This window comes from Myotis daubentonii, chromosome 1 (genome assembly GCF_963259705.1).
Source record: "Myotis daubentonii chromosome 1, mMyoDau2.1, whole genome shotgun sequence".
Lineage (NCBI taxonomy): Eukaryota > Metazoa > Chordata > Mammalia > Chiroptera > Vespertilionidae > Myotis > Myotis daubentonii.
The window spans coordinates 11,653,821-11,797,999 of NC_081840.1; the positions used below are offsets into that span (position 1 = coordinate 11,653,821).

Genomic DNA, 144,179 nt, shown 5'->3' on the forward strand with positions numbered 1-144,179 from the left:
AATCAGTTGCCTTGAGGCTGTAGAATTCATGAAAGCTGCTTCTTCAAAGTCAGCAATGGAGAGAAAGAATCTTTTCTGTTTTGAGTCTCTGACTTCTAAATCCTCTTTGAAGTGCTCACCTGATTAGGTCAGGCCATTTTGGTTACTTAAAGTCAACTGTTAGAGACTTTAATTACATCTTCAAAATCCCTTCACCTTTGCCATGTAACATAACTTGATCACAGTTGTGATATCCCATCACCTTTGCCGTTTTGTATTGATTAGAAACAAGTTACAGGTCCCACCAACACTTAAAGAAAAGGGATTATTAAAGGGTATGAATCATTGGGGGTCATTTTAGAATTCTGCCTGCCATATAACCTATATGGAACCTTTCTGATAACCTATGTACTTGGCTCTTTCCCTTCCAAATCTATTTGGTCATTCCTTTGCTTTCCTTTTTCTATAGGTTATTTACCTTTTGAGACTTGCTTTTTTGTCTCTGTTTTATATTGTTGGGATTCACACATATTGGTATGTGTTTTTCTAATCCGTTCCTTTTTAACTGCTATACAATAGTCCATTAAATGAATTTTTAAATATAGTATGTTCTTTCACTCTTATGTTGATGAGACTCTAAGTTGTTTTTAGTTTTTTTGCTATTGTTAAGAGTGCTGATATCAACATTTTTATAGTTGCCTCCAGTTGTAGGTGGATAAAATTATATTCTGAGAATATACCTAGGAGTGAACATAATGAATGTTCAATTTTAGTAGATAATGTCAAACTTTTCCAAATTTATATTTTCATCAGCAACATATAAAAGATCCTATGGTTTTCTTCATCGCCAATATTTCTTTTTAATTTTGCCCATCAAAGGCATGTAAATTGGTACCCCATTCTGGATTTAATTTGCATTTCCATGCTTGCTAATAATGCTCAACATTTCTTTATACAGTTATTAGCCATGTATTTTCTCTTCTGTGAAATATCTGTTGGTATTTTGTCCATTTTTACATCAAATGGCTTGTATTACTTTAATATTTATGTGTAGGTATTCTTTATATTCACATACTAAATGAACACTAAAATGAGATAATAGCTTGTTTTAGGATAAAATAAACTTGATAACGATAAACATTCAGCTTTGAATTGAAAGGCAGTATAATGTGGTGATGAAACACATGGATTTTTGTTCCAAGTTGCTTGGGTCCAAACCTTGACCCTGATATTTAATAAGACTGTGGCCATAGGTGATTTATTTACCCTCTATGCCTTCATTTCCTTCTAAATCAAATGGCGATAGTTATAGTGTGCACCTCATAGGGATTTTAACAGATTAAATGAATTAAATATAGACAACACTGAGAACAGTGTCTAGCACATACTAAGCACTATATTGATATTTGCTCAGAGTTTTATTTGACCTGGATTTCCAGGTGCTTCTGGATGCTGGATGGCAGTGTCCTGCTAACTAAATTCGGAAGAGTTGTTTTTACACATCCCCTTATGTGTATATTCTTTTACCTTGACTCATTTCTAACAAGTCAAAATGAATGAATTTTTTCCTTTGTGTATTACTTTCCCTGAGTAGTGAATTAGTGGCTTATGGAAAAATATTAGCTCAGTCCACTAAACTATACATATAATAATATAACACAAAGAATGCGCACAATACACCATGAAAGATAATATGCATACAATGCATACTTCTGACTCTAAGCTTTCTTTCAGCTTTAATAGCCTGTGATTCTGTAAGGATGTTGAATAACTTATTCCAGACTGGCTAAAGCTTGACTACAAGGCATGATAGAACTTAAATTGCCCTGCTTTGTTGAGTCTGAAATCACATTGGGAGGCAATAGCCATTGTCTAAGTAACATGGGCTGCCAATTATTTGAATAAAGAAAAGCCATACTGTCCTGTATTAGCTCTCTCCCCTCCCCCTATTAATAAAGTTCATTTGTTCCCATTTGCCCACCTCTCCTTTGTTCTGCAGGGCCTTTCTTATTGCTGAATCCATAGATGCTTTTATCCACTCCAGACAGAGTCTGTTTCTTCGAGCGAATATATTTTTAGCAACAATTAAAGCTCATGTCTCCTGCCTTTCTGAGAGACTGGCATGCTGCAGCATCCGGAACCACCTGCATTCAGCCTTCAGGGAATGGACCGCTTTGCTGATGGTTCAGCTATCAAATGAGGGCATAAACACTGCTGGTTGTGTGTAAGCTGGGGAAGGGAGCTCATTATGCTAAACAGGAATATTAATAATGCAAGATGTGCAAACAAAAACACTCTTGCCAATTTCAAGGCGCGATTCCTCCTCTCCCTCTTTCTGCTCCCTTGCTCCTCACCCCCAAGGCATCTGAAGGACATGGCAGTAGCAGAAAGTGGGTCTCCTCCAGCAGATACTGGAACCTGAACAGCAAGAGATGAGATTGACAATGAAATTATCAATTTCATTGAGAAAGAGAAATGCCAGGTTTGTCTGCCTTGGAGCTGGACTTTTAAGTAGAGTTTGGAAACCTTAGAAGGGTAGTTAAGTGGAAGGGACTGGTAGGGTCTCCTACAGAGACTTAGGTCAAAGGTCAGGGTAGGGCTTGTCAGAGACAATCTAGGTCACTTTTCTCCAGCCTAGAAGAAGGGAAAACTTGTCATGTGGGCAGATAAGGGTTGGCTCCATTGGGCGGGACAAATTATTCTTTCCTGTCCTCAAGTAAGAACACCTGAATAATGTTGTTCTCAGGAGGTCCTGCCAGCTGAACAAACCAAGTTTTATTAGGGTAAGCCCCAAGCGAATTTTAATATGGTCATTGTGGAACCGGACAATCAATGGATCTGGGCTGCCTGTCACTACTTGAGTCAATTAAGGAGAGACAGGGTTGAATCATATATGAGCATTTATTCCAATAATGACAGCAGTATGGGAGAGCAGCAGGTCACCCACAAAAATCTGCTCTCTATCCCACCATAAACCAGCTACTTATATTGGGTAGAAGAACAAAGATTACATGGGGAAGTAGGCAAAAGGGATAAGAATGAGTATGCAAAATGGGCAGTTGAAAGGCAATGCAGCCTGGGAGTATGCAAAGGGCTGGGGGTTTGCAAAGGCCTGGGGGTTTGCAAAAAGCTAGAGTTTTGTAAAGGCATAGGGGTATGCAAAGGGCTGGTGCCTCTGGTTTCTGCAATAAGGTTGTTAATCTTTCCATGATAATAGGCCACTCCCAGATGTGGAGGATGGGCCGAATTTCCAGGTGAGCTCCCAGGTCCTGAGTGCAACTCCCAGCCAGGTTGGGATGTGCTTTCTTTAATCAGAACAAAACAATCACGGCTAACAGAGCATGGTTAATATTTCTTAAACCTACAGCTGGCCCCCAATATTCTATTTCTGCCCCTAACGATTGGAAAGTATTCTAGTTATCTATCCCAGTGTAACCAACTACTCCAAAACTTATTGCCTTAAAATAATGATCTGTCATAGTTTCTGTGGTTGACAAGGCTCAGTTTGGCAGCTTTTGCTTGGGATCTCGCATGCAGTTGCAGCTAGATAGCTGCTGGGGCTGGAGTCATCAGACTGTGGGATGGTCCATTTACTCACTGGTCTGGTGCCTCTGTGCTCTTCCATGTGATCTCTCTCTCTCTCTCTCTCTCTCTCTCTCTCTCTCTCTCTCTTTCTCTCTCTCTCTCACACACACACACTTTCATATATAATATCAGAATCCTGTAAACTGGGGCTTGAGAACTCCCAGTTTGGTTGCTGTAGAATAAAACACACTGAACTAACATTTGCAGGTATAATATATTGGATATTTTGAATGACTGAGAAATGTCTTTCTTTGATGAGATTAAAAAGAAACTGCTACATTTTAGATGTTCATAATAATGGAAAAGTGAGAGTTTGTGTCAGAAAAGCTGGGACCTACAAGGGGTTGAAAAGCTCATAAAACATTCCCGACATCAGAGCCAGAGGTTAAGGTTTTTCACTTTTGGACCTGTTCGCATTTCAGATCTTGGAAGCCAATCTCACTCTTGAACCTGCTCTGTACATGTTCCACATAAGTTTGTAGTAAATGTGACTAACACGGATTTTGTTCTAAATGTGAAGTGACTGGAGGGTTTTGAGTTGGAGAGATACATGATCATGTTTACATTAAACTATATTCCAGCTTGGACTACAGGCGTTTAAGAATGAAGCAAGAAGACCAGTCAAGAAGCTTCTGCAATCCGCCAGGCTCCCAGCCCGCGGCAAGGACAGAGACTAGAGGTGAGTGGCTGGAATAATGAAGGGGTTTAAAATCATGTCATAGTTGTACTTTAAAAAGCCAGGGGAGGCTTAGGTGTTTCAACTGGGAATATGAGAGACGCCTTCAAATATGAGACTGGCTGTCATGTAAAAAAAAAAAAAATGGATTAAAATGATTCTGAGTCCCAAAAGCCAGACCCACGGATGAAAACCACAGGGCATGGGATTCGTGCTCAGAATAAGGAAGCATTTTCTCTGAGACTTGCAAAGATAGAAGGGGCTGCCTGGGGAGTCAGTGAATTCTCATCCCTGACTCTGCAGAGCAGGGGCTGGAGGGCCTGTGGGAGGAGATGTGGGGAGTCTAGGCTGGGGCTGTGGGGCCAAGGGGACGCATAGACTCCACTTGGAAATGCACCGATTTTGGAAACTCACAGATGTAGCCAGATGGAGATCTGTGGATATTTTCATTTGCATGGAGCACCACTACAACAGAGAAAATTCATAATGGTGTTTCTCATTTTGGGGCTTTTTAGAGAACTCCCAAGCATATCCCAGGTGGGGTGTAGCTGCTGCTGACCTGTTGAGTAGAGGTGAGTGAGTTTTTCTTCCCACTTCTGGGCCATGTTTCTGAGAATATTTTTCTCTAATCTTCTTCAGAGAGATGGGGTAGGGCAGTGGTCGGCAAACTCATTAGTCAACAGAGCCAAATATCAACAGTACAACGATTGAAATTTCTTTTGAGAGCCAAATTTTTTTAAACTTAAACTATATAGGTAGGTACACTGTTATTAACTTAATTAGGGTGCTCCTAAGGCTTAGGAAGAGCCACACTCAAGGGGCCAAAGATCCGCATGTGGCTCGCGAGCCAAAGTTTGCCGACCACGGGTAGGGGAAGAGTTTAGGCTCTGCATTAGCGAAACCTAGCTTGAAATCGTCAGTCCACACTTGCTAATTGCGCAAGTGTAGGCAAATTATTTAATGTTTCTGAGTCTCACTTATTCAACTGTTAAATGGGGATAACATTGCCTATTTTCTACGGTCTAGAGATAATCTTTCTAAGTTCCCAGCACCTTGTAGGATTTTAATACATAGGAACCCTACTCAGAAAAACAAACATTTTCTTGTGTAAGTAAATGGAGCCTAGTACTTCTGGGTAGGAATCCGGCAGTATGAGTCACAGTGATTAAAGAGTTAACCCGCAAAAGGAAATGCTCACTGATTGAATCGATGGAGTCCTAACTCCAGGATAGTATTCATTTTCCCCTCTAATGATGCATCTTTAAAGAAAACCATTTACACAGGTCCTTAAAACACTCTGAGAAATGAGCGACAGCTCAGAGGCAATGATGTATAATGTTCAGAGCTTTCTCCAGTTGGTGCTGGGAAGCTAGAGGGAGTAATTGAGCCTCTCTGATGAGTGTGCTTCTTCCGGTGAATATCAGGGATGGGGGTGGGGGTGGGGGTGGCGTAATTGGTCTTCAAATAATCATGATTCATAGTTTAGTGGAAAACTGCAAAGCTCCCCATACAAATTGAACAGCAAGTCAGTTCATTATATTGTAGTTATTGATATTGCAATCTGCTCCCAATGAACGCAATTACAAATCCATTTAGGAGGGAGTGTGATGGGGGATTTCTTTCATTTACCCTTCAGGTGCCTGCATGATGTGTTGTAAATGAGACCTGCCCCATTTCCAATATCTTTGGGTTTTGTTCATATCTCTACCTCTGGCACCTGTCACAGTGCCTGGCACACTGATAATTGCTAATTAATTGTAAATGCTCTTGTTATGTGTCTCCCGTGTGCTTTTGCCCACTCAACAAAGGGCTGGTGATAAAGTTACCCCATTGGATGTAACCACTCTGCATGCCCCAACCCTAGCACTCTGGTTTTCAACTAGTGCCAGCCTTGACACGCAGCCTTCATATCTCTTTATGTTGACAATGAATGACCCATTCACACCAATGCACCAGTGTGTATAACCTGCTTATCTGTGAAACTTTCTCTGTTTTCTCAATTTCCTGAAAGCCCAAAACTGAAGAGAGCAGATAAGTTCCCCAGTGAAAGAGAGCTGGCAGACATTCCCTTTATGACGTCCTAAGATAATCTGTTGATCCTGTCACTCTCACCACTTACCCCCTCACACTCTCCAACAATCTTGTATAAAGTGAAGATGTGACTTTTGAAGGGAGCTCACCCAATAGTTTAGTTTAGGGGAATTCAGGCCTCGTGGGGAGTGCTGTGGCATTCTCATCTCCAGGTTCCAAGAAAACTGTCATAGAGGTTAGAGGTGGGTGCTTCAGGAAAGCGAAGCTGGTGTTTCACTCCCGGGCTGGAAGCTGGCTGAGCTGAGAATTATGGCAAGCATTCCAGCTCTGCCACCAGGGGGCAGGAGAGAGCTCTTGGAGGGCTTGACTCCTTGGTGCTGGTGTTTAGGAGGCTGTCTAGAAGAATATGGAGAGTGGAGCTTAATTACAACCAGGAGAATTCTAGAGATATGAGGGTGAATGGCACAGCCTGCGATGGTTGGGAGGAGGAAAAGGAGGAGAGAGACAACATTTAGCCTACATTTCCCTTGACACAGAAGGTGCTCAGGCTTAATCCATTGTCTTAGTCAGCTTGGGCTGCTTTGCCATAGACTGGGTGATCTAAACAACAGGAATATATTTCCCGTAGTTCTGGAGGCTGAGACCAGGGTGCCACCATGGCCAGGTTCTGGTGAGGTCTCTCTTTCAGGCTTGCAAATGGCCATCTTCTTGTTGTGCCCTCCCATGGCAGAGACCAGAGAGAGGAAGCAAGCTCTCTCCTGTTTTTTTTTCTTATAATCCCATCATTCAGGCTATAGCTTATTGACCTAATCACCTCCCACAGGCCCCATCTACAAATACCATCATGTTGAAGATTAGGGTTTCAACATATGACTTTTTCTGAAACACAAACATTCATTCTGTCATAGCCATTAAAAGGAATCTTCTCAAGAGGGTAGCATACATGGCGAGGGGGACTCAATTGGAGGCGGTCCCATGGAGGGCAGGAGCTCAGAGATGGTTCAGAGAACTTCCTCCAAGAACTGAGCAGTAGTGTGGTTCCCATGACTCTGAAGAACCTACACATGTGTTTCCCACAAAAGCCAGCTTTTGAATAAAGGCAAAAAAGCCACAGAAGTGGCTACTTGGTATCAGCCAAGGAAGAAACGTACCAGTGCCCTTTCTCTAATCTATCTTTTCCATGCTTTGTCCCTGAATGAGTGAGAAGAGGTGAAATAAGGTAGAGGAAATGTCATATTCAATTCCTACTGCAAGTCCTCAAGCCAAGGTTAGTCCTGACTGGGGAAGGTGTGGCCAATGGAGGCGAGTATTGGGGGAAAGGGAGAGGGAAGGAGCTTGGAACTAAATATGAGGTTTAAGTTTTGTTTTGTTGGATGGGACTTTATAGTATTTGAAAATGAGTCTTTGTAATTGTAAGGAGATTGTTCACAAAACCAAAGAGATTGGAAGGTCACAGGATCTGCCTGGAATGTCATCAGAGGTAGAGAAAGTAGATTTATCAGAACATGCTGGAAGTAGTAAAAGAAACATGTTTCTGTTTGTCTCATTGCTGAGTTCTGATTATTCATGAAACTGCTTACACGTGTCATGCAGACATTCATAGGTGAGATGGAGGATAGGACTTACACTACACAAAGCAGACTGCTTCTCCAAGCATCTTCACTAGGTGTGCTTTTCCATTCCAAATCGCCCCCACCTCCGCAGAGCCAGTGGTATGGCTCTCCCTCATGGTCCTCACTCTCCTTTCTCTGGCTGCAACTTGCATACCCCTTCCTGAAGGCACTTGAGCGATTCCCCCTGTGAAGGGCATACCATCGAGGTTGGTATGCATGGAAGGCAGAAGACATTCCTGCACACTCACCGTGGACTTCCTTTTTCCAAGAAAAAAGACTGTAGTTAGGTTTACAGGTTGATCTCAGCCTGATAGAACACACTTTCATTTCGTTCAAATTAAGCAGGTATTGTGCTCAGAAAAGAAAGCATAGATAATTTCTTAAGGGAATCCTGGATTCTCATTGAAAAGTTCAGTGGGGTATCTTGGTTTTAGACATGAAAGGCTCACAGTGACATCTGGTATATGCTTTTTATACCCTCCTTCCAACCTTCTAGCAAATTTCCTATTTTGGGACATTGTCTCCACCTAATTGAAAATTGCTCAGCTCTAACATTATTTTCCAGATGGTTTTATAAAATGATTTTGAGTTCTCATTTGCTTTTAGTAGATGAGATCATTTGGAAAAGAAAATTTTTTTTAACAAAAGCAGTATTAATGGGCAAAAATGACAGCAATGGGCCTTTCTGTGGAAATCACAACAGGATCATACATGATTAGATGGAGTTAAAAGAAGTCTTTGATATGATCTCTCCATGGTAGGGCTGTGGTACAGGCTAAATAGCAGTCTTTCTGACAGCCTTTGACAGTTTCTGCTCCTGCTGTGTGTCCACGTGTTCAATCTTTGAAGGTAGGGATTTTCATCCACTAGTGACCCTACTGATTATACTCCAAAAATTATTTTCAACCAATTCTCTTCTCTTCATCTCCATTGCCAACACTTTAGTCTAGACATCTAAGTGATCTCTTTGTTTCTAATTTGCCTTTCTTTCACCCACTCCCCACACAGGGATGCGATCATAAAAAAAAAAAAAATGAGTTAAGATGGTGAATGGAAACCAACTCACAGAATTTCTCTTCTCTAATACCTCGTAAAGGAGAACAGGAGAGTACAAACCAGCCAAGAATATATCAACAACCTGGTTGAATAGACTTAAAAAATTCTCTACTTCTGTTTGTATCTCTCCATATTTGGGAGTATTGGTGAGAATGTCCAGAAGTTTGTGGCTCACCAGAGTGGCTTCTGGGGTTTGCCTGGTGAGTTAGGAGCAGGTTGGGCTACAGTTCTCTCCTCCTGTTTACACTATAACCTCCTCTCTCCTTTTTTAAAATATATTTTATTTATTTTTTACAGAGAGGAAGGGAGAGGGATAGAGAGTTAGAAACATCAATGGGAGAGAAACATCGATCAGCTGCCTCCTGCACACCCCCTACTGGGGATGTGCCCACAACTAAGGTACATGCCCTTGACCAGAATCGAACCTGGGACCCTTCAGTCCACAGGCCAATGCTCTATCCACTGAGCAAAACCGGTTAGGGCTCCTCTCTCCTTTTTTGGTGGATAAAAATGTTTCTGTTGCAGTAGCCATGACAATGTGCCTTGTAATCTTGAGCTTCTTGCCATGGTCTCTGTCCATCAGGGTAGTCTGATTTCTTACATGCGGACCTAGAGCTTCAAGAATGAGTAGTTATAGAAATAGGAAAATGGAAGCTACCAGTCTCTTAACATCTGGACCAGGAAACTGGCACAACATCACTTCTTCCATATTTTATTAGATAATCACAGAGCCAGCTTTAAGGGGAGTCACCATGGACCGCCACATCAGCCCAGAGTCACAGAGTGGCGCAGGTGATTTCTAAGTTCATGCTCTGAGAGGGAATCCTGGCTCTGCTTTTGAGAAGACATACTCTTTAAATCTGTTGTTTTGACTCCTGATGGCTTTTACAGTCCAACATGGAGGTCACTTATCTGTAAATCACAGTGATAAAAACTGAGGTCTCTGTGTGCCCTCTGGAGAAGCCAATCCTTGGAGTGGTTTATTAAGACATTACTTTTAGAAGGGCCTTAATTCTTCATGTTCAGAGCTCAGTAAAATATGGGTCATTTTTGTCCAACCTCATCTCAACCACTTTGGAATTTAAAGGTTTGGGTCCACATGGAAAGGGCACTGGCTGGTTGAATAATTCTATCAAACTAAAATACACTGATTAATCATTGATTTGAATCTCAATACTTCCACATAGCAGTTGGGTAATATAGTACAAGATTTTAAGCTTTCTAATCTCTAATTCCCTTTTCTGTAAAATGAGGATACTAACAGTACTTTCTTCTTAGGGTTATTATGTGAATTAAATAAAATAATGTAAGGTTCTTAATTCAGTTTCTGGCAAACAACTTGAAAATATTAGCTATTATAATGATTAGAAATAATAATGGGGGAGAGAGAATTTATCAAGTTTAGTTTCTTAACTCCAAAGCTGGTATAATGTCTCTGTATTCTTGGTATAATTACAGAAAATAAAACTGTTTGGGATAGTATATAACCTTAACTTGGAAGACTTCAGTGAATTATTTTATAGTATAATAACATTGCACATAAGAAAAAGTCAAATTTTAATTTTCTAAGGACGATTCCAATACTGGCATAAATTACTGATTAAGTATAACTTTTCTAGGGGTAGAATATGACAAGAATTTATTAAACATAAACAAGCACCCATTAGGAAATAGTCATTTTATAGATCTAGGATGTGCATTTTTCTCCAGACATTTCAACTCACGGTGGGATGTCTCCCTCCCACGTTCTATGGTTGAAACTAAGCCCCTGCACCTGTTTTGGCATAAGTAGAATCCCATGCCTTATTCTTGCTATTTTGGATTGTGACTCACGTCTTTTTGTTCCTTAAAATTAGGGTCTCAGGGTTATATTTCCTGAAAACTTTGCTTATTTGGGCTGAGTGGTCATCTCCTCTCAGTTCCTGTGAAGAAACATATATTATTAGCCTGAAAAGTATAAATCCTCCAGATATGCAGTCTCATCTAGAGAAATTACGGTGATGATGAGAAGTCTGGGGTCTGGTGGGAAGAGGAAATGGCAAGCTCTCCGGAGTCAGCCAGATCTGGTTTCTGACCTTGTTCAGACTGTGTGGTCATGGGCAAGTCCCTTGCCTTCTCTGAATCTATTTCTTCCCTTGAAAAATGGGAAGACACTACATGACTACATATGTGTGAAGTCCTCAAAAGACTCCCCAGTTTGTAATGCAAGCTCAGCATATGTTGTCTCTAATTCTTAGGATTATAATTATCCCCCAATTATTGTGATCTGATATTCATTTGTGGTGAATTAGGTCACCCCCCTTTCTTCTGTCAGCCTCTGGCTCTCCTACACTTCCTGGGTTGACCTGGTGGGAGGCAACCATAGCCTCTGATATTGAGGGTACTATGGTCCAGAAAGTCTTATCAGAGGCTCCTGACAAGGCCAAAGGTAAAATTATTTTTCAACAAGTATTTATTTATTTACAAGGTATCCCCAAAAATGCAGACACAGTGTCTGTAGATTCTATCACACTTTGAAAATAAAATGTATTTTAATGAACACTGCCTTTATAATTACTTAAATTGCATGTATGTTTTTGGGGACACCCTGTATACTGGTTCAGCATTTGAGCATATCTGTTTGGACCCAATCAAACTGCCAACACAGCACAGTATCTGGAAATAAGAAGTGCTGGCTGTGTAGTGAAGCAATTAGCAACTACCATAAATGACTGGATGGATGAAGTAGCCTGGAAAATAAAACAGGGCTCCGAGTAAGGATTCCTTCCCTCCTCAGGCCACTAAGAGGAGCAAAGAAAGCTTATCAGAAAACATTTGGACTTGCAGACTCCTTTCCCAACAACGTAGCCTTTGTTCTAAGTCGAGGTCTAATTTGCTCTAGGTGTTGCAGAGCATCAAACTGGAGAACTTCTCAACTTCACAAGAATCTCAGCTTTTTAAAGGAGGTGAAGTTTCTCTGAAGCCCTTGATATACAGGGGGTGGCGATGGGGGTTACAGGCCGAGGTGAGAACAAGGACTTTGTTTCCCCAGGTTTTCCTTTTGGAAACCACTTGCAACCAACACACAACAAAGCCCCAGTTTGCAGGAGGTAGAACTGAAAGCAGGCATGTCCCCACCCCACTCTATTAGAACAGATGTTCTATTTAATCAGAATCTGCAGATAGAGTTTATCATATTAAGTCGTTAGTCCATTCATAGAGTCCTCTCAAGTCCTTTGGAAGCTCCAGTTGCTGTGATGTAAATGTGAATGAAACTCCATCGCTGCCTGCTTTGCCGACACCTTTCTTCATTGCCATTTACTTGTTTACCGTTTCTGCCTCCCACCTCTCCCTGCCCCAATACGATTTTAATCTCCATGAGAGCAGGGATTTTTCTCTTTTGTTTACTGTCCAGGACTTGGTGCTCAGAATGACATTGCTAGATAAATATTTGTTGCACGATTTTGCTGAATGAATGAGATTATTCTTAATCCTGAACAAACTGCTAAAATGAAAAGTCCATGAGATCCATTCAAAGCGTTTTTATTTTGATTTCCCAAGAATTTGGTTTTTGAAAGCATTTAAAAAACCATTGTAAAATTAACATGGAAACACCAATACTTTTCTTTAATAAAAACTTGATATCAATATACAACAGGGCACTGCCATCCTCTACTTTTAACCTCTTACAAGTTATTCACATTGAGGAATCTGAACTTCACTTGAACTAGCAACTGTCTTTAGTAACTTCTAAATATATCATTCGACAGTTCAATAGTGCAGCTCATCTTTTAGTTGTTTAAAATAGTATTTCCTTCGCACAAGACTAGATCCCTTCCCAGAAAATATTAACCTATTTGCAATAATCTCTGCACATGTTCAAAGCCTGGTTGACCTGTATTTACATTTAAAAAGAAAACAGACTCGGGTTCTGAACCAGATCAAACAATGCTCCAGGAATGAGCCATATGGCTTGGTAAAATAATCTGATAGATGGAGTTCAGCCTCAAGAACAGCAGGTATAGGAAATTACTATGGGATGATTGCTTCTTGATGCCTGGAATTCCACAAAGTCATTCCTTTGAGTTTCAACAGCCTCTTAATCTTTTGAGTTTTGCCCTATAGATTTAGGAGAACTAAAATACTCTAAGCCAGTGGTTTTCAACCTTCCTAATGCTGCGACCCTTTAATACAGTTACTCATGTTGTGGTGACCCCCAACCATAAAATTATTTCCGTTGCTACTTCATAACTGTAATTTTGCTACTGTTATGAATTGTCATGTAAATATCTGATATGCAGGATGTATTTTCATTGTTACAAATTGAACATAATTAAAGCATAGTGATTAATCACAAAAACAATATGTAATTATATATATGTCTTCCGATGGTCTTAGGCGACCCCTGAGACAGGGTCGTTCGACCCCCAAAGGGGTTGCGACCCACAGCTTGAGAACCGCTGCTCTAAGCCATTATTTGCTAGCCATATGCCTTGAAGAACCAGGCAAAATTATGAAATAGGAAGATGTATGACAACAGGGGACCATGAACTATGGATGCCTGCGCCATCCAATTTCTAGCTAATAGCAACTTTAGACCTTCTATTTAGCAGGATGACAATCTAGCTGGGGGTAAGGGTGGGTGGGATAGGGGAGCTTGACGCTAAGCTTGCATAACAGTTTACATAAAATGAACAAAACCTCCATAGTTCAGGTCAAGGAGTGAGGACAAAGTACTGAAGAAAATTGTGTAAGAGGAATAACTAAAGTTCCCCTACACTCTGTCTTTGTGCTATACTTGGCCCAGGTCCACTGTTGCCCTGTGAGAATTGGGCCTGATATCGTCAGAGCAGTTGCATTTTCTAAAGAAGCTGAAAATCCCAATTTTTAAGGGAAATGTCCTGGTGGTTGGGGTGATGGTTTAGATCAGGTAGTCAGAAAAGGCCTGTTTGATAAAGTGACACCTGAGTACAGTCTTGAAGACAGTGAGGGGGTGAGCACAAGAAAACAGGAGGTAGAGTCTTCCAGGAAGAGGAAAGGAGTGCATAGCCCTGAAGCAGAATTGTGTCTGAGAGTCCCCTGGAGGAATGAATGGAGACAAAAGCAGAGTGGAAGCAAGAGGGGCAAGGTACAGAAATACAGCTGGGTCTAGTAAGGGCTTTGATGAGACTATAATGGGAGGAGAGCCACTGGAGAGCTTTGACCGCAAGAGCAGCATAAGCCAACCTGAGTTTTAAAGGGATTATTCTGGCTGATGCCATTGGGGAGGATAGTTTATAAAGGAGCAAGAGCAGAAGCAGAGGAAAAATTAGAAGGCATATTGGTTTGGATGAAGTTCAGCAGTGACAGTATTAGCCAAGTAAGAGTAGATTTAAATAGAAGTTGGTTTCTCTCTCACTCATAAGTTCACGAGTCTGAATATAGAGGTAGATGGCAGCTCAGTTGAACAAGTTCTCAGAGACTCAAAAACTCCAAGTCATAGTTCTGAGGACCCATCTAGGGCAGTGGTTGGCAAACTGCGGCTCGAGAGCCACATGCGGCTCTTTGGCCCCTTGAGTGGCCCCTTGAGTGGCCACGAAGTTTCAATCACACTGTACGTGTGCGCCCGCACGTGCTATTTTGTGGAAGAGCCACACTCAAGGGGCCGCAGTTTGCCGACCACTGACCTAGGGCATAAATACAGATAGTGAAGAGCAAACATAAGGGTGCCTCTCTGTGGGATAAGAAATCATCTGTGGATGGAAACAAGATGAGGAAAAGATAAAGAGGAAGCTATAAAGGGTATCTTGCAACTATCTCTTAAGGAAGGTGCCCAGAAGTTTCATAGACATTTCTGATTACAACCCCTTGGCTACACCAAGCTGGAAGAAATGTTAGAAAATCTACATTCTGGAAGACCAGATACCTAGTTAAATTTCTATTAGTATAGAAGGAGGGAATATAGATATTGGGTGGTAATGAGAAGTTTTGACTACAAGATGCTTTTGAAGTAACCTGGATGAGAGATGATGGTGATGGAAATGGTGAGAAGCGGTTGGATTCAGGATACAGTTTGAGGTAGTGGCAAGAGGAAATGCTGAAACAATGATTGTCGGGTGTTAGGAAAAGAGAATAGTCAGGGATGATGATGGATTTGGCTTAAACAACTGAAAATGGAGCTACTTTGATTGAGAAGGCTTAAGAATAATAATAAGTTTAATTTGGGGAAAGTTAATTTTGATACCCAACTGTAGATGGCAGTGAATATGGTGTTAAAAGCTCTGAGACATCAAAATCACTTAGAGAATGAGTGTATATAGGAAATAATAAATATAAGATACTGAGGCACTCTAACATTTAGAAATTGGGAAGACGGAGGAGTGACCAGTAAGAAAGTCAATCAAGGGAGGGGTCAGGGTCCCTGGAAGCCAAGAGAATAAGTATTTTAAAAAAGAATGATATATTGTATCAGGTTCTGGTTGAGTAAGATGAAGATTAATTGGCCATTGGGTTTGGCAACATGAAACTCATTGTGATCTTGATGTGAGATGTTTCCATGAAATGGTGAGGGAGAAAGCCTGCTTGAAGTGGATTCAAGAGGGAATAAAATTAGAGAAAGGAAGAGGGTGAATGTGGACAGTTTTTCCCCCTCAGGAATAGACCTATAGAAGCTAACAAAGAAATGAGGTAGTAGTTAAAGGAGGGGGTGGAGTCAAGTTTTTTGTGTCTTAAGATGAGATGTATTGTAGCATGTTCTATGTGTTGATGGAAAAGATCCAGTGTGAAGGAAATTTTGATGATGCAGGAGGGGAAGAAGAGAATTGGAGTAAGATCCTTCACAGGATGAGAGGGAATGGTGCCCAGTGAGCATATGGACATTTTGGCTTTAGAAAGGAGCACAGACAATTCACCCAGGAAGGAAGGCACATTACATGGGAACAGATGCGGGTAGGCAGTAGAGGCGGTGGTGGGAGTTAATATAAATTCTCCCTTTATTGCTTCTGTTTTCTTATTGAATTGGAATTCATACTCATCAGTTGGGAATGAGGAGGAAGGAGAAGGAAATGGATATTTGTGGAGATAAAATAAAATATGAAATAATTGTAAGAAATTGGATGAGTGAATGAACTATGGATATGTAATGAGATTTCTGGACCATACTTTGGACCCATTTTATGTCAGCAGTCATGAATTTAAAGTTTGTGAGTGAAAATAGATTAAGAATTGGATGTTAGAAGAGTTGGCGATGGAATCACAGAGATAGAGATAGAGATAGAGATAGATAAAGAGAGAAAGTGAGAAAGATAAGTGGGTGGAGGGATAGACGAGATTAAGAGTGCATTTATTTAAGGGTGTCATAAGAAATAAGAGACCATGCAATCCATGCAATGAAATCTGATTTGGTCATAAAAGTTTGGGATGGTGGTGAGAGACTATGTTTTAGATTCAATGGATCAACTATAGCCTTTCTTGGAAAAGTTAGCAAATTGTGCAAAATAGACATTGCTACTTTTTAACATGATGTGTTAGAGCATGCTAAGATGCAATGAAAATAAAATAAAATAAAATAAAATCCAAGTCTCAGTGGTTTAAAACACAACAGCCATAATAATAGGATTCAAGTTGATGACAACTCTCTTCCACACAGACATTGGAGGACCCAGGTCAACGTGACATCTGGAGGTCTTGCAAAACCTTGTCACATTAGTCAGCCAGCAGTGAAAAAAAGGCCTAGTGGGACATGCTTGCAAGTGGCATCTATCACTTCAATTCTATTTCACTAAAGAGAACATAGTCATTTCTCTGCAGAGGGAGCTGATAAATGATGTCTAGCTATGTGCCCAGGAAGAAGGAGGGAATGGCTTTTGGTAGCAATCTCTATCATGCTTAGCCACCTTGGCCAGCATCATCAGCCCTTACATTAAACATACTCCTTAATGGAGAAAAACCAAAATGTCATTCAGTTGTTGCATCTACCTCAAAGTCTAGGATCTTCAGGAGATGCTCAGACCTCTCCCTCAGGTCCAGATGTAGTTCTGGAAAGTCCAGCAGCCTTTGAACTAAAAGACAAGTTACCTGTGCTTCATCTGCCCATGCAATATACAAACAATGACAGGATAACCACAATAAAAAGTTTCAAAGCTGCCCCTGCTCCATAGCAATAATGGAATTCTATTGGGGAGGTACTGTGAAGACCCCCAGCCCCTAGAAGAAAATGTCTTAATAGACTCTGGGTCTGTCCTCTTTAAGGAATTTTCTTTTGCATTTCTTGGTGGCCCTGATAGGCTCTCCCACCTGGAGAATATTCTTGCCCATTATCCCCATGGCCACATATGGGGTGGATATTGAGTATGTTATTAGGAGTTTCACATCTTTCCTAGCCCACTTTCTTCTGGTGCATGAGGGTAATTTGACAGATACAAGCTTGTGGTTTCTGAGCAATATAGTTTGTTTAAAAACTTGATAGGCTTCTGACCTACTTGTTTCCAGCCAGTATCATGTAGTTGCAAGTAAGCCCCCAATTCTTTTCTAGACCTGTCTAATGCTTCTCTTGCTCAGCCCATCCACCTTGCCTTCTTGGAATCTACATTAACATCTCAAACAACTGACTTGAGTGGCAAGACCACATCCTGGGTAATATCTTTGCCACTGGGCTGTGTCTCTGGTTTTTTATTTTTATTTTTGACCTACAAATCATATCTTCTAGCATTTGAGGTACAGAAACCATCAGTTTTTCCAGCCCTGAGTAGCCCTAAATTTAAAAGTATTTTTATTCGGTTCCACTTCAACTAGCAAAATAGTTAATTCTTGCCTGAGTTCATAAATTTCTTGTAATAGTTTGCTAAAATTAGTAAATAGCAGCCAACATATACTAATATTTTTTCTCTTTCCAGCTCCTTTTCCCAGAGCTACAGACATAATAGGTTCTTGGTCTGCTTTCCAAGTTATCACAGATGATAATTGTATCAGATGATAAGTGTATCAGTTCTAGCTTCCCAGCCTTTGATACTCATTTTCTTCCTTCCTGCAGTCTGAATGCTAAACTAAATACCATACATTTTAGGTGTTTGTTATGACACGCACCTTTAGATACTAATTTTCATATTGATTGGGGAAGATATCAAACAAATAGGCCCTTAAAATTCAGTGGCTAAAATAAAAAATGTTTTGCTCACTCACGGAGGAACTTCAGCAGCAGTGACATAGTTTCTTAGGGTTTCGGGTGTGATAATGAGACTGCCATTTTTCATACGTGGCTGCCAAGGTTTCCTTTTGGTCACCTGCACAATGAATTAGAAAGAAGAAAGGGCATGGAGGAGCCTGAGCGGGAGATTGTAATGAGCTTGGCTTGGAGTGGAACATGCTATTTCTGTTCACATTCCAATGGTGAGAACATAGTTGCATGAAACTGCAAGGGAAATGGAGATACGAACTCCAGCCATGGGTCCAGAAAGAAGGAAATAATGGACTTGGGTGGCCAGTTTGTGGTTCCTGAGAACAAATAAGGGGACTAATTCTTCCTATAGGAAGACTTAATATCTTTGAGGTGTCCTTACATAGTGAGAATGAGAGGAGGTTATAAAATCTATAGCAGGAGCTGAGGGCTAAATAGAGGACTTTTTGAGAGATCAATGACTAAAGTTGGTTATAACAAGTGTCTAATCAAGATAAAAGTTTATTCACTTTCATCTGATTTGCAGCAATGGAAATAGATGGGGAGACATATCTTTGGAAGGTTGTTGGTTTTTTCATTTCTAGAAGTTGGGATTTCCATTGTTTTAAGAAAACTGCCCTAGCTGGTTTGGCTCAGTGAATAGAGCATTGGCCTGTGTACTGAAGGGTCCCAGGTTCAATTCCAGTCAAGGGCACATGCCTGAGTTGTGGGCTTGATCCCCAGTACAGGGCGTGCAGGAGTAGGGGGCAATCAATGATTCTCTCTCATCACTGATGTTTCTATCTCTCTCTCCCTCTCCCTTCCTCTCTGAAATTATATATATATATATATATATATATATATATATATATATATATATATCTCCTCAAGATAGGATTTGATTTTAAAAAAAATCACAAGGGGAAGCTATTTTAAAGGGGAAAACAGTGTACCATACATCTCAATTTATATTTTAGAATGAAGTGATAATACTTTCCTTATGACATGAATTAAGGTCTGCCTTCACCTGAGTATGCTTTTGAAGAGCTAAAGAAATGATTTTCCCTAACTACATACCTGACTCACCCCCATATGGTGTTATTTAATATTGAACATCTCAGACTTTGGGAAATACACTAACAGTCATTGTGATTCCTTTGCTTCTCCTAGGTCAGATTACACCCTTTAGTGGAGGTGAGAGTTTTCCTGTGAGGAAGTGGATGTTCCCACTGCTGTTCACCCTGGGGCAGGGATGAATGAATAGGCTTTATTCTGGGAAAGGGACAGACCTCCTCCTCTAAAAATGTGAAAGGGTGGGAAGATGAAATGTTAAAGAGGCTTAGATATTTGGCGGTGTCACACTTGAATTAGGTTTTCTCTCCTGGAACCCAGCAGGAGCTAGACAGGAAATCAAAGTGTAGATTTTGGCAGTGATTCTCCCAAAGTAACCAGTTTTAGTAACACTTAGGTTTTGAATGGTAGTACTATTATCCCCTAAGCACCCAATAAAGGGTTTTTTTAAAAACCTTTTCATTGCAAAATAAAACATAGATATAGAAAACTCTATGATATAAAGTTACACTTGAATGAATCATTAAAAGGCAAGTAGTTTTGTAACCAAAACCAAGTCAAGAAATAGAACTTTGCCAGCTACCTCAGAAGCCCTCCATTTTCCAGTATTGACTATATACAGACTTGACTAGCAAGAATATATAACAAAACTAGAGGCCCAGTGCACGAATTCATGCACGGGCAGGGTCCGGCTGGCCTGCCCTGATGGGGGACCCATCGGGCCAGGCCAGCAAGGGTGAGGGGCTGCCTTTGGTTGGCCAGATGGCCCCGCCCCCAATCGGGTTGGGAGGGACAATCAGGAGCAGAGGAGATTGGGAGCAGGGCTGGCCTGAGGGAGGGACCGATTAGGGCCCAGATCAGGCTGGTTGGCTGCCACAGTGCACATCATAGCCACTAGTCATTCTGGTCCTTCTGCCATTCCAGTCACTGGGCTTTTATATATATAGATAGAGGCCTCATCTACAATCATAAGCAAAAAAAATGTTTTAAAATAAATAATCCAAGACTTCTGGTTCTAGAAAGATGATGGATCAAGTTAATATAAAAACTTGCAAAACATTTAGGAATTCAAAATACTATGTATTATATATAGCAACTTAAAAAATGTGCTTGCTTCAATTCACCATAGCTAAGATCTGGAAACAGCCTAAGTGCCCATCAGTAGATGAATGGATTAGAAAACTGTGGTACATCTACACGATGGAATACTATGCTGCTGTAAAAAGGAAGGAACTCTTACCATTTGCAACGTCATGGATGGAACTGGAGAGCATTATGCTAAGTGAAATAAGCCAGTCAATAAAGGAAAAATACCACATGATCTCACTCATTCATGGACAATAGAGACCATTATAAACTTTTGAACAATAATAGATACAGAGGCAGAGCTGCCTCAAACAGATTGTCAAACTGCAGCGGGAAGGCCGGGGAGGGTTGGGGGGCAGGAGGTAGGGGGGTAAGAGATCAACTAAAGGACTTGTATGCATGCATATAAGCATAACCAATGGACATAAGACACTGGGTGATAGGGGAGGCTAGGGGACTGTCTAGGGCGGGGGGATAAAATGGATACATATGTAATACCCTTTGTAATACTTTAAGCAATAAAAAAAAATACAAAAAAAAATGTGCTTGCTTACTTCACAAAGAATGACTTTCTGCAGGGGTAAGAAATAAATAAGGAATGAAAAACAGAACAATAGGTTCAGATGACATTGCAGCCAAATCCTAACAATTCTTCAAAAAAAAAATTTCTCATTTTTTACAAACTGGTCTAGAAAATAGAAAAAGAGGCAAAAGTCTTCACTTCATTGTATGCCATAGGCTAATCTTTATAGATGCAGAGAAAGCATTCATAATCCTAATATGAATTTTTAATGTGAATACTAATTCATAATAGAAACTTAGAATACATTTCTTTAACTTAAGATGGGAAAACATAAAAAAGCCAAGAGCAAATGTTATACTTAATGACACAACCTGACAAGGAAGTCTGTTATGCTGGTTTTATTCAACATTATTTTGGAAGTTCTAGTTAGCACCATAATATATGAAAATAAATAAAAATTTAAAAAATAAGTAAATAAAAATCAAATTATCATTATTTGTGCACAAAATTAATATTTACACAGAAAACTAAGGAAATTTAAAGACAAACAACTAGAATAAGGGATGTCATCAGAATTGCTAGATAGTAGATACTAGATCACCTTATGAAAAATGAATCTATGCTTGTATATCAACAACAAGCAATTATAGGATAAAAATTTTAAAATAGCATTTACTGTATCAAAAATCTTTAAGTGACACAATCTAGAAGCGACTTAGCAATAATTCTAATACAGATGCCCAAGTTCTCTAAGAAGAATATTATAAAACTTTATAGAAGGGCATAAAATAAGACTTAGATAAAATAGAAACATATGCTAACATCCCAGATGAAAACTCAGAAATATGTAAGATTTCTGAAAATTTATCTATAAAACTCAATGCAATCCCAATTAACATCTCAATAGAGTTTCCTCACAGAACGTGATGAATTGATTCTAAAAACCCAATGGAAGTGTAAAGGACTGGGATTAAAAAGAAAATTTGGAGAAGAGAAGTTAATTTGGGAAGGAGAACTCTCCTTACCAGATACAAAGATTTATTATAAAACTATATGGCAATTACCACAGTGTGATTATGTGCAGAATATGCACAAAATCTTACTAAGAGAGAAAAGAGCGTCCATACCAGAAGTAAGGAATATGGGAAAAGTGGTATTGCATAGTAAAGAGGGATGGCTATTCAATAAATGGTGCCAAAAAATTGGCTTCCCATGTGGAAAAATATAAAATACTAGAGTCCTGTTGCAGGAAGATTCCTGCAAGAATAGGGCTTCCTGTGGCCGGAGCGAAGCAGAGAAGGGAGTGATACCCTCAGTGTTTTCGCTCCCGCCTCTGCCACCCCGCTTGCTTCCTTCCCGCCTCCGCCACCCCGCTTGCTTCCCTCCCATCTCAGCCACCCCGCTTGTTTCTCCACAGCTTCACTCCCTTCTGCAGTGCTTGTCTTCAGTCTTAGCTCCGCTGCGCCTGCATATGCAAATTAACCGCCATCTTTGTTGGGTTAATTTGCATACTCATCTGATTGGCTGGTAGGCGTAGCAGAGTGACACCAATTTGCATCTTTCTCTTTTATTAGTGCAGATAAAAATTGAGTGTTACCACACACACATCACTCATTAAAATAAACTTCAGCCAGTATTCTGATTAATGCTACTCTGGAATGTCCAACCTGCCATCAGCAGAGACCAGGCTTTTAGTAGCAGGTTGATTACAATTGACATCTTCCACTTTGGGGGTGTAGAATTTGTCCTTAGAGAAATTGATACTTAACTGAATATGGGTTTGCCTTATGTAGAGTTTGCATATTGCAATAACTATGGCCCAACAAAGACACGGCAAATAAGGGTTCAGACTTCTCAGAGGTCAAGGTCAAAGTCACCCCATGAGGACACCAACCTAGATCAGTTCCTCTTGAACACTGAGACAAGAGTAACCTTCCTAAAGCACACATTTGATCATATAATTCACATGCTTAGATCTTTGTAATGGCTACTTATCAACCTTAATATAGAAGTCCAAATTATTTATCCTAGTTAAGAGACTCTAAGATTTAACTTCTGCTTCTTTCCATCTCTTAATTTTTGCCACTTCCTCCTTCAGAGTCATCTTCAATAACACTGAACTACTTTCATTTCCTTAAAATGGAACCAGGCCTCTGTATGTCCTGCCTCTCAACCTGAAACACCCTCCCCCGCATGACTAATGCCTATTCAGGATTTTTTTTTTTCAATTAAATCTTTATTGTTCAGATTATTACAGTTGTTCCTCTTTTTCCCCCCCATAACTCCCCTCCTCCCAGTTCCCGCCCCACCCTCCGCCCTTACTCCCCACCCACTGTCCTCATCCATAGGTGCACGATTTTTGTCCAGTCTCTTCCCGCATCTCCCACACCCGTTCCCGCCCCCCCCAAGAATAGTCAGTCCATTCCCTTTCTATGTCCCTGATTCTATTACGATCACCAGATTATTTGTTCACTTGATTCTTAGATTCACTTGTTGATAGATGCATGTTTGTTGTTCATAATTTGTATCTTTACCTTTTTCTTCTTCTTCCTCTTCTTAAAGGATACCTTTCAGCATTTCATATAATACTGGTTTGGTGGTGATGAACTCCTTTAGCTTTTCCTTATCTGTGCAGGAGGCAGCTGATCGATGTTTCACTCTCATTGATGTTTCTAACTCTCTATCTCCCTCCCTTCCTCTGTGTAAAAAAAAATCAATAAAATATATATTAAAAAAAAGATAAGTGCACATTTTTTTCTCTCATACACTTCTCCTATGTACTTAAGAAGTAAAATGAAATGGAATATGAATGACATGAAACTGATTGGGAACTTTACCAGGGGTAAAGTTTGTTATCATTGGGATTGACCTTTTATAGTCATCATTTAGCAAAAGTTGATTAAATTCCATATATAGGTTCTCAACCATTTAGCATTCTCCTAGATTTTTCTATTAAAAGAATCCCGTGTTATATTTGTATCACAATAGTATATGGCGAAACTGAACACACTGACTCTTGACCATTTAGCTCACTGATGGCCTTGGGTTTTATGTGATATCATAAGAATTAGAATTTAGACTTCATAGTGACTGATAGAGAACAGCAATTTGATACTGCTGTTCCTTTCTTAGCTGTTAACATGCGGTCCTCGGAGGACAGTGAGAGTTTTCCCAGTGAAGTACCTACAATAAATCTACAATGTGTACACATGCATCTCCTGAAATAAGAGGAGCAGAACTCCCTCTGCATCTTGATCCAAGTGAGACTGATTTCTCAATGGCAATCGATCAGATTTTACTGTAAGGGAGAAAGAAAGAAAGAAAAGCCTGCTAGAACAACAGGGAAATGATAAGCTATATCATTTAGTATGGTGATTGCGGTCACAGGCTTTGGACTCAGGCATTTGAGTTCAAGTTCCTGGTCTGCTTTAAGCCTCTCTAAGCTTCAGTCCTTTCATGTACAATGGAGACAATCACATCTATTTCATAAAATTGTTGGGGGCAAATTAGTAAACTACTGGATGTAGAGTTCTCAGCACACAGTCCACTCTCAATGAACTCCTGGCAGCTATCACTGATAAGTTTCCAGGCAACTGGGACAATAAGGGAATCTGATCGAAAGAGTCTTAGCAACCAGAATATGCAGAGAGGGCTGGGGGTGAGGAGAAAGGGGGAGGCGTGGGGGGAATTCTGTCTAGGAGTTTTTAACAGGCCACAGCTTGCAGCCTGGGCTTTAGAAATCTAGGCAGTCAACCTAGGAACCAGCAGGGCAGAAATAAATTGTGACAAGCCTCGCTGTATTATGGAAAACGTTCTCGGCGAACGGCAGGGGAGAGGTGGCAGGAAGATCCATGGCCAACGCTGTGCCTTTAAAGGACTCCATAACTCAGTGGGACACACGGATGCTTTGGGCTTTGCCTGCTCATAAACAGATAATAAGCACAGTGACTCACTTGTCAGGCAGAAAACTTGATTAATTTTTTCAGCAATAAGCAGAATCACAGAAAATCATTTCCTTATTGCAAGCCCGCAGTAAACTGGAGGTTAATGTGCCATTAATTCATTTCTACTTTGATGCAGCAAAATGTACCACCACATATGGAATGAGTCAAATGGGCTTTAGAACTTCTTTCTGATGAAAAATTATTAAAATTCACGCCCATAAATAAACCATCTTAACAAATTTCTTATGCTCACTCTGAAGGTTGAAGTGATCAATATAAAATTAGCGCTTTTGCCCTGGCTGGTGCGGCTCAGTGGTCCTGTGCACCAAAAGGTTGCTGGTTCCATTCCGGGTCAGGGCACATGCCTGGGTTGTGGGCTCGATCCCCAGTAGGGGGCATGCAGGAGGCAGCTCATTGATGTTTCTCTCTCTCCCTCTCCATTCCTCTCTGGTCTCTAAACATCAATACAAACATTTTTTAAAAAGTAGTGCTTTATCACTCTCAATGCACTTTTATATCTAATAGCTCATTCATACTGAATAAGAGAGAGAGCACCAGAAGGGCAGGGGGGAATACCTTCATATTAAAGATGAGAAAACTCGGCTCTGAGAGGTTATCTGATTTGTTCAGGGTCACACAGCTAGCAAGCAAGTAACAAAAACTAAAACAAATCTGATGACCCGAAGCCCCAGTGGCCCTCACTGACCTATTGTCACGGATGCTCACAATCCTGTGTGCTTCCATGGATTTTTATTATAAATGTTTAGCAGGCAGTGTTGCAGGACAGGAATTTAGACAAGGGCATGTGTTCAGACAGCATATTGCCCCGATTTGCCCCGTGACTAGCGTGTAAATATAACTGAGAGATGGAACATGAGTCTGTTCCTCCTTCGACGCACTCTTCCACCTTCTCCATCTAGCTCTGTGCCCTGAGAGGCTGACCTTCTGAACCACAACAGGGAGAGTCCTCGCGTCTGGCTTTCCCGTGCTTCACCCAGTGGGAAGCTCCTGTAGGAAACTGGAGGGAGGGAGGGAGGAGAGGAAGTTTTGAGTACGTGTTTGCCCCCAGCTCCTATTTTGAGGCTCTGTCATTGCTAAAGGTCCCAGTTCAGCCCAGCTGCCTTCTCCAGGCCATTCCCTGGGCCTCCGGGTTTGGGAGCCAAGCCCTGCTCTTGCCCTTTGGGGCCAGGGGTGTCAGTGAGCCCAGAAGTTACTGCCCCCAGGTACGGCACCATCCCTGTGACACCCCGGCACCCTGCCCTTGCCTTTGTAAATACCTCTCTATTAAACTTTCCTCATTTTCTCTAAATTTGAGTGACCTTTCTGTTGCCTGCCAGGATTCTTCTTGATATTACCTTCCAGGATGAACACTGTGGAAGGTGCCTATTCTACATGCAAAATTTCTCCCCTTTTATAAAGTTAAATAAACTGCCACCCCTTTCAATGAAGACTAACACAAGGGGTGTGTCTGGTGTCACAGGCCTAGAAGGTTATGGTCATGGTCATAGCAACAGACTCTTTTCCTCCTGATTGTCCTTTGAAAAGCCACATCCTCCTTTCAGTCTCATGGTTAGGATGTGACTGCACCCCGCTTCAGGAGCACGTGTGGTCTCTGGGAGAAGTGAGACTGTCCACTTCTAACCACAGCCGCTGGTTTAAGTCAGGAACAAGGGCAGGAGAACCAGAAATATCAGTGAAGAGACTGTCTCATCCTACTGGATTTTCTAAGCAGTGGAAGCTAAGCCTGGAGATGCTTGTAGCCATCTTTGATGTGATGGCAGAATGAATGAATGAATGAATGAACGAACGAACAAATGAATATTTTAAAATAGCAAAGGTAAAACAGGAAGATGGTGAAGATGTCTTCCTGGCAATAAGAGTTAAGCATTTAAATTTAGCCGTACCTGAAATTGCACCTGGACTTTTCTTTTCCGGGCCAATAATCTTTTTTCCTCCCTCTGACAGTTTGATTAATTGCTTGCAACCAGAAAAGTCTGCAGCAAAGGAAAAACGCCTGATTTGGGAGACTTGAAACTTATTCCAGTCTCTGTCATTTAGACGTTGTGTGACCTCTGGTAGACTCCTTACCTATAATAGAAGGATTTTTTACTAGGTGTTCTTCAAATGCCTTTCCAGAGCTGAATATGGAGAAAAAGAAACAGTGGCCAGTCTTCCATCGCAGCTGGAACTAAGAGGACAGGGAAGCAGCAGAAGGAGCCCATGGCCTGTTCCCAGCACAGTTTGGATAGCAGACAGGGAGCCCGGCTCTCCAACCAATATAGGCCCCTGCAAAGAAAAGCCATACCCAGCCCGATTCACCCCATTCATATTCCTAGATCTCATCCGATCTTCCTCATTTCCATTGAGTCAACCAAGTACACAAGGTAATTTACATGATATCTCTCCTCCAATGTAATCAGCACATCAAATGACCAAATACATATTTAATACCTACAATAAGTAAGATTTGGTGCTAGGTGTTACGGTTATTAGCATTCTATCTTTATGGGTGTCCTCCTTGAAAGGGACCGAATTCATTTTAGCAAGTAAATGCCAGAAAAACAAATGTGTTTTGAAGTAAAGAGACAGGACAATTTTGCAGAGTACTTAATCCTCCTTATTATCCATCCACCCATCCTTCCAGCACCCGGTGTTTCTGGGTCACTCACAGTAGCTCTGTTTTCTGCTTTTGTTTTCCAGTAGATGAAACTTCAGCTTAAATAAACTAGGCTTATGTAAAATGAATATAACAGCCATTTGCCACACATGTGTTGAGTCGGGAGGTCCCATTTTTGCCTACTGCATGTGGGTGTGGGAAACAAACTATTATCGTCTTGCCCTGAAAACCCCACTCACACTGGTTGTGAGAAAAAAAAAACACCACCTTAAATTTGCACATGGAAAGTATGTCATCTCTGCAGGCTTAAACAGTCTTTTTTTTTTTTTTTAATGACTCATTTAATATCTTTTGGAACCTCAAAATCAAGACTCATATTTTCTCTTAGGACAGATATCTTCTTAGATTTTGATTCAAGATGGCTCCTGGGTGGAAAGGCAACTTCATTCTCTCTGTCAACATGCTGGTCCTGGTGCAGTCCTCTGAGAAGGATGCCTGGCTGTGTGTTACCCTTCTGGGTGGATCTATTTGCCAACCTGGAAGCTCTCCAATCCGGTACCTTTGGAATTCGATGAAGGCTTCCTCATGCAGGCATGATCAATTATTCACACCCCTCTCTCCTCCTTGGAGGGTGCTCAGTGGCACTGAAAAGGCTAGTCTAATCACAGATCATTCATTCTAGTCCTCATCCAGAAGCCATTCAGCAACCCACCCGGTCACCTCAGTCAAGCAAAGACACTCCTCTCACCCAGGAAATTACAAGAGTTTCAGGAATTCTGGGAGGGAGTAAAAGATCAAATATTAGAATAAGAGATGCTCCCAGGGCTCTTATCACTTAGGGCAGCGGTTCTCAACCTGTGGGTCGCGACCCCTTTGGGGGTCAAACGACCCTTTCACAGGGGTCGCCTAAGACCATCCTGCATATCAGATATTTACATTATGATTCATAACAGTAGCAACATTACAGTTATGAAGTAGCAACAAAAATAATTTTATGGTTGGGTCACAACATGAGGAACTGTATTTAAAGGGCCAGAAGGTTGAGAACCACTGACTTAGGGAGTTAGAAGAGTTTTAGGAGCTCTGTGTCTGGGGACAAAAATAAGAATATTTAAAACTAAGATTCCCAGGTGATACTTATAAACATTGAAGTTTGAGAACCATTACACGAATGACTGGACCTATAGTCAACCCAGCCTGTAGGTCACAGGTGGACAGAATTATTTTAAAGCAAGGAATGTTTTTTGTTTTTTCTCTCTCTGTTCTGGCAAGCCACTTCCAGTCAAAGCTTAGACATCTGAGAGACAATGATCACTCTATGACTCAATTGTACTGGAGTTTTATTTCCCAGTACTGGTCTATTCTTTCTCCTGAGTCACCGATCTGCTGGATAGTAGGGTTCAAAAATATTGTTTCACTCATGAGTTAAACATAGCTCCATCTCTTTCTGCTTAAACTGACTCATTTGGTTAACTCAGCTACTTCGGGGTATTAAATGCTAATTCTTTCAGATATATTCCACCTCTCCGAGCTCCTCTCATGATGACTCTGGAGTAGAAGAGGCTTACATGGCCTTGTGGTTATAGGAGAGAGGCAGGTCATATGGCATTTGGTGCAAATTTGGAAAAGATGACAGGGTTGGACAATTGCCATGCTTTTTTATTAGAACACTTTGCTTCCATATACTCTAAAACTGCCACAGTAAATGTACAAATCTATGCCTGTGAAATGAATGGTTCCCTGTTGACATGGATTTCTTGTGCTGTGCTCGATCTGCACAATTGTATTTTAATCTCGATGTTTGTACCATGTTGATGTGCATCTGGATGAATATGGGGTTTGTAGCTGCCTACAGGGAGAGCAAATGACAAGCATTGACTATTCTCCCCCATCCATGCTGGAAGTTCCCACTGCTCCCCAGTCCATGAGGTCCCTGATGAAGAAGTCTTCTAATTCTTCCTTATCTCCTTCCCACAGTCCACTGGGGTCAGGAGGTCAGATTTTTGCAGGTTCTTGCAGAACAGGAACTTTGTTTCTCACTTCCCTTGAATTATAGGAAACTCCAAATTTAAGTCATCTAGGCCTGGTTGATTTTTAAAAATTCTCACCCAAAGATATGTTTTTATTGATTTTAGAGGAAGAGAAAGGAGGAAAGATAGAGTTAGAGTTAGAGATAGAGATAGAGATAGAGATAGAGATAGAGATAGAGTGAGATAGAGATAGAGATAGAGATAGAGATAGAGATAGAGATAGAGATAGAGATAGAGATAGATAGAGATAGAGAAACATTGATGTGAGAAACAGGTTGTCAGCTGCATGCACACCAACCAGGGAGCGAATCCACAACCTAGGCATGTGCCCTGACTGGGAATCGAACCCACAACCTTTTGGTGTATGGGACGATGCTCCAATCAACTGAGCCACTTGGCCCGAGCCAGGCCTGGTTCTGGATATGAAATGGGAGCCTAAGGGATTTTAAGATTTTTTTCCCTTTCTTCATCATGTCTGGCTTTTGAGACTCTATTAACTAGTGACTCACAGATAATATTGACTTTGTTTTTCTACTTAAAATTCACTCTTTTTAAAACACACTGCTTAGATGGGCCTCCTGGGGGATAGGGAGCAGCAGTATTTTATAGATTTGAAAATACAACATGGAAGCCCTCACACATACAAAAAAATTGCATTATTTTACCTTTCCCTTGCAGGCCTGATTGAAGGCTGTAAAAAGAAGCCCAAAGACACCAATGTTGTACTTTTTCCTAACAATTCCCTGATGTGAGAGCCTTTTCTGGTAGGCATTTTCTGAGTCCCAGGATGTAGCAAGGAACAGTTCAAGCAGTTATTTTGCTACCATCATTTAATAACAAGGGCTACTAACTTCACCTCTCCGTCATACCTCTTCAGCCTACTCAACAATCTAGACTCTAACACATCACCCTCACTTCCATGTTCCACAGTCCACTAGGACCTTTTGGGGTTCAAGAAAGAAAAAAACTGGGCTCTGATTTAAAGAACAAGGGGGGTTACTTGGTTCATGTAACTGCAATGTGTGGAGACCGATCACTTTTTAGGATCCAGCTGCAGTGCCCTTTGATTCCCTGAGTTCTCCATCTTTCTATTTGTTGTTTTGTGTTTGTTTTTTTTTTCATAATAAAAAAGTGGCACAAAGATTTTAGGCATCTCATCTGCATAAAGCATTAGCCACAGCAAAAGAAATAGCCTTTGTCCCAGCCTTCTTAGTAGGGTAGGTCACATGCCCACCACTGAACCAATCAGGAAACTGGACTGCTTTGATTGGTTTAACTTAGGTACATGCTTCATTCCTGAACCAAGAACCATGTGAATTTTGAAGGGAATGCACAGGAGTCTGGGTCATTCGTTGGCTTCTAAGTCTTGTCAATGAGCTCTGTGCCCCCAAAATAGGGAGGCAGCCAAGAACCACTGAGGTTCAAAGGAAGTGAACTCTGAAGTCTTAGATAATGTCACTGTCACTGGTGATTGTTAGAGACCAGCAATCAAAGGCCCCACCTCCATTTTCTTAGCATATGCAAAACCTCCCTGATTTTGGTGTGAACCCCACAGAGGAGGACCTCGTAGTAATGACTGAGATGGAATTTCCTATAGCTTCGTGGTATGTGCGCTGGAAATTATTGAGTAACTTAAAGAGAAAAGGCAGCAATATTTTTTGTAGCACTGAATCAACGAACAGAGATTCATGGCATTGTATAGTCTGCAACTAAATTAAGTCAGTTTGTGAACATTTTACTTAAAAGTTAAGGAAATAACATCCTTAAAAATTTCTCATGAGTAAAGAATGATGGATGGAAATCAAGATGACAATTTCTCTTTTTACCAGTTTCCAATGAGTAAAAGGTCATTGGTAATATCTGATTCTGTTTTACTTTGATAAATGTAAAAAATATGAATAAAGCTTTCTTAAAAGGAAAATATTTCTCAAGCTTATTTTCCTAAATAACCTAAAACATTTTCAACTGAAAAGGCAAATAGTTCCAAGGGTTTCAAAAACTGAACTCTGGGGTTAGGACAAAGAATAAAATTGTACCATTCTTTGTAATTAACTTATTATTTATTCACTCAATAAACAATTCTGATTACCAGTGAGAACAATCTTAACAATAGTCCTTTTAGGGGTCAGAACAAGATTTGTAGAGCAAGAAAGAGAATCTCTGCATATTCCAGAACCTACTTTGTGTTGGCAATCCTTTCATCCCAGGAGAATTGGACAGGTGCTGAAGATGCATTAGAACTTCTATCCCACAGTCCTTTTTACAAGAAATATTTTTATTGATTTTTTTTTAGAGAGTGGAAGGGAGAGGGAGAGAGAGAGAAACATCCATGTGAGAAGGAAACATTGATTGGCTGCCTCTTGCATGCCCCCTATCCAGGATCAAGCCCACAACTCAGCCATGTGCCCTGACTGGAAACCTTTCAGTGTTCAATGCACAAGATGACACCCAACCAACTGAGCCACACTGGTCCGGATGGTCCCATAGTGCTTTTGAATGCAGGGTGTCACACTCTCTTTTCTTGGGTGAACTGCCAGAGAAGCACTGAAGGCATTTCCCTGAAGATTCAAAACAGCAAGTGTCATTTCCATGAGTGAGTGAGAGATAAGATTTCTGGTTATGTATATTTAAAAAAACTAGTCAAGCCTACTAGAGTTGATGATCATTCTGTGCACACTTCTAAAGGCCCACAGTGCACCCCTCTGTGGTATTTCTAGAGGCACTTCCTAGTCTACTATTGCAGTCCTGTTATGGGCTCCGTTTAACAGTCTAAAGCAGTGGTTCTCAACCTTCCCAATGCCGCGACCCTTTAACACAGTTCCTCATGTTGTGGTGAAACCCAACCATAAAATTATTTTTGTTGCTACTTCATAACTGTAATTTTACTACTGTTATGAATCGTAATGTAAATATCTGATATGCAGGATGTATTTTCATTGTTACAAATTGAACATAATTAAAGCATAGTGATTCATCACAAAAACAATCTGTAATTATATATGTGTTTTCCGATGGTCTTAGGCGACCCCTGTGAAAGGGTCGACCCTCAAAGGGGTCGTGACTCACAGGTTGAGAACCGCTGTCCTGGAGCCAAGACCAGGAATTTGAACAAGATTCTTTCAAAGGAATGTTCACAAGTTCAATTAAATATCCAAGAATGATCAATAGCTTCTAAGAACTGAAGTTAATAATTTTCATAGCATTGGCAAGTCAAGTCATTGCAGGTCAAGATTTCTTGATTATATTTAATTTGAAATTAATTGAGCACATGCTTTCTAGATAACAAAATTTATGTTTATTCTAAAGCTTGCACTGATCAATGATGTGAAGACTTCCATAGTGCATTCCTTTATTTGGCTTGCTTTTTAAACATCTAATTGCAACATTATTTGAGGAATTATAACCTGTTTTTTAAAAATCCACTGGTACTTAATAAAGGGCTTAATAAAATAACAGGGAGAAAAAATAGATTACGGGCCATTATATGTTTAATAATATGCAAATACTGTTAAATTAGAATGTGATTGCATTACTGTTCTTTGGAGAAGAACAGATTTAAACAATTCAAAGTAACAGATGTAATTTTTAAGTGCTGAGATTTAACAATAATAAATTAGAAATTGAAAATCATACATATATTGAATTATATCTTGACTTTTATAGAAGTAATCTCGTCATAGTAGGCAAAATTGCAAGCAGCTAATAGTTCAAATGTTTTATGCTTCTATTTATGTGAAGGGTAGCTAGTATTTTCTTATGAGTCAGATAACTAAATAAAAAACAAGTCACCAATGTTATATCTACAATCTTTCAGAAATAACACGATTTAGCCTATGTTCTCTTACATCTGGACAGATTTTAACAGGCTGGAAAAAAAATACTGAAATGATATATGGAGTTTAAACCAAGTGAAACTACCTGATGATTATTGCTGAGTTTTCCAAAGAGCAGAGAAATAAATGATGCAAACTGAATTTCAGCATTTCTCCCCTTTCACTTCCAACTCATAGGAGATATTTCTAAATTGTTTCTTGGATAGAAAAAAAATATCTCCTTAAGCTCCTTTTTGCTCTTGAAGAGCACCAGTTGGCCATGAACTTCAAAGTTCCAATTAGAACATGATCGTCACCTAGTGGCCACAGACAGGGTCCCTGTGTGATTTTTCTTGGCCGGCAACAAATGATCTAGTAAGAAAAGGATCTTTGGAGGAGAGGAATCTTAACTTTCACATCACTCCCCCCTCACCCAAATTTGACTTGATTTTGCCATCGTCAGCTTATTCCTACAACTAAGGTGCATTCAGCTAGTGCAGCTGATAACATGAACATGGCCACTTTGCACTCCATCTTTAAGCTGTGAAATGGAAAAGGATAAAAAGAAATAGTGTTTACAATTTTCTTTTACTTGAATCGAATCCGGTGTTTATATTATGAAAAAAACAACAGCAAAAAACAAGACATTCTTGCTTTCTTTTAAATTAACCTTCTGTTATTTTCCCCCAAAGGCGTCAACCCAAGAGATGCAAATAAAACATCTCAGGCAGAACCGGATTTGTCCAGGATAGTAGAGGAAAAGAAAAATGTAGATAAACATTTCCTTACCATCGCTCCCTTGGCAGCCACTGTTGGTTGGCTAGGGGAGGAAGGTAGGGAGAAAGGATAGGGAGGGAGAATCTTAGCAATGTCCCCTTGGCTGCTGAGTTAGTAAATAAGGAAATGAAAATTCACATATGGTGCATTCTTTCAGAAATTAAGGCAGTGACGTGTATTCGACTAGTTGGTATTAGATATCTTACAAGCAAGCGCTACAGAGGACGAGGTATTTGTTTGTTTTTGTGAGATGGGGCAGGTTGTCTCTGTATGTGTCTATGGATATGTATTTGTGGGTGGATGTGTCTGTCGGAGGAGCAGCCCGCTGATTCATGGCAGAGTCACCTGATGGACCTAGACAAAGGAGCCTATTATCACAAAGGCCTTTGCGGGACTGGGTGTTATAGTAGCTGTTGTGTTTCCATAGCAACCTGTGGATGGGTTCAACTAGAAAGGATCAGGGGCCCTATGCATAAACGACAGGGTGAAGCCCAGGGCAAGATAAAAGTGATGTAAAAAGAAATGCCTATATGCTATGCATCACATATTCTATTTTAAAATTGGTACATCTGTTTAAAAAAAAATCAAGTTCACAAGGTCAACTAAGGTAATAGATGAATATTATTTATTTGACTATGAGATTAAAGAATAGAAATATAAGGTCGGGGGGGGGGGTGTTCAGCTTAGACGGAAAAGAGAAAAAGGGATAAATCAGGTTGAGAAAGCAGATTTTCTCAAGATGCTCCTGGGGAGGTGAAGCTGTATAACATGAACCAAATGAGGTGGCTGTTTTGGTTGTATTTCAAGTTCTTAATTGGAGGTTTTATATCTCTCTGCTCAGTCACTTCCCTGGCCTATCCAGAGGTCTAATTGAGTTCATTAAGTTAAAAATGACATTCTTCATAAGAAAACAAAAAGTAAAAATTTAAAAATGGATATTTCCCTGTGTGTTTATGATAATGTCCTGAGCATGTCTCCTCAGAATTATGAACTCTGATGAGCAGGCACATTGAGGATGTCCCACAGAACCAGGAACAAGGAGGCCCTTAAAGCGCCTTAGTGGATGTATGTAACCACCTGGAGGAAGTAACCATGGCAGTGCGTGTGAGAGCCAGCTCCTACCAGCCCACATGGCTACATGCCTACCCACAGGGTCCCTCCAGGGACTTTTCTATGTCTTAGGTAGCTGGCCACCAATCCTGATAAAGATGACAATAGTAATAATGAACATTAAGAAATCTCAGGACAATGCCCTAATCAAAATTTACAAAGTATTTTTTACACCCACTTGTTAAAAGCAAGCATTCTTATTGTCCTTGCAGTTTATAGGGAGAGCACAAAACATACCTGAGGTAAAAAATCTCATAGGTAAGTGGATCGGTAGTGTCCCAGTGTAGGTCTTCTGACATCAGAGTCCCAGGTGAGGTCTTATTCCTTCCAGAAGTACTTTTAGTTTTTAATGGAGAATTTTAATCAAGAGCCAAAAAACCTTTTAAAACTAAAGGCTTAATTTCCCTATCTTGGGAGTATAGATAATTTTGGATCATGTCTGGAGGCTTTACACTCAGTCATCTGAGCATCCTCCCAGCATGGATTCTCCATGAATGGCCCTGCTCTGATAGGAAGGATAGGTTGCCCGAAGGTTTTGGCAGCCTGGTTTATATTGAAACTTATCTCGCAACATCCTAAATCGATGGTTTTGCTGTCAATCATTGGGTAGAACATTCTTTTTCTTTTTAATATATTTTTATTGATTTCAAAGAGGAAGGGAAAGGGAGAGATAGAAACATCAATGATGAGAATCATTGATTGGCTGCCTCCTGCATGACCCCCACTAAGGAGGGAGCCCTTAACCAGGGCATGTGCCTTTGACTGGAATCAAACCTGGGACTCTTCAGTCTGCAGGCTAATGCTCTATCCACTGAGCCAAACCAGCTAGGGCTAGAACATTCTCATGAAAGGTGCCACGCATATGTATTTGCTACATCTCTTCATATAACCAAGGTAAAAATTTTTTTAAAAAATCCTCACTCAAGGACATACGTTCCCATTGACTAGAGAGAGAGAGAAAGAGAGAAAGAGAAACATAAATTGGCTGCTCTCTGTATTTACCCTGACCAGGGATTGAACCTGAAACTTTTTAGTGTACAGGGAGATGCTCCAACCAACCGAGTCACCCAGCCAGTTCTCTGTAACAGTTTAATTAAGATCTATAGGATTTATTATATTCCCAGAGGTATTAATTAATGAAAAAACTCTCCTTTTCCCCCTCTTCCTGACCAAAATTCAGTGTCTATCCTGAACAGCTCTTCATGCATATGTCTTTAGCATGCTTAACAAAAGAAATAGTAGAAATGTTTAAAAAGTAAATAAATAAATAAACAAAAGGAGCAAAGCAACTCTGGAGAGAAGTCAGGATTCTTAGGAAGTCTTGTGATCTTGGACAAGACATGAGACTTTAACAAGTATTCAACTCACAGGCTGCTAATAATTTGTCAATAATTAGTCACACAGCCTAAAGCATTTTAATTACCCTTTCTTAAAAATTGATTTGAGAAAGAGACACATTGATTTGTTGTTCCACTTATTTATGCATTCATTGGTTGCTTCTTTTATTTATTTAATTAAAAAATATATTTGTATTGATTTCAGAGAGGAAGGGTGAGGGTACGAGATAGAAGCATCAGTGATGAGATAGAATCATTGATCAGCTGCCTCCTGCATACCCCACACTAGGGATCGAGCCTGCAACCCAGGCATGTGCCTTGACAGGGATCAAACCCGAAACCTTGGCATATGAGGACAATGCTCTAACCAACTGAGCAACCCGGCCAGGGCCTATTTTAGTTACTGTTCATTTTAATGGTATACCTCCAATTTTTCAGCATATGTGTTTCTCTGAGTTCCCAGACACAATTTATTAATTCTCTACAAACTTTAGGACCAGAAAAATGCAAAGAACAGAAAATGTACATATGGCCTTCAAGCAAGGTTTTACTCTTATGTACACACCAATCATGGAAATTTTCCTGGAAAATGAGTTAGTTTGTGCACTTATTGTTTTTTTTAGTGTGTATCTAGAAATTCATTATTGAAGGGAGATGGGACTTTCTTGTTATCTGGCTTTTTGTGAGACTAGCAAATGGAATCAAAACATTTATTATCTGATCATTTGCAGGGGGAGTAGAAGAAACAGATAAGACAAAGAAGGAAAAAGAAAAGGAGAAGAGTAGGATAAAAATCTTTAAAAACACATCGGTTAGGTCCACCCAGCATGATTCAGTGGTTGAGCATTAACCTATGAACCAAGAGGTCACGGTTCAATTCCCAGTCAGGGCACATGCCCGGGTTGTGGGCTCAGTTCCCAGTGGGGAGCATGTAGGAGGCAGCTGACGGTGATTCTCATAATTGATGTTTCTATTTCTCTTTCCCTCTCCTTTCTTCTCTGAAATCAATAAAAATAAAATAAAAATAAAAACACATTGCTTAGGAAAACTGTTCACCTAATACCTACTTAAAACTAGCAGTGTAATTTCTATAATGACAACTCAAAAGAATATATTATATCAAGACTCTCTAAATATTGTAAGTCCTAAAAGAAGTCCCCTAATATAAGATTTAATATAATAAATGTATTTTTTTATCTGTAATGTCTTTTTGTCTTAACGTTAAGCTTCTGGTAATTTCAACTACTATGTACTTAACTGTGAATATTTAAAAATCAAAATAAAACAAAAATATGATTTGAAAGAAAGTAAAGAAGGTCTTTGAGCAGCTGAAAGAGCTCCCACAAAGCTCGTGTGCTTTATATCATGGAAGAGCCTTCAGATTGTCACTCTAGCCTATTTACTTTTCCTTTATATAGAAGTGACTAGGTTTCTGAACTGATGTGAGCTTCACTAGGCCTCATGAGACCATATATTTTGTAACACCAATAATAAATACAAAACAGTATTTAGAGTGGGCTCAATAATTATTTAGTAACTAGAGGCCCAGTGCACAAAATTTGTGCACTGGATGGGGGTTCCCTCAGCCCGGCCTGTGCCCTCTCGCAGTCTGGGACCCCTCGGGGGATGACCATCTGCTGGCTTAGGCCTGCTCCTCAGGGGATTGGGCCTAAGCTGGAAATCAGACATTCCTCTGGCAGCCCGGCAGCCCTCGGGGAATGTCCACTTGCCAGCGGGGAGCAGACCTAAGCTGCAGTCGGACATCCTTAGCGCTGCTGAGGAGGCAGGAGAGGCTCCCACCACCACTGCTGTACTGGCGGCCATGAGCCTGGCTTGTGGCTGAGCAGAGTTCCTCCATGTGGGAGCTCACTGACCACCAGAGGGCATCTCCTGCATTGAACATCTGCCCCCTGGTGGTTAGTGTGTGTCATAGTGACCAGTCATTCCCAGTCTTTCTGCTGTTAGGGTCAGTTTGCATATTACCCTTTTACTATATAGGATAGAGGCCTGGTGCACGGGTGGGGGCCAGCTGGTTTGCCCTGAATGGTGTCCCGGCTCAGGGTGGAGGTCCTGCTTGGGTGCCTGGCCAGCCTGGGTGAGGGGATGATGGCTGTTTTCAGGCTGCCCGCACCCCCTTCAGGGTGGGGGTCCCCACTGGGGTGCCTGGCCAGTCTGGATGAGGGGCTGAAGGCTGTTTTCAGGCTGCCTGCACCCCCTTCAGGGTGGGGATCTCCACTGGGGTGCCTGGCCAGCCTGGATGAGGGGCTGATGGCTGTTTTCAGGCTGCCTGCACCCCCTTTAGGGTGGGGGTCCCCACTAGGGTGCCTGGTCAGCCTGGATGAGGGGCTGATGGCTGTTTTCAGGCTGCCCGCACCCCCTTTAGGGCAGGCCAAGCCTGCAACTGAAGCTCCCAGTCTCTCCTTTATTTCTTTTTTCTTATTCTGGGATTTATTTACCTTCTGTAATTAAGACTTTGTTGCGGCCCCAGCTCCGAGGCTGCCGATTTGCCGGGAGCCAGTCCATCCTTGCTGTTTCAAGGGACCTGGCATATATGGCATACGGTTCTTAATATGTTTGCTCACCTTCTTGGCGCTGTGTTTTAACCAAGGTCACCTCTCCGAGAAAGGTTGAATCCCCAGGTAGGGATTTTCCCCTGAAGTTAGGGAGGGAATAAAACCCCTCAACTAAGTGCCAGGCGGGTAATTAATCACTTTAACTACGAACAATCATGCTTAAGCTACATAATCTTTACTCCCTGGAATGGAGATAAGAAACGCCCTAACCTTTGTAATAGAGATTGATAGGATTGAATCAACTGGTATAAATACAGATGTAACTAGACAGCAAGACACAGAACTTAGGAGACAGGACTTAGAAGACAGGACCAAGAGAGACAGAACCTAGGCACAGAACCTACACAGAACGTTCTCTAGAGACAGAAGGACTTCGCTGGAGAGAACATGGCAAAAGATCCTGGACTGAACCTGACTACAGAAATTGCCAAGAGAACCTGACTAGAACCTGGTGACTGAACCTGGCTGGAGAACCTGGAGAACCTAGCAAGAGAACATGGACACAGAACCTGGCTGGAGATCCAGAGCAGAACCTCTCTGGAGATCCAGAACAGAACTTGGCTGGAGATCCTAGCTAGAGATCCTGGCTAGGCTGCTGATCAACTGAACGCTGTCTCCATGTCATTCCTTCTTCGCCGACTCCGTCCACACCTTTGGGGACCCCTGGACCCGCTGGGGTTGGACCCCGGCACAAGGCCAGCTGGCTGAAAGCAGGTATCTGGGGTTTGTTTAGCTTCTATAATTGCAAAATTTTTGCTTTGACTGGAGCTCAGAGCCTGGCCGCGGCAGGCGGGGAACCTTGGCTTCCTCCATCGCCGGGGCAACCAAGCTCATGTTCGCTTCAGCTGCGTGGCTGCCGGCCGCCATCTTGGTTGGCAGTTAATTTGCATATCACCCTGATTAGCCAATGGGAAGCGTAGCGGAGGTATGATTAATTACCATGTTTGTCTATTATTAGATAGGACGAGTGAGAAGATTAGAAGAGGTATTTTGTAGTTGAGGTTGTTGGAGACAAGGACATATGGTTGAGAGATGTTATAGCTAACAGCTTAAAATCTATAGAAAGAGTGAGAAAAATAATAAAAACCAGACATAAAGCTTACCAAATTAAAGATACACAGTTCTGCATATCTTACTAACCTCTGAGGGATTACAGCATAGATACAAAAACAATTCTGAGTAATTAGGAAATATTAGATTTTTGTTTAATATTCATTTAATAAAAGCCAAGGAGCTGCACAGTGCACTTTCAACATATTTCCCCATCGGAGAGGATATTAAAATATTCCCTCAGGTGGAAAACTTAGTTCCATCCCATGCTAGGTTCCCTTTTCAAAATGTAATCTTGATGATATAATATTGTGCATCTTAAAACAATTCCTTGGTTCTATTCCAGGGTGTCTAACTCCACAGTATCTTTGGTAGACATAGAAAATATGCTTTTTCTTTGTCTTTGTGGTTTATTAAGTTTCCCAGTACAGAATTTTAATATATTCCACATGTCAGATCTTCCTGTTTCAGTTACAAAACAATACAGAATCGGATCAGCGACACAATTTAAACTCGTTAATGCACCCGTGATTCTATATATTTTATAGGTCTGCTTCCCATACTTTGGGTCAACTGTAGGCTCTAAAATGCTGCGGAGCAGCAACATCACATGAAAGGGAGTAAAGCACAAGACAAAAGTCAGTGTGATAGTAACAAGTAGTTTTATGATTCTTTTCCTCTCACTGTTTTCCGTGGCTTGATTATATTGCACCGCTTGGTAAACTTTCAGGTTGCAAACCATCATGATGACCAAAGGTATAGCATAGCCCATACACGTCCTAAAGAAATTGAACCCAATTTGCCAGTCCGCCAAAGGGTATCTGTCATAGCATAGAGTAAAAGTAGACTTATTGGTGCCACAATATTCTATAGATATCTCATCTTCCCACAAAATGGCAGCATTGAAGATGGTTTCTACTACCCAGATGGACAGGCTGACCATGAATGCAAATCTTCTTGTTCTTAGGAAAAAGAACTTCAGCGGGTAGACAACTGCTAGGTACCGGTCCACAGCAATGCAGGTGAGGAAGGCAGTGCTGCTGTAAAAGTTCATGTACATGAAGAAAGCACACCCCTTGCACAGGGCAGGAGAGAAAGTCCAGTTGTCTTGATTCCAAGTATAATGAATCCAGAGAGGGAGCGTGAGAGCATACAGCAGATCGGACAGTGACAAACTGAAGAGATAAATGCCTAATTCGTTTTCTTTCTTTGCTTGCAGAAAAGACACACAGAGAGATCCAATATTGGCTGGAATGCTGACCACTATCACGAAGATGTAAACAATTGGAAACAAATAGTGATCCAGGTCGTGCTGCTCATCAGTACATGTGCTGTTGTTCATTTTCTTCTTTTCAACGTGGCAGTTACATTCGTTCTTAGGAGCTAAACAGCCTTGTTTAGTTTGTCCTCAACATCGAATTCTCTTTCACTTTTCAATTTTCTTTGCTTCCAAAAGTGCTGGTTAATTCATGAATGCTTTTAAAGAATGGGCATAGATCCCTTTTCACACAGATGTCAATGGTGTGGAGTCAGGATCCAGGCCCCTGGCAGTTAGCTAGCGTGGCCAGTTGATTCTGGTGGGTGGACGTCCATGTGTTTATCATCACGGAATGCTGGTAAGGAAACCCTCGAGGATCAATCTTTCAGAGCCTGTTGTCCCCAGTTTGTTTGGCGTGAATCTCAGGAGGTTGGTGCAAACACAAATAAATTTCACAGAGATTGACATCTCTTTTTAAAATGCCTTTGTTTCTGTAATAAAAGATGAAGTAGAATAAATTAGATGTTTAAAAGATACACCAGGATTTTGAAGCAATATTCTTGTATTTTACTTAGTAGAGATTTAAAAAATGCATTCAACTACAATAAGGTGTTTGTAATGGGAAAACGATCTAATTGACTTCAATAAAGGAAATCAAGCTGAGATATTTTACTTACTTCAAATAAGAATTATCCAAGAGATACTAGATTCCAGGGAATTCTCTTTCTCACTGGACATGATCTAAGAATGCAAAACTAAAGTTGAAAAGTCATCTTAAGAGCTAATAAAAAAGATGACAAATTCATTGATGTGTTTGTAACAGTAAAGGCATTTGAGTGTATGATAAACTATATGGTTGTATGATTTCAAATGTTAATTTCATACGCATTCTAGAGGTAAGGCACTTTCAAAATCAGATTATTAGCCAAGAAAATATTGTCACAAGAAATTTGATAAAGTATTTTAAATTAGCAGAGCTTGCTGAACCTTCATCAAGAATTAGATAACACTGTCTCTTCTGTTCTTCCTTCGCTTCCTTTGTGGTTAACTCACGTTATCTTTCTGATACTCCTGTGAAACAGAGGTCAGAATGTTCTCAGTTTTGATTAAAATCTTGTGGTCATCAGTTTCCTTCTTTATTAGGTGAATATATATGTATATATATATGGCATCCCCCAAAAATGTGTACACATTTTACAACTGATTCTATTACATTTTGAAAATGAAATATATTTTAATAAACACTGCCTTTATAATTTTGCAAAGTGTGTGTACATTTTGCAGGGCACTTGTATATATATATATATATATATATATATATATATATATATATATATATATATACAAGTTTGATGTTACAGGTTCATATAGGAATAGAGAATCCACCCTTTTCACCCTATAGGGGTAGAGAAATCCTTCTATCTTCCTTTGCTAGTGAGGCCCATTGGTGCTTTATGATTTATCTGATGGGTGCATTTACAGAAAGCTTTGTAGAGTCACTAGGCAAGAGAAGGAAGATTTGCCTTCTACCTGTGTGCAGATAACATCAAAAACACCCCCTTCCAAGTGTCACTGAGCCCTAGGCACAAAAGAGACCTGTCTCCACAAGGCACAAGGATTCTGACAGCTTAACCAGTATTCAGAGTGTGTAGTATACATACGTCACTCTTAAAAGAAAATGAAGAACTGAAGTGTTCTAGTTTTACCACACCTAAAAATAGGAATAGAATGTGAAAAACAGCCCTTTACATCAATGGGTGTACCTTGGTTGGAAAACTGGCACTTGTGTATATCATATGGCTCAGAAACTCCACTTCTAGGCACATGCTCAACAGAAATAGATGTATATGATTACAGAAAGATATAGAATTAGCATGTTCACAGTAGTACTATTTGTAATATCCCTCAACTGGAATACTCATTAGCAGTACAATAGATAAGTAAATTGTTGTATATCAACACAATTGAAATCCATGAACCAATGAAAATGAACAAATGATTGCTCATTCATGCAATAACATGGTTGAAGTTCAGAAACATAACGCAGAGTGACAGAAAAAGGCAGGCACAAAGAGTATACACTATCTGATTAAGAAGCAGACAAAATTAATCTATGCTGTCAGAAATCAGTGTAGTGGTCCATGTAGTGAGGGCTAGATGTTTTGGGCACTGTATTAAATGGCATGCATATTTGTTTTAATTTATGTTTCACTACAACTCTGTGCTAGTTATTATAATTCTATATTTCAAATATAGAATTGAGCCACCTATTAAGCAATTAGCCCCAAATGACATATCTAATCTTTGGTAGAATTCAGCCACAATCCTAGATTGTAATGCTGGAATCTCTTATTTTGTTTTTTTGTATTTTGTACAAAAATACCTTAAAAATCTGAGGTATTTTGCAACAATTCAGACTGCCTTTGTTGAGAAGGAAGATAATATTTTCTATTTTCCATCTAAATAGTAGCACCAATAGATTAGCAGAAGTCTTGTAGTTAGAATAGTTCTAATTAAAGAACATGACTTATGAATAATCATTTATGCAAATTAGATATATAAAACCTCACATTTTCTAGAAGTAATCCCTTTTATGTTCTCTATAAAACATGGTCTTCAAATAAACTTATAAAAATGATCTCACATCATGTCTTCAAACTCTGTGGCAATGTGTTGTTATGTTTCCTTAGAACTATCACCATGTTTTCTTTGAAAGGTTAAAATGCAAAGTGTTTCTTTTCTACAAGTTATAATGGATAATGTAAGAATTTTACTTAAACAGGCTTTTATTTTTTTCTTGCGCTTGATGTTGGAAATAGATGGCTAAAAGGAGCAAATATCTTGCTACCACACCAAGAAAAACACAATCTCCCAGTTCTCATAGTTATGAGGCTGAATTTTATAACCTATTTTTAGTTTAGGAATCCTCTGTGAATTTAAAGTTGAAATTATCTTTTACTACTTATAATATGATAATGAAGAACATAGAAAGACCTACTGTGAGATCTATCTATCTATCTATCTATCTATCTATCTATCTATCTATCATCTATCTATCTAATCATCTCTTACAAGTAAGAACCACTGTGCATTTCTCTTCCTTCTCAACAAAGCTGATCTGCATTAATGCAGGAAATCATGTAAAGTGTCATAGTAAACATTTGTGTGTGTGTGCATGTGTGAGAGAGAGAGAGAGAGAGAGAGAGAGAGAGAGAGAGAGAGAGAGAAGGAGGAGGAGGAGGAGGAGGAGGAGGAGGAGGAGGAGGAGGAGGAGAAGGAGAAGGAGAAGGAGAAGAAGAAGAAGAAGAAGAAGAAGAAGAAGAAGAAGATGAAGGCGGCCAGGTAGTGGTTAAGTTGTTAACTGGAGGGGTTGGGTAATGACTAGAAGAGGGTACTTTGGGACTTCTGAGAATTTGTAAGGTTTTATTTCTTTATAAAAGTGTTTGTACCATGAACAAGTTCTGTTTGTAAAACTTAGCAAGCTGTACACTGAGGATATGTGAATTCTTCTGTACGAATGTTGATTGCAATTAAAATGCTAAAAAGTGGAATCAAAAGGGTATATGAGTTGGGATGTAAAGAATCTTGACAATCAATATCTGTTTCACCCACAGATGGACCATTTTGCCTTCCTAAAAAGGACATGGTTTGACTTCTTTCCTCATATAAAAAGCAATTCATAGAAACAAAACAATAAGTAATTTAAATAATATGAAAATGAATGCACCAAAAATAAATATTCTAGGCATGAGGAAGAAGCAAATACAAATCCTCCCTGGAGGATGCTCCCCAACACAGGCTTCAAAGAATTCTCACAAATAGACTTCCAACAAACATGGGGGGGGGGGAAAGAGAGAGAGAGAGAGAGAGAGAGAGAGAGAGAGAGAGAGAGATTGATTAGCCATTATGTGTGAAATTTAAGAAAAACAAGAAAGAAGAATACCAGATCCCCAAAAGCTTTAGAGAGAAAATGAATAAAAGAATAGACATATAACACAAAACAAGTGTGACCAACAGCAGTCTAGAACTCATGAAGGACATGGAATCCTCAAATGTATAAAGCCCAGTGAATCCCACTGGGGTTAAAAACAAACAGATGAAGATGGAAATTTACACCAGACACATTGTCATCAAACTGCAGATCAACAAAAACTAAGAAAAAAGAGCCGGAGAGAAAAGATGGACTTGCTACAGAGGATGAAATTTAGACTGACAAAGGAGTACTTAACAGCAATAATAACAGACACCAGAACACAGTGGATAGGTATTTCCAAATGGTTAAGAAAATGTCATCCCATAATTGTCTACCCAGCAGAACTAAATTTCAAAAGCAAAAATAAAGACATTTTCAGATAAACTACCACTGAGAAAATTGACCCCTAAAAATCCTTCTAAAAGAAAAGATATAAGTGAGAAGGAAAATGACACTAGAAGAAAATCTGAGAGGCATGAAGGATGGAATAAGCTACTGAGGATGCAACTCTGATGGCTGCACAACATCACATCCATTGCTGGGCTTGTTGTGTCTGGGAGAGCACCTGAACCATGAAATATCCTTCCTCAGGACCTGGACCAAGAAAGCTGGGTCAGTGAGGACCCCCTCCTCCTTTCCTCATGTTACTCAAAAATATGTACCTTTTTTCTCTAAAAAAAGATGAGTGAAATGGAAAGAATGGTTTTGGGATGACTTATAACGTTCTCAAGGTGACACATTTCTTTCTGTGTAAAAGCATTTCCTGGCTTGTCTGAAACAACCACAAGACCCAGTGGTTTGATGAAGAAGATACTGGGTGTCTACCCTGTTGCAATACAGGCAGTGGGGGGGCTCTGGAGACTGAAATGCAGTCTTCGGGGGATTTGTGAACGTGTGTGTCTCTTCACGTCTCTAACTTTCAGTTTTCACAGGTGTACGATACTCAGATAGTACCCATTTCTTAGAGTTGTTGTGAGGATTAAATGACATAACACATGAAGCAAAGTACCTAGCACATGGCAATATTAGCTAATATTATTGTTTTAATGACACCACCAGTAGTTCATAGTGTCCTTTGTGCTGTCCCTTACATTTCCTAAAAGGAGGTCATCTTTGGCCATCTACTCAGAGCACAGTGGAGAAGCCAGAAGCCCTCATAGTATAATTTGTACAGTAACATTTCACATACAATACCAGCTCTGCAGAAAATAGTTGTTTAATTAGTGTGAATCTGAGATTTTAATGAATACATAATTTTATTATTCATACATCTTTTCAGTTATTATTTTGACTAATCAAACTTTCAGAAAAATTGTTTTTAGAACTAGTTCTGAAAAAATGTACATTTTTTGACTTTTGTTTTCATTGTTACCAATTGCCAAAAGAAGATAATCCATAGCATATTAAAATATAACTATTCTTAACCAGCTCCTAAAATAGTACAAATCATTGATGACGTGATCAAAAGAAAAAATGTTTCCCTACAGTGTTATAGGATACATTTGCCTTTATTTATCATTTTAATAGCTACTTATTAAGACTCTACTACATGCCAGGCAGTGTGATACTCACTTATTAAGAATTATTAATCGATACTTCTTAATAATGAATATATTACTTCCAAATTTCACTTTAGTTCTGATGGTATGAAAAGTATCACTAGACCATTGTGCTGATGAGGAAATGGTGCTAACTAACTCTACAGCCAGGAACTTTCTTATAGACCTATCTTTCTAACCACTTAATTCAGTTTGCCAAATGAAGAGGGAACAGAGTATAAACATCCCCCTTTTGCATATAATTTTACCTAACTGTAAATGCAAATTCTGACATCCTTTTATCATTCCTCAAAGTAGAGGCAACCACGTGCCATCCTCTTTACTCTCTTATGATGCTCCGCATTGCCACATTTATACAACCTAAACTAGACAAAACATTGCAAACATCACTGACAATCACACAAAAGTATGTGATCAACTTAGAAATCTTATTTCATTTAAAAATTTTACACTTACCCATGTTTCTTGGGGTGACGATTTTATCAACTGAGGAGCCAGAAAAATCAGCTTGCATCAAGAAGAGAAACCCACATTCTGAGTGGACAGGAAGTTGCACTCCTATTTCATCATAAACCAATGAGGAAGCAGCACCTTAACAAGAGGGAGGTATTTTATCCAAATCTGAACCAAAAAAGTCTCCTAAATACTTTAAAAGATGTTTTATTTATTATTTACTAGAGTATAATTTTTTGTAACTTGCTTTTCTCTCTGCATCTTAATTACAGTGTATACATGTATACCAATATTACATGGGGATTATTTAATAGAATATGTACTAAAATTCAGTGATTCATTGATTCAGTCATTCATTTGCTCTGTCAACAAATATATCTATAATACTCTTAGCACACAGTGCTCGGAGCTATGTAGGACCTGGTTATAGCCTGTAGGAGCTTATCACCTAGGGAAGGAGAAAGGTACGTGCAATAATAACCATAATACAATGACAAAAAATAGATAAATACTCCGAGAGAGGTACAAAAAGATAGGACGAGTCATTGGATGGGAGGTAGGGTAGGATGTTATAGATGGATTCAGGGTGATCAAGATCCGTGGGAGAAAAACTGCAGAGGGGAGGTGGGGGCTGGGTATATACTGAACATATTTCAGTGCTCAATGGGAGTGACAGCAGGGCTAACTAAATCTTCTGTTCTTTAAAGTGACCGAGTGGTTTGGCTTCATAGTATTGTATCGTAGAACCATTTTCTTCTTTGATTATTGGAATAAAAGGCAATGATTGCTAAAACCATGTTAAAACTAGTTGAACTAACTGGTTTAGAAAAACCAATAATTTTATGAAACTGAAAAATCACTTTGAGAAATACATGGATTGCTATAATGAAAACTCATGTAGTTGACAGTTGCCACCAAATCTATAAGTACGTTAATACGAAGTGAAATGAGCTCCTAGAACTTTTCAGATATAAAATAATTGGACATCACTGTTGAACCTTGTCATCTAAAATTTGTATTACAAACAAAGGGGAGCATATTACTCTATAAGAACAGAATTAATTAGAGATGCAAATATTTAACTTGAAAGACTGTAATCAAGACAATTTGAATCTATTTTTATAAAAGAAGATTAGAGGTTGTTGTTGCACTTTTTTAAAATTCTCCCTGGAGATAGAAAAGATGTTTTATGACATAACCTTGACTTTAATGTTGAGGTTATTCAGGATAATACAAGAATGTAAAGGTTTTCTATACTTCCTTTGTAGGTCTTTCACTGAGAATAATAAAAGTAATAACTTAATTTATAAAATGCATGAGGATTTTCAAAGTAATTGAGCATACAGTAATGTAAAAATTCAGAATACTTTGTATTTTTACCAAAACAATGAAAAATTAAAGTACAACGTGGAAATTAATAATAAAACACTTAAGCCTTTAAAAAAATGAAAGTAATTATTTCAATTTATGCAAGTTCTCATTTTTGCTTGGTTTTGCACATCGGCTTATCTATTGCATTACACGTATTTCATGACTCTCAGTATCTCCTATTTTACCTAAATAGACTATACTTCTGCTTTCAGGAAAAAGGTATTTTTCATACCAAACATTTATGTATTTTGCTCTTCAAAAAAAGGATGTAGCTAAAAAACACAAGAAACACAAACTTTCACCTTTGATTAAATAGGAGAAAAACTGTGGCCGACTTATGCTGAACTATTGCCAATTCTACACAGTAAGACATTTAATAACTTTTAAAAATTTTGCTTTTCATTTAGTCCCGAATATTTGACAATACTGCATTTTCAACCACGGGGCTATTAATGAAGAGTTGGTCATTTGAGAGCTCTTGAGTCTCTGTGACATTTCAAACACTAAAGTGAGAAAAAGCCAATTAGCAATCATTTTAAATACTGCTTTTAGGGGATATGCATTTTTGGTGTGCCAGTTCTCTGTCTTCTGAGGTCACAAAATGGACACCCAACACTGGGCAGTGGCAGGGCACTTGTGCCCGCCACGTGGAAAAGGGGAAGAGAATGTGGTTCTGCCAGTTCCAACTTCTCCATGGGGCTGACAGTGCAAGAGCCTAATCTGCTGATGAAGGGTCCTTTGTGAGGCTGCATTGTCTGTCTGGTCAAATTCACTAGTTAAAGCAGCATTTATTGCTTCTTAGGAGGAATTCTTGGGTGAAAAGAGGATGGTGGAGTGTGGGAAGATGTTCCTAGGGTTTTAAAAAAATCTTTTATTGTTGAAAGTATTACAGACGCTCCTCCCTCTTCCCCCCCACCCCCTTATTTCTCCCCATTGCCTGCCTCCACCCGGTTTCTGCCCTGCCCCAGGCTTTCATCACCCTATTGTCTGTGTCCATGGGTTATTCATATGTGCATATAAGTCCTGTGGTAAATCTCTTCCCATACCTCCCACCCCCTCTTCCCTCGGAGATTCTTCAGTCTGTTCCATGTTTCCATGCCTCTGGTTCTATTTTATTCATCAGTTTATTTTGCTCATTAGATTTCTTGTTTGTTTATTTTGATTTTTAGTTACAATTGTTGATAGATATGTATTTATTACCATTTTATTGTTCATATTCTTGATTTCTTCTTTTCCTCTCCCTTTTCCCTTTCCCTTTCCCTTTCCCTCTCCCTCCCTTCCCCTCTCCTCCTTCTCCTCCTTCTCCTCCTCCTCCTCCTCCTCCTCTTCATCCTTCTCCTTCTCCTTCTTCAAGAAGACCCGTTAACATTTCATGTAATGCTGGTTGGGTGGTGATGAACTCCTTTAGCTTTTTCTTATCTGTGTAGTTCTTTATCTGACCTTCAATTCTAAATGGTAGCTTTACTGGGTAGAGTAATCTTGGTTGTAGGTACTCACTTTTCATCACTTTGAATATTTCTTGCCACTCCCTTCTGGCCTACAAAGTTTCTGTTGAGAAGTCAGCTGACAGTCTTATGGGAACTCCCTTGTAGGAAACTGCTTTTCTCTTGCTGCTTTTAAGATTCACTCTTTGTCTTTAACCTTTGGCATTTTAATTATGATGTGTCTTGGTGTGGTCCTCTTTGGGTTCCTCTTGTTTGGAACTTTCTGTGCTTCCTGGACTTGTATGTCTATTTCTTTCACCAGGTAGGGGAAGTTTTCTGTCATTTTTTTCAAATAGGTTTTCAATTTTTTTCTCCCTCTCTTCTTCTTGTACTCCCATGATGCGAATATTGGTGTGCTTAAAGTAGTCCCAAAGACTCCTTACACTATCTTCATAATTTTGGATTCTTTTTTCTTTTTGTTATTCTGACTGGGTGTTTTCTGCTTCCTCAAATGCCAAATAACTGCTTTTATTCTCAGTATCTTTGACTCTACTGTTGATTCCCTGTAAATTATTTTTCATTTTAGTTAGTGTATCCTTCATTTTTGACTGGTCTTTTTTATGTCATTGATGTTTTCACTAATTTCCTTGAAGTTCTTATTAAGTTCCTTGAGCATCTGTATAACCATTGTTTTGAACTCTGTATCTGGTAGTTTTCTTGCTTCCATTTCATTTTGTTCTTTTTCTGGAGATTTCTTCTGTTTTTCATTTGTGCACTGGCTCTGGGACCTCTGGGACTTCCTGGAAGGTGCAAAGTCATCTACTGCCCATGTTGTGCCTGGGGCCACCCAGCATGAGCTACAGAAGGATGAGCAGATAGCTGCTACTTGTGTTTGGCTTGGAGGTGCCAAGGAGAGGGCAAGCTGTGAAGCAAGGCAGGCTGCTCTAGTGCCAGGCCTGGGGCCTCTTACTGAGAGGTATTTCTCAGCTGGAGTGGCTCAATGGATGAGCACTGACCTATGAGCCAGGGGGTCATGGTTCGATTCCCAGTCAGGGCAAATGCCCAGGTTGCAGGCTCAATCCCCAGAAGGGGGTGTGCAGGAGGCAGCCAATCAATAATTCTCTCTCATCATTGATGTTTCTCTCTCTCCCTCTTCCTTCCTAAAATCAATATATATAATGCCGGTGGTCTTAATCTAGCATCTAGAAGGGTTCAGGAACCTGGAGAAGGCGCTGTGTGTAGATTAACCATGAGTCCAGAGACGAAACATAATTTTGGAAGGCATTTTGGGGGCCAGAGGAAACTTAGCTAAAGGAATAAGTTCTCCTTGTCTCAGGACCCCTTGCTATTTATTAACACAATTTGTCCTAAGGTAAGGTAGATATGCACTTCAAAGGGTAGGGTTAGGTATACAGAATCCATTGCCAGATTGGGGAAAATTGCCTATGGCTGTTCAGGTGTATGTGTGTGATTTTAAAATATATTCACAAATTCTTTGAAACCCTTCCTTTCAAAAGGTGAAGCCTAATTTCTGTCACCTTGATGTGGCTAGACTTAGTGTGTCACCCTAGTTAATAAAGCAGAAGCAATGGTTTAGTCAGAAAAATTCGTGACTTCCCCCCCCCCCCCCCCCCGACTGCTTGGTCTTAGGGAAGCCAGCTACCAAATGATGAGAAAAGACCCACATGTCTAACTGCCATTTCCGTTTTCTCACGTCTTGAGCAAATTTGAGTGCTGTGTCCCGTGGTCCAAGGATTTCCCTTTCTCAGCTTGTATTCTCACGTTTTTATTAGAAACTTCCTTGTCTAATAGAGCATAGAAAATAAATTTGAAACAAGAGATACTTTCTCTAGTAAAGAATTACTCTGGTATATGAACTAATAGGAACCAGTGGCTTGTCCTGGAGGCAAAGCTACTTTTTCTGTTAAATATTTTGTGTTTCCTCTTCTGCAGATTGCACACATTGCACAAATATTTGTGGCGTGCCTCCCAAATGCAAGGTACAATGATGCGCTACAGGATGACTAATGCTGGATAGTTTCAACTTCCTGATTTCGTGTACATGGTATTTTCCTCTATTACCACCTTGGTACTTCCCTTCTAGTGACATTATTATATGTTAAATGCAGATCATAGATATAACATCACAGGGTTGGTAGGACACTTAGCATTCACTTGATCTGCCATCCTTGGCTTTTCATTTACTGCTGCTCCAGCTCAAGCTTAATACACTGTTAGAACAGATGGATGAGAGGGAGTTCTGGAAAGGTAAATCTATGGGAGTTGGATAGTTACTGACGTGTATCATAGAATGGTGGCAGGAGGGAAGGTAGAGTTCAGATATGTGCGGTACTAGGTATGCCGAGTGGTTTCCTGGGGCTATATTCTTCCCGCGTCCCGAACGGAGAAGAGATTTGAACCGGTTCATGCAATCTAGGAGGCGCTTTCGGGATTGAAGAAATAATGAAAGACAGACATAAAATAGATTAAAAACTTGGGCTGGATGTGGTGCCTGCCCTCTGGAGGGACGGAGCACGCCAAGAGAGAGAGCGAGCCAGCCAGCTCCCAAAGCTGCTTTATTATATACTTGAGTTGCAGGAAGTTACATCACATCTGGGTGGGCCTTTGACATCATGAGATCCATCCCCTTAACACTGGGCGTGAGAGTCAAACTGGGTGGCCTCCAATCTTGTGACTGGTCCTGCCCTCAGGGAGTGGCTCTGCTGGCCCCGAGTCCAGATGACATAAATTAAGCCAAGCGTATTCTAACGGCCCTTAACACTAGGAAAACAAGAAATAGAAGTGATCCGTATAAAGGGGACTAAATAACTAATCATCCAAACCAGAACAATTTTTGAGGGTGAAGGGACACCATTATAATTACGTTGGGGCTGTCCCTGGGAAACCAGATTAGACCTACAGTAATTTACGAAGTGAAACAGAGCAAGCACAGCTTTTCTTTTCTCCTGCAGCCTCTCAGAGACTCTTCCATTTGCTCCAATGCCAAGGAAATCAGACATCTCAGACCAATATTGGATGTGGCGGACATCCCGGGACAATTCACAACTTCCCTTCCAATTGAGGGTAATCTGTCTGGAACCATTTCAACTGGCAGTGGAAGGTCCTCTATGAAGCTAGAAGCTAAATACACAGTTACCAGAATGGAGAACCTTGTCACCTGTTTGCCAAGTGTGCAACCCATTCGGCTAAAACGGCCTGGGTGCCCATCGCCTTACTTGTAGTGCATGCATGCCCCGTGCGGCTGCTCTTGCTGTGTCATCTTTCCTGAGAAGAAACAGGCTCTGAGAGCTACGTGGCTGCTGAACTGGGGCTGCGGAGCTGGGGCTACCTTAGGGGCAGCTATTGGCTGGCACTCGGTAGATTTGCCCCGAGATGCTGGGGGAGGGCATGGGAGGGCCTTCACTACCCAGTTGCCTCGGCCAAACTGCCTTTCGCTAAAGTGCTCAAGCAGGGGATGGAGGAGAAGCATCAAGGAGGGCACACGTGCAGGGAGCACACGTGCAGGCCGGAGCATAAAAGGCTGCTCAGCTCTCGACTGGACCGCGGCTGTTGCCCTCATCCAAGATGGCGGCGGAGGCGTCAGGGGCCTCCTGCCCTTTTCCATGATGGCGGCGACCGGACCCGCCTCCCCGGGCGCCGGAGTCTTGTGACCCACACAATGGCTGAGAGCCTACTCCAGGCTTCCCGGCAACGCCGAGTAAAAGCCATGACGGCCGCCGCGGGTTCGGCGAGCCGGGCCGCCTTGCCCCTGCTGCTGTGCGCTCTCCTGGCGTTCGGCGGCGCGTACGTGCTCGACGACTCCGACGGGCTGGGCCGGGAGTTCGATGGAATCGGCGCGATCAGCGGCGGCGGGGTAAGCGGCCGGCGAGGGGCTGGCGTGGTGGGAGGGGGTGCGCGAGGTGGCGGGGGGCGGGGAGGGGGCGCCGGGTCCCGCCCCGTCCCGTCCCGCCCCACAAGCCCCCGCGGCGCCGTCCCGTGTTGGGACGCGCTGCTGGGCGGGCGCCCCTGGCTCGGCGGTGCCCGCGCCCCCCCTGCGGGGCTGGGTCGCACCTGCTCGTCTGGGCTGAGCCCGTAGAGGCAGTTGGGTGGAATGGATGGGCGTCCCGAGGGCCACGGAATAAATGGTGGCAGGTGTAGGTAGAGCCAGGGCTGGGCCTCGAACCCTCCGTGGGCGCCGGGCGGGCCGGGGGCGAGGCGGGGGGGGGGGGGGTCGCTGCTGCAGAAAGTGCGGGAGCCGGGCCTCTGTCTGGGGAGGAGGGCGCCCCAGGGAGTCTCTGGCTCCCCTCCTCCAGTCCCGGGAGGTGGGACGGACCGAAGCCCTGGGCGGCTGCGGATGGATTCTTTCCGAGGGGCCAGTGCCCAGCAGGTGTTTTTATTTTATTTTGAATTATTTTATTTTTCTGTTACAGTTTGCACTCAACACTGTTTTGCCTTAGTTTCAGGCGTAGAGCACAGCGGGTCGACCTTCATATCGGTTACAAAGCGTTCCCGCTGATAAGCCAAGCGCCCACCCCGCACCATAGTTGTTACAGGCTATCCGGCCTAATTAGCATAGTACGCTTTTATTATTATAGATTATTATAGGTTGTTGACTATATTCCCTATGCCTTACCTTGCACTCCATGCCTATTTTTAAATTTCTAGTTAGTATTGTTAACCCCATCACCTTTTTTCATCCCGCTCTCCAACACCCCTCCCCTCTGGCAACCATCCCTCTGTCTCTAAGTCCAAATAGGTTTTTGTTGGAGGCAGGACAGGTGCCTCCAGGCCTCCTTAGTAAGTGAAGAGGCCTGGAACGATCTGGGCATTTTTTTAAATGGGGGCAAAGGCGGGGGCTGGGGTGGGATAGGGGGCATCTGTAATAATGTCAACAATAAAAATACAATATAATTTAAAAAGTTAAGTAGAATGGCAGGCTATACTAGTATCAACTGATAGTCTAGGATTGTTTATTGTTGGGGGGCTGTGTTGCCTACAGATGGTCAAGCCCCGCAGGGGGGAGTTGCCCACTAGAAGGGTCAGTGCCTCTGTACCTCATTTTTGTGTGTGAGGAGGGGAAACATTGGTTCAGCAGCCGAGACAGTGGCTGGCCATCCTTGGGGTGCATAGTATCACCTGGTGCTTGTTGAACTGCAGATGCTGGCCACTCCCACCCTCCATTGTGTCTGGAGTAGGGCTAGGAATCTGCATTTCAACAAACACATCAATTGATTCTCTTGCTAAGTATTGAGAGACATTTATCTATCTATCTATCTATCTATCTATCTATCTATCTATCTATCATCTATCTATCTATCTATCTATCTATCTATCATCTATCTATCTTTCTTTCTCTCTATTTCTCTCTTTCAATTCAGGGATCTCTGGAGTAAGGTATGGATTTAAAATAATAAACTTTTAATTTTAAAAGTTTTAGGTAGGCAGAAAAGTTGCCAAGACAATACAGAATTCTCATATACCGTGCAGCAGTCGCTCCTGTTATCAGCATCCCACATTAGTATGGTACATTTATTGCAACCAATATTAATGAAAGTCCGTATTTCCCTTCATGTTTCCTTAGTTGTTACCTAATGCTCTTTTTTTTTTCTCTTCCGGGATCCTACTCAGGATGCCAGTGGCATTTAATGGCATGTCTCCTTCGCCCTCTGTTGGCTGGTACAGTTGGGATGAGCAGGAGTTTTCTGGGCATTCCGTAAGATTTATGTGAGGGAGAGCTGAGGGCCACTCCAGCTTTGTGCAGAACTGTGTGGGCACAGCTGACAACTTCCTTCACCCCCCGGTCACGCTATCGGGTGACCTCCAGCTGTGGGAATTTGCTTCAGTAGCATCTTTGTTCTTGGCTCCAGACCACTTTTACTTGATTTTGTCCCATGTTCTTTGTAACCGTTGTCTTGCCTTGATTTGATCCTTGGGAACCTTTGAGTCTGTAGGGTTTATGGTGGTGGACCTTTGGGTCAGAGGGATTTTCTTTTGTGTAACCCCGATCACAGCTGAAGCCAATTTTATTTGAAAATGTTAAGGCTGAATTCTTGTATGGGTTGTTTGTCGGGTTGAATCAGATGGAACTTGCACCCTCAAATGCAATGCAGGACTTGCCTTGAGTGCTTGTTTGCTGGGTGGGCGTTATATGTTGGTTTCAGCCTGTTGATAACCAGTGTTGTGGCTGGACCGGTTCTTAGGATTGCAATGCACTCACAGGTCCTGGAAAGCACAGGTTGATTGCTCCATGTCTCATTGAATACTTGGGACCACACAGAGAGTTGGAAGGAGAGGAAGAGAGAGGGGGGGTGTGGGCATGGGGGGGGGCTGCTTTTATTGGGGTGGAAGGTGGGGTCCTAGTGTTTTGCAGACTCACTCTGTTGGTGAATTTAAACTTACAAGTCCCATCCCAACCCAGCTCTTTATCTAGTTGTGTGGCAGGCAATGTGCTTATTTGAGATAGCCATCTTTGAAATGGGTGCCTCAGTAATCAAAGCTTAAGTCAGGCGCTTGCATTACCAAAAAGAAGAAACCAACTCTCAGGGCTTACTAGACAATCCATCGTTGATGCTGAGGCATCAGCGTCAATGATGAAGACATTAACTGCCTGGGTAGCTGATATGCTGAAAGTCAGGGGTAGGATACGTTGTAACCCAGAAAATGCATGTCTAAATAGGATATAGCAGCACTCCTATACTAATTATACAGGCAGTAGTCTAAAATCCAGTCCACGGCCATTGTTCCAAGCTTAAAGGGTCCTGCCATGAAACCAGGTCAGTAATCTAGGGGCCCTAGAAATCTATTCAGTGGATTTGGTCATATTGTGAAATATTTTAACATCTTGGGCCATCTGGTGTAAGTGGGTATGAACCTTTCCTGAGTTGGTAGATTGCTCCATATCTCATCAAACCAGTCTCTCAGTCCTGAGAATAGGTCAGTTCAGTTTAAGGGTTGTGTCTCATTTCAGGAAGTGGTGATGCAGATGGGCTCCCAAAGGTAGGCCTACATGGTCTAAGTCAGGGGTCCTCAAACTACGGCCCCCCAAAAACATTTATCCGGCCCGCCGGGTGTTTTTGCCGCCGCTGCCTGTCCTGCTTAGCAGCCCGCAGTGCGCATGTGTGGAATGTCTGAGGGACAGTGAACTGGCCCCCTGTTTAAAAAGTTTGAGGACCTCTGGTAAGTATTTGCATCAGGTTATTTATTTATTTATTTTTTAAAAATATATTTTATTGATTTTTTACAGAGAGGAAGGGAGAGGGATAGAGAGTTGGAAACACCAATGAGAGAGAAACATCGATCAGCTGCCTCCTGCACACCTCCCACTGGGGATGTGCCTGCAACCAAGGTACATGCCCTTGGCCGGAATTGAACCTGGGACCTTTCAGTCCGCAGGCTGACGCTCTATCCACTGAGCCAAACCGGTTAGGGCCATCAGGTTATTTAATAAGAGGCATTTCTATGGAAACAAAAGAAAAACAATGTTTAATGGTTGGAACCTACTATAAACCCAGCCTGAGTCCTGAGGGTGGTTGAGATGTTTTCTAGACATCAGGCTTGAAACGTCTTCACATGGAGGAAGGACAGGCAGTGGCAATCGGACAGATTTCCTAGTTCGCAGTTTGAATGTCTCTGGTGACGGTTCTTAATGGCTCACAAGATATAACAGGCACAAAATGCAGTAGTGGTGATTTCTCTGAAGTCTATATCAAGTTGTCCCACTTTAGCTTGCATGGCTTCAGGAAAAGGGCAGTTTTAGTTCTCAGTGACTTGAACCAGAAGGCTGGGTGAAAAATTTGAAACATGAAGCATAGTAACCCCCCTTTGGAAAAACTATTGTTTGAAACTGCTGTTTGAGCTACTCTGTTATTCTTAGACAGTCTGTTATTCTGTGGGTCAACTCTGTTATTTTTAGACTGTAAAATAACTTTGTTTTTTGCTTGAATAGGAAAGATAAGCTTAATTGTCTGACCGTGCAAGCTAGCCCTCTAAAGGGGCTGATACATTATATTAATTTACATATTTTGCCAGGTGTTTGTTCATCCAAGGTTACAGGTGTTTGATTAGATATAATATGTATTCAAAGTTACAAGTTGTCTGTATAGGTATTGCGGTGTTTGATTAGATAGGATATATATTCAAGGTTACAACTGTCTGTAACAATAACCCACATAGAGCCCTTTGTAATATCTGCAAACAAAGAGGCTCAAAGAGTATAAATATAAGAGACCTCCTGTATGTGGGGTTCAGAATTTGACAGAGGTAATCTGCTCTGAATCTGCACACAGTAAAGATGACTCCTAACTAATTGGCTTATTTGGCGTCTTGTCCAGCTCGCTGATTTGCGATACAACACTACAAGTTTAACCTTAATTCCTTAAATCTGTCTGGTTATATCTTTCTCAAATTTGTCATTCTAGTCAAAGCCTTGGTAATATAACCAGTGTTTCCAATTGTGTCCTGTTATGAGGAGGACAGATTCTGATTGAATTTATGCAAATAACTTTATTGCCAAGAAAATAAGAATACCAAGTTTCTGAATTCTGGAGGGATCAAGTAGGGAGAAAAATTGTTTCATCTTTGTTCACAGAGATATATTCTATGAAATTGCTGTAAGTCATAGATAGCTTAAGAGAAAAAGGTTTCCTTAAATCTGGAAAAATATAACATTAAAGGACCAACAATGTTTCAAATAAAAAGTTAGAAAAATTACAGTCATCCTCATTAGTTCATTTAGTTCCATGCACTTCTTTTTTTTTTTAATATATTTTATTGATTTTTTTTACAGAGAGGAAGGGAAAGGGATAGAGAGTTAGAAACATCAATGAGAGAGAAACATCTATTAGCTGTCTCCTGCATACCCTCTACTGGGGATGTGCCCACAACCAAGGTACATGCCCTTGACTGGAATCGAACCTGGGACCCTTCAGTCCGAAGGCTGATGCTCTATCCACTGTGCCAAGCCAGTTAGGGCCATGCTCTTCTTGTTGATCTTTTGTTAGCAGTTTTATGAATTCCATTTTACTTCAGGGTTCTGTAAATTTGGCAATGATCTATGTATTCAATGAATTTCTATCATTTACCATTCATGTAGCAAAACTCTAAGGTTTCAAGTTACCAGAAAGATTTGGGTTAGTATTTTTAAGAGGACACATACCATACAACATAATTATTGAAAAGTGGCTGCCTGGCAAGCCAAGCTGAAGTCAGGCACTTGTGTTACAAAAATGACAGCCCATTGTTAGGGCCTATACCAAGGTGGATGACTTTGTCTGCAGCCTGATCACAGGTTTGACCTTCTGCTGCAGAAAAAATTGCTTTTCCCTACCCAGCTGATTCTTCTTGATTTTTACGCTATTTCCTTATGTTGCAACGTCTCTTATAGGTACTGGCTCATATTTCAAAGTAACTGTGGAGTAATGGACTAATTGATTTGTTCTTTACTACTACCCTTTTCCTTATTTTGTGGTTTAAACCTAGAATAGCTAGTATTTCATAAAATGAGGACCACATATGTCCTGATATTTGTACTTCTGGTATTAAATCCAGTGTTTAAACTTGCTGGAAATGGAAGTCTTTGATTATGTTTAACTCATTTTAAAATTATTAAAAGGAGAATTGTTTCATAACTCAGAGTGGGTGGATTTTATCTATTTTGTTTTGATAGTGTCTCTGTGTATAGCACATTACTCATTTTAGAAGCTGATTAGATGAAAATGGTTGCAACACAAATATTTGCACACCATTCTAAACTTCTTTGTGGAGTCCTGAGTACCTAGCACAGTCTGTGGCAGTAAGTGTTCGGAATGTTCTCATTTATCTTCATCTCCGAGAGGGAAGGCAGTGTGATAGTTAAGAGTGTGGACTTAGAGCAGATTGTCAGGGGTCCGCTCTGGGCCCTGCTACCCATTGGATAGCCTTGGGAAGGTCATTTCACCTATCTGCGTCTCAGTGTCTTTTCTGGGGACACAGTGATACCTGCATTGGTAGGAGCATTGTGAGGATAGATGTAAAGTACCTAGGATGGCGTCAGGTACATGACTAATTTTGTTAATATCCTATTTCATAGATTAGGGAGGAGGAAGTCATGCCAAGGACTGTAAGTGAGAACGGTGGTCCAGTTTGGTATACAATGCCTGCTGTTTATTGCGAGCTGAGTATGTGCCAGCTACTGTGCCACGGCTCCTTCCAGTGCTGGTTGGAAACAGCTCCAGGCCTTATTGAGGGACTGTGATTAGTAACTTGGTGATTTGATATTGCTTGATGGGGTGTTTCCACATTTGCCTATACTACTCTTAACTGACTATTGTGTTTTGTTTAAAATTAAATGTATTGGTGTGACATTGGTTAATAGGATCATGTAGGGTTCAAGCGTACATTTCTATGATACAAGGTCTGTATCCTATACTGTATCAACCACACAAAGTCAAATCACCGTCCTTCACCATATATTTGGCCCCCTTTATCCCTTTCCCCTCTTCCCTTTTAAAACTTGCACCAAACAAACAAACAAACAAACAATCCGATTAAAAAATGGGCAGAGGCCCTGAACTGTCTATTTATTGTCTTTGACTAATCCTTTTGCATTGGGTGTGACTATGGCCTTGCAATCATATAATGATGTAGTGTTTGTTTCAAGTGGGCACTTTCCGCCTTAAAAATAGGAGAGCAGAGGGGACAAAATAACCCCCAAACAGCAAAACACACCATTCAAATGGCACAATGCAGGACAGGAAGCACCGTTTACATTGGGTCAGAGCGAGGTTAGTGAGCATGTATAGTGTTTACTCACAGAGCGCCTTAATATCGGAGCCTCTGCTAGTCTGTCAGCTATCTGAGAACAGTGACTGTATTATTAAAAACAATTTGTGTACATAATGCCTATCGTTTATTGAGAGCTTACTACATCCCGGCTGTTGTGCTTAGTCCTTTACATCTTATTTCAGTTTAAGGGGAGCTGAATGAATAAGATAACCCACTTTACAATCATTAGCCCTTGGTCACATAGCTTGTAAATGATGGAATCTGGATGCAATTAGGTTGCCTGTACCAGTGCATAAAGCACCATGAAAAAGTATTCATGATTGGATTTGTTTTATTCATACTTTTGAAACTTTTTTTTTTTTTTTTTTTTAGGCAACCTCCCGGCTTCTAATAAACTACCCAGAGCCCTATCGTTCTCAAATATTGGATTATCTCTTTAAGGTAATAGAAAATTAATTATTTAATGGTAGCTGTGATATTTTAGAAACAATGGTGAAATTCACCCATAGATTTTTATCACCTTCTCAGTTCTAGTGTTGTTGTTTTTTTTAAATGGCAAATTACTTTTGGGATAAGTTGCTATTTATTTGAAGTTTTGTTTTGGTTTTCTCATCTGTAAAATCAAAGGCAGCAATTAGTAATTGTCTTGAAGTGGTGTTTTGGCCTTCATACCATGAATCACAGGTTAATACTGTTACTTCTTTCTCCAGCCAAACTTCGGTGCCTCTTTGCATATTCTAAAAGTCGAAATAGGTGGTGATGGGCAGACAACAGGTAGGAGTATCCCCTGCCCAACATTTGAATCTATACTTAAACTTATGGACTGTGACTTCAGAATATAAATAAAAGCAACGTTTGTTGATGTTGATTATTGCTTAGTAGATTGCTCATTTCCCCCTCTACTTATTTTTTAAAAATTGTATCAAAATATGCATTTTTTCCCATCTAAAACAGCATTTGGACTTTAGCTTGTTTATTTAGTTGAAGTAATTTATAGTAAACCCACAGTTTTTTAAGAGCTATATTATACAGCATAGGGTCAGTTTGGAATTGTATTGAAAAGTAAAAAAAGGCTTTTAATATTATATAAAATATAAAGTGTTATTAGATTTAAATAAAATAGGTGGTAAAAATATAAGTAATCAGATACATAGCTCTTTTTTTTCTTTTCAAAACAAAATTCTTTGTAACCACCAAATCTGCAAACTTCATTGTGACTGTTTTGATGGCTTTGTGTAGTACATGTAGTTAGTTTAAAGATTATGGGCCAATAATGTTCAGGAAGAAGAAAATGGAAAGAAAAAGGAATTTAATTATCTCAATTATTATATACATATGTGTATATATATATATATATGTATACATACAGTTATTATATATATTTAGGTCAGATTCCATTATAATGAACTCTAGACTTGTCTGTACACTCGAGTTCCTGTTAGAGATTTGGAAGTAATTTTTGTTAACCAGATATATCTATGTGGTGGTATTAGTGTTTAATTTATGTTGAAAGGAATGGAGTGTGAGAATTGGCCCTTAGGAGACCTGGGATTCACAACCAGGATTGAGAAGCTGGAAGCTCAGGAGATGTGAACTTGAAGTTGGAATTTGAAAACCCCAAAGACACCAAAAGCCCGGCAGAATGTAGTTGTAGGAATTTGCAATTATATGAGGTAATAACACTTCTCTTAAACTCCTTATAATAGAAAGTTGTGGTTTTATTATTGAAGATGCTTAGGATAATGAAAAAAAGATGAAACCAGCCACAAGCTATATAAGATTATTCTTGCCCCATCTCAGGATTGGAACTGGAATACTACTTCTGTGAAATGTGTATGTGTGTCGGGGCGAGTGGCCCTACGATGCACCATTAACGGAATTGCCTCTCTTTTACTCTCTCCCACTCAGATGGCACTGAACCCTCCCACATGCACTACGCATTAGATGAGAATTACTTCCGAGGATACGAGTGGTGGTTAATGAAGGAGGCTAAGAAGCGGAACTCCAATATCACACTCATGGGTAGGGAGTGAAGTTTGCCGTGCCTTTGCAGTCTGTTTTCCTTTACCTTTGAAAGTCTGAATCATGTACGTAAAGACCCTATTAGTACTGAAGAACTAACAATGTCATTAATACTACCAGTGTGCTACCCATAGCAAAGCATGTGCCAGGCACGATCCTTTCTTTGCCCTTATATATTACCTCTGATCTTTATAATAATTCTGGAGTAAGGCATTATTTTCCACATTTTACAGAAGAAGCAGTAGAGGCTTAGAGAGGTTACGCCACTGATTTAAGATCAGGCAATTAGTAAATGGCAAAATTAGATACAGGAACTATTCCATTCTGGTTTTTTATTTTATTTATTTTTTTAAGCTAAACTACTTTCCGCAACAAAATTTCTCACCAAAATTTGTCAAAGGGCAATGCTGTTATAAAATTGTGTATTACATGCAGTAGTATATTCCAGCTCTTTGCAAAATTGTGTATTACATGTAGCTGTAGACCCCATTTCTAGAAGTGGTGCATACAAAAGGTTCATTGTTTTGAATCTCAGTGGCGTGGTGGGCACTGTTCCAGGCACTGGGGATACCGAGCAATCCAGCCCCCAACTCCTGCCCCGTAAGCTTAGGTTCTAGTAGCAGGACAAATTGGATGATTCCCACATGGGACTATATGCATTTCACTGTTCTCCGTAGCAGTGGCCACACTTGTGAAATATTTCAAATGTACACCGAGGTGGCATTCTTTCATCATCTGAAATGAACTTGATTTTTTGAAACAGGCTTTCACATTCGGACTAAGTTCAGGGAGATGAATGAGATCTATTTTATAGACTTGATTTAAAAAACCACTTTAAACATCTAAAGGACAAATATAAGTTTTTCTAAATGAAAAAAATGGAGGGGTCAGTGTGTGCTTTGTAAACGGGCTTTGGTAAGAGATTCCAGAAGTGTTTGGGGCAGTCAAAAGCACCATTGACTTCAGTGTTATTTGCCACTGGGCTGCTTTCAAGGTCACTGCTCATTTACATGCAGGAAATCTGGCTGTTGAACGTGTCCCAGCAGAGACACTGTAGAATGTATGTGGCACTTCATTGTTTTAAAGTGCTCTGCTATTTTAATGTCACATTTCTTATGTAAATACACTTAGGCATTCCTCCTGAGTTTAGAAAAATAAACATTTTGTCATTTTGATTTTGAACTTTTCAGTGGTGAACTAAATTGGTAACATATAAACAATTTGGGAACTTAACTGTTGAGTTTATTTTAATATACCAGTAACATAGTTAAGATTTAGAATTGTAAATTCTACTCTTATTTTTGTAACATAAAATAATCATTAGCATATAGGAACAATGTGGATTATTTAATCTACATCATTTAACAAAGCTATATTTTCCCTACTGAGTCATTGGCATTTATATTGATATCAGGGCAAACTAGTTTTGCTGAATTTGATTACGTAATTTATATTTTAAGTAACCTTATCAGTGAATGAGGAATTTGTATTGTACTTACCTCATAGGAGTAGTTAAAGAGTTCTAAAAGGCTTATGTTTGACTTGACCTGAGAGAACAGAAATGGGTTATTGAACATTCCCTATAGTAGGTGTTAGGGATGTTAAGTTCAATTGTACATTATATTTCTTTCTGTTGGTATCTTTGAGAGAGGTGTTTGTTTTTGTTGCTGTTTTTTTCTTTTTAATTTCTTTTCCTTGAAAAGAACATTGGGGTTATTGAATCTGACTCCATGGATCAGTAAGGAATTATAGTATTCCTTTTGGTTTCCTTTGCTCTGTTTTTAATAGTGCTGGCATTGTTACACCCACTCTCCCTCTCTGCAGGGTTGCCTTGGTCATTCCCTGGATGGCTGGGGAAACGTTTCGACTGGCCTTACGTAAACCGTCATCTGACTGCCTACTATATCGTGTCCTGGATTGTGGGCGCCAAGCGTTATCATGACTTGGATATTGATTATATTGGGGTTAGTAATAGATTTAAAACATGCTTACATTTATTTGTAATTTTTTAAAGTGGTACTTTGTTAACTAACCATTTTGTCTCATTGATTGTCTGCTTCCTGCATGTCACCTACTAGGGACTGAGCCCACAATCCGGGCCCTAACAGGAATCAAACAAACCATGTCCTCCTGGTTCATAAGTTGACACTCAACTACTCAGCCACATCAGTGGGGCTGAAATATATTTTTTAATGTTTGTTTTTGGTACCACCCCAGCTCAAGTTCTCTCTCTTCAAAGCCTTTCCTAGCTCTCTAGTTCTTATAACAATATTATGTTTACTGTGCTGTTTAATGATTAATCTCATTTTGCTCTATAAGTCTTCTGTGGTTCTAAACAAGGGGGTGGCAAACTCCTTGAAGGACCAAAGAGTAAATATTTTAGGTTTTGTGGGTCTTAAGGGTATTATGTAGGTAATTATATAACCACTGGAGGCCCAGTGCACAAAAATTTGTGCACTCGGGGGGGAAGGGCGGGGTCCCCTCAGCCCGGCCTGTGCCCTCTTGCAGTCTGGTACCCCTCTGGAGATAACGACCTGCTGGCTTAGGCCTGCTCCCAAGTGGCAGAGGGCAGGCCCAATCCCTAGGTGCAGCCCCTGGTCGGGCTCAGAGCAGGGCCGATTGGGGAGTTGGGGTGCCACCCTGTCATGCACAGAGCAGGGCGGATTGGGAGGTTTCGATGCCACCCTCAGTCACGCTCAGGGTAGGGCTGATTGGGGGGTTGGGGCACCGCCCCCTGTCACACACAAGGCAGGGCCAATCAGGGCGTTGGGGCGCTGCACCCTGTCATTCACAGAGCAGGGCCCATCAGGGGGGTTGGGGCTCCATACCCTGTCATGCACAGAGCAGGGTCAATCAGGGGGTTGGGGAGCTACCCCCGTCACGCACAGAGAAGGGCCCATCAGGGGGTTGGGGAGCTCCCCCGTCACTCACAGAGTAGGGCCGATAGGAAAGTTGGGGCACCGCCCCCTGTCACACACAGAGCAGGGCAGATCAGAGGGTTGGGGTGCCGCACCCTGTCACACTCAGGGCAGGGCTCATGGGGAGGTTATGGCTCTACCCTGTCACACACAGAGCAGGGCCCGTGGGGGGGGGGGGGGTGTTGGGGCGCCGCACCCTGTCACACACAGAGCAGGGCCCATCAGGGGTTTGGGGCACCGCAGCCTGTCACACACAGAGCCGCAGGGCGATCAGGGGGTTGGGGAGCTCCCCACTATCAGGCACAGAGCCAGGCTGATCAGGGGGTTGGGGCGCCTTCCCCTGTCACGAACAGAGCAGGGCGGATAGGGAGGTTGTGGCCCCGCCCCCTGTCACACACAGAGCCGCAGGGTGATCAGGGGGTTTGGGCGCTGCCCCTTGTCAAGCTGATCCCGGTGCCGGGAGGCATATTACCCTTTTACTATATAGGATAGAGGCCTGGTGCATGGGTGGGGGCCTGCTGGTTTGTCCTGAAGGGTGTCCTGGATCAGGGTGGGGGTCCCCACTGGGGTGCCTGGCCAGCCTGGGTGAGGGGATGATGGCTGTTTGCAGCTGGTCACACACCCTTCAGGGTGGGGGTCCCCACTGGGGTGCCTGTCTAGTCTGGGTGAGGGGCTGAGGGCTGTTTTCAGGCTGGCGGGTGACTGAAGCTCCCAACTGCTCCTTTTTTTTTTTTTTATTCTGGGCCAGCTTTAGCTCTGAGGCTCCAGCTCTTAGGCCTCCGCTGCTGAAAGCAGGTTTCTGGCCTTTGTTTACCTTCTGTATTTGAAACAATGTTGCGATCCTGCTGGCTGAAGCCCGGCGACTAAAGCAGGTTTCTGGGGTTTTGTTTAGCTTCTATATTTGTAACATAGTTGCTTAGAGTTGCAGCTTAGAGGCCGGCAGTGGCAGGCGGGGAACGTTGGAGTCCTCCGTCACTGAAGCAAGCAAGCCTCATGTTAGCTTCCAGCTGCCTGGCTGCCGGCCACCATCTTGGCTGGCAGTTAATTTGCATATCGCCCTGATTAGCCAATGGGAAGGGTAGCAGTCGTACGCTAATTACCGTGTTTCTCTTTTATTAGATAGGATTTAAAATTGATCCATTTAAAACTATAAAAATCATTTTTAGCTCTCAGGCTATGAAAAGACAAGTGGTGTGCTGGATTTGGCAGGCTGGCCAAAATATGCCTACCCTTGTTCTGAACTGTTATTTAATAACTAGAGGCCTGTTGCACAAAATTTGTGCATGGGGAGGGGTCCCTCAACCCGGCCTGCACCCTCTCGCAATCTGGGACCCCTTGGGGGATGTCTGACTGCTGGTTTAGGCCCAATCCCACAGATCGGCCTAAACCAGCAGTCGGACATCCCTCTCGCAGTCTGGGACTGCTGGCTCCTAATGGCTTGCCTGCCTGCCAGATCGCCCCTAACCACTCGCCTGCCTGCCTGATTGCCCCTAACCACTCGCCTACCTGCCTGATCGCCCCTAACCACTTGCCTACCTGCCTGATTGCCCCTAACCACTTGCCTACCTGCTTGATTCCCCCTGATCGCCTCTACCTGCTTGCCTGATCACCCCTAACCACTCTTGGGGGCCGTGGTCATTCTGGTCTTTGGTCATTTTGGTTGTTCTGGTCGCTGGGCTTTTATTATAAGGATTTAAAAATTTAACACAATATCTTGTCTTTCCAGCTGCTCTCTTGTCAGGTTGGAGGCATACCTCAGACTGTGTTGTATCCTACAGAGCCCCGCCCCCCCCCCCCCCCCCCCCCACACACACAGTGCATCTCCACACACTTTTGTTTATTAATATGCCATCTGTCAAACTGATTTGAAAGTTTTCATGTAATCAGCAAACAATTATTGAGCTCCTACTATGGTGCAGGTACATTGACTATTATGTTCTAGTGCAGTGGTCGGCAAACCGCAGCTCGCAAGCCACATGCGGCTCTTTGGCCTCTTGAGTGTGGCTCTCACAAAATACCACGTGCGGGCGCGCACATACAGTTCGATTAAAACTTCGTGGCCCATGTACAGAAGTTGGTTTTGGGCCTGGGCAAGTCTATTTTGAAGAAGTGGGGGTACGTTCGCTGAGGTCAACCCCTCAGATTGAGGACGTTTTTAGCAAAGGCCAGCCTAGGAGTACCCTAATTTAGTTAATAACAATGTACCTACCTATATAGTTTAAGTTTAAAAAATTTGGCTCTCAAAAGAAATTTCCATCGTTGTACTGTTGATATTTGGCTCTGTTGACTAATGAGTTTGCCTACCACTGTTCTTGGGTAACAGGAGTAATAAGCTCTTGGATTCAGTGGGAGGAGTAGTCATGGGAACAGACAGACTTGCAGTGTCCTGGGAGGGATGGTATAGGACGTGAGGATGAGCCACAGGCCGTCAGCCAGAAGCATGAATACACTTGTTTTTATTATCCTTCTCTAAGTTATAACTGAAAATTAGTTTGTATATGAAAGCTTTCTTAAATTTTAAATTGTTACCCTATATTGAGACTAAGTGTAGGTTTTGGTCTAATGGTATTCTGTATGGTAAAGTTACACTTAGAAGCTCTTTTTGGTAAATAATGGGTGATTCACATCTTTTTTAGACGCCTCATAATCCCATGCTATGGTGAGGAGCTTCTTTGATGAGAAACTCTTCCCTGTATCCCTGGAGTAAAAAGAGTTAAACACCTGGATATGGGCTCATCTCCGTTACTAATGGTTTTCTCAGTTGCAAAATGAAAGTCATGAGGCTCTCTTTCAGCAATAAATTCCCATGCTTCCTGATATGAAACCTAAGGGTTATGTGTATGTTCCTTTCATCCTTAGTAGGAGTTTGCTTTTGTGTGTAGCACATGACTGTGATTCTCTGTGCGTGCTGGGAAAATGACTCCTGTGTGGTGTACCTGTGAATACGTGGCTTTCTGCTGTCCTTGTTGGAAACTCGTGGGAATCGTTGCAGCAATCCCTCTATCTGTTAGGTCTCAGTGCCAGCATAGGTACTGGCTCACATCGATTTGTCAATATTGGTTGAAAGATTGAGTGCATATTCTGTTTTTTGGAAATCTCTGGTATACACTGTTTTTAAAAATACTCACATTGCTTTTTAAAATTACCCACAATACTATTTTTGAAAATAGTATTTTAATTTTTAAATTATATTGTCTTACAAATATCTATAAATTCTATATCAGGCCATTCCATAAAGTAAGAAAAAAATGGCTTTTCAGGTGATATGAAAGATGATGAGAGAAGTGGCATTTAATTATTATGTGTATTTTCTGACATTAAAAAACTTCAGACTTTTTGACTTTTTGTTTTGCAGATTTGGAATGAGAGGTCATTTGACATCAATTATATCAAGGTCTGTACAAATTAAAAATCTTTTAATCTTTAAATTATCAGTGAATAATTCCTTTATGGTTCTATGGAAATTAGTAGTAAAAACTGTATTTTTTTTACAGCACAGTTATTTGTTTTGCTAGTTGTGACACAAAATTTAAGCAAAAATCTTAATATTTGTATTCATGATGAAAGCATATATAATTTCCTGTAAGTCCCAAATTTTACTTTATATGTATTTTTTATTATTATGAGTCTGTTTTGATTCCATTGCATTCTAATTCAACTTACCTTGGTTTGAAAAACTGCTATTGTAAACAATTTAGACTTCATTTCCATTTCTCTCAATCTTTAGTTTACCTGTAGCAAAACATCTCAGGATATAAGAATTTGTAGTTTGTAATTGCCATTTTGTAGCAAGATGTTATTGGAATCGGTGTCCTGTTTATTAAAATGCCTGTATAAAGAGTTCAGTAATGGCAGATGAATGTAAGTGTTCAGGTTTGATATGCGCTGTGAGCATATGTTCCATATAGTGTGGTAAGATGGCCCCTGGAAATAGTCTGGGTTTGTTTTTAAGAGTAGAAATTAATAGAACACAAATAAGCCATTTATATAACAATGGCAGGGCTACTGTTTCTTTTACTTTTGCCATTTATATTGTATTTGAGATTGACCTTGGGTTTTCAGTGATGTGGTTTTTAAGTTGTGCCTGGAAAATCCCATATGGGGTCTGAGGGTGGTGGGGGAAAGGGACATGTGAGTCTTGGGACCCTATGAACACCAGAGTAGGCACTCAGTGCTTTGCTGATTTATTTCCTGTTAACACTTATATTGTTATTTTTAACTAGACGCCCGGTGCATGAATTCGTGCACCAGTGGGATTCCTCGGCCTGGCCTGTGGGATTGGGCTGAAATCGGCTCTCCGACATCCCCTGAAGGGTCCCGGATTGCTAGAGGGCACAGGCCACGCTGAAGGACCCCACCAGTGCATGATCAGGGCTGAGGAGGGACTGTGGGAGGGTTCAAGGGCGTGTCCGGCCTGTCTTGCTCAGTCCGGATCGGCTGGACCCCAGCAGCCAGCTAACATACCAGTAGGAGCATCTGCCCCCTGGTGGTCAGTGCTCGTCATAGTGAACGATTGAGCTGCCTTAGCATATCATTAGCATATTATGCTTTGATTGGTTGAACGGATGACTGGACGACTGGACACTTAGCATATTAGGCTTTTATTATATAGGATTTTCCTCAGTGGATAGTCTTACAGGTAGGTTTTATTGCCTGTTTTCTCTGTACATGTGAAAGACTTGCGGGCAGCAAGGGAGTATTTCTTATGGCTATTTCTAGTATGGTACAAAATTTTGAGAGCTGTAATATTTTCAGTAATGGCAGAATATTTAGTGACAAAGGAAAATACTAAAAATAAAATTACAGTTTAAAGCATTTTACCAAATGGTATGTTTAATGCGATCCCAATTTGATTTTGTGTCTGCCTGAGAAATTTCCTAAAAATGCGTGCCAAAACAATAGTGGTTATTTCTGGGGAGTACTATTATGGTTTTTTAAAAATTTTCTAACCTCCCACCCAAATTTTTTATGGTTAAACATAATTTTGAAGGTAGAGGGAAAATCCCTCTAAAACATTTTAACTTCATAGGTTTATTTTTTTATTTTCCATAGGAGCCACATTTCTACTGAAAAATAATACTGACACTATGGTCCAGTATGTTGATTTTGGAAGATACTTTAGCTACCTTGGAGTAATGCAAGAGCTGCAGTCTCTTTTGTAACCTTTCCTATGTCCTGTTTATCCTCCACACAAGGTTTTAAGAAGAATGTTGAACTATCAAGGTCTCGAGCGAGTGAAAATCATAGCGAGCGACAACCTCTGGGAGCCCATTTCTGCGTCTATGCTGCTTGACGCGGAGCTCATGGAAGTGATTGATGTTATAGGGTAAGGGATGTCTTACTTTGAAAACTAAGGGTCCAGTGCTTGCTCTGAATATTAACTGTGCCTTTCTTTTTGTGTTTTCCTCTCCATTTGGTTATATTTTTCAGAAAGTAGCTTTTTTCTAATTACTTAATGAAAGCCTGTATAACTGGTATTTCATTCCTTTTTCTTTGAAATGTATGCATTTTGGGATTTTTCTATGACAATAAAAGGAATTGGTAATTTTTAAAAATTGTTAATGTTTGCAGTAATAAAACATGGGTTTGTTTAGATTTGGGGCAGAATCGTACTTAAATTTTAGAAGTTATAAAAGGCAATGTCGTGAAATCAGACTTCCTGTGGGTGGCGTTCTCTCATGAACACTGTGTACATGGTGTGGCATGATCACTGGCCATGACTTCTGTCATGTCTCCTCAGCCATATGGCTTTGACCTTGCTCCTTAGTCCCACCTGCCTTTCAGTCTTCTTTCTGGGCCCTGGCCTCACTGTGTTCCAGCAGTATTTTTTTTTCCTGTTTTATTTTTTGTTATTTTATTTTTTCAGTTTGATTGAGAGTTGTCATACATCACTATATGAGTTTTAGCTATATAGCACAATGGTTTGATTTACATCTGTTATGAGGTGTTTACCACAATAGGTTTAGTTAACCTCTATCATTTCATATAGACACAATAAAAAGAAAAGAAAAATAATTCTTATTATCAGAACTTTTAGGATCTTACTCTCTTCACAGTTTTCCTATATATTGTATAGCAGTGTTAACTAGTCATTACATTGTACATTACATCCCTAGTACTTATTGATCTTATTTATAACTGGAATTTTGTACCTTTTGACCACTTTCCGACAATTCTACTTTCAGCTACTTTTTTAAAAAAGTGAATTTTAAATATCATGACAATGTACATAAATATTTAAAAAATAGAATACACGTGTGGGTGTAATTTGTTCTTTATTTAATGTAAAGACTCTGCTTGATCTAATGGCATTTTTAATGAAGAATTTTTAATGTACACAAATGTAGGCAGAATAATATCGTGAATATCCATGTTCCCATTATTCAGCCTCCATAAGGATGAACCCATGGCCATATCATACTGTGAAATGAGAGACATTTTATCTGATTACGTACATTTAAACAATTATATTCCCAAAGAACCTTTACCTGTTGTTGAACTAGCAGTGGATCCAGATATTGGAAGAGACCCAGATAGACTATTAGTTCTGCCCTTCTGTGCTCCGATCATTTAATCTGAGCAGGTTTTAAGTGTAATGTAACAGCTCTATTGTTTTCTGAATGAGGGATATACCACCTATTTCTATAATTTTAAAGGAGATTCTTTTTCAGTTTATAAAAATAATGCATGCTCATTATAGAAAAATTAGAAAATGAGAAAACTATAAATTAGAATTTACTAGAATTCTAAACTAGAATTAGAATTTACTCAGAATCCAACATCTAAAGATCATTGGGAAGATAATAGCATATTCTTTTCCAGGATTTATTTTTTTATAAAGTATATTTTAATCAGAGATACAAGAAACATACATTTGGCTTTTGGCTGAGGCATTGAGGTTGAATATCATGTCATGGAATAAAGTTTTGGGATATAATATCACTACAAATATTAGTAGCCAGATTTTCTGAGTTGGGCATTATGGTGACGTGGCGATAATTTCTTAACCCCCTTAGGTGCTAGCTTGTTCGTGTGGTCTCTGTAGTGTATATTTATAATACTGAATAGATGCCTATTTTCAACTGAGGTCAGTGACTCAACAAAGTCTTGGTGGAACCTCATTTTTGTTCAACTGTATTTTTGTGTGTGTTCTCTATTATATATACTAGTATATAATACTTATCTCTCATGAAGTTCTGGAATGCCAAATTGATAATGTGCCCTAATCCATCTTTACTAGGTCTAATGAATTCCCTAATAGGACTTTCTCTTAAAAGATTCATAACTTAAATGGTAATAAATAACTGCAAACTAAAACAGGACTTCACAATCATTCTTTTAATATGATGGATGCTGCTACACCAATCTACAAATAGATAATCCAATCTTTATTATCTGCTTGTGTTATTAAATTTTTTTGTAATCAATTGTTGGCCTAAAAAGTATACACTCATGTCCCTAAAGTTATTTAGCTCATATGCTCTCTTATTATTGTATTAACTGTCAGTCTGATTTCTATTCTACATTTGAAATTTCTTAGTTGTTTTTAGTCAGTAATCACTAGTTTCCACCACCATCATTATGGCAATAGTTTACTCTTGGAATAATGAATATACATTTATACTTCAACTGACTGACTCCTCTCAAAGGGGAAGGGCTCATTACTCTTGGGCAGGATTGCTCAGCCTCTGCAGGTTTGATATTTCCACTGGATGATTCTTTGCAGTGGGGACCTGCCCATCCTATGCCTGAAGGATGTTTAGCAGCATCTCTGGCCTCTACTCCCCAGATACCAGTAGCAAACCCTGCCTGCTGTGCCAGACAAAAGCACCCGGTTGAGGACCACCACTGCTCTGGGATTATAAATATTCAAGGAACTCTGTGTGGGTTTTTATTGTTTTTCTATCTGTGTCTGGGAGTAAATGCCAAGTTGTCTTTCTCTGTCTGCTAGTGGTGGGAACAAGGGAGGAAGTACTACTTTATATAATAGACTCATTGGTCTTTTGTTTTTGGCTTCTTTCTTACTCCTTCCTTTCCAGTGTCCCAAACTCTGTACTTCCCGTGGGAAGTATGAACCCTGTCTCCACCTTATTCATCTCTTGGAGTGTCCTAGGCTCTGGCCTCCTTTGCTAACTCCCTCTGTCAACATGCTTCCATACATGTTATGGTTTCTAGAAGCAGAAATGTCTGATTTATCTATCAAGAATAGAACCTTGGTGGAATCTTGTTTTTGATCTTCCTTCCCATCTTGTGAGTGGTTATAGGTTTATCTCATCTTAAGGACATCCTGAGACACAAGGATGGGGAGCAGATGCTGACAACAATCAGCATCTACCTGGAAGCCGCTGTTGTTTTAAAATAGAACATGCTGGAGAAGATGTATTTTCATTTGCTTAACAAATAGATTTAAGTGCCACTTGACTTTTCCCCATTTCCTCCTACCCTTCCTTTCCTAGAGCTCATTATCCTGGGACCCACACGGTCAAGGATGCACGGTTGACTAAGAAGAAGCTCTGGTCTTCTGAAGATTTTAGCACTTTGAACAATGCCATGGGTGCCGGCTGCTGGGGTCGCATATTGAATCAGAATTATGTCAACGGCTACATGACTTCGTAAGTTATGAAGAACTTTGAAAGGATTTTACCTTGAAAATGTTCTAAAACACAAGTAGAAACATGTACGATGGACTTTCATGTTCTCACAACCTAGATTCAGTGATTGTAAACATTTTGCCTTATTAGCTTCATCTATACCTATGTCTGTACTTAAGCTACATCCATTTATTTTTCTGTATTTGAATATAGTCTTTATTGAATAAAGTCAGGCTTATTGAGATATAATTTATGTAAAGTAAAATTTATGCATTTCTATGATTTTTAAGATATATATATATATATATATATATATATATATATAATTTTTTTAAATGAATGATTATAAAGTAAAATTAAAAATGTCATGGCTCTTTACCCTAAACATTTTATCATGTGGCTCCAGGAAAAGGACATTTTCCTATACGATCACAATATCATTTTGATACATAAGAGCATAAGAACATTTAAAAAAGTATTTCTAATACCCAGTCTATCCAGGTTTTCCTAATTGTCTCAAAAAGTGTCATGTATAGCTTTTTTTAAAAAACATAAGAGCCAGTCAAGCACCATGCATTGCACTTAGATGACCCTAAAGTCTCCTTTAATCTAGAATAGTTTCCTTTCTTCCTCATTTCTTATGACAGGACTAGGCTTGTGGACTATCCACCTCCCAATGTGCCCCATTGATTCCTTAGAGCTTCATTAATTTGTGTAACTGTCTGTTTCCAAAACAGAGGTTCCAAGGAGAGAACACTCCTCTTTATTTCTTGGGGAAGCATTTCTTAAATGCTTTGAGAAGCTTCAATTGTAATTAGATTCAAATTAACTTTCTAAAACAAAAATAAATAGAGCAAAAGCAAGCCAATACATGCTTTTGTGATGTTAATGAGAGCTGACATATTATTCTGACAGCCCTCTTTGTTCTTTTTCTTCTATTTTTAAAAGAAAAGATGCTTCTCATGGAGAGTTTGGTTCTAAGGACTTAACTTGGTATTAGGAGTCAGGCATGCTCATGGCAGAGAATTGAGTTGACTGCATATAAATACAAAGTAGGAGGCAAAAATCACTCATATTTTTGCCATCCAGAAGTATCTGTTGTTCAAAATTTTGGAATGTGTCTTCCCATTTACATTATATATGTAAAAGTTTCATACAAAATTTTAATATAATGTACTATATAATGTTCAGGAAATAAGCTGCTTTTCACTTAACAAGGCATTATGAACTTTCCCTCATATTTAGGTATACTTTGACTTTAGCACTTTAAATGTTTATATATGTTCTTTTACATAAAGCGGGATTTCCCACACTTGCCTTGTCTCAGGAAGCACCTTATTCCTTGGCAGCTGCCCAGACCTGCTGAACCTTAATCTCCAGGGAAGGCTCCTGGGACTCTGGTGGTCTAGTCAGCACCCAGGTGATTCTGATGGCACACAGCTTTGGGAAACTGATGCAGAAAATATCCCGTACCTCATGAATATTTTCCTCTTCCTAGAAATGGAAGTTGTTTCTGTTTTCGTTAACAGTTGAGTACACACTGAAATGATCAGTTGTATGCAGATGTCTATATAGACATCGGTGATTATTTCCTCAGGGTGTGTACTTGGAAATAGAGTCAGTTTCTGTATCAGAGGTATATAGATTGTCAAGGCACTTGTGTATATTACAAAGTGCTCTCCAGGTAGTTTAATTTGTATTTCTGGCACTAGCAAGGGGAGATACCATGTATCTTGTAATCCACGGGTAAAGTCATGAGAGCTCTTAACATTTTCACTAGTAGTAAGCACTTTTTGAAAATTGGGACTATTATTTCTACTTTGTGTTGCCAGAATTAGAAGTCTTTGACTTTCTAAGAATGTCAGTCTGTCATTTTACTATGGGTGAGGACTTGCTAACAAAAATACAATCCTGTTGGTAAGCTCTCTCTAGTTTTTTTTGTTTGTTTGTTTGTTTGTTTTTGGCTGTGAGGAACCTAGCAGTACCAGGGTCCAGAGCTTCCTTTTTGTCCTTGGATTTTCCTGAGAACCACAGAGTCACAGTCTTAGGGGTCAGCACCCTCTCTGAAAGAATGGACCACAATGCAGACCAGCAAGCTGACCCAATTAGTACTTGTAGATGAAGCGATGAAGCAGAATCATAGTAGTGCTACAGCCCCGACCGTGTTCTGTCCTCTTCACACATTCAATTCCCACAGCAATCGCATGAGCGAGGTATAGTTCTTATCCTCATTTTACAGACCAGGAAACTGAGGGCCAGAGAGGTTAAGTGGTGGAGCCATGATTTGAACCCAGGCAGTCAGACTGTCAGAGTTCTCAATTTTATTGCAGTTCATAAAATTATATCATGAAACTGGGACACTGGGAAGGCTGACTGTCACAAGGAAAGCAAGTATGAATAAAGCCTTTATTTCTGGTACTGGTAGTGCATGGTCCATATTCTGATTACACCATGGCTCAGTAAAACTGCACATGTTGGATTAATCTAAATTTTTTAATTATGTGATTCACCATTAACAATATTTAGATGCATCCACACTGGATTTTTCAGAACATGAAGGAAGTTAGTAAACATATGTTTTCTTGCTTCGGGTGGCCATTTTTCAGTATTTATTATCTATTTATAGTAATAAAAGTGTAATATGCTAATTAGGGTGGATGTCCTTCCAGACGACCTTCCGGACGAAAGCTGGTGCTGCAAGGGAAGCCCGGGTCCCGGGTGTCAGGGAAGCTGGTGCTGGCAGCTGGGGAAAGGAAGGCCTACTCTTGCACGAATTTCGTGCATTGGGCCTCTAGTATATATATAAAAGGCTAATATGCAAAGTGTCCCATTGGCCCCAGCCAGCAGCCAGAAGGCCCTGATCGGCCCTGGTCACCGGCCAGGCCTAGAGACCCTACCCATGCATGCATTTCGTGCACTGGGCCTCTAGTATATATATAAATTATGTATACGTCTTTTTACTATGTAGGATTCTAGACATTTACATTTTCATCACAAATGTTTTGGTGTTTCTCTCTTATTAAACAAATCTTCTAGAACAATCGCTTGGAATGTGGTGGCCAGTTACTATGAGCAGTTGCCTTATGGGCGCAGCGGGCTGATGACTGCCCAGGAGCCCTGGAGTGGGCACTACGTGGTGGAAGCTCCTATCTGGATATCAGGTATGGTTCCCATACCTCTCACTCCCTAAAGTCCTCTCTAAGGGCAAAGCAGAACAGTCTTAGAGGGGGTTGTCACGGAAAGGCTGAAGCTCCCCCCCTAATTCTCCTGGCTCTTTAGGCTGTCTAACAATCAAATAGACAGAAGACAGATTATCAGCAGGAAAAAACAAGCAAATTTAAGTTTGTACATGTGGAGGTCCCATAGATATGGGACCTAAGATGTGATTAGAGTAAGTTTTTGATACACCTTTTAGACAAAGGAACAATCAACCTTTGAGGAGCTGACTGGACAACAAAATAGGCTTGGGTTCTAGTTACTGAAGAAATGAAGCAGTGCCCTAGCCGGTTTGGCTCAGTGGATGAGCGTTACTGTGGGCTGAGGGGTCCCAGGTTTGATTCCTGTTAAGGGCACATGCCCAGGTTGCAGGCTTGATGTCTGGTGGGGGGTGTGCAGGAGGCACCTGATTGATGATTCTCTCTCACCATTGACGTTTCTATCTCTCTCCCTCGCCCTTCCTCTCTGAAATAAAAACATATATTTTTTAAAAAGAAAAGAAACTAAGCAGTTTGCTTACACAGCTTTCTCTGTTCTGAGTGTCCTAAATCTGGCAATAAGGAATCGGTCTCTCTGCCTCCTGGTGCAGGGAGGGTACCTTTCACCTGCGAGATTTATTTTCTGCTCTCGGGGATAGAGAGAGTCAGTGTTGCACTGCCGTCTCAACTTTAATTAAAAATCATCATTATGCTGGTTTGGCACATGTTCTGGTTGGTTAATTCCTTAAATGTTGAACTTGATTTTTTTGCATGTGGGGTCAGGTCATAGAGTATTGCTCAGTACATTTTCAGGGCCAGCATTGGAGGTGCCCAAGAAATATATATTGTGTAAATAAACTTGTTTGAAACCATAAAGCCTAGTTTTTGAAATGCATTATTAACTTTTTAAACCTTATTTTTGTAGTTATACTAGGATGGGTTAAAGTCAGCAGTTCTCAACCTGTGGGTTGCGACCCCTTTGGCGGTCGAATGACCCTTTCACAGGGGTCGCCTAAGACCATCCTGCATATCAGATATTTACATTACGATTCATAACAGTAGCAACATTACAGTTATGAAGTAGCAACGAAAATAATTTTATAGTTGGGTCACAACATGAAGAACTGTATTTAAAGGGCCAGAAGGTTGAGAACCACTGGGTTAAATAGAGATGAACAAAGGTTGGGAGAGGATAATCTTATTTTACTATTGGAAAAAGACAATTGTATTCTTGAACTGACAGAGTGCGGTTCATTTATTTTTACTAGTCTTTCTAAGAATCCTCCCACAATTGTACTATTTAACTGGACTAATTATTCCAAAGTTGGAACATGGAATTGGCAAGTATTTTCTTCCAAAATAAAAAAATAGCTTGTTTTTGAAATGCATTATTAACTTTTTAAACCTTATTTTTGTAGTTATACTAGGATGGGTTAAAGTCAGCGGTTCTCAACCTGTGGGTTGCGACTCCTTTGGCGGTCGAACAACCCTTTCACAGGGGTCAACTAAGACCATCCTGTAGACAGGTTTTTAAAAAACAACCCCGTTATTACCATTTTTATCTTATTTGGCTCTTTCTATGCTTTTCTGTAGCTCATACTACTCAGTTTACTCGACCAGGTTGGTATTACCTGAAGACAGTTGGCCATTTAGAGAAAGGAGGAAGCTATGTAGCTCTAACTGATGGCTTAGGTAACCTCACCATCATCATTGAAACAATGGTAATTCTTTGTTGTTTTTTTCAGGGGGGTTGGGATTAAATCACTTTGTTTTTTAAAATCAGCTTTTGAAGATTATATATACAACTAGAGGCCTGGTTCACAAAATTCAGGTGGGGTGGGTGTGTCCCTCAGCTTGGCCTGCATCCTCTCGCAATCTGGGACCCCTGGCTCCTAACTGCCTGCCTGCCTTCCTGATTGCCCCTAACCACTCCGCATGCCTGCCTCATTGCCCCTAACCACTCGCCTGCCTGCCTGATCACCCCTAACCACTCGCCTGCCTGATCGCCCCTATCTGCCTCTGCCTTGGCCCCTGCCACCACAGCTTCGTCCAGAATGACGTCTGGAAGGTCGTTCAGCTGTCTGGTCTCATTAGCATATTGTGCTTTTATTATTATAGATAAGCAGTATGTAGTGGAGGATGGAACTTTTCCCTATACCCTTTCAGGTTCAATAGCTGAGGCTCCACAAATTAAACTGACAAAAGACAGAATAGCCTGAGAAAAGAAAACAGAATTTATTTGTGTATGCAGTGTACATACATGTGGGAGGAACTCAGTGATGAAATCACTCAACCAGGTGGTTAGGATTTGATTTTATACACCTAGCTTAGTGAGTAATGGAGAAAGGAGAAAGGGAGCATTTAGGGAAATAAATGACTTTTGGGAAAGATGATGGGTTTTTAGGAGAGCAAACAGGAGATGAGAAACTTGGGATAGTGTTTGACTGGACTGATATGAGCAGTCTTTCCCTCTCCTTCAGGGCCATAAAACTCCCCTAGAGATTTGGGGTAGGTTTTTATTCCCATTCCTCCATTCTGGGATAGATGCACCTTGAAGAGGAATTATGGCAGCCTTATTTCCCAGAACTTGCTACTTTTAATCTTCCTTCTGTTTTCCTTCATCTTTTGAGTCTCAACTATCTTCAACTTAAAGTAATCTTTATATACCAAAGTGGCATATTTTGTGGTGGTTTATTCCTGATCTCCTTCAAACATATACTTAAAGTCCATAATTTCATAAGGTTTAACATGTATAAGCCCAATAAACCATAATCACAACCAAAGTAGTGAGTGAGTATCCATCACCCACCTAAGAGGATTCATGTCCCTGTATAAGTAGTCCCTCTGTCCTGCTATTCCTCATACATTGTGACGTCATTGCTTTATGTCACTGAAGAATAGTTTGCATTTTCTGGAGTTTTCTGTCTCAGTGGAATCATACATTATATAATGTTTTTTGTCTTGCTGATTTCACTCAGAATAAAACATAAAAACATCTCAATACATCTCAAGTGTTTGTTTTCTTACTGTATTTTACTTGGAAAATATTTACAACATAAAAAATCTAATGTGGGTGCTATAAAATGACTGGAATTTAGCTATGAATTCAAAGTATGGTTCAGTCAAAATGCCAGTGAGCTTTACTTTGACTAGTGATATGCAATGGACACTCAATAAAGGTTATATTAGAAGAAAGTCTTTACAATTTTAAAATAAACTCATAGTTGTCACCTAATATGTACAGTTTCTCTTAATATTGGGGCATTAAATGTTTAATATTTTTTTCTAATGGCTTATGCATCATTTGGATAATTTATGTGATTGTTTTCTCCTCAGAGCCATAAGCATTCTAAGTGTATACGGCCACTGCTTCCTTATTTCAACGTGTCACACCAAATTGCTACCTTCGTTCTTCAGGGTTCTTTTGTAAGTAAACATGTGGGGCTTTTATTTTGGTTTTGAGAATTTATATATTTTATCATAGACTAGCAGTTTTTAAATGAAATCATATATTACAGTTGGAAGACAAGATGTCTTATTAGAGTCTTAAAGAAACGATTTTTATAAAAAAGTCACTGGTTGCCACCCATGTTCTTATGGGTGAGAAAAATCACTATAAAATAATGTTGTTGTTCTTTACCATAAAGTTTACTAAAAGTTAAAAATAAAAAGCTTGCGTATGAGTGGATAAATGCCGTGTCTTGGAGCTGCTGACTGGTTTTAGTCTATCACTCCAGAGCTGCTAGGAGGGAGAGCTCTGTGGCCTTGAAGAGCACTTAACAAACGTGACCTGCAGGAAAGTCATTCTTAAGCAGGAGCATCAGTTATGTAGTCTGGGGACCTTTTAAGCATTGATCTATATAGTGCTCTGTACATAAACGATAGAGAGACCAGACTCCTCTTTCTACCTATTGTTAGATTTGAATGCAGAAAATGCAGCATTCTTTCTAATCGCATTAAGGATGGTTTTTTAATACTAGAACATTCTTTAAAAATATTTAAAAAAATGATTTCAGAGAGGAAGGAAGAGGAAGAGGGAGAGAGAGACAGAAGCATCAAGAGAGTGAATCATTGGTCAGCTGCCTCCTGCACGCCCCCTACTGGAGACCAAGCCTGCAACCTGGGCATGTGCCCTGACTGGGAATCAAACCATGACCTCCTGATTTATATAGGTCAAGGTTCAACCACTGAGCTACACAGGCCTGGCAATACCAGAATATTCTTAAAAAGCTTTCCATACAAGTACAATAATGAGTATTTTTGAAGCCAAGACACTAAAATAAACATTTGCCAAAAGTCTGTAGATTTATAGGGAATAAAATATTTGCTTGAATAATGCTTTTCTACTTTTAAAACGTTACCGTTTAAATTTGAGAGGTGGGCCTTTTGGTGGATAGAGAAAAAGTGCATATGGCCACTGGTTCGTTCTTGCTGGTATGACTTTGGGAATCCTCAGAAGGGTATGACAAGCCACTCAGCTGTGCTTCCTGTGTGTTCTCTCCTCAGAGTGAAATACTGGAGCTGCAAGTGTGGTACACCAAGCTTGGGAAGTCATCGGAGAGCTTTCTCTTTAAACAGCTGGATTCTCTATGGGTAGTTTTAAAACAAATTCCTATGTATTAGCATTGCAACAGTCAGTGTTTCTCAACCTTCTGGCCCTTTAAATACAGTTCCTCATGTTGTGACCCAACCATAAAATTATTTTTGTTGCTACTTCATAACTGTAATGTTGCTACTGTTATGAATCATAATGTAAATATCTGATAGGCAGATGGTCTTAGGCGACCCCTGTGAAAGGGTCGTTTGCCCGCCCAAGAGGTCGAGACCCACTGGTTTAAGGGAACAGAAATTTGATTAATGAATTAAGAATTTCTAATTTTATAATTGATTTTAGGGCTGAAGCATACTAGGGAGAAAGTTGTCCCCAACCAATTTTTGTTTTTATAAAATAGGGATCCTCTTCAAAGCAGTTGGTTTGTCTTAGTGAATGATACCACCATCATTTTTTTTGCCTGCTCTAGTCAGAAATTTGAGTCTCATTTGAAACTGTCTTTCCCACTCTTCATGTACGCACGCTTTATATACCACCAGCGATCGAGGATAGGGATTCTACCATCTACACGTCTCTCTTTCCTCATTCCCCTTTCCCACTACCTCTGCTTGATTCCATTCCTCATTATCTTGCTCCCGGATTTTGGAAACCACCTCCTGTTTCCCCAGCCGCTAATGTGGTTCTCTCCAGACCCCCATCACACTGCTACCAGACTGATGTGTCTAAAATGCAGGTTGGATTTTTCTCCTCTCTCGCTCAAAGTGCCTCAGTGATTTTTCCTGTAAGTTCATATCTCTTAGTGCAGCCCATGACACTCCATATGACCTCAAGATGCATGTCCTATGAAACTGGCCTCACAAATTAAACTTCTTGCATTTTCCAGAGCATAGCACTCCAGTCTAACTACTTTTGTGACTCTGCACATGCCTTTTCTTCCTCCTAGAATTTCTCGCCACATGTCTTTGTCATCCTTCCAGACTCAGCTCAAGGTCACCTCCTCCGGGGCTTCCCCACCAGCCTTGGCTCATCTCCGCCTGGGAAGATGTGCTTGTCCCGTTAAACACTTTCCCGCTGCACTGGCCACCTTGAGGCCTGAGGCCCTGCCTCCTTTAGCTTTTTATCCCAGGGCCTGCTGTAGTGCTGAGTACATGGTGGTTTCTCAGGAAGTAGTTCAGAGAATGGATTGGCCTAAGCAAGCACATTACTTCCCCTAATGGACACAGATCTGGTAATTATTTGTATCCTGTGAACCCACTAGCCACTCTCAATGATTGAACATGCATTAATATTAAATTCCGGAAAAAAGGACAGTCTGTTTTATTTGTACAACAATTGCTAGAAATAGCATAATAAAATTGATTTTCCCTACAGGAAAAATAATGTCATTTGGGGTTATTTCTGAGCCAAAATATGGTGTTAGATATTTCATAGATCTGACCAACAATTTATTATTAAAGCAAAGATAGAATAGAACCTCCTTTAGTTCAAAGTAGAAAGAAAGCAGCTCAAATTTCATAGACTAGGCGTACAACAAATGCCTACGTTAATTGTACACCAGACTGCTTTTGGCACACAACAGGGAAGACAGAGGATGTGTTTTCATAGGTCACACACTGGGCTAGGAGCACTGTAGAAATATTATCTCATTCAGTCCTCACAGAAGCCCTGGGAAGTATGTATAGTTTTGCCTCATTTTGTAGATGAGGATATTGTGACTTAAAGAGATTAATTTGCTAAGATCATTAATGTCTTATAAACCTAACTTGCTAATTGAAATATATTTTGAACATAGAATGTGTTGAACTATTTTTTCCTTAACAGTAAAAGGTTTCCTGAGTCACCAGTGAGAGTTTATGGATTTTTCTACCTTAGTAAAAAATTAGTAGTCTTAAAAAGTAAATAAGCAGGTCTCCTAGTTATGTGTATTGAATATATACAGGGTTGGACAAAAGTAGGCTTACAGTTGGCAATATGTGAAGCAATTTATTCTTGTATTTTATTTATTAACTAGAGGCCCGGTGAACAAAAATTTGTGCACTCGTGGGGAAGGGGAGGTCCCTCAGCCCGGCCTGTGCCCTCTCGCAGTCTGGGACCCCTCGGGAGATAACGACCTGCTGGCTTAGGCCTGCTCCCGGGTGGCAGAAGGCAGGCCCAATCCCTAGGTGCAGCCCCTGGTCGGGCTCAGAGCAGGGCCGATTGGGGAGTTGGGGCGCCGCCCCCTGTCACACTCAAGGCAGGGTCGATGGGGAGGTTGTGGAGCAACCCCCTGTCACACACAGAGCAGGGCCCATCAGGAGGGTTGGGGCTCTGTACCCTGTCACGCACAGAGCAGGGCCCATCAGGGGGTTGGGGTGCTGCCCTCTATCACCCACAGAGCAGGGCGGATCAGGGGGTTGGGGCGCTGCCACTGTCACACTCAGGGCAGGGCTGATGGGGAGGTTATGGCTCTACCCCGTCACACACAGAGCAGGGCCCGTGGGGGGGGGGAGCTCCCCCCTATCAGGCACAGAGCAGGGTGGATAGGGAGGTTGTGGCCCTGCCCCCTGTCACACACAGAGCTGCAGGGCGATCAGGGGGTTTGGGCGCTGCCCCCTGTCACGCTGATCCCGGTGCCGGGAGGCATATTACCCTTTTACTATATAGGGTAGAGGCCTGGTGCATGGGTGGGGCTGGCTGGTTTGCCCTGAAGGGTGTCCTGGATCAGGGTGGGGGTCCCCACTGGGGTGCCTGGCCAGCCTGGGTGAGGGGCTGAGGGCTGTTTTCAGGCTGGGGGTGACTGAACTCCCAAACGCTCCTTTTTTCCTTTTTTTTTTTTTTTTTTTTTTTAATTCTGGGCCAGCTTTAGCTTGAGGCTTGGCTCCAGCTCTTAGGCCTCCGGCTGAAAGTAGGTTTCTGGCCTTTGCTTACAATGTTGCGAATCTGCTGGCTGAAGTTGGGCGTATTTGTTACAGAGTTTCTTAAACTGCCAGCTCAGAGGCCTCCAGCGGCAGGCGGGGAATGTTGGTTTCCTCCGTCACTGAGGCAACCAAGCCTCATATTAGTTTCAAGCTGCCTGGCTGCCGGCCGCCATCTTGGCTGACAGTTAATTTGCATAACTCGCTGATTAGCCAATGAAAAGGGTATCGGTCGTACGCCAATTACCATGTTTCTCTTTTATTAGATAGGATTACTATATTATTTTCCATATACACAACTGTAAACTGACTTGTACCACCCTCTATATAAATATTTGTAGACATAAACACATATGAAGTGTTTTATATATATATATGTGTGTGTGTGTGTGTGTGTGTGTGTGTATATATATATATATATATATATGCTATTTTTATTATAGACAATGATGTAATATTTAAAACACACACATGTACAAGGGAGGGCAAAAGTTGGTTTACAGTTGTTAGTATGCAAAAATTTGTTCTTATATTATTATTAATTTTTATACTATTTTCCATATAAGTAACTATAAGCCTACTTTTGCCCACTCCTGTACAAGCCTTAAGGAACTTACAGTGTAATGGAAAATAATAGACTAATAGAAGTAGATTTGGGGATCATCTAGTCCTCCTTCCCTCCGTGTAGTGAAATTCTTTAAAAAATGCTTTCTATGAAGAATAATCCTATAAACTCTTCAAAATAACGTTTTTTTGGAGGGCCTTGATCTGGGGTGTGTCTTTTAGAACTGGTTAGGAAGTTCTAACAGAAATGAGTTTGGCTTATCTTTGAGCCTGCGTTTTAAAAAGCCATTTTGCCCAAATGAGACGAGCCAAAGCCCTGTCCTTGACACCACGTTTTCTTTTTAGCTCCTTGACAGCAGCGGCAGCTTCACGGTGGAGCTGCAGGAGGATGAGCTGTTCACACTCACCACTCTCACCACCGGCAGCAAAGGCAGCTACCCACCGCCTCCCAAGTCCCAGCCCTTCCCACCCATCTACACGGATGACTTCAACGTTGGTGAGTTTCCTTCACTACAACTGTAACTTGGTTCCCATTTTATCAGTTGTGGAGATTCTGCCGGTGAAACCAGTGTGTGACCTAGCGTTGCGAAAAGTGCATTCATTGAGCTCTAAGTCTCTTATCTTTTATGTTACTTCAGGGTGAATCTCCACTTGAGGACCTATATTTTTCAGTGCCAGCAAAAGCCTTGAGGTCATTGTCAGGATGAAAGAATTCTAAGTAGTTTTTGGTGAAACCTAAGATTTGTTACACGGCTACTGCCCCTTACCCATGTCTCATGAAAGCCATTGTCCTTTGTGTAGAATTTAAGGCACATTCACACCTGTCCTCACGTAGTGTTAGTGGACTGAGTGCTTGTGGGCAGTTGCTCTATCCTTGGGTAATCCAACTCATTGTCCAATCTCTAGTGTGCCTGGGGGTTTTATGTGTGTGCCCTCCTGGTTTTCTGGGAAGATCTGTCCTGCTGCCGGTAGAAAAGCTTTTGATGATAGGAAATTTAGGAAATCTTGCAAATGTAGGAAAACTGTTGGTAATTTAATCATTGTATTCCTAGATCCCTCAGCAATCGACAAGACTTGGGGACTGGTAGGTGTGGGTGCATAGCATCATGGACCTCACAGACAGGGCCAGGTTTTCTGCTCCTGGGATCCACAGCTGGAGGGGAGAAGTAGGGAGGGAGACTGGCTTTGGGAGAGAGACCCAGCCTTCTGTTGCTGCGGGGCTGCTGGTGAGACTCCCAGACTCCTACACCCCTGCCCAGTGGTCCCTGCCAGGGTCTCAGCTCCTTCCCCAGGAACCGATCCCTGGTTGACTGGAGTACAAGGCCCTTTGCACTGTGCTGAGTCCTCTCGATCTTTAGGATAAACCAGGCCACAGTGACCCTGCCTCCACAGCGGAGCGTGGTGCTGTTTTCTTGCAAGTCCCTGAAATGGCCTCCAATATCTTAGCGCTGGGCACAGTCCTCGGTCTGCAGCAGTAACCCTCCTTGCGTTCAGTCAGGAGGGGTCAGCGTGGGACATGGCCTGTGGGCACCCCGGCCATTTATTCTGTGACCTGCAGATGGAAGGCAGTCCTCACCCTTCCAATCTAAAATACACTAAAACGGAAATTAAACACCAGGCCAGGCTTCGGAACTACTTTATAGGGTTCTGAATGTCTCAAATGATGTGGCGAATGTGAAAACACTTGGAAAATCATGAAGCGAGAAATTGCTGTAAGATATTATGACTGAAATTGCTCATCTAGTGCCTTCATCATGGTAAGACTATAATTTAATAAAACTAAGGAGAGATTGATAGCTTAGGCTCAACACTGATTTTTTGTTCCATTTTAGAAAGAGAAGAAAATTTGTGAGTTCTAAATCCTGTGTTTGGTATCGTGAGCCTTTTCTAATGTTCTCTCTGCTGATGACTGTGAGCAGTGACTTAGAACCTTGTCTGACAGATATTGGAAATAACAAAACTGTCTCTTGTTGAGTCCTGGCCAGGGCTGGCTTATGTCTGCACTTTATATACATTCTTTCATGTATTTATTCTCTGTCCTCCTCCCACTTTGAAATGAGGAAACTGAGAGACAGGGAAGTGGAGCACCTTGCCCAGGGCCAGACTAGAACTTGAACCCAGGTCTGCCTTCTTCCAGAATTCATGGTCTTTCCCCTTCAGCAGGTGCACAGGTTAAATATGTAAAGTCTGTATGTCACACTGATCATATTGACATTAATAATGACAGCGGAAAATCAATATCTCATTAGTAATTTAAACCCTAAACTCTGACTGGTTGTAAGTTTCATTTCCTCGTTTAGCACTTTGCAGCAGTGTTTTAAAATGTACCATAAAATCTCCGAGAAAAAAATGTTCATGAGGATTTGACATTAAACAGAGCATTTATTGTATTCTGAACAGAATACCCGTTTTTTAGTGAAGCCCCGAATTTTGCTGACCAGACGGGCGTGTTTGAATACTTTATGAATACGGAAGACCCGGGAGAGCACCGCTTCACGCTGCGCCAAGTTCTCAATCAGCGACCCATTACGTGGGCTGCGGATGCGGCCAGCACCATCAGCATTATCGGGGATTACAAGTGGTACGTGATGCTGGCGTGCGTTCTTGACGTAGATCCGACTGCAGTAACCTTGTCCTGCTGTTGGGTACATTCTGAAACAAAGGCTTTTCCACGTCCTCCTGTCCAGGCACCTAATAGGTGTGTGATAGTTATTGAATATTAGGGTGACCACAAAGTAGCAAGTTGTTTTGCTGTGTCAGTTTCCTTCCCTCAAATTTTCCCAGTTTCGTAGTAATTATTCCAGTAACAGAAGATTTTAATATAAAAATTGAGGACTTTTGGACCAATAGTAATTTAGCATTTATTTACAGTATATTTGAGTGGCTTTTTTGGGTTTGTTTTTTGATCTGGTGGTGCCACCTGCTGGATTTATACTAGAATTACACTGTGCTAGCCTGTGACTGTAGATGGCAATCATGAAAATTAGCTTTTAGTTGGATAGGGAATTCAACTCTTCTTTTTAGGCATCTGGTAAAGAGACAAGTTGTATTTGTTTTTCACTTAAAATATAATGACCAAATCAAAACTCCTCTTCCCCGTTAAGTCAGTTATGGAATTCCAATGTACTGGTTATTATACCTGTTTTTGGTGTGTGTTTTTTCTATCTTTCTTTTTAGCTGGTATAATTCCACTAAACCATTCCAGGTTTAGTGATACTAGCTATTAATACCAAGCCCCCAAACAGCCTATCTGTAGTTTAGAAATTGGACAGGGTGGGGAATATAGTTCTGAAAAGAACATTGAATTGTTTATCTGTGGAATGCTGCAGAAAACCTTACCCTTCTGTATTGCTTATTTTCTGTTAAAATCACAATTCTAGTCCCAAGCTCTTTTATGTCTTGAGAAGCTGTCAGCTATCCAGAGTTCCTGGGAACCTTACAGAGGTAATACTCAACACTGGTGTGAGCTCCCCACAACCACCTTATGGCAGAGGTCTCATCCTCCCAGCTTATAGATTGGCAAACTGAGGCTTCTGGGCAAGATTTGCCCATGATCCCACCCTGACAAATTGCAGAACCAGGGTTAGAGGCCAGATCTCTCTGGTTCTGTAGCCCATGATCTTTGGACCACACCTCACAGTCTCATTTTAATCATTGTCTTCTTCCTCAGAGTAGAAAGGGGAACATTAGTGAGCTTTCTCTGTAGTTCTCTTTTTGTGAACCAGCTCTCCATGTGTGCACAGGGCTGCCAGTTCTTAGATCTGTGTTTGCAGTAGAACTTCCTCTCTGTCATGTTTACACGTAGATAAGTACCAGCACAGTACTTTAGGTAGACTTCCCCTGAGCAACTTATGATTTTTCATTTGTTAGTAAGCTTTGTTTGGGATCTGAAGACAATCACAAAGTTACCTTTGCCCTGCCTGGAGTGGCTCAGTTGGTTGGGCATCGTCCTGAGCACCGAAAGGTTGCATGTTGGATTCCTGGTCAGGGCACATGCCTGGTTGCGACCTCGATCCCCATTGGGGGTGTGCAGGAGACAGCCAATCCATGTTTTACTCTCTCCCTCTCCTTTCCTCTATCTAAAAATTAATTTAGAAAAATATTTAGAAACACACACAAAAGAACCTCCCAAAGTTACCTTTTGCTGTACACATCCAAACTCTACATCCCTTTGATCAAATTTGCTTAATATGTGGGCTGGGTTTTGTTCTCCCAGCACCACTGAGAGACTATGGCTATGGAAGAGCACTCCACACTGTTACTCTACTTCATTCATTATCTGTAAAATTGCCTGTAAGTTCTGATGCAGGAATCTCTTATTCTGGAATGGGATGGGACTCTAAATCAAATAATTTATGATGCGGACAGTATCTGTAGCACATTCGAACTCTAAGGAACCAGAAGAGAGGTAGGGATATATTGATTACTATGGAGGACATACCTGAGAGACTGGCTTTACTTACTTAGCATTTGATTTTCCCCTAAAGTAGCCCAGTTCTGATTAGAGGATTAAATGTGAGTTCCCTTATTGTTGTATACCTGTTGTAGGTGCCTCTTTTTTTTAGTATTTTCATTTACATAGTAAAATTCCACTGTGCAAATTTTACTGATAAAAAAACTCCGAGAAATGTAAAAGCCATATAATTCTAGATCCAGTTTACCCCATTTCCAAAATATTTGGGGGCATTCTTAATTTTTATTTTAGGTAGATTGCTTGCTTTATTACTTGGCTATGGTCAGGCTTTCTTTCTTGTTTGCAGTTCTATTTCAAGTGCGAGGTGAATTGTTTTCAGAGATCATGTTATCTGGAGGTGGCTCGGTCGCTGCTTAAGGTATCTAGTAGCATTTATAACAGGAAGCCTGGAGGAGAGTCAAGTCCTAGCCCTGCTGGCTCCTGGTTGGCTGAATCTACTGTCCATTAGTCATCTCAGAGCCAGAGCTTTACTGCTTCTGTATATCCCCTGACCGGCAGCATCTGCATCACCTGGGAATCTGTTAGACAGCAGGTTCAGGCGGCCCACCCTCCACCTGCTCAGGTTAACAGGCCCTCCTGCTGGTCTCAGTGCTGCTCAGGTTGAAAACCCCAGGTGTACAGTCCACATAGAGTTGGCTCTGTCTTTGCAGAGAAATAATTTTAGGTCTTTTGTCTGGAGTTTCTAGGTCTTATTGGTGTTAAATGTAAAACTTATCCCTCAAGTCACTGATGTTTTCCCAGAAGCGCCTGCCATAGCTCTCGCTGCTTATCGTTGCTGATGGAAATGTAATAAACCTTTGTTCAGAATTGTTGGGAGATTGCCTTTTACGAATTCCTAGAAAAATGGCTTCTTTTAATGTTATTTATTCTTAGGATGGATGAGACGCTGTTATAGAGAGAAGAAATATAGTCTTAAGAAACTTAAAAACAGTAAATACTGTTTTCCAGTAATTCATTAAAAGAGGCAATGAAATGCGTTGACTTTAGTCTTGTAAAACTTAAAGCCATCATCAGGGCAGACTCTCCAAGTCCATTCTTGCTACAAGCACAGATGTAGCAGATCCCGTACTCACCTCCATTAGAGGTTTGGAAGCACGGGGCTGTGCCGTGACGCATCATCCTGCTGTGCTCAGCAGGGCATAATGGAAAGCCTAACCAGCCGTTTCATTCTGCAGGTCCAACATGACCATCACGTGTGATGTTTACATAGAGACCCCTGGGAAGGGAGGTGTGTTCATTGCCGGAAGAGTGAATAAAGGTGGCATCTTGATTAGAAGTGCCAGAGGGATTTTCTTCTGGATTTTTGCAAATGGCACCTACAGAGTTACAGGTGATCTGGGTAAGTGTCTTATTCTATAGCATGAGAGAACTTGTGCGAAGCTTTCTCGAATATTACAGAGTTGAGCTGGCAGTAAGGGTGGGATTTGCATAGATGGGGGTGAGGGTAGAGAGTGCTCAGGAAACAAGTAAGTAGAAGCAAGGAGGTGGCCACTGTGCTTGTGGAAATACAAGGAGAGGGATTGATAGGCTTAAAATAGAGTAATCCTATTTCCTAATTTAGTTAATACATTGAAAACGGTGTGACTTTTCTCATTCATCTCAGCAGCCCTTGTTTTGTGTAGAATAGTGTTTTATCCAGAAGAGGTGCTTAGACCAGGTTCCAGTTGAACCCCACCCAGTTCCCTTTGGTTTTGGATGCACACTGCTCTGTTGAAACTAGACTTTGTGGCGGTGGCTCTGCTTGGTTCTTAGTCTCCTGCTTTTCCTCTTGCATTAATAAAAAATTCTATAGTTTGCTGCTCTCCGCCTCTTCCTAAGGGGTCCATAAGTAAAGTGAAAATGAAACGGGAAGTGGGTAATAGAGACATGAGAGTAGAAGCTGCATAATCATAGCGTGACTGACCTAGAAGGTACCTCACGTTTTCCAGTCCAGGAGCCAGAGAGGTTAATTGATTTGCCCCAGGTCTCAAAATGATTAGCGGCAGAATAGGAATTAAGAATTTAAATCTGTGTCTTTAGTTGCCACTGCTTCGTGTTTTAAACTACCCCCTCGGTCTCATCCTGGGTTTTTTCTCAGGCACTCAAACATGATCACAGCCCAAATTAACTCATTATTTTCTCTCTCTGATTCTCAGTGAATGCTGTTACCATGTAATCAGTTACACCAGCTAGAAATCTTATGGTAGTCTTTGAATCCTTCTCCTGTCCTTCATATGTAGTCCAGTCAGGTAAAAGTGTACCCTGGAAGTATAGAAGCTATTGTGTTATACGATAGTTGGTTTGTGAGTTTATTTCTCTGGTTCTCTGGTGATTTCGCAGGTAGTATATGGTCCAGAGTAGGATCTCAATATGTGCTTGTTGAATGCATGCTCAAATGAAAGATGTTTTGTTTTAAATCATTTGTGGATCTGGAAAGGTCGATGTTTATTAAGGTCGACTCTACTACCTACAAAAGCCACCTGAGAGCCCCCACTGAGTTTTGTGATTCTGTGATTTAGATAACCTTTTTGTGTTGCAGCTGGATGGCTCATATATGCTGTAGGGCAAGCTGAGGTCACAGCCCAAGAATGGTATACACTCACTTTAACTATTAAGGTAAGTATTGCTGATCAGCATGCCTGGAGGTAAGATGTTTTTCTCTTGTCCCTTTCTAGCATTTTCTGTGAATAGATGGGGTGGTGGTGGTGGTGATAAGTAGTGGAAATAGGCAGAAAGCATGGCATGATACCAGCAAACCACCACTCCCTGGAATAGTAGTATGTGTCAGGGTAAACCCACAGGAGAGCCATCAGCTGTTGACTTTATTACCTAATAATTCAACTGTTTTTTTCAATTTTGCTTGAATGAAGATTATAATTGGAGCTTATAGGTTTAAGCAAAGTCCCATCACTTTATTTTTGATGGTTGAATATAATTTGTTTTTTTACTGTAAGCACAATGTTTTCAAAGTTGGTTTCCATGAATATATTTGTCAGAGACGATACCAAGTTCATTGCAGTACCATGGGCCTCTAAGAATATTTGTCAGAATCACTGGTTGATCATGAGTTGTTGATTGACATGCTTCTAAGGGATACTCTATGGAGAAATTCTTCTGTATAAACATGCTTCTCTCTGCCAAGATAGTCCTGGCATAACTTTGTTCAGGTTACAATAGAGATTAAAAGTGGAATTCAGAGAACCTTTTGAACTTGTTCTCTTCCCTTACCCAGTCATCAAAATGACAATACTAAATTTCCAGGCAGTATCAATATGTATGGACCATCATAGTTTACTTAACTATACATACTTGATGGGCATAACTTTGTTCCCAGTTCTTTCCTTGTACAGGGAACTGAGGCAGTGAAGGATGCCTTTTTGTAGATAGAGGGGAGAGATCTTTTATGTGCCTCTTAGGGTATGCATGTTCTATTATTTGTTTAGGCAGATATTTAGAGGTGGAATTGCATTTTAAATTTTAACAGATACTACCCTGTTGCTAGTCAAACTGTATCCATTCTATAGCATTTATAATAATATTTGATATTATCAAGTTTTAAAGATTTTTTTCAAACTGATAGATATGATTTATATTTTCTTGATAATTAGGGAGGTTGTACATTTTATATTTATTGTCCATTTTATATTTATATAACTTTTCTCTGAAGTTACCCATTGAATTCTTTCCTGATTTTCTTACTGTGTTGTCTTTTTCTGATGGACCTATATGAGTTTATTATATACTAGTATTCTGGATAGTCTGTTATATGTGTTACAGATATTTTCTCCTGTTTTCTTGTTCTCATGATTTGTATTTTAATTTTGCTTATGGTATGTTTCATGAATAGAAATTTAAAATTTTGGTATTGTCAAATATTTCACATTTTCTTCATTTGTTTTATATTTTGTTTAAGAAGGCATCTCTTTTCTTTAAATTAGGAGCTTTTCTCCCTGCCCCCAAACTAAATAAAGTTTGGGATGCATTTTATGTTTAAGTCTTTAATCCATTTGGCATTTATTTGTGAATTATAAGGTGAAGAGCCCGATATAATCTTTTTAAGCAAATTGATAGCTATCATCATTTATTATATAGACTGTCCTTTTGCCCATGATTTGAAGGCTGCATTTTTTGATGTAATAAATCATCACATGTGCATGGCTTGTTTCTGAACATTTCTCTGTTCTTTATATTGCTCTGCTTGTCTAGTATCCTATACTAGAGGCCCAGTGCATGAAATTTGTGTATGGGTAGGGTCTCTAGGCCTGGCTAGCAATCAGGGCTGATCAGGTTGCCTGCCCACCCCCCCTCCTCCTTCCCTCACCACCCACATACCACCACCATGTGGTCTCCCTCTTCCCATCCACCCCCCGACTCCCAGCCTCCCACCTCCTCTTTCCCTCACTCTCTCAGCACCCCACCGTCACTGCCGCTGCTCGCCCACCCCACAAGGGTCAGCGCATGTCATAGTGAGCAATTGAATTTCCAGTCTCCTGGTTGAACTCTCAAGGAAACACTTTGCATATTAGCCTTTATATATATAGATAATAAAAGGCTAATATGCAAATCAACCGAACAGTGGAATGACCGATCGCTATGATACACATTGACCACCAGGATGCAGGCTGCTCCCTGGTGGTCAGTGTGCACTCACAGGGGGAGTGTCACTCAGCCAGAAGCCAGGCTCACGGCTGGCAAGAGCTTCCCCCACCTCCGCGGCAGTTGGACATCCCTCAAGGGCTCCCGGACTGTGAGAGGGTGCAGGCCAGGCTGAGGTACCTGCCCCACTCCTGAGTGCACGAATCTCATGCACTGGGCCTCTTGTTTTATTTATAAAAACAGGTGGCTAGCCTGTGGGCCATAGTTGGTTGACTCTTGTTCTTAAGGCAGTGAACTTGTAGATAAGTCAATAAATAAAATTATGAATAACAATATGGAATAACGAGATAAAGTAGCTTAGCAGATTGGATTTTCTCGATAGAGAGGTCAGGTAAGACCTCTTGGAGTGGGCAATGTTTGATCTGAGGGTGCCTCTGGGACTGGCCTTGTGTGAGGAGCAGCTCGGCCAGGTTGGCCAATGCCTGGGGAGTGGGGGGTTGGGGGGTGGCGAGGAGATGAGGTACTGTTAGATAGGTGTTGTGCTTACTATGATTTGTGTATGAGTCCCTTGGGTCTGTGTTAATATTCACCATTCCATACGTGGCAGGAGATGTTTAATGAGCACGTCTAGAGCTGAGGTGGCTGTGCATGTGTGTAGTAACAGGGATACGTGTGGACAGCTAGGATTCAATTCCTAGCTCTGCTGGTAAATCTTGACTTTGGTTTTTAATCTTCAGTCTGAGTGTCTCCATCTGTAAAATGAAAGAGCTAAATTGAAGTCTATTGCATTATAGACTTAAAAACAGATTTAATTTTAGTTCTTGGCCTCGTGCTTTGGATCTTTAGCTCTTCATCCTTTGAAATTAGCTAGTTTGAAATGTTTAGCTATAATTGCACGCTGTGAATATATGCTCATAAATGTACTATAATAATGAAAAGACGCGCCGGCTAGCATTTACTCACTGTGTGCCAGGCCCTTAACTAAGTAGGAATGGCAGCCACATGAAGAGGATGTTACTTTATCTTCCTCTGTCAGTGACCACTAAGTCATTTCTTTTTTTAAAAAAAAAATATATTTTATTGACTTTTTACAGAGAGGAAGGGAGAGGGATAGAGAGTTAATAACATCGATGAGGGAGAAACACCGATCAGCTGCCTCCTGCACACCCCCTACTGGGGATGTGCCCGCAACCAAGGCACATGTCCTTGACTGGAATCGAACCCGGGTCCCTTCAGTCTGCAGGCCGACGCTCTATCCACCGAGCCAAACCGGTTAGGGCCACTAAGTCATTTCTATGCTTCTTCCCTTCTTACTGCCCCTGGCAATCATCACTGATGGTGACTAGTTTTCTAACTAAGGTTGGGCTCTTCATATGACTTTGAAGTTATATTCTGTACACTGGGACAGAAAGTACCTCCATATATGGACATTTTGGTTCCATTACTCATGTATGCCCACGACCCATGCACATACAACCACTTGTAAAAAACAAATGTTTTTTCTTTTATTTCAGTGGGCTCTTGTCTAAAATTTTATAATAATTTTATGAAAAGTTTCACATTTCTGTGGGTTTTACATTTTGGTGGAGTCCCAGGAAGTATTGTGATATTCCTTGTGCCTTGGAAACTATTACATAGGTAGATAAGAATTTCCTCAGAGAATATTGTTCCTGTATTTCAAACTTTTGTTCCAACCCATGGAGTTGTTTTCCTGCAGGAAGTCTTAAGTGAGGAGGGTGTTTGCTCCGCTAAGTGGGTGGGCCACAGGTTATTAAGAAATGGACTCCGGACGATCATTTTCATATGTCTTCAAGGGTCGCCTTTCTTGCCCCCAGGGTCATCTCTCGGCCGGCATGTTGAATGGCAAGCTTCTGTGGTCAGAGGTCCCAGTGAATTTCCCCAAGAATGGCTGGGCGGCGATTGGAACTCACTCCTTTGATTTTGCACAGTTTGACAACTTTCACGTGGATGCCACACCCTAATATTCACAGAGCACCGTAGAACACACTTTGGATTTTTTTTTCTTTCTTTTTGGTTTGGTTCAGAGCCAATTCTTTTTTTTTTTTTTTTGATGGATTGATATATAAGCCTTTGGAGGCTAAAAATAATGAAGAGTAAATGAAGAAGAAATATGTTTTTATTTGATCATGTGGAAGATTTTTTTTTTTTTTTTTAGAACTAGTTCCAAGGGGAAAAACAGGTGAATCTTTAACATCACCCGGTGTGTATCCTACTCTTCAGATGGTACATTGGTTCACCCCTAGGAGCACTGTGGGTGGTCCAGACCTTGACACTTGGTGTTAATGTTGAGACAGCCCTCGTCACCTTATTTGGAAGTGATCATGCAGGTGATAATAACTTGATTATCTCAGAAATGTATTTATTAATGCCGATGTGTGTCTAAGTGAGCTGATGTCTTTGTCTTAAACTAAAGAACTCTAGAAATGCTGCTTTTTGAAGGCCACTTCAATGTGTTATTCTTAAAAGTACTTTTTATTTTCATTTTTTATGATGATGGTTTTAAATTATAGATATGATGAATGGAATGATTTGAAAATTGTCTCATTAATAAACTACCTCTAAAGCCATTTCTGCAATAATAAATAATAGTAGATTAATTGGGTTATCTGCATTTTAAAAAATTCTTTCAGATCCACTTTCAGTCATATAACCTTATAACTCTCGGTTATAACATTTCTCCAGATGGCTGGAAGGAGGAAGAAAATACCCTATAGCCAATGCTGTAAGTGGGTCTAAAGATGAAATTGAAGCAAAGTTCCTTATATCATGTGCTTTTCCTGGTCTGTCTTCTCATGTGTCACTGGGAAGAGATTAAAGGTCAATGAATGAATTTTTTTTTTTCTATCTGCTTGTATGCAGAAGAAGGGGGACACTTAGCTAGTTGCTAATTTATAGAATTGGATCTAATATTTTGTGTGGTTAGATGCATTTATGTCATTAAACTAGCAATACATTTATATTTAAGTATGGGTGAGCATATTTGTCATGCAGTATAGTTTATATTTAAGAATTAGTGTACGTCCTAGAAACAACTTAGTCATTCATGTGGATAAAGTAAATTCTGGAATTCTTTTGAAAGTTTAAAGCTTCAATGAACTGATTCTTCAATTTTGAAATTTATAATCATTTCATATAGGCTAAACTGACATGAAATTTTGTATTACTATTAAACTCAAGAAACGAAATATTAGAATAAATCAGATTACAGAGACAAAATTTAAATTTAAACCATGTCTAAGTGATTTCCAGTTCAGTCCCTACATATTTTTTTAAAAATTAACTTTACTAAAATATAACTTACATACAATAAAATGTTCTTAATTTTAAGTATATAGTTCAATGAGTCTTGATTAAAGGATACATTCATGTAACCAACACCCCAAACAAAATATCAAACATTTCCATCACTCCAGAAAGCTCTCTTGTACACCTGTGCAGTATTTCCTCTCACTCCCCATCTCGGGAACCCATTCATCTGATTTCTGCCACTACTGATAAATTTACTTTGTTCCTAAACACATTAGAAGTGGCACCAGATGCTATGTACTATTTTGTGAATGGTTTATTTCATTCAGCATAATGCTTTTGAGATTTGATTATGTGGCTGTGTATATCAGTGGTTTGCTGCTTATTTGAAAGAGAATCCCATTGTATGGCTAGACCACAGATTGTCCTCCCAGTTTTTGGTATTACAAATGAAGCTGTTATGAACATTTGTGGGCAAGTCTTCGTGTGGACTTGTGTTTTCATTTCTTCTGGGTAAATACCAAAGAGTGAAAATGCTGGATCTTTTGGGAAGTGTACTTTTAACTTGATAACAAACTGGCAAGTTGTTTTCCAAAATGATGGTATGATTTCACACTCCCAGTAGCAGTGTTTGAGAGGTTCTACATTCTTGTCAGTGCTTCATATTGTTGTTCTTTATAATTTTAACCCTCTCTTGTGGGTGTGTAGTAGGTACATTAGATGTTGGGCATCTTTTCAAGGGCTTATTTGACATTCATATATTTTATTTTGTGAAATCTCAATTCAAATCTTTTGCTCATTAAAAAAAATTGCGTTGTATGTCTTATCTATATATATAAAAAAGCCTAATATGCAAATTGTCCCTGCGGGAGTTCGACTGGGAGACTGATCACTTGCTATGATGTGCACTGACCACCAGGGGGCGGTGCAGAATGAAGTAAGGCCCCTGCTGGCAGCTGGCAGCCAGGGAAGGGAGGCCCCAGAGCCGGAAGGCCCTGATCACCGGCCAGGCCTAGGGACCCTCTCTGTGCACGATTTCATGTACCGGGACTCTAGTTGAGTCATACGAGCTCTTTATATATTCTAGATCAGTGGTTCTCAACCTTCCTAATGCCACGACCCTTTAATACAGTTCCTCATGTTGTGGTGACCCCCAACCATAAAATTATTTTCGTTGCTACTTCATAACTGTAATCTTGCTACTGTTATGAATCGTAATATAAATATCTGATATGCAGGATGTATTTTCATTGTTACAAATTGAACATAATTAAAGCATAGTGATTAATCACAAAACAATATGTAATTATATATGTGTTTTCCGATGGTCTTAGGCGATCCCTGTGAAAGAATTGTTCGACCCCCAAAGGGGTCGCGAACCACAGGTTGAGAACCGCTGCCCTAGATGAAAAACACTCTGTAAATTGCCAGGGTTACTTCACACACTGTCTTTGTCCGTTCAGGATGCTGTAACACAGTAACCACATCCTGGGCAGCTTATAACCAGCAGGGACTCCTCACTGTGTCGTCACCTGGTGGAAGGTGCTAGGGAGCTGTCTGGAGCCTCTTTTATAAAAGCACGAATCCCGTTCATGAGGGCCCCACCCTGTCCACGGGTCCCACATCCTAACACATCACATTGAGCATTAGGATTTCCTCATGAGAATCTGGAGGGACACAGACATTCAGGCTGCAGCACACACTGAAAAGTAACACCTGGACGGGCTCCCCGGCAAGGGTATTGCACTTGAGTCCTTGAGTCCTCGTGTCTGGGTTGAATGCCTGCTCTGCTGCTCATCTGTCTGCCTTTGGCTGAATCCCTTGAGCCCTCTGCACTGAAGCTGCTGCCTCTATAAAGCCAAGTAGCCAGGCTGGTCGCCGAGGTGCCTCGTAGCTCTCACTGTGAAATTCCGTGACTTGTCAATCCGTGTTTCTTTATTTAATTCATATCTTGCTTAGGTGAAGAGGTAGCTGCTTTCTAAGTCAATGTGGTTTGCCCCCTGCCCTTGTTTCCCATACTGAACATGACCATACTATGCCTTGTACATTTTAACTCTAGCAAAATATGGCTTCATCAAGTGAAATCACTTTGCAAGTGGCCTTTTACTTCATCTTAAATAACACAGACACACCTAGATTCCATTCTTCCATTATACGTGGCCTGCTTAATAAGCACTGTCTATCACACAGCACTGCTGGTAATATTTTAAAGTATCATGGTGTCAAAACATTGCGATAAGCTAGACTAGAATCAGGAGGGAGGATTTCGAAACCAGTGTTCTATAGTTTTTGCTCAGAGGTGGATTCTTCCTAACATTTTCCTTTTGTCTTGTTAATATTTTACTTTCACTTGAAAGAAAGCCTGGTTTTCCTTGTATGTCAGAAGTATTATAATTTCATTATATTCTGAACATAGTTTTTTTTGCTTAGTTAAAGCTCATGGATAAGTTGAAGCTGTTCTAAAATGCGTTCTCTTCCTCTTCTTTTAGTTCCTTCTCCTCTTCCCCTCCTCTCCCTCCATCTCATCTTTCTCCGTCTCCTTCTCCTCATTGCTCCCCCCTCTCCTACTCTTTCCCTCCTTCTTTTCCAACTTCTTCCTTCCTCCTCCTCTCCTTCCTTCTCCAATGAAATTGAACTTGATGCTCCATGGAATTGGTAATTATTACTCAACTAAGAAAAATGCAGATACTTTGAGGGATGATGGGGGACTGTTGAGCAAGACATTTGAAGTGATTTTGTTCCAACAGGATATTTATAGCTGTTACATTCATGGGGAGAGGGAAACATTATAGAATTAAGTGATTTGAAGATTGCACTGAAAAGACAGTTTACTGCTTTCTGCATCTGTTCAACAGATTGCACTGATTAATGTTTTCCAATTGTGTGGTATGTATTTGACACAATGTGGGGAGTGTTTTTAAGCCCATATGGAATATTTTATATGCAAGGGGTACCGTGTGTTTTGGGGAGCACCTGGACTTTGGATCTGTTATTTTCGCTGCAATGGATTTACTTCTGTGTTTGGTAACAAACAGACTATCCGCCACTCAGCTGGATGGCCCTGATCGACACAGGCAGAGGATACGATTTCCTGTAAGTACACGGTACTAGAGCTTCCCTGTGTTGATGGATGGCTCTGCAGTGTGAGGGACACAATGGTATCCTCCCCAGGTGGGCCTGCACAGTTTCTGGCCCTGGAGGCTCACAGGGTTCCTCAGTTGCTCATGATGCTGTGTGAATATAGGGTCAGACTGTTTACATGTGGGAGGATTTGGGGGTGTCTCTACCCTCTTGCCTTGTTCCAATTGCTGTGGAGACTAGATGTGTACTTGGCTCAACCCTAGGTGCAACGGGTAACAATCCCAAACAATTTGAGAATATTTTGCAGGGCAGTGTGAGTTGAAGTTCGGCTTCTCAACCGAAGGCAAGCACACACCTCCAGAGCTCTTTTCCCACACATCCTCTATGACCGATTCACACAAACTCTGGTTATTTTTGCAAGTAATAAAGGTTTGCACATAAAACTAAGACACCATGATGAATAGTTTTATGTGTTAGCGTGACTAGGCAATGGTACCCAGCTATTTGGTTAAACATTATTCTAGACGTTTCCGTGAAGGTTATTTATTTGTTTGTTTTAAGAGTTAACATTTAAATCAGTAGACTACGAGTAAAGCAGATTTCCCTCCATAATGTGGGTGGGTCTCATCCAATCAGTTAAATGACTTTAAAAAACACCCACCCCAAACCCCAATACCGACTTTCCTGGGAGAAGTGGGAGTCTGCCAGCGGGTTGCCTTTGGATTTAAACGGCCACTCTTACCTGGGTCTCCAGCTGCCGGCCTGCCCTACAGATTTGAACTTGCTAAGCCTCCACAATTGTGCGAGCCAATTCCTTGAAATAAATCTCTCTCTGTGTGTATATATCCTGGTGGTCCTGTTTCTCTGGAGAACCCTGTCTAATACAGATGCCTTATCTGAGTGAAAGTAGATAAACTCTTCTGTTTGGAGTATTGCATTACATTTTCCAATAAAAATGTAACTTATAGCACGGGGATTTTGAGCTGTTTTTCAGAGAGCATAGAAGAGTGCATGGGAAATCTTCAGTGACCATAAACATTTGTGAGTGACTGTTGAGTGAAAAACTTACAATTAGTCTTAACTGGGATGACTTTCCCCCCAGTAGTGTAAATGATATAGGGACCATTAATTTAATCCTCTAAAGGGAGTGCGCATGGCTTGCTGGGTCATGGTGATGCTTAAGTCAAAAGTTTGTTTAAACAACTGACTTTTGAAAATCCCTCTTTTCATGGTTCAGTAGCATTTTACTTCCCACATAGTCCTTTTTTTTTTTTTTAATTGCTGTTCACGAGGGGGAAAAGGGCCTGACCCTTCCTTCCCATTTAAGAAGAGATGCTAGAAAGACCAACGTGTGTGTCATTAACTGGAATTTAGTAAAACTCTGGCCAGAGTCACCGGAGAAGCTGGGAGCTGCAGTCTTTTAGCTGGGCTCCCGGACACTTCAAATACAACTGGGGTTAAGTTATTAAGGGCGAAGGGATCTGTGCATGTTGGAGCCAGTGACCTGCACTAACATCTCCATCTGTGGAAAGGCATTTTGCTTAGTTACTTTCAGTACTGCTCTATTCAAGCTGGTAGACCCGATCCTCATGGCTTTTTAGGGGGAAAAAGACTGACATGACTGTAACATGTCAGAGCCAGAGGGGCCTTAGACTTTGGCAGAGGAAGAGATTGAAACCCTCAGAAGCGAGGTGACTTCAGTAGACGTTAAACGCACTGGGAAGGCTTCTTGGGAGCAGGGAGCCAGCATCTCAGCCTGTGTCCACACCTCCTACCATCTCTGCCATTCCAAGTTTCATGGGAGTCGGAGAGTTACCCAGCCCTTCAGTGCTGTTTTGTTTCTGTAACTGCAGATCACGGCCATTTGGGAATCAGCGAGCCCAAACGCTTACTGTGCCACTCACACTGTTTCTTCTTAGCAGCAAAACAGTCATTCCCATTCCTAGCATCTTGAAATCACAGCCTGCCTCTATGGAGAACTAGTTTGTCAGCTCCATGGAAGCCAGGATCAAGGCTGATGACGCCCCACTGTGTCTGTCCTGCCTCGCGTGGTCCTTGATGCATAATATGTAACACAACAGATCAATAGCTGTGGGGCGAATGGATGTAGTGTTTATGAGGTGGCAGACACTATGTTAAGCACTTTTCATGAGTTATTTCATTCCATCCTCATAACAACCCCATGAGGTAGGTAATATTTGAAACTGAACCTTGAAAATGTGCCCAAGGACACAGACACAGTGAGTGTTGGCTCATGGATGGGTTTGTCTGACTCCATCCTGAATTATTAGGGAAGCTGGAGGTTTGGGGGTTGCTATTGATTAGCATATGGAATGTATAAGACTACCCTTAGGTTCAATATGGTGAATTTTAAAGGGCTGACTAGCTGACATGTTATCCAGCACAACAGATAAGTTACTTAGCTTTACAAAAAATGGAAGAATAAAATAGGAAAAACTGACTGTTGGGTTGGCCAAAGATAACTGGGTATTGTGGAGAGTGGGGTGAAGTTGAGTGGAGAGTAGTTATTCCATAAAGTTTCTACCCTATCTTTTTTAAAAATATATTTTTATTGATTTCAGAGAGGAAAGGAGAGGGAAAGAGATAGAAACATCCATGATGAGAAAGAATCGTCGATTGGTTGCCTCCTCCATGCTCCCCACTAGGGATCAAGCCCACACCCCCGGCATGTGCCCTGACTGGGAATCAAACCGTGATCTCCTGGTCCATAGGTTGATGCTCAACCACTGAGCCACGCCAGCCAGGCGACCCTATCTTGTTTGAGATGACCAGAGACGTTCTTCTGAGCCATAAATGGTATTATGGCATTGAGAGCATGAATGAGAGACATTGGAATCTTAATCCAGGATTTGTTTCCATGATGCTAAATCTTTTTCAGAGGAAGTAGTGAATTTGTGCTGGAGCGGAGGAGAGCACTGAGCTACAGGGACTGACTCTGGTTTCTATGCCTCAGGCGCTGCTCTTCTGCCTCCAGGGGAGAGAATTTTTGTATTTTTGTGTATATATTTTTTTGCCGGAGGCATTTCTAATGCCTGAAGCCTGCGTTTAGTGGTGAGGATGTGATCCTGTTTCTCAGACTCTTACAGAGAGATCTGAGCCATTGTGTTGGAGACAGGACCCCTAAAGCTGACCTGTGGGACTGATCTGGGCTAGGGATCAAGTCTTTGAGTGTTGGATGTGGGCTAGAGGTCATGTGGACACATTCCTTTAAAACTTTATTTATATCCCTCCATATTTAAGAGCCTCGTTCTCAGCTGTGGATGCTCATTAGAATCATCTGAGGAGACCTAAATGCTGATGCCCAGGTTCTACCCCAAAGGATCTGATTTATTTGGTTTGGGGAGCGGTCCAGGCATTGGCGTTTAATTTAGAAACATCTCAGGTGATTTGATGTGTAGTCATGGTTGAGAGTCATTCTTGTAGCCTCACAAGGCTCCTGCCTGCCCCAGCAACCACTGATTTTCTTGGCTTTTCCTTCTTTCCTGTAACCTGGCTCATGTATCATGGGGGGCTTGTGCTTGTATTGAATGGCATTTCTAGGGCTGTCATAGACTGTGCATTCATTCCATTGGGGTAGGTGAGGGGAGAGAGTGGAAGGCTCTATGAGAAGCAGAGTGAGGTGTATAGAGCAATGGACTATTTTTATTTTTATTTAAAAATTCTGAATAAACCTAATGAGCAAAATAATAAACAGCAAACAAGTATGAACTAGAAAAGTTTTATGGTTTTTTTTATAAGCAGTAAATCTGAGTGCAGATTTTCTTCCCAGAAATGGAAACATTAGGCTACATGCGTGCTTTTCTAAGAAAAAAGGCTTTAATAAAACTGACTTAAGAACTAAAAAAAGGGAAAGAAAATGACCAGTTATCATTGAATGAATTAAGCCATTTGTCATAAAATATCAGGCACAAACAGTTTCCAGTTGGGTAATTTTAAATTATTGAGGATCAGATGGTTCTTAGGCCACTTAAAAGTGTTCTAGAACAGAGGGAAAAGAGGTAAAGCTTCAGAATTATCTTTATGAAGCAAGAACATTGGTATAAAATTATGGGTGAGGGTATCATTTAAAAACAATGAGCTAAGCAATCTAATCTTTCCTAAAAACATTGACATGCAAGTCCTACATGAAGTATAAGCAAATAGCATCTAGCAATGCAGAAAAGGATAGCACCATGGCCAAGTGAGGTCCGTTTTACCAAACCAAAGAGGGATCAGTAGTGGAAGTCAGCTAAGGCAGTTCTCTATGTTGATGGGTAAAGGAGAGAGGGGCACATGGCAAAGGCATTTGATAAAAGTCACTATATGTCCTGGATAAGCAAAACAATAAAATAGTAATATGTTGTATTAGGAAAATTTCCATGAGTTATTTTCATGTTGCTTAATGGTGAAACACTAGCGCCCGGTTTTTCAAGTTATAAATGGTCAGGATCCCGACAGCAAAACCACTATTAAATGCCCATCAAACTGAGGAATAAATGATGGTACATTTACACCACAAAATACCCCACCGCCTTTGAAAAGGAGAGGTATTGCTCAGCGAGGGCATCGTGCACAGGCCGTGGAACTACAGTGGCTGAGTTTGAACCCTGATTCTATCACTTACTAGCAATGGGATCTTTGAATATAATTTGTTTTTCCATTTATAGAATAGAGATAACAACAGCAACGTAAGCATCATAACAGATAATAACGTATTGGCTGGGGTCTTATGAGAATTGCATGAGTTAATAGGATGCCTCCTTTTTAGCTCTCAGTGAATAGTCGATGTTATTATGTTGGTTGCTCAAGATCCATGACTGTGGCGTGACATTTCAAGTGATAAAAGAAGGTTTAAAAGATCAAGTACATTATGATCTGTTGTGTATAAAAAGCAGTGTACATGTGAGCGCACACACATAAATAGCAGAGGCACCAATGGAATTTTCCAGAGTGTGTTTAAGATATTAGAAGAGGTCATTAAAAATGAAAGCCTGTTCAACCTTATTATGTTTAAGCTCTTTGGGATTTCAGGTGATTTTACGTAATTGGCACTGTCTTATATTGTGTGTATGCATACAATGTGCCATGTAGCGTTTTTAAAAAGTTATTAAAAAAACAAAAGGAGAGTGTAAACTCCCTTTTATGATTTTGACTAAAATAAGACACAACTGCCTGCTGGCAGACAGGGCCCCACGGTCCCCGAGGAGAAGCTGGGAGTATGGGCCATGCTTGGAAAGACTCTGGACCACAGCAGGGAGTTGGGGTCTCCCAGCAGGAGTCAGGCACCAGCTCAGATCTCCATGGCAACCACATGAAAAGTTTTTTAAAAGGGAAGAAAGTGCCTCTCTTTATCATTAGGAGCATAAAAATGAGAAGCTTATCATTTTTATGTTTTTGACAGCATCCCTCTTTCCTCCATTCCCAAATTCCCAGAGCAAGAATTCCAGCCCTCTGACCACAGGTTCAGACAACAAACGAACGATGTGGTGCATACTTCTCTTTTCATAAACGGCAGATGTTTCCTGTTCTGATGACCTGCAGACTCTGGAGATGCTGTTTAATAAACATGCGGGAAATGAGGCATCTAAATGAGTGGTGTCCTCTTCAAAACGGAGCTAGCCAATTTCTGAGTCCTTCGGAAAGTGCCTGGGAGGCTGGAGGGGAGGGGAGCCCCTACATCTGCTGTTCCGATGTATGATGGCTAAGCTTCTGCCTGACCCTCGAATGACAGCTGTCCCTCTCATCCAGAGATACGTCTTCATTGTGGGAGAGTTACAATCATTAGAAGTCAGTTGTTTTGAGCCCCAAATCTGCCTTTCTAGAACTTCCACCCATTTATTCTGATTCTAGACCAGAATCAACTCTGAGAATGTTGTAACTCTCACCATAACACACAGTCCTTCAAGTAGATAAAGGTCACTGTCATCGACTGTTTTAGGAAGTGGTATTGCTTTATCATCTACTAGAGGCCCGGTGCACGAAAATCGTGCACTCGGGGCGGGGTCCCTCAGCCCAGCCTGTGCCCTCTCGCAGCCCAGGAGCCCTTGTGTGATGTCTGACTGATGGCTTAGGCCCACTCCCCGGGAGTAGCAGGCCTAAGCCATCAGTTGGACATCCTTAGCGCTGCTGCAGAGGCGGGAGAGGCTCCTGCCACCCTGTGGGAGCGCACTGACCACAGGGGGAAGCTCCTGCATTGAGCATCTGACCCCTGGTGGTCAGTGTGTGTCATAGTGATCAGTCGTTCTGTGGTTCGGTCGATTTGCATATTAGCCTTTTATGATATAGGATGATAGGGTATTTCAGGAATTCTTGGGTACTAGGGGTATAAAGGTAGAGCAGACACACCTCTAACATTTTCAGGCAACTCCACTGTACATAGGTCTCCCCCAGGAGTGACAGGTAGGGATCTGCCAAAAAATGTTTTCCTAACGCAAAATATAGTTTTCCCTGAGAGTCACTTTAAGATTCCTCTCTTAGGAGGCAGAAGCCATTTGCAGAGCACACACACACACACACACACACACGCACACACACACACAATTGGATCTATTCTCAGTAATATAATTATTACAATTATTGTCTTTTTCAGGACAACACTCATTTGGATGTCATAATACCTTTGTTAGAAACCCAGTCACTTAACCTTGTTTATTATTTAACAAATAGTGATTGAAGATTAACAAAGCCCCTGTTTCCATGGAATTTATATTCTTAGAGCAGGGATCAGCAAATTTTTTTCTATAAGTGGTCAGATAGTAAATATTTTAGGCTTTGTGGTGCATAGGTCTCTTGGACACTACTCAACCCTGCTATTTCCACACTAAAGCAGCCACAGACAAGACAAATGAATGGACATGGCTGTCTCCAGTAGAACTTCATTTACAAAACAGATGGCTGGCCTGGGTGTTGTAGTTTGATGACTCCTGTTCTGGACAATAAAATAGAGATTTGAAATGGCAGGTATGACTAAGTGCTAAGAATGAAAATAAGACAGGAGGCACAGCAGGGGACCAGTCATGTAGGAACTTAAGATGAGTGAGATTGGAAATCCTTGGACGGTTTGTATAGGGAAATGGCCTGCTCTGACTCCCAGCTCCAGGGGAGCACACTGGTTGGAAACTTGGAGACTGATTGGGAGGGTATTGCAATGGTCCAGACATTAAGAATGGTGACTGGACTAGGATAGCAGTGATGAGGTAAGAAGTGGTTGCATTCTAGGTAGATTTAGAAGGTCTAACCAGTAGGCTCTGGTCAGGGTCTATATAAAAGTTCAAGGATGGTTCTAAGATTTTAGTCTGAGCAGATGGAAGAATGGCTTTCCTCTCCACTGAGATGAATAAGAGAAGAGGAGCAGGTTTGGGGCAAAAGGCCAAATATTCTGTTGGGGCATGTTACGTTTGAGCTGCTTGTCAGACATCCAGGTAGTTATCGAACAGACATTTGGGTATGAGTCTGAGATTGAGGGGAGATATCTGGTGTTACAAATTTGAGAGTCACCAACACATGGTCCTTGCAGTGGGGATGAGATCAGCTTGGGAGTGAGAATTGATGTAGAAGAGAGGCCCAAGGATGGAGCCCTGGGATATTCTGGTGTTTGTAGATTAGGGAGCAGAGACCGGGGAGAAGAGAATTCAGCTGAAGAAACAGAATGAGTGGCCAGCGTTTAGGAGAGAGGCAAGGGAGCATGGACTTGGGGTAGAGAGGGGGATGGACAAGCCTGATGTCCAGTGGGATGGCACCGCTGGGATGCGGGCTGAGAATGTCCTGTGATTGGCTGCTGGAGCTCAGCAGGAGAGCGCTTTGCCTTTCCTCTTGGACCCCGAGTTTCATTCCCTCTGTGGTCCCCACTGCAGCTTTCAGTGAGCTGCCAGGCCATCACTCTTTCCTGATCCTGTTATCACAGACAAGTTGTATTTTCTTTGTGACTTGGTGACTTGGCGGGGAAATTGTACCTCCCAAATTGCTCATAATCCTTGGCTAAACTGCTTCCTTTGTGCTGAAAAGAAAAAAAAAAGGAATCCAGCAGAGTCAGAGAATCATTTCTTGAAGAGGAAAGATTTCTGACAAAAATACAGTCACGTCATCTACCACCCCACCCCCCTCTCCCTGTTCCATGGGGCAGGATGAACTTTACTGGCCAAGATAGTTTTCTTCGCACAGGGTGAAAATGCAGCTCCCCCTGAGAAGACTGGGAAGCCTTCTGGATTTCACATGGAGGCGGAAGGAATGGTCTTTCATGAGTGGGTGAGGGTGTGTGTATAAGGCAAATGTGGGGTGAGGAGGAGGGTGGCCAAGAGGTGAGAGAGAATGGGCAGAGGGTGTGAGAGGTCTGGCAGAAGGAGCAAGACCAGTGCAGAAATGGTGCTCATGGAGGCGGCAGGCTTTTGTTGTATCATTTGAGTGTGTTTGACCCAGAATTGGCCCCATGTTTAAGGCCATGGATCCAGGAAATCGGTCCCCTCCTTCCTCTTCCCTTTTTCCGTCACAGCAAAGATGACACCTGGCACTCTGAGCTCGCATCTGTTCGTGCCTTTGTTCTATTTTTTCCCAACTGGCTTCAATTTGGATATCTGAGGTTTAGAAGTGACACTCCAGCTATTTCCTCCACGCCCACTCCAGTGAATGATCTTGAACTCCCTCTGCGTGGCAGGGCTCTCTTCAGTTCCCACTAAGCAGAGTCTTGGTCAGGCCACTGTTTTGACATGGTGTCACGTGCTTGGCGCTCCCCCCAATGGTCTTCTTGGATTATTGAACTCCTGTCTTCTAGGCTCCAAATCTTGTGATTGATGGATGACCACCTGCCCCTGAATAAAGCTGGGAGCCAGGGGATTGAGGGGACCTCTGGATAGTTTGGGTCCCAAGCCAAGGACTACACCCTGTGTTCAGAAGGTCGGGCCAGATATGTCCTTTAGATTAGTGGTGTACCCCGAAAGATGGAACGGTTCTAGACTTACGTAATGACTCTTTTTGTTACTGGGCTTTCTCAAGTCCGTAATGTCACGTTTATGTAATGTCCTGGGTACCAGGTAGCAATTCACAGAACAAGTAGGTGGTAGAAAGCATGTTATTTTAACACCTGCTACCAGAAATATTCCCAGAAAGGGAGCTATTTGAGGACAGTATCTTGATGAGTCATTTAGGGAGTCAAGACAACCCAAGGAATTTCAAAATGCTGTGTTTAGATATCACGACTTGGGGGGGAAGGAGAAGAGTGGAAGGGGCTGGGGAGGGTGCCAGAAGCTGGCCCAGGGTGAAGTGTGCTTCGATTCTCTTATTAGGGTTCCAGGGAAGCAGTATCAATAGGATCTGGACATATATGCACATGTACATGTGGAAAGAGATTTATAAGTATTTGGCTCCCATAATTATGGAGGCAGAGAAATCTTGCAATCTGCTGTCTGTAAGATGGGTATTCCAGTCCAGACCTGAAGGCCTGAGGGCCAGGAACAGCAAACAAAGGGTCACTGTCTCAGCTCAAACAGCCAGGTTGAGTGAATTCAACCTTCCTCCCCTTTTCTTTCAATTCAGGCCCTCAGACTGGGTGATGCTGACTGGGTTATGCTGCCTGCTTTACTGAGTCCACCAATTCAAATGCGAATCTCTTTGGGAAATTCACTCACAGATACGCCTCAAAATAATGTTTAACTTGATGTCTGGGCATCTATGACCCTGTCAGGTTGACACACGGAAGCAAGCATCACAGCACCCCTGCTGCTAAGGAGCTCAGAGGAATTTTATGCCCTGAGGTGACAAGGGCTCAGTATAAGGGGCTGTGAGTTGGTTAAGTAATCACCCCAACGCTCCCAGTTTGCCGAAATCTTTACTCAAGTGTTCTGTGCACACAAGTGTATGCCTCTTCTAAGTGGTGTGCTTGTGTGTGTACACGTGCATGGATGTGTGTGTATGTGTGGATTATGTAGGCAAGTGTGTGTGTGAGAGAGACAGAGAGACAGAGTGGTTTGTGCAGGTGGGAGGAACTGACATTCCCCCACAAGGGCTGCCATGATGCAGAGCAGGGATTGATTGAGGGGGGAATCCAGAAATTAAGCAAATTCAGCAGAAGCAGGACTCTGAATGAGAGGTGGCGGAAAGGCACAGTTACCCAGAAACCCAGTGGGTGGTTGACATGAGATGGGAGTTGCAGTTGATCTCGTCTAGATTATAGGGGTGTGATGATGCCAGTGACATGTTCTCAGTGTGCTATGGGGCTCCGTTAACTGTCGGTAAAATAACTCCTGAGGTTAACTGACTTACAATGACTACCTCCGACAATAACTACCTTCTAGTCCCAACCAAGTCAATATTCTGGATTATTCCCCTAGCTTTCTATCCCTCTCTAGTTACCATCTTTCGACAATTTTCCATTTCCTCTTTCATAAGAGGCACTTTAAACCTAATTGTAGCAGACAACACTGTTGGGGCGCGGGTGTGATTTTTCTACAGTGGCTTGGGATGTAGGGTCCTGCCAACTTTTACTCAGGGTCTTACAAGTATAATTCCATGAAAGCAACTTGGCTTACCTGGAACTTTAGGGCCCCAGTTGTATAAGATGAATTCGATTTTCCTGCAAGCTATTGCATATCCAAATGACAAAACGTGAGTGCAGTGTTTCCCTGAAGTCTTGAATGGCTTTGCAAATTCGTGTGTAAACTCACCTGTCCTCTCCGGAGTGGTCCACCCTCCCGTTCCCTATTCTGAGACAGCACACGGCACTGTTCCGATGCGTCAGACGCTGAGCTCCGGTCATCAAATGCTAATCAGATAAATATATTATTAGCAAGGAATCCCATAAATTGTGTCTTCAGAGTGAAAGTAAAGGCAGTGCAAATTTAAAATTCACAGTGAAGCCATCACAGCTTTTTAGGATGCTATAAAAGTCCATTTTAATAAATATCACATAGTTTACCTGCAGCCCGTTAAATGCATTTTAGAGATAGGCCATGTGAAAAGTATAATCTGCTTTTAAGCACTTCTACTCGTATAAATTACCCAAATGAAGTATTTGGGCATGCTTGCACTGCTAAACGAGGCAGAAGACTTTACCAAACCTCTATGTTACTAATGCTCCCCAGTGCTTTTGCTGTGTTAGGAATGAGTTATGCAACATAAGGGCAAAGCACACACATTGGGTTTTGAGGGCCAAACAGACCTCTGCCCTTGCTCTCTGAACTTGGGTGCGCCACTTTCCTTCCCTTCTTTGGGCTGCTGGCTCCTTACCCATAGTCCTAGGTTAGTTAATCCCACGAGTGCCGTCACTCAGGTTAAATGAGCTAGTGCGTGCGGAAGTACTCAGCTCAAGCCTGGCATGTGCTAAGTACTCCATGAATGATGGCCACTATTACGATACGCCTGTAGCGTTTAACGCAACACTATTACTTTTAGAGTCAGATGTTCTATTTATTTCAACCATTTAAGATGGAAATTTAAAATAAGTTCTGCTCCTCCTGCCGGTTAGGCTGAATTTTATTTGTTGTAAGTACACATTATCACAATGAAAAGGGAGTTTTTAAAATTTAAAAATCATTTATTCATCATCTTTATATCCTACAAAAGGATGGTTTCCATCTCTTTGGATTCCCTTGCCCAGGTACAGGCGCAATCTGACATCACGGCAATAGGGTTTATAGCATTACCCTGTAGTCTACATCGTCCCAAAATGAACTGTAGATATTTTTACCTGGTTTCCAGGATTTTCATTCTTAGCGGCCATGTAACATTCAGTTGAGGCTGTGGATTTAACAGTCCCTGTTTTTAGTCATGTTGATTGCTTCTAGTTTTTTTTTACATGCATTGCAGAGATAAATATCTTTTGTAGAAGGAGTCAGGGGATTCTAGAGTTCGAGAGTTGGCAGAGGTGGGTCGTTCTGCCTGGGGCTGGCAGGGGGCTTTGCAGCTGAAGCATTTGGGCACTGAGGGGCAGGGCTCCACGTGCAACCAGCAGCGTGGGGGTGAGGCTGGGGTGTCTCAAAAGAGAGGACACACCAGCCAGCTACAAAGGCTGCCTCAGGCTGTCTTCTGGAGAAAGGCAGGGGGACCTTGAAGCTGCCTTCTGATTGACCCGCTCCATTCAACAGGGAAGGGAAAGACTGGGGATGGCAGAGAAATCCCTTTCCGCGGGGAGAGATGGAGAGTCAGCATCTCGGAGCCAGCCTGTGCGTCTGCTGCTTTCTAACTGTGAGCTCATTCAATCCTATAAAGTACTATTTACTGTATAAAGTCTGTAATGCCCCAGATAAACAGATGGAGAAACCGAGGCATAGAGAGATGGTGTAGTGGCCCAGGTCCCTGACCTGAGAGCTGCGGAACCCTGGAAAGCACCCACCTGGGGCCTGTGGGAGTCCTGCTAACAGCTTCCAGCGGCTTCTGCGTGACAGTTAAGGCAGCAGCTTGCCTTGCCGCTGAGTAGTTGGAACACCGTGGGGCAGATTGTGAGGTGGCCGCCAGCGGCTCAGCCCAGCGACTGTGTCCTCGGAGCACCCCTTTGAGTGTGTCACCTGAGAACACAGTAGTGCCTGGTTCAGGTAGAGCTGTTCTCTGAGGACCGTAGAGGACAGGCTTGTCAGCACTTCCTGGTGAGGGAAGCTGTCCCAGCTGTCATTCCCAAGCAGGGCCGGGCCCATCACACCGTTTTCATGATTGCTATCAGGGACTTGCATCGCCCAGTTCACATGCGATATTGTCAAAATGTGTAGGTTAATTAAAATAATAGGCCCAGCGGGTGTGGCGCAGTGTTTGAGCGTCAACCTATGAACCAGGAGGTCACAGTTTGATTCCCGGTCAGGGCACAGGCCCGGGTTTTGGGCTCCATCCCCAGGAGGGGGTGTGCAGGAAACAGTCGATCGATAATTCTCTCTCATTATTGATGTCTCTATCGCTCTCTCCCACTCCCTTCCTCTCTGAAATAAACTTAAAAAAAATAAATAACAAAAAAAGCACTTTTTGACTTATCACATTGGCAAATATGCATATATTGCAGTATAATATTATTGTATGTATTAGGGGCCCAGTACACAAAATTCGTGCACTGGGTGTGTGTGTGGGGGAGTGTCCCTCAGCCCATCCTGCCCCCTCTCACATACTGGGAGCCCTCAGGCGTTGACCCCCATCACCCTCCAATCGCAGGATCGGCCCCTTGCCCAGGCCTGATGCCTCTGGCTGAGGTGTCCGGCCCGGGCAGCGGGGACCCGCAGCTGCAGCGGCCCCACGATCGTAGGCTTCGCTTTAGGCCCAGGCAAGGGACCCCTAGCTCCCGGGACTGCCAGCTTCGACCGTGCCCAGCTCCCATCGCTGGCTCCACCCCTACTTCCTGCTATCACTGGCCAGGGCGGCAAAGGCACCTGATTCTCCGATCATGGCTGGGGGGCAGGGCAAAGGCGGCCCCAGGGCCGCCTTTGCCCTGCCCCCCAGCTCTTAGCTCCCCCCTGGGTTTCTGATCACTGTCAGTGGCAGGGGGCTTCTTCCTGCTTTCCCTTTCGCCTCCCTGCATTGTGCCTACATATGCAAATTAACTGCCATCTTGTTGGCAGTTAACTGCCAATCTTAGTTGGCAGTTAATTTGCATATAGCCCTGATTAGCCAATGAAAAGGGTAGCTCGTACGCCAATTACCATTTTCTCTTTTATTAGTGTTGATATATTTATATATTATGTTATTTTATGTATAATAGGTAATATATAAAATAATATATTATGTATGTTATATTTACAATAAAGATTATATGTATCTCTATAATCTTTATATAATGTTTAAACATATAGCTATAGGTGCAAATATGTGTGTGTGAGGATGTTTATTACATGGCTCTTTATAACAGTGAAAGATCAGAAATTACTTAAATGATCAGTGATAGTAGAATATATAAAGAAACTATGCACACCTGTACTGTGGAATCATAGTCTTAAAAAAACCAACCATGCTTGCAGGAATATTTAGTGACAGGGAAAAGTGCTCATATTAAGTTTTTAAAAGGCAGCATATAAAATAGTATTTATATTATGTTCCAGGTTTGCAAAGAAAATAAAAAAAGCAATCATAAAAGCAGCTGAAAATAAAGGAGTGAAAAATATAAAAAATGGCGATTATTTTTGGGAGGTCAGCATAGGGTTTTTTATTTTCTTTTTTATACTTTAAATTTTACGGGGTTTTTTTTTTCAATGAGCATGACAAAGACACATATAAACCATTATGCCTGTGAAGCCACTTGAGAAAAACCAAAGCTTCTGTATTTCCCCAATTTATCCCAACTTTCCCAAATCTGTCCTGCTGCCAGACTATGCATTTTATTTTGGCTTGGGACATAAGACGCTTAGGAATTTGGGGGTGAGAAACATGAAGAATTCTCTAAAGTAGGTTCCTAAGGAGAACTGGCAAATGAATCGCTTTATAAAAAAAATAATCCAGGTTGGTCCAACAATAATCTAGAGGGCGGCCAAGGTGTCGTGGAAGGAGCACTGTGTGGCCTCAGTGTGACTTGGCCACCCCTGAGCTCGGGGACTTCCCATGGTACAGGAACTGGCCGAGCTTAGGGTCAAGTCCAGGTCCAGCGTTACCTATGTTGGCTTAACCGCCTGAAATCTCAACGTAGGTATGAAGTGATGACCATGATGAGTTGTATGAAGAGTTATGGGATCATGTACTTAAAATTGGGAGCAAGGAGCCTGGCCTGGCCGGAGGGCTGATAACCCGCCTCCGACTCTGGATCGGCCCTGGTCCACATGTTTGCCTGTCAAATCAAGGAACTGGAATAGAAGATCTCTCCCTTCCCCTTTCTCTTTAAACCACCCATAGTACTCCAAAAGCCTGGAGCCAGGAGGATTTAATAGTCTGGTAGCTTTGATTTAGCCTCCTTTGGTAAAGAACGGGTTACCGCAGGGCATGCGTATGCATTAAGGAACCCAGCAGTGGGGTTTGAGTCCTCTAGAAGCCAGAATGGCCATGGTTCTCAAGGTGAGAGGGGAGGAGGGGTCAGGTGACTGGACAGGAGCCTTGGCCTCCTGCCCTTTGCCGGAAAGACTCATTTTCTCATCCAGAGGTTCTGTGTTTTATTTCCTCTGGAGCAGTGGCTTGCAAAGGACAGTCCCCAGAGAGCTTTAAGAGCACCCCGGGACCCAGAAGCACTCCGTACCAATTAAACCTGGGCGAAGTCTCCCCAGATATTCCTACATGCACCCACCACCGAGACCCATGCACTGTAGGGAATGAGGGCTCGGATACAACGGTGAATCCCACGCATCAGTTCTATCCACTGAGCGGAGAGAAGCAAATCTCTCCACACCTTTCCAGATCACAGTGAGGGCAGGAGGGCACCGAGGGGGGGCGAGACGGGAAAATCCTGTGATTGCTTGATGTTTGTAATCTCTCTCTCTCTCTCTCTTTTTTATTGCTTAAAGTAAGACAAAGGGTATTACATATGTGTCCATTTTTCCCCCCGCCCTAGACAGTCCCCTAGCCTCCCCTACCCCCCAGTGTCTTATGTCCATTGGTTATGCTTATATGCATGCATGCAAGTCCTTTGGTTGATCTCTTACCCCTCTACCTCCTGCCCCCCAACCCTCCCCGGCCTTCCCGCTGCAGTTTGACAATCTGTTTGAGGCAGCTCTGGATGTTTGTAATCTCGACCTGGTCTTGGCTTGGCTCATGGGGTGGTTAGACTCACAGCATAGATGTACCTGAATGTTCTTGTGAGGGAGGAGGATTTTAAACATCATCTCATGCCACTGCTCACGAGAGGGGGCGAAACAGGATCATTCAGGCCCCGAGCTGAGAAAGCAGCCTGACTCCACCCCATTACTCACTTCCTTTCTCTTCCTTTGTGGGACCTGAGTGCTACAGCGATGCATGTCAGAGGGCTCAAGTGAAATGTCCCCTTCCCTATAGCCCGTGTGTCACACAGCAGGGTTAATGACTGTCAGGACAGCAACAGCAATACAGGGACCTGTCATTGTTTCTGTCTCAGGTCTAGTTTCTCAAAGACACACCACGGAGCCGAATGAATGCAGGCAGTTGCCATTCTGATGGCTCCTCTCCAGGGGGACACGTTTTCTCTTGTGCGAATTTTCACACTTTTAAACAAAGAGATAGAGATTTTATTCTGGCTCACCGCGTGTGACTGACACGTTTGAAAGTATTTTTCTACTAAGGCAGGAGAAAGAGAGGGTAAAACTACTCCATTATACACACAGAGAAGCCATAGAGGAATTCCAAAAATTAGTCTCCTAAGAAAGAATAATACATGTCTGTCGCGACTTCTAATCCTTTGACAATTTCCAGGAGACAGAACTTCAGTTCCCACTGATATCCACTAGATGGCAGCATGATCACGGTTAAAGTATCATATTGGCTTGTTTGGCACAAAACCGGATTTTTAAAAATACTGAACTGAGGTTGGAACTCAAAAGGTTTTATGGATATGAATATGCTGTTAAAGCATTCTAAATCATAGAACATGTATATATATATAATTCTTACTATCATTATGTAAACTATCATAGCAGCATTCTTACTCTAATTCTTACCATCATTACTTATCCTGTGCCACGTGTGAGTTAAGCAGGTTTAATGTTATGGCTACAAGTCCTTGGCTGGAAACCACCACCTTTCTTGGCTAATTTCCGCTTTGCCTGGATAAAACTACATGCTTCACAGGGCAGGGGTGTTTATTTATGAAATGGCTCTCGTCTACAGCATTAGCCACACAGCTGTGATCCTGCTAATTGCCTGTGTGATTTTCACTCAGTTGTATGATGTAGTCATTTGCTCCTTTTTCTTTTTAAATATACTTTTATTGATTTCAGAGAGGAAGGGAGAGGGAGCTAGAAACATCAATGATGAGAGAGAATCATTGATTGGCTGCATCCTGCACCTTCCCTCCTAGGGATTGAGCCTGCAACCTGGGCATATGCCCTTGACCAGAATCAAACCCAGAACCCTTGAGTCCACAGGCCAACGCTCTATCCACAGAGTCAAACCGGCTAGGGCTGCTCCTTTTTCTACCGTGATTTAATATGGCCTGCAACCTTATTCTTGTTATGTCCTGATGCAATACGTTAAATCATTACGTCTGTCCTGTGTGCCAGGCTGTGTGTGAGCTGTTGGCAACGTGGGACAAGACTGTCCTGGAAGGTCCCAGGCTCATGAACTGGACCAGGACACATACGTAAAGCACACACCTTAGCACAAAGTAAATTCTTGCTTACGGGTCCTTTTGATATTTAGATATTTATTCTGTTGATGATGGAAACTTCTTTTGGGAGTAGCTGTGCGATCAGGAAGGTCTCAGAGGTGACTTTCCAAATTGAAGGATTATGAGGAGCAGGCCCATGCCAGACATGCTCATTGGGGACCAGGGCCATGCTGCAGCTGTCTGCTGTTGTCACCATCTGTCACCTTTAGGACACATCCACATGGCCAACACAAAGTCAGTTAGAAGTACACAGACAGCCTGGTTGATTCAGTTAGCTGAATAAATGAACACACACAGAGACTGGTCAAGGAATAGAATGTCATTGTGCAAGGCAAAACAATTCTCTCCTTTTTAAAGCACTTCCTGGTTGATAAAGTGTATTAAAACATTTCATATGTGTATTTAACAACCCCAGGCCTGAGAATACAATAGCCAGCTAGTGACGAGAGAATTCAGAAGCAGGACGACAAAGCATGTTAAGTGGACATCGGAGGTTCCAGGTCAATTGCTATTTTACTATGGCTGCTGTTTACTAGAAGCCCTGACATTGGTATTTCCAGTTCAATAATTTATGACTTGTGGTTTTCTGATGATTCTACAAGCAACTGCTACGACTGTGTGTGTGCGCCTGACCTTCAAATTCTGCTCCCGGGGTCCTTCTGCATCTGTGCGCATCTGCCCCACCTGGGTTTTAGTAAGCGATGGACGGGGAGGGCATGCTTTGTCGGTGTGTGGTTGGCAGGACCATACACTGAACCAGCTGTGTTACTGGGCAGAGTATAAAGTAAGCAACAGGCCCTAGCTGGTTCAGCTCAGTGGGTAGAGCATTGGCCTGTGGACTGAAGGGTCCCCGGTTCGATTCTGGTCAAGGGCGCATACCCGGGTTGTGGGCTTGATCCCCAGTAGGGGGCATGCAGGAGGCAGGCGATCAATGATTCTCTGTCATCAAGTGGTGTTTCTCTTTCTCTCTCCCTCTCCCTTCCTCTCTGAAATCAAGAAAAATATAGTTTAAAAAATGCAAGTCAGCACCCCTTTTCAGAGATGCCATGTGAAGAGTTGACACCTCATGTGATGGATGAGCCTGGAAAAGGCCTGCCCTGCTGTGGTGAGTGGAACTTGAGAGCGATGCTCATTCAGAGCCTGGGCCAGGGGAGGTCTTGCCTGTGCGGTGGCTGGTAGAGAACATTACAGTGTCGCGGGCCTCCGCCACGGGCTTTCTGTTTCCAGCAACAATACAAACAAGCAGGTGAACAGGGAAACAAAACCACAAAAAGCGAGAACAGCAGAATGAAGGCAGGACGTGCATTAGGACTGAGGGAAGGTGCCAGGGTTTCTAGGACCTTGGATTTTTCATAAAGAAACAAATCTATTTAGAAAGTGGCAGCACCTTTTGACATTTGCTTAGTGATTTTGATGATTGACTTTCCCATTGAGTTTCTGTAAGAAGCCAGGGAGGGGTGTGAGGAAGAAGCAATTTTCCCATCGGGAGTGTAAAGTCCTTCAGCCTAATGAAATGTTTTCTCTGGTTTAGAGATCACAACCCACTTTTGGGTCTTACGCTTAATATTGATTCTGTGCACATTTTTTATGGAAGGCCTGGTGAAATTCAGTTAATTGTGTTTTATAGGACTGAGAGATTGTCTGTTTTAATATTCTCCAATCCTGCTCACTCATGGCTCCTCATTCTTTCTCCCTTCTCCCTATCAATAGTTTAACTTTGATGGATGGTTTGTGGCAGTTAAAAAAAACCCACACCCCTCACTCTACCTTTTTGATCTGCTTCCAGTTTGCACAATTGCAAAAGTGCTGAAAAAGCCAAGTTCCTCTAAGCAGTAAGATGCTGAAATAGGGTCGTTAAATCCTGATGGGTTTTTCATTCTGCATCCCCTAATCTGAAGGAGAACCACTTTCTGAGATGGGTGGATAAATGCAGAAAACACAGGGAGAAGGAAGTGAGGTTCCCAAGGCAGCTTTTCAATCTGCCGGGCCCTGAGTTTATTGGCAAACACCGGGAGAACTCATAAGTTACCAGGGTCTGTGTCACTAAGCAAAAGTGACCCAGGAACAAACCAGGGCAGGCTCAGGGGGCCAGCAGTTTGGTGGCATGCTGGGAGCGGCTGTGTCTTCCATCTCTTTATGTCTTTGGTGGTTCCATTGTCTTGAGAGAACTCCTTTGCTGTTGGGCAACCAGTGACTTACCTTCTTGGGTGAAAGGGTCTCCTCAAAGAATTTAGACAAGAAGACTTAGTGGTTTATAGACACTGTGATCTTTATTGACGGAGTGGGCTGGACACGGGAAGAGGCATTCTGTTGTTTAAAGGACAGAAAGGTTCAGGTTGATTTAAATGCAAAGAATAATGAAAACGGAAGGCAATAGAAAGGCAGGATATGACAGTGAACATTGCTCTGCTTTAGTACTTAGGAGACTTGGATTTTAGTCCTGGTTTTGTGTCTTAGGAGCTGTATGTGCTTGGGGAAGCCACTTAAGCTCTCTGAGCTTCAGTTTTCCTCTCTGTAACAGGCTTTTCTTGGGGCTTACCATGGGCTGGGTGAAAAACTGCGCATGGATTACCTAATTTAACCATCTGAAGAACTTTATGAGGCAGGAACTATTATACCTGTTATACAGATGAGGAAACCGAGGCACACACAAGGTTGGTAACTTTCCTGAGTCAGTGGCAGGGGTGGGATTTGGCCACAGTCAGGCTAAGGCTGGTGTCAGAAACCACTGCGGCCATACTCCTACTGTAGAGCCTACATGGAGACCCAGTCCTCGCCCAGCTTACATGACCCTGGTGCTGAAAAAAGTTAATATTTACTCATGGTGAAAATGGTCTATAAAACAAAAACTCATGTGCGCGTCTAAGATAATGATGTCATTAATAGCCCTCTTAATGTTAGATGTGGGGAATGGGTCTACCTAAGACTGCAGACTCTAGTGCCATGCACTGCCTCTCATTGTGGGTGTCCTAGTTTCCTGGGGTTTCCAAACCAGGCACCACAAACTGGGAGGCTTAGTACAGCCTAGTTTGAAAATCAAGTCACTGGCCAGGCCGTGCGTCCTCTGAAGGCCCAGGCATCTGCTCCGGGCATCTCTCCTGGCTCCTAGTAGCCTCACGCTTTCCTTGGTGTGTGGATGGCTGTCTTCTCCTGTGTCTGTTCACACCATCTTCTGTCTGTGCATGTCTGAGTCTGAATTTCCCCTTAACTTGATCATCTGCAAAGCCCTTATTTCCAATTAAGGTCGCATTTACAGAATCTGGGGATGATGACTTCAATATTATATTTTGGGGGCCTAGGAGGCTCAACTCATCCAATGACAGTGAGAAAGCATGGGGATGAAAGTTGGAGTCAGGCACACCTGAGTTCAAATCCAGCCTCCACCGTTTACAAATGTGAGGTGGCTGTATTAGCTTCCTATTGCAGCTGTAACAAAATAGGCTCATTTAGTGGCTTAAAACAATAAAAAAATTAGTTCTAGAGGTCCAAAGTCCAAAGTGGGCCCTCCCGGGCTGAGATCAAGGTGTCAGCAGGGCTGTGACCCTGGGGGAGTTTCTCCCCTTTTCCAGCTGTAGACGCTGTCTGCATTCCTCTGCTGGTGGCCCCTTCTTCCATTTTCAAAGCCAGCAGTGGAATGTCTTCAAATCTAACTTGGAGTTTGAGTTTGACCTTCTGCCTCTCTCTCCCACTTCTCATGTGCCCTGGTGGTTCCTTTGTGGTTTTAAGTATTCTTGTGATTTTCACCGGGATAATTTAGTACCATTTCCCCAAGTCAAGATCCTGAACTTGATCTCATCAAGGTGTCAGCACAGTCTCCTGGTATTCTGTTTCTGAGCAACCAGTAAAGCTACATGGACCTAACAGGGGTGTGTGAAAGGCTCGACCATCATTCCTGTTTCCTGCATTTCAGTTCCTTTGGTTCACTGCACAGTCTTTTGGCCATGTGAGGTAGTGTGCTCACAGGTTCCAGGGATTAGGACCTGGACATCTTTGGGGTGGGGGGTGGGGGTGTTAATTCTGCCTACCACCGTGACTCTCCTAAGCTTCTGCTGTATCTTGAGAATCCTTGTGTGGGTTTTGTTGTTGTTGTTAGTCCTCACCTTAGGATACTTTTTTCCCATTGATTTTTAGAGAGAGTAGAAGGGAGGGAGGAGAGAGAGAGAGAGAGAGAGAGAGAGAGAGAGAGAGAGAGAGAGAGAGAGAGAGAGAAACATTGATGTGAGAGAGACACGTTGATCAGTTGCCTCCCACATGTGCTCTGACCAGGATAGGGGAATTGAATCTGCAATCCAGTTACTTGCCCTTGACCAGGAATCGAACCTGAGACCCTTGGGTGTGTGGACTGATGCTCTAACCACTACTCAACCATCCAGGGCTAGAGTCCTCGTGTTTTCACTTCATGGACCTGTTGAGAAGGTTGAAGGAAGGCGCTCTGGTGAAGCGCTCTGGCCCGTGCCTGGCACAGAGCAGCTGTTCATTCAGCACGTGCTAGCTACAAACATTATTATCCTTTTCATCCATGATGTTTGAATGAAAAGGTTTCCTTTGAACTCTTTTTAAATAGGGGGGAAACCTTTGCAAATGTTTCTGATGTTGGTATAAATCCAAAGCAAAGCCTCCTGGTATTCTGTTTTCTGAGCAATCGGTAAAGCTACATGGACCTAACAGAGGGGTGTGGGGGCTCGACCATCATTCCTGTTTCCTGCATTTCAGTCCCTTTGGTTCACTATTCAATCAAGTGGCAATTACCAGGGACCATGCTTGGGAAAACATCCAATTTAATTTGGCCATCTTAACACAGTTAAATATTCCATTTTTAGGTACCTTAATGTTTAAGACATTTTAATGGCCACCGTAACACTCTATCACCTCCCAATCCCCAGCCTCAGTTTAAATCTTTCTGGAGAGTTTAATGTATCTTATGGAAGCAGCCTAAAGCCATACCAATAGGATGGAATAATAAAAGTTATTGTTTTTTACAGCTACAATAACACTATAAATAATTGAAGAACACTTTAGAGTTTTACAGAAGGCTTTCTCATAGACAATGAAATAAATGGCTGATGTGATGACTGCCAGCATTCTAGAGTGGGAGCAGAGGTGGCAGCACTGGCCTCTGAATCGGACTGACCTTTTTTTTTAAGATTTTTAAAATTGATTTTTAGAGAAAGAGAAAGGGGGAGGGGGAGAGAGGGGAGAGAGAGAGAGAGAGAGAGAGAGAGAGAGAGAGAGAGAGAGAGAGAGAAAGAAACATAGATGCGAGAGTGACACATCAATTGGTAGGTTGCCTCTGGCATGACCCCTGTCAGGGCTTGAGCCCATAACCCAGCCATATGCCCTGACCAGGAATCGAACTGGCAACCTTTCCGTGCATGGGACGACACCCAGCCAATTGAGCCACATCAGCCAGGGCCAGACCGACCTGCTTTTTAATCCCACCATTGCCCCTGTGAACCCCGTGATCCCAGCCAAAACACAGACCCTCTCAGCCTCAGTCTCGTCATCTGTCAGACCAGGGGAGCGTCGCAGGCTCCTCACAGGGTTGTGGTGCGGATGCAATAAGAGGACACCCACAGACTCAGCGCAGTGCCCGGCACATCCTGGCCACCGGTCCACATTGGCTGCCACTATCACCATCGTTACTACTTTATCATGAAGATGAATCAAAAGGCAGGTTTGCCCTCCCCGCTTTCAGCTGTGCATTAGGTTAACAGAGGCTACAGTCCAAGATGAGGTGCAAAACCACAAGCAACACTTGCAGAAGGAGGTGCAAAAAGCTCAAGTTCTGACCAGCTCAGACAGATGAGGTGGTATTGTTTCTGTGGGGGGTAGAGGGAGAGGAATAAAGGCCTCCCCCCCCCCGCCCCCGCCCCCACTGAAGCAGTTTCCTGGTCACGCCCACAGGGCTGGCTGTGGGGTGTAGGCTACCACGTGCATAAGTGAGCAGTGTTATTCCAATTGTTGCTTCCTTGTCTCAGAGCAGGAACCAGTGGCTGGAAGAGCTAAATACTAGAATTACCTTGCACTGTCTTGAATAGCAATTTAGGGAAAGTGAAAACAAGCCTCTAACCAGTCTCTCCCTGTCCCGAGGCTGCCGTCCTGCTGAGAGGACACAGCTAGGAAGTCCAGGGAAGGAGTTGCCTCTCACTCCCGCAGATCCCAACACACAAACCTTCTCATCCAGGGTGACGGAGGAAGAGGAGTATGTTTAGCCCAGAAACAAATGAAAATGTAAAGGGCATTAAAGCTCCATTGGTGGGGAGAATAGGCTTGTTCTCTGTGACCCCAGAAGTGAGACCCAGGGAAAGGGGTTGAAGTCGCCTGCAAACAGATGTGGCTCAATGAAACCCCAAAGTCCCCGTGATCTCTGCAGGACCCCGCAGTGAATGGAGCAGCTCTCGCACTTGCCTCTGGCCTCTCCTCCCAGTCTCTCCCCAGAGCTGGTGTTCTGCTGCCCCCGAAGTGAGTCCTAGTGTTGGAGGCGGGGTGGAATGTTCCTCGGGTGGCATTCTTTTGGGGAAGGTGTTGGGGCTTGGAAGTTTTCTTCCCTCTCAGTGGAGTTACAGAAAAAGCGGGGATTTTGGAATCAGATTGTGTTGGTTCCAGTGGTGACCCTGCTGCTCATGAGTTGGGTAACTGCAGGGAAGTTATTTAAAAGCTCCCAGCCTCAGTGTCCCCTGTGTAAAATGGGGAAAAATGAAGATCGCTGGCGTCATAGCACAGTTGTGAGATTTCAGTGCCGTCCTGGCCTGGCACCTGCGGATACAAACAGGCACTTATTACAAATGGCAAACTCGGCCGTCACTCGGTACTGGTTTTCCGTGTATAATGCTTAGAACTATTGACTGCAACTCAACGGCACAGTCCGTAACGTGAGATTACATTACAGTTACAAGTCCAACTACCGAGTGTTTTCAGGTGCGCGGTTTCATCTCGGGCTTTGAGGATTCTGAGTTTTGCTGTTGATGTTGTTTTCCCCCAGTTCTTCTGCCTGGACCTCTGCTAGCGCCTGCCAACAGGCACATCATGGTAGACTTTATTTAAGTCTAAGACTTCCACTGATAGAAAACTTAAGGCTGTTTTTCTTTTTTCAGTCCTTACCCAAGGACATGCTGAGAGAGAGAGAGAGAGAGAGAGAGAGAGAGAGAGAGAGAGAGAGAGATATCCATGTGAGAGGAAAACATTGATCAGCTGCCCTCTGAATGTGCCCCGACTGGGGATGGACCACACAACCCTGGCATGTGCCCTGACCGGGAATCAAACCGGCAACCCTTTGGTACACAGGATGATGCCCAACCAACAGAGCCACTCCGGCCTGGGGAAACCTTAAAGCTTTACATGTTTTTATATGTTAAATTCAGTGTGCTTCTTTTTGGACTTAAACTGGGTTTGAATTCCCATGTGGCTACTTAATTAGCTTTATGACTTTGGACAAATTACTTAACCATTTTAAACCTGTTTGCTCATCTATAAAAAAGGAGTTGTTGTGAGGATTACATTTATTGAAATTATATAGGGAAAAACCTTATGGTTTCTATGGTTTGAATGTGTCCCCTCAAAATCCATATGTTGAAATACCCCCTAAAGTGAGGGCATTTTTCAAAGGTGGGGCCTTTGGGAGGTGCTTAAGCCACCAGGGTGGAGCCCTTATGAATGGGATTTGTGCTTATTAGAAGAGACTCAAGAGAGATTTCCGAACAGAGAGAACCAAGATGGCGGCATAGGTTAACGCCGGAGTTTGCTGCTTTGAACAACTACTTCAAAGGTGTAGCCAAAAAACGGAAGGGACATCACCCAGAGCCACAGGAACGCTGGCTGGGTGGAAGGCCTACAACTAGGAGGAAAGAGAAACGCACGCGGACACTCAGAGGAGGCGCAGTGCTGAAGTCAAATTCTGAGGTGCGGAGTGCGCGGAGCGGGCTGGCGGCGGAGGGCGCGGTTGTTGTTTTCAATCGGGAGGGAGTCGCAGACTCTGAGCACCAGATCCGGGCGAGTCTTTAGGGACCCAGACTCAAACGGGAGAAGCGGGACTGTCTGGCTTCGGTCAGAGCGAGTGCAGCTTTCTCTCCGAGCTTTGCAGCGGGTGCTGGGACTCAGAGAGGCAGAGCCCCTTGGGACGGGACTGAGAGCCGCCATAACTGCTCTCTCCGGCCCACCCTGTTGATCCTGTGCGACCCGCCCCGCCCAAGCCCTGCACAGAGGCATTTGCCGGATAGCCTCAGGCAAAGGCTAGATTAGCACCTCCCTAGAGGACAGAAGTTCTCTCACCGCTGACACAGCTGATTCTCATAGCCACTTGGCCTGGAGGTCAAACCCTCCCTGGAATTAGCTACAACAATCAAGATTTAACTATAAGACTGCGAACAAAGACCACTAGGGGGTGCACCAAGGAAGCATAACAAAATGCGGAGACAAAGAAACAGGACAAAATTGTCAAAGGAAGATATAGAGTTCAGAACCACACTTTTAAGGTCTCTCAAGAACTGTTTAGAAGCTGCCGATAAACTTAATGAGATCTACACGAAAACTAATAAGACCCTCGATCTTATATTGGGGAACCAACTAGAAATTAAGCACACACAGACTGAAATAACGAATATTATACAGACGCCCGACAGCAGACCAGAAGAGCGCAAGAATCAAGTCAATGATTTGAAATGCGAGGAAGCAAAAAACATCCAACCGGAAAAGCAAAATGAAAAAAGAATCCAAAAATGCGAGGATAGTGTAAGGAGCCTCTGGGACAGCTTCAAGCGTACCAACATCAGAATTATAGGGGTGCCAGAAGATGAGAGAGAGCAAGATATTGAAAACCTATTTGAAGAAATAATGACAGAAAACTTCCCCCACCTGGTGAAAGAAATGGACTTACAGGTCCAAGAAGCGCGGAGAACCCCAAACAAAAGGAATCCAAAGAGGACCACACCAAGACACATCATAATTAAAATGCCAAGAGCAAAAGATAAAGAGAGAATCTTAAAAACAGCAAGAGAAAGAAACTCAGTTACCTACAAGGGAATACCCATACGACTGTCAGCTGATTTCTCAACAGAAACTTTGCAGGCCAGAAGGGAGTGGCAAGAAATATTCAAAGTGATGAATAGCAAGAACCTACAACCAAGATTACTTTATCCAGCAAAGCTATCATTCAGAATTGAAGGTCAGATAAAGAGCTTCACAGATAAGGAAAAGCTAAAGGAGTTCATCACCACCAAACCAGGATTATATGAAATGCTGAAAGGTATCCTTTAAGAAGAGGAAGAGGAAGAAAAAGGTAAAGATACAAATTATGAACAACAAATATGCATCTATCAACAAGTGAATCTAAGAATCAAGTGAATAAATAATCTGATGAACAGAATGAACTGTTGATTATAATAGAATCAGGGACATAGAAAGGGAATGGACTGACTATTCTTGGGGGGGAAAGGGGTGTGGGAGATGTGGGAAGAGACTGGACAAAAATCGTGCACCTATGGATGAGGACAGTGGGTGGGGAGTGAGGGCGGAGGGTGGGGCGGGAACTGGGAGGAGGGGAGTTATGGGGGGGAAAAAAAGGAACAAATGTAATAATGTGAACAATAAAGATTTAATTAAAAAAAAATAAAAAAAAACAATAAAAAAAAACACAGATAATACATTTAAAAAAAAAAAACAGTAACAGAACTTCTTCATAACTATATGATAATTAACATATACAATTAATCTTCATTATTCATGGATTTTGTATTTGCAAATTTATCTACTTGCTAAAATTTATTTGTAATCTGAAAATCGATGCTGGTAAATGCTTTTGAGGTCATTTAAGGTCATTTATAGACATGTAGAATGGTGAACAACTTGTTTCCCTGGGCATTCGTTACCAGCTGAAGTTGAACAAGAGAGACTCAGCCAGATTTCAGCTCTAATATAAAGATGATGAGAGGATGGAGAAGGAAGGGAACAGTGCAGTAGTGAGAAGCAAGAAGCTCTGGCTTTGGGGCCAGTTGACAGAACTAGAATTTCAACTCTGGCACCTGTTACTGGGGTTGCTTCAGACAAGTCAAGTAATACTTCTAAACCTTATTTTCTCTTTTGTAAAATAAAAAATATAAAATCTAAAAAAAAAAAAAAAAAAAAAAAAAGAGAGATTTCCATTTTCCTCCACCACGTGAGGACACAGTGAGAAGGAGCCAGCCATGAGTCGGAAGGGGGGCCCTCACCAGAAGGTGACCCTGCAGGCACCTTGACCTTGATCTTTCCAGCCTCCAGATCTATGAGAAATAAGTTTCTGTTTTTTTTTTTTTATATAAGCACCCAGTCTGTGGTATTTTGTTATAGCAGACTGAATGGATTAAGACAATGGGGCTATGTTTTTAAAAAAACTTATCACAATTACTAGTATTTTTCCCCAGAATAAGTTTATTCATTCCAGTTCTCGCTGTTGGGTATCTGGGTTAAAGGTATCGGCACGTTGCAGGTGCAGAGCTGGAGAACCTCTGTCAGTCGTAATCACACTGGTGTTCTGGTCTGTTATTACCTTTCTTTTGCTGCTCTAACAAGTTACTACAAATTTGGTGGATTAACACAGATTTATTCTCTTAAAGTTCTGGAAGCCAGAATTCTGGAATCAGTCTCAATATCTTGAAGTCAGGATATTGGCAGGACTAGTTCCTTCTGAAGAATCTAAGGGAAATCCATTTTCTTGCCTTTTATCGCTCTGGAGACCACCTGCATTCCTTCCTCCCCTCACTCCAACCTCTTGCTTCCCTCATAAAATCCCTGATTACATAGTCAAATCTTCCTCTTATGAGGATGTGTGTGATTACTGGGAGTCCACCTGCATAATCTGGGATAACCCCCTCTCTCAAAATCCTTAATCACACCTGCAAAGTCCTTTTCTCCATATGAAATAACACTCCCAGGTTCTGGGGATTAGGACTTAGACATCTAGCGATGGGGATGGGGTGGGTGGGCATGGTAGAGCGTGATTCTTATACTGTCTGGAAGCTTGTTTAGGAGGGACCAGTGGACATTTAAATCTGTGATTTAATATTCAAAATATTCAAGGTTGAATTTATTCCCATGTTTCAGATGGGGCAACTGAGGCACTGAGAGATGCAACTTGCTCAAAGCCTCAAGTATGTGTTCAAAGCATGTCTGGCCACAGAACCCACACTTTTAACCACTATGCTCCATTGCCTCTCTGCAAGGAATCCTCAGTAAATGGTCACTATTACTGTTTTTGTAGAGCCCAGAAATACATGTTTAGGAACCTTACTCCTGTTCTTCTCTGCTTTGTCTCATGAAGAGAGAGAGAGAGAGAGAGAGAGAGAGAGAGAGAGAGAGAGAGAGAGAGAGAGAGAAATAATAAAGAAAAGAAACTAGAGTGAGAGAGGTTCTTACTGACTTGCTCTAGAAATCACACCTGAGAGCCACCTGCCTGTGGGTGACACCACACATAAGCAGTGAACAGATTTTGTAATTTTGTAGTCTGGCATTTAAGCTGATGCCAAGCAGATTACTGATAGAAAGATTTCAGAGAAACACCATAAAATGATGATTAAGCTAAAAAGAATTTGAATGGTAAAAACTTAGTCTTAAATCTATACATTTATGGTTACTCTGTGCATGTGTGTAAAAATTTGGTCTTGACTCTGTAGCTGTGCTCAGCACTTGGAAAGGCAGAGAGAGGGTGGGGTGGTGAGAGGTGATCATGCCTGTTTCCCCTCTGGCAGACCTCCACTCTGCTCACAGAGACCTGGGAAGTGCAAGACAGTGCACTGCACGGTGGGTAACCACCCAGTTTCTGAGGCCAGATGGTCTGTGTTCAAATTCTCACTCCACCATTTACTACCTGTGTAACCCGGATCAGGTTTATTTAACCTTTCTGTGCCTTAGTTTCCCCAGGAGAAAATGAACATGAAAATGATACCAACCCTAGGAGGTTTTGCTCAAAGCCACTTGCCTTTCACATAAGTGCTCAGTACATGCTAATTGTTATTATTAGCCCCTTATCATCTCTAATGGGCTTGGGAGATCACCATGCATTTGGGAAGAGGGAGATGTTTTCCTTTAGATGGAAATGGTAAGGGAGTCACTCATGGTTTGAGGGAGGAAAGGAGACAGATAATAGGCTGTCTTAATTAACTGGGGCTGCTCTAACCAAATACCATAATGAGCAGGTTAACAGCAGACATTCCTTTCTCACAGTCCTGGAGGCTGGAAGTCTGAGATCAGGGGGTCAGCCAGGATGGGTTCTGGGAGGGGCCTCTTGCTGGCTTGTAGATGGCTGTGTTCTCACTGTGTCCTTACAAAGCAGAGAGAAAGAGAGAAAGTTGGTCCCCCCCCTTTTTATAATTTTTTTTTATTGATTTCAGAGAGGAAGGGAAAGAGATAGATAGAAACATCAATGATGAGAGAGAATCATTGATTGGATGCCTCCTGCATGCCCCCTACTGGGGGAGGGGGTCAAACCACAACCCAGGCATGTGCCCTTGGCCAGAATCGAACCTGGGACCCTTTAGTCTGCAAGCCAATGCTCTATCCACTGAGCCAAACAGGCTAGGTCTCCCCGCCCCCCTTTTTTATGTCAATAATCTACACTAATAAAAGAGAAACATGCAAGTTAACCATTACTCGGTCACTCCGCCACTCCGCTACACCCACCAGCCAATCAGAGTGACTATGCAAATTAACCCAACAAAGATGGCGGTTAATTTGCATACACAGGCAAGGAGCGAAGACTGAAGACCACTGAAGATGGCAGTGGCCATGGAGCTGGAGTGAGCAGGAGGCTTGGTTTGCTCCCAGCGACAGAGGAAGCCAAGCTTCCCACCGGACTCCGCTCAAGGAGTGGCTGAGGGCCTGGGTAGCTGGGGGCAACCCAGTCTTCCAGCCAGCCCTGGCCTCTGCTGGAGGAGCTGGGGAAAAAAAAAGGAGGGGCTGGGAGCAGCCGGAGCGGAGAAGCCTAGCCTCGCTGCTGTGGGGGGTCCAAAGGCCTGGGTTCCGGGTGCCGGAGGAAAACCGGTGCCGGCAGCCAGGGGAAGGAAGGCCTATTGCGCAAATCTTCGTGCAATGGGCCACTAGACTCATTATAATGGCCCCACCCTCAAGAGCTCATCTAAATCTGATTTCTTCCCCAAAACCCCACCTTCAAATACCATCACATTGGGGCCTGGGGCTTAAACATATACATTTTTGGGGAGCTCTAACATTCAGTCCATAATATTAGCAAACAGCAAAGTGAAGAAGATGTTTTCAGATTGTAGTAAATGTCATGAAGAGTATGTTTCTCATAAGAATGGGCTCCTTTATGCCTGGGATTGGGCTGAGATAAGAGAAATCTACTCCAGTTAGGTGGTTAGTTAGGGTGGGCCTCTTTGGGCTGGGATCTGAGTGAGAACAGAGATCTGGGAAGAGTTTTTAGGTAAATGGGAGCAGGAAGGCAATGGACTTAAGATGGGGAAGAGCTTGGGGTGTTGGGGAGACAATGGCATCGAAATCCCAGTGTGTCTGGGGGGAAATGCAGGAAGAGGCAAGTGGTAGGAATGATGTTTGGGAGATGGGCAAGGGCTGGAGGAGAGGGTTTTATCCTAAGTGATAAGCTACTGGAGGATCCTAGCCAAGTGGAGATTGCCCTGCTCATGGTTTCATACTTGATGTGTTTTCTAAGTGCTGTAATCTGTGATCCACAATACTACTATGGATAGGAGAATTTATTAAGTACCTACTGTGTGCCAGGCATGTGCCAGCCACTCTGCACACATGTGGTAGGAAGTAACCTGGAAATTTCAAGAGAGGCACCAGGATGCTATAGGTATAAATTCCAAATTGAGATGTAAGAGCAAATGCAGATTTTCAAAGGAGTGGGAGAACTCACTTGCAGGATATACAGGGTAGTAAGAGTGCATTTGTGAAGAGGATTTCTCTGAAGACAGCCCATACCAAGTTCCTTCCTCTTCTTCCTTGCAATGAGGGGCTTCCATAAGACCACTTGGAGAGTGGGTTGTTTTGCTGGCATTTTGTGGGCATGGCGAGACTGGGTCTGACATGGGAGAGTGGGTGGGGTGGAGGGAGGAGCGTGAGAGGTGAGGGTGAAGGACATAGGGAAGTATGTCAGAGTCACATGATGGTGGGCCAGAGGTGTAGACTGGTCAGAGTATTGGGTTAGAGCAGTGGATCTCAACCTTTTGGCCCTTTAAATACAGTTCCTCATGTTGTGACCCAACCGTAAAATTATTTTCGTTGCTACTTCATAACTGTAATGTTGCTACTGTTATGAATTGTAATGTAAATATCTGATATGCAGGATGGTCTTAGGTTGAGAACCGCTGGGTTAGAGTCATTTAAAAGGAGAATGCCCAAGAAGACCATTTAGAGTTCCGAGGTCTCTGTGGAGTAGACACTGGCTTGGGGAGGGAGAAAATTCGAAAGCAAATCAAATGTGATAATTGGAAGACAAACTGGACCTTTCAATTTCTGAATCGAGACAGTATTTGCGATGCAGCTGGAGGACTTTTTATTATCTAAGGCCCATATGTTGTGGGCCATGCTCCAGACAGTCTTCCACCAAATGCAAAGAGAAAATCCCCCCACGAATACATTTTAAAGGGAAGTGTTGTTTTGATTATAACCCCCAAACCACTCTTGTTCTAACATTACTGGTTATATGTGGTATTTTCCTTAACCCTCTCAGAGGTGGGTAATCTTATCCCCGCTGTAAAGATGAAGTGTTTCCACGAATCTGCATGAGGTCACAGAACTAGTAGGAGTCAAACAGGGGTTGAGCCCAGAGCCTCTCTTAGCCACTGTGCCATGTAATGTAGGAAGCAGTGACAGACCAGCCATTGGACAGTTGGACAATGAGCTGTTGGAAATAGCTCAGGGGTTTTGATTTCTTTTAAGAAAAAAGGATGTCAGCCAATGTACCAAGACTACTTCTCCTTCTCCCAACTGAGGACACCTTGCAAAGTTCCTTGAAACGAAGTGAGACCTTGACCCCATGGCTCATGGCATTTTCTCTGGCATATTCCAACAGGGCAGAGCTGGGCTTTCGGGGAGATGCGGAACACGGGGTGCTACTTTCTCCCTACCTTCCTGTGTCCCTCTTCCCCTCCTGGCTTCAGGGAGGACCCGGTACGGTGAGTTCAGGGTCAGGCCTGTGGGCTGCTATGGTTCACCAGGGTCTTCATCTTGCAACCAATTTGCTGAGCTTTGCGGGGCTGGGGGAGGTTGTTAAAGCTCAGAGCCACGCTGGTAGGTGAGGAATCGTACTTTTCAGAGGGGCCCTGGGGCACCTGTGAAACACAGCCCCTCCGCCTCTCCCTGCTGCTCTGTCACCTTTCGCAGGAGCATCCTGAAACCAGCTGCATTTGTCTCTGTCACCGTCTCCAGGATAAAGCCCTTGTTAAACACCCATCGTTAGGATCTTGGCTATCAGATAAATAAAATACTGCTCTATATTCAAGCATGGCCTTTACAGCATTATATTAAAACAATAAATCAAGTATCACAGACTCGGCGTTTGCACCAGCTTTTATTGCATTATCCCGTTCTCTCCATTATCCAGCTTTAAAATCCCTCCCCCTGCATTTATGATTTTGAAACATTACATCAGTTATATCCCCCTGGCATTTTAATCTAATCCAACACTTTAAGGGGGTAGGTAAGTGTTTAGGACACTGGGCCAGGCTCTGATCATTTTATGAAACCGTTGTTTTATAGAAGAACATTACCTTTATTACCAGATTCCACGGTGGGGTGGTGGTACAATCTGGTTATAATTAGAAATAGCATTTCTTGTGGGCTGTAGTAGAAAGCTCAGCCTTTGAGGATCAGATACGGCTTCCTTGATGGGTCGTAGCATATTCATTCAAGATGTCAAAAGAAACACATTAATGATCAGCTTGGTGTTTCTCCTTGGGGGTTTATGTTACCGGTCGGAGCAGGTGGTTAATGGAAAAACCCGATTCTGTGCCCTGCAGTGGTGTCAGTCATTCACATCACAATCGTCACTGTACCGAAGGAGAGCCTTTATATACAGGCTAACGCAGTTTCTTCAAATCACCCCCAACCGAACTGGCTGCCATTACACCTTTCGTGTAATGGGTCCCTTCTTACAAGATGGGAGGTTGGCCTCCTGCAGGAGGAATGGGCTGCCAAGGTCTCTCTGTGTGTAGTTCCTCAATACCCATTTCTTTTACTTCACTTGTATTGGGGGTGGGGAAAGTGCATAGATGAAAGTATTTTTAAACAATAACCCGAACTATGACAGTAGGATACTGTTTAAAATTCAAGTGGCCTGTCTTTCATATACCATGAGTCCCTGGGGAAGCCAATAAATGTCAACGAAATGTCAACTCATGTGTGGATTTATTGGGTCCACGGTGCGTTTCTGAGGACACGTGGTGGCATTTGGTCATCGCATTCTTTGAAGGTATCACACGGAGTAGGTGCCATAAATAGATCAGGCGGATTTCAGATCCACCTGTGCACCGGCAGCAGTCCAGCCCTGGAGGGTGTGCACGGCACTTTCCTCCCAGGGCTCGCTTTGCCAGAGGATTCTTTTAGCTCCGATGTGAAAAGTTGGTGGGAAGACGTGTCCAAATAGCGAAGGCCCACAGTTGGGTGGTCTTCGGTGTTCCTAGCCCTTTTGGTGGGAGCCTTTTCATGGGTCCAGGGTTTTGAGGAGCCATTGTGGGTGAAAGAAGGTAAGAAGGAAGGTAAGCCGTAGGAGAAAAGTGGAAAGAACTCTGGCATTGGGAGCTGGTATCAGCAAGGGCTCTCTGAGACCACTCTGGTCCCTGCCTAGGAGGACACGCGCATCTTCTCTGCTCCTGCTGCAGACAGACCTCTAAGGAGCCCAGGCCTGTGTGAGTCAGCATGGTCTTCAGGGACTGAGCCGATCTGAATTCACTGGCAGCCAGTTTGAATATCTGTCTCTCTTCTCTTTATTAACACCGAAAGTAAATGTGTCAAACTTCTTATAAAAAAGCTGCATCAATAAATGATTTATCTTCCTTTGATATTGCTTCCTACAGCCATTCTCCCAGACTACCTGAATTATACAGCCCCAATTTTTTCCTTCCCTAATATTGAAAAGGCACCATTTATGGAGTGCCTACATGTGACAGACACTGTGCTCAGCCCTTTATGTTACACTAGAGGTGCATGAAATTCGTGCATGGTGTGGTCCTTAGGCATGGCTGGCGATTGAAGCGAGCATCTGGTGTGGAAGGGCAGGTCCCAGCTGACCTCTGGGCCCTGGGCAGCACCTGGGCCCCTGGGCCCCCATGTGCCCCCTTCTGCCTGAGTCACGCGCCCGAGTCCCCACATGGAGATGCATGAGCGAGGCCAAACACCGTGGGCTGGGGTGCAGCGTGAGCCTCTGGGCCACCCAGTGGTGCTGCACAGAAGCTGGGTGGGCAGTGCGCTCTCTCCTGGCCGGCCTTACAGACCTGCTCCTGCAAAAACCCACGGGGACCCTGACTGGCCCCTGCAGTCCACCCGGAAGAGGTCGCGCAGGTGCGGGGCAGGTTCCTTGTGGGCGCCCAGCATTTGAGTGTGGGGGTGGGGTGGGGAGGAAGGGGGGAGGGTCGGGGCAGGGGGGATGGGGGGGTTTGGGGAGGCTCCCTGAGCATGCAAGCCCTGGCATCCTGGGTGAGGGTAGCAGGGGGAGTGAGAGCGAGCTCAGTGGACACCTCCATTCTCACTGCACCTACGTCCCCATCACCCCCGCCCCCAGGTAGCTGGTGAGAGGTCGCAGCATATCGCCAACACCTGCCATGTTCCACGCCGCTGGTGGTCAGTGCATGTCATAGTGAGTGGTCAAACTCCCGGTCTCCTGGTCAAATGACCATCCAAGGGGACAATTTGAATATTAGGCTTTTATTATATAGGATTATCTCTAGAATGGCTGCAAGACATGTGGAATTAGCCCTATTTTACTAATGGCAAAATTGAGGCTCTGATTGCCTAAGTAACTGAATCTGCTCAGTGTCAAAGCAAGTGTTTGACCCCCAACCCTCTTTCTGCTCATCCCTTAATGGGAGGGGGTGAGGGGTGTGCCACAGAAATGCCTGCCTGCCTCTGAATTTGGGGAGCCTTTCTGAACAAATTATAAGTGTTGGTGTAATATATTCAAAGCTGTTTAGCTCCACAGTCCATCCAGAAGCAGAATCATTGCAAAGGGTTTCAAACCATAGCTCTTGTTCACCCAGCAATTTTTCATAACAAATGGAATCCCCGCCTCTTTGCAGCATGTTCTGAGTTAATCATTAATCAATGTGGTTCAAGACAAAAAGTATAAAGGATTGGGTTAGCTGAAATTGAGAAGAGTGTGTCTAACTATAGTGATTATTTTATACTAGAGGCCTGGTGCATGAAATTTGTGTACGGGTGGGGTCCCTAGGCCTGCCTAGTGATCAGGGCTAATCTGTGGGGCAATGGGCAAGGTGATCAGGGGGCCTTCTGGCACCTGCCTTCGCTGGCCTAGGGCCTGCAGGCTGGGGGCAGCTCCTGCATTGAGCGTCTGCCCCCTGGTGGTCAGTGTGCATCATAGCAACCAGTCATTCTGCATATTAGGCTTTTATTATATAGGATGTTGTTTGTATGAAGCATTTTAAAAAAACAGTCTTGAATGGACAATGATTGCTATCAGAAGTCATTAAGCATGATGATGCAGAGAAGGAATTCTGGACATGTCCTGTATGTAAAATGCACTAAAGATTTTAAAAAGTTTTTTATTTTGTTGTTTTTTTTGTTTAACTACCCCTCTGGTAATAAAATGGGCATACCTCAAACTATACATGAACAAAATCCTGTTTGTGCAAGAACTTTGGAATTTTAGAAAGAAAACATCTTTGGAAGGAGACTCCACCCATCTAGTTTTATTGTTAAAATAACTCTTCACTCCCTATTTGATAAACCACCTTAATTTGTTCTGTTTCTCCCAAGCCTATCACAAAAGTGTTGCATTTGAATCAACCTACACATTGTTTCTCAGCTTGGCCTTACTTGAGACTCAGACAGGGATAGAGCAAACATTTATTCAGGTCCTGGACTAAACATTTGCTTATATGTCTGTCTGAAATATTCCTGCCCTCAAGAATTTTATTGACCACACCGAAAGGAGCATCCCTCACCGGGGAAGACAAAGGGACATTTCCTGGCCTCTTTTCAGGAATTGCACTAATGGGGATATTGTGTCTTAAAAAAGAAAAGAGTCCACATGTCTGGTGAAATTGTTAGACAAGTCTCCCTCTCCTGCTCTTAGAAGAACATTAATAATCTGGACCTCACTAACGTAGAATCTATTCTAAGTCACACATATGCTTGAAAAATTGCATTCATTAATAACAAAAACTAGGCTGCATGACATATGCTTGAATCTCCCCAGAGAATATATTATTTGAAAGTCCATTTGGTACCTATTTCCATATCAATAATCAATGTGCTGTATACTGGTCATTTAAATCTGATTATTAAAGCAGATCTGGAAGAAAACTGCCTTGCTAATTCCTAGTGATTCTGTTTTGGCTAACATATATAGCTGACCTAACAAGCTTGCATATCTTTGAGTGCCCAATAATTCAGACTTTTTTCTTCTGACTGATCTTGGGCGGGATCCATCTAATTAATGAGATTTTTCTGTATTTCAGTGCTGACAGCTTTCTTTTCATGTTTAAATTTTACATTGAACAATTTTTATTCCTCGAAATAAAAAACAGATTACACAAGGGTCTTGAAAATATTAATAAATGGCAACTATATAAGGGCTTAGGAAGGGGAGTTGGAAATGTGTTGAGGCTCATTTCTTACCCTTGGCTGGCATCACAGGTTGGTGATGGTGGATTTTATGAGTCAACTTGGCTGAGCCATGGTACCTAGATATTTTGTCAAACATTACTCTGGATGTTTATAGGAAGGTATTTTTTTGGATGAGATTACCATTTAAATCACTGGGTTTTGAGTAAGACAGATTACCTTCCCTCATGTGGGTGGTCCTCATTCAATCAGTTTAAGACCTTCATAGAACCACGACTAATCTATGCTGATTGAGGAGGAATTCTGCCAGCAAATGGCCTTTGAACTGGATTGCAGCTCTTCCCTGAGTCTCCAGCTTGCTGGGATACCCTGTAGATTCTGGACTTGTACCTCCATGATTACATGAACCAATTCCTCTCTCTCTCTCTCTCTCTCTCTCTCTCTCTCTCTCTCTCTCTCTCTCTCTCCTATCTATGTGTCTATCTATTCATCTGCCTATCTATCTCCTGTTGGGTCTGTTTCTCTGGAGAACCCTAATACAACAGGCTTCTCAGAATATTAACTGTCCCAGAACATACCTCGCACCATGCTTGGCACATTGTAGAAAGCTTTCTAACTGCGATGAGTTGGCCAGCTTTTAGGTCTGAGGCAGAATGACACTTAATAAAGTTTATTTGTCCCCATTTTCCGTTGGGTGTTTGTGTAGTTTTTAGCACAATGGTCATGGTTAGTAAACATACGCGAGAATTTTGTAGAACACCTGGGCAAGAGAGGGCAAAGCGGTCCAGTGGCATAAAACTAGAGGGAAAATAAATTTTTATTTTTTGGCAGGATTCCACTCACCGAAATGGTTTTCGGCACTTTCTAAATGTCAGGCTTAAACGAGCACATGTGAAGAGTGGGAGAGAATGGGTTGTTGAATTTAAATAGGAAAAATGTTAACTTTTTATACGTTTAAGGGAACTTTGAAGTATTTAAACAAGCACAATTGGCCTCCACTGTGTAGTTCAGATAATAAGAGAAATGCATGGTTTCTGTGCAAAGAATCGCCACGTTGTATATAATATTCGTTTTATGAAATACTTTTTCCTTCATAAAAGTGATGCATAGGAAAATATAGACAATTTGGAAAATATAGAAAGATAGAAAGTAGGGTGGGAATCACTTTTAAAAGATGATTATTATCAACATTTTAGAGGATTCTCTTTCAGTCTTCTTTTTCGTATGCCTTTTCTTAGTGATTGGATTTTTACATAGTTGTATGACATCGTAATACACAAAATAATTTGTATTCTCTTTTCTTTTTGTGAATATTTATTGAAAATCTATGGCAGTATGGCCAAATTGCCCAAGGAGAGGATCTAATTTTCCTGGAAATCAGAGCAAAAAAACCCTGTAAAAATAAAGGAAAGAAAATGGCCTGTTATTACTGTGAGAGCCTTTTTTGCCTGCCCCATGGGTCGTTGGTGACTCTGTGAGTTTCTCTGGACTATCAGACCACAGGGTATTGGAAAGGTGAACCTCCCAGGCTAGTGGTCACGTGTTCTAGTTCCAGCTGAACCTCCCAGGCTAGTGGTCACGTGTTCTAGTTCCAGCCTGGCTGCTCACCCGTGGAGGAAGTGAAGTAAGGTTGGGCATGTTTCCTCATCTGTTAAGAGGGATTATAAAACTTCCTCTCTCATAACTGTTGCAAGGGTAACATGAAAACATGGAGAAAACACTCAGAACGCTGCCTAGGACACCACAAGCTCTCAGTCCATGATAGCCATTAGTAGATGACACAAGACTGCTTACAGGCACACAGTTCATACACTCTGCAAAGACAAAATAAGCCCTCAGGTAGCGAGTGCACTGTATTAAGTGCTTCACATAGATGTCTTATTAATACATCTGTTCATGCAGGCACTGCCAGCTCATTCTGCTGATGGGAAATAGGCTTGGGGGCTGTTGCATAGCTTCCCCTAAGTCTCCTGGTGGGGAAGTGAGAGGACAAGCCACCCATTGTTCAGGATCTTCCGTGGCCTTTAAAACAAGTAAAGCCCAGGTATCTTCGGTCTCATCTGTGCAGATCTGGGTGCGCCTGCAACTGGAGAAGGAAGTGGGAGGGAGGAAGAAAAGGGGGATTTAAAAAAAATTGATTTCAGAGAGGAAGGGAGAGAGATAGAAACATCAATGATGAGAATCATTGATCAGCTGTCTCCTGCATGCCCCCTACTGTGGATCAAGCCTGCAATCTGTGCATATGCCCTGAACGGTAATTGAACCATGACCGCCTGGTTCATAGGTCAACACTCAACCACTGAGCCACACCAGCCAGGCAAAAAGGAGGGTTTTAACCAGTTTCCTGTGATTCACAAGGCGCATTTTACCAAAAGAGTGGGAGTTACATTGAAATCTCTTTCAGTGGCTACACAAATTCTTTCAGCCTCGATGCTCTGAGACTAGACCATCTGAGATACAACTTTTGATCATTGTGTTCAAAATCATTTTTTGTTAAAAATTAAAACCAACAAGAAAGGAAAATGTCTGTTCTCCACGAGGAATTGCATAAACGGAAGACACACGTTTTCTTTTCCCAATTTTCTCTAGGAAATAAGTTATATCTGAGATTGGTAGCAGAGAATGGGAGTCTGTTCTTACGCATGGTTATATCATCAGCAAACAGCTTTGGAAGGAAACACCCAGGGTAATTTATCAAGGAAACTGCTTTTGACTCTATTCTTTTCCCAGGGGTGTGGGAAGCTTCAGCAGGTGGCAACTTGGTGTTTAGCATGACAAGCTTGTGAAATTGCAGCAGCTAACAAGAAAAGGGGCAGGTTGATTTGGCTTCCTGCGAATATGAAATAGAAGGGGGAAAGAAACGAACATGCATGGAGCCTTCTGCCTGTACTGGGTCCTGGGCTAGGGGCTTTAACAGACATGTAATTTACATAGAATTTCACACACATCTCGTTTAATTGTCATGGAATTCCTTTATTCATTCAGCTAATAGTTATTGAGTGCCTATCACTGAGCAGACGCGAGGGAAGGTGCTGGGTTGCAAGGTGGGCAGGGAGAGCTAGCAAGGAAGAGAGACACTTGGATCGGAAGGCACCATGCCGTGGAGGTAGAGGGTGATGTGAGAATCCACAGCAAGACCCGCTCCTCTAATAAGGTCTGCAGCTGAGAAAGGTGGGTTGTTAACATGATTGTGCTGACTAGTAAGTACGGTAATGAAGTCAGGACTCCTTGCTGTCTGTGTGGTTCCTTCAAAGCCATTGTTGCACTTCACCGCTCAGAGAAGCTCCAAGGAATCCACTGAAAATGCTGTTTCCTCACTTTCTTCTTTATGCTCCTATGTGTTTGCCTCATCTGCCCCCCTCTCTGAAGTGGGACTGTGTCTCTTCTTGAGAGGAGTTAGAAGCAGGATTAGGCAGACGGGTAAGGGGTGGAAGAAGGAGAAAGTGTGGATGTGACCGTTGGAGCTGACACCACAACATGTTTTGCAGAAAAGCAGGATGTTTTGAGACAAGGATGTTTTTCTTGCAAGTGCAAAATAAAATGTTGCAAAGAGGCCAGGAACCTACCAGAGAGCAACACAGATAGACAAAACAGCAGGCCTTTAGCAGATATAGCGGGGGAGAGCAGAATGCTTCACCGGCAACCCACTTGGGTCCCTTCCCGCGGGGAGCCTGTGTTTGCTTCCTGCCTTGCTTGAACTCCTCTGGTCAGTGACTTCATTCTTCGATTCCCTGAGTCCGTGAGACACGACTCCTGGAAGCATTCCTGCTCGCTGGGTTCCGGTATCACTCTTACCCAGTGTGTTTTCTTCCCTAGCTCCCTGCTCCTCCTCTCCCCTCTCCTAACAGTCCCTGTAGGGCTGAAGATATGGTAATAGCCATTACAATAGCATTAGTGATCCTGCCATGCGGCACAGAGCGAGAACCGCTATTTCCAGGTCCTCAGCTCCTCTTGCCTGCCTGTGAGCTTCGGTGGTGGGAAAGCTAGGCTTCTGCACCTCTTTCCCTCAGGGTTTATGCTGGGAGCCACCGTGGTTCACAGTGACAGGTCTTTTCTCCTCATTTAAGCGGGGTGATAAGAGGCTGCAGGGCAGGTGTCTGCAAACTTTCTGGAAAAGGCCGGATAGTAAATTCTTAGGCTTTTGTGGGCATTATGGTCTTGGCCACAGCTACTCTGAGTTTGCTGTGCAAAAGTGGCCATGGACAGATCAGCAGGGAGATTAATGGTGAACTGCCTTGGCTTGAGGACTTCCTGTGGGTCCAGTGGAAACTTTCTAGAACTGCATGGCAGTCTGAGGCTTCCTTTTCATCCCCCTCTTCCCGTCTCCTTCCAGGGCTCAGACATGCACTGGGGTCTGATGGCTTCCTCACTTTCTCGACTTCCCTCTTCATCATCCCTCACTGATCAATCTCTAGCACGTCTAATCCCCTTCTGGCATCTGTTCCTTGGAGAACCCAAACTAACAGGCTAGGAGTTGCAGGCAGGGCCTTGTTTACTAGTATGCACCTGGCTGAGCATGGGGTTCAGTTGGAGTCTTGTTTTTTTTTTTTATTTTATTAGTTAAGGTATTACAAATGTGTCCTCATCCCCCCCATTAACCCCCAACCCCCCCCCACACACACACACAAACTCATGCTCCCATCCCCCCGTTGTCCATGTCCATTGGTTTGGCTTATATACATGTATACAAGTCCTTCTGTTGATCTCTTCCCCTTACCCCCGCCCTCCCCTACTTTCCTTCTGGGGATTGATAGCCTGATTGCTGTTTCTCAGTTTTGGGTCTGTCCCTTTTCATCAGTCTATGTTGTTCTCTATAATCCACAAATGAGTGAGATCATGTGGTATTTATCTTTCTCTGACTGGCTTATTTCACTTAGCATAATGCTCTCCAGTTCCATCCATGCTGTTGCAAAAGGCAAGAGTTCCTTTTTTTTTTACCTCAGCATAGTATTCCATTGTGTATATGTACCACAGTTTTCTAATCCACTCATCTGCTGATGGGCACTTAGGCTGTTTCCAAATCTTAGCTATGGTGAATTGTGCTGCTATGAACATAGGGGTGCATATATCCTTTCTAATTTGTGTTTCTGGTTTCTTGGGATATATTCCTAGTAGTGGGATCACTGGGTCAAATGGGAGTTCCATTTTTAGTCTTCTGAGGTAGCTCCATACTGTTCTCCACAGTGGCTGCACCAGTCTGCAGTCCCACCAGCAGTGCAGAAGGGTTCCTTTTTCTCCACATCCTCTCCAACACTTGTTGTTTGTTGATTTGTTGATTATAGCCATTCTGACAGGTGTGAGATGATAACGCATTGTCGTTTTGATTTGCATCTCTCGTATAATTAGTGACTTTGAGCAGGTTTTCATATGTCTTTCGGCCTTCTGTATGTCCTCTTTCGAAAAGTGTCTATCTAGGTCCATTGCCCATTTTTTTATTGGATTGTTTATCTTCCTTTTGTTAAGTTTCAGGAGATCCCTGTAAATGTTGGAAATTAAACCCTTATCATTGGTATCATTGGTAAATATGTTCTCCCATGTATTGGGTCTTCTTGTTGTTTTGTTGATGGTTTCCTTTGCTGTGCAAAAGCTTTTTATTTTGATGTAGTCCCATTTGTTTATTTTCTCTTTAGTTTCCATTGCCCTAGGAGCATTATCAGAGAAGAAATTTCTTCGGCATATGTTTGCGATTTCGCTGCCTGTGGATTCCTCTAGTATTTTTATGGTTTCCCGTCTTATGTTTAAGTCTTTTATCCATTTTGAGTTTATTTTTGTGTATGGTGTGAGTTGGTGATCTAGTTTCATCCTTTTGCATGTATCTGTCCAATTTTCCCAACACCATTTATTGAAAAGACTGTCTTGACTCCATTGTATGCTCTTGCCTCCTTTGTCGAATATTAATTGGGCATAGTGGTTTGGGTCGATTTCTGGGGTCTCTATTCTATTCCATTGATCTATATGTCTGTTCTTGTGCCAGTACCAAGCTGTTTTAAGAACAGTGGCTTTGTAATACAGTTTGATATCTGGTATTGAGATCCCACCTACTTTGTTCTTTCTCAGGTTTGCTGCAGCTATTCGGGGACTTTTTTTTATTCCAGATGAATTTTTGGAACGTTCGTTCTAGATTTGTGAAATATGCCGTTGGTAATTTAATGGGGATTGCATTGAATCTATAAATTGCTTTGGGTAGTATGGACATTTTGATGATGTTGATTCTACCAATCCATGAACACGGTATATTCTTCCATCTGTTTATGTCTTCCTCTATCTCTTTTTTCAGTGTCCTGTAGTTTTCAGCATATAAGTCTTTTACCTCCTTAGTTAAGTTTATTCCTAGGTAT

At 42.2% G+C, this 144,179-nt stretch overlaps 2 protein-coding genes across 4 annotated transcripts; one reads left to right on the plus strand and one right to left on the minus strand.

The window, feature by feature from the left end:
* Window positions 1-40,101: 40,101 nt before the first annotated feature.
* Window positions 40,102-47,306, minus strand: GPR65 (G protein-coupled receptor 65). 2 transcript variants are annotated; one of them, XM_059688804.1, is made up of 3 exons: window positions 47,229-47,299; window positions 41,918-41,981; window positions 40,102-41,731 (listed from the first exon to the last, which is right to left on the minus strand). In XM_059688804.1, the coding sequence occupies exon 3, from the start codon at window positions 41,322-41,324 to the stop codon at window positions 40,320-40,322; it is 1,005 nt and encodes a 334-aa protein (XP_059544787.1). In that variant the 5' UTR covers window positions 41,325-41,731; window positions 41,918-41,981; window positions 47,229-47,299; the 3' UTR covers window positions 40,102-40,319. The 2 variants fall into 2 exon arrangements, with proteins under 2 accessions (XP_059544787.1, XP_059544778.1); XM_059688795.1 differs by lacking the exon at window positions 41,918-41,981 and having other exon boundaries at window positions 47,229-47,306.
* A 6,335-nt stretch (window positions 47,307-53,641) lies between these two features.
* On the plus strand, window positions 53,642-98,614 carry GALC (galactosylceramidase). Of its 2 annotated transcripts, XM_059688818.1 has the most exons (17): window positions 53,642-53,894; window positions 61,154-61,222; window positions 61,492-61,555; window positions 62,690-62,803; window positions 64,628-64,767; window positions 69,077-69,115; window positions 70,917-71,047; window positions 74,178-74,333; window positions 77,349-77,473; window positions 79,100-79,227; window positions 80,843-80,932; window positions 82,013-82,099; window positions 85,862-86,012; window positions 87,917-88,097; window positions 91,166-91,329; window positions 92,509-92,585; window positions 96,401-98,614. In XM_059688818.1, exons 1-17 carry the CDS (start codon window positions 53,700-53,702, stop codon window positions 96,545-96,547), a joined length of 2,058 nt encoding a protein of 685 aa, XP_059544801.1. In that variant the 5' UTR covers window positions 53,642-53,699; the 3' UTR covers window positions 96,548-98,614. The 2 variants fall into 2 exon arrangements, with proteins under 2 accessions (XP_059544801.1, XP_059544811.1); XM_059688828.1 differs by lacking the exons at window positions 53,642-53,894; window positions 61,154-61,222 and adding an exon at window positions 62,295-62,454 and having other exon boundaries at window positions 61,508-61,555.
* The last annotated feature ends 45,565 nt before the right edge of the window (window positions 98,615-144,179 follow it).

Coding starts and splice junctions, on each gene's coding strand:
- GALC (XM_059688818.1), top strand. CDS start 53,700: ATGGCTGAGAGCCTACTCCAGGCTTCCCGGCAACGCCGAGTAAAAGCC. Junction 82,100..85,861: donor AACAGCTGGATTCTCTATGG/GTAGTTTTAAAA, acceptor TTTTCTTTTTAG/CTCCTTGACAGCAGCGGCAG. Junction 91,330..92,508: donor CAGAGTTACAGGTGATCTGG/GTAAGTGTCTTA, acceptor TTTGTGTTGCAG/CTGGATGGCTCATATATGCT.
- GPR65 (XM_059688795.1), bottom strand. CDS start 41,324: ATGAACAACAGCACATGTACTGATGAGCAGCACGACCTGGATCACTAT.